The following is a 144,179-nucleotide window of genomic DNA, read 5'->3' as shown; positions in this document are numbered from 1 at the left end:
CATACCAAGTTTGAGGTTCTTAGGCCTAAGGGTTCTTTAGTTATCACTCGGAAACCATTTGGTCTACGGACCGACGGACCGACGGACCGACAAGTGCAAAGCAATATACCCCCTTTTTTTCAAAATGGGGGCATAATTATAATTTAGCAACTTTACCAATAAAGATTATTTTAGAAGTTTTTATTTAAATATAATGCATGAGTTTTTTACAATAGTTAAGAACCTTTTAGTACATACATGTAGTTTATGTTTTAAAAATAGAACAATGATAATATTGGAAAAACCAACTGGTCAGATACAAACTATATACATGTAATATGTTGCATACATAACACTTCCCCTCTTCAAGAAAAAGAAATATGAATGAAATGAATATTTCTTTTACATAAATTTAAACAATGTAACTTACAAACAACATAGGAGAAATGTTAAACAATTTTATACATTTATTTATATATATGTGTATTACAAACAATAGCAAACAACAACAAAAAAAAATTAATTATATTATATACATGTTTAATTTAAAATACTGCAAATAACAGTTTTAGACACGTGAAAGTGCATTAGGGATTAAATTATTTTTTTTTAATGTGTTTAATGTTAAGATTATATTTTTGCAAAAATAAACTTTACCTTATTAACCTTTGATTTTTGTTTTTAAGTTTATGCAAGAAAGTGAGGGGATTGTGATTACTAAAGACAACAACAGGCAACTTTGAAGAAGTTAGATAACTTTAAAATGCTGAATAGCAGAATAAGAGCAAGGCATTTTTTTTTATAGTAGAGTAATTTTTTTTTTGATGTTTATTAAACTTTTAAGAAAAGTAACAAACAGGATGGTTAACACCATTGTTGTTTTTTTGATTAATACACTTTTAGCACCATATGTTACTAGCATTTACAGCCTAACTTAAAGTTTTTATTAATTTGGTGCAAGAGAACTGGTGCACTTTAAGTATGGCTTTTTAAGGCTGTTAAATGCCATTTGACACTTGTTTTTTAAATGAATTTGTATTTTTTTTTTTAACAAATTTGTTAATGTTTTGCAATTACCGAAAATTATTACAAAATTACGATAATACCTGCATACAAGAAATTGCATTAGTTGTTTTTACAAGTAGGACAGGAAATTTAGAGATAGTTGACTTAGCTTAATTGGTTTTTACTTACCCTTTACTAACATGTTTTAAGAAATGTTAAAAATTGCATGACAAAATTTACTTTTGCAAGATTAAACTGTTAATTTAAGCATTACTAAGTTGTTGAAGAATGCTTTTATAGTTTGAGATGTTTACTCCCCCCATTTCATCAGAGTAGATGATGCGTTATTAATGTATGCGTTACATTCGCGTAGACCAGATTTACCATGTTTATAAAGTTTTTTGAAATGTTGCTGGTGATGATTTTTTATACAAAAGTGGCATGACTTTATATTGATACAAGCCGTTTGGTGTTACAAGGCTGATATTTTTTTAGCTTTATAGTTAGTGGAACTTGCCAGAATTCTTTAGGGAAATTAAACTTTGTTTACATACTTTGCTTTTTTAACTTTGTTAATACAGTTTATAATTTTTGGTATAGGAAATACTGAATTAGTTTTGTTACAGAGTTTACTTTACGATAATTTACACATTTATATTTTTATTTGATTTTTGTAACAAGAATAATGGAGAGCTGTAACTGCTTTGACTTGGTTTAATAAAGTTATTATTCAATAAATACTGAAAACTTTTTTTTAGGTTAAGCTTTTGTTTTTATAGGATTTGTTTTATAATGGATGTGTTTTATGTGGTTTAGAGTTTTTTAAGAAATGACATTGATGATGTATTTTATTAGTTCGTGTGGGAATATTAGGAAATAAATGTTTATATTTATAAATAAGCTGGTTTTTAGTTTATTTTTTTTGACGGTTTAAGTGAGCAAGTTTTTTATTTAGATTTTTTAGAATATTAAGAGTTTTTAAGTTTTGCTGACACTCAGGATTGACCTTTTAAAAATTGTTACAACCTATTAGATTTAATGAACATTGATTTTGTGGAACAGAGTTTACAACAGATATAGGTTTATTAATTGAGCTATTTTTGTTAAATAATTTTTTTAACATATTTATATGACACATTTTGCTTTGCTTTCGGCCTTCCCAGGAGTATTAAATAATATAATTAAGGTTATGACTTTTTTTTAATAGTATAAAGGACCAAGTATTTTGCCTGTAATGGTTTTTTAGGTATAGGTAAAAGCAAGTATTTATTAACCAGGGTTAAAACTTTTTTTTGAGCTTTTTATTATACCCTTGATTTTTATTTTACTTTGTTGTTGTTTAAAAATTAACCCTAGCCTAACTTACATGCATTAGTTAACCTATTTTGAAAATTGATACATACTGAAGCAAATTTAAAGATATGTTTTTTAGACGGAATTTTTTTTTAGAAGTTTTAAGGGTCCTCGGACAGTGTGACCAAATACTAATTTAAAAGGGCTGAACCAAGAGATTTTTGAACAGATTTTTTTTACAGCAAATAACAATAAATGGATGCTTTATTTAGTTTTTTGTGTTAAAACAATATGACCTTATTATAATTTTTAGAGTTTGGTGAAATTTTTTTAATGCACCTTGACTTTTAGGGTGAAAGTGAAGAATATATTGAGTAATTTTAACTTGTGCATGAATGCTGGAAAATACCAGACAATAAAGTTTGACCCTTGATTAGACGTGTACTGAATTTAGGTAAACCCCAAAAATGTGAAAAACTTACAGAGATTGCAATAGTTTTTGGCTTTAATATTATTTTAAAGGAAAAGCTTTAGGGAAACGCGATAGAAAGCACAAAAATAGTTAAAAAGTACTGAGAACCTGATTAGTTTTGTAATGGACCCTACACAGTTTTAATAATAATTAACAAAAAAAGGTTATTAATGCAGGAATAGCTGTAAATGACTTTAGGTATTGTTTGAATTAGGTTGCCAACCATTTAAATATGACTGATTTAAAACGTACTAGATACTTTTGTTTAAGGAGGCCAATAAAAATGATTGAGATTTTATGGAGGGTTTTATTTAAACCTAAATGACCTGCCCATGGTGTTCATGAGCCCAAGCTTAATATTTTTTTGGGATATGATTTGGGCGACCCACATTTCTGTGATTAACAGTTACTTTTTTTTAGCAGGGACATTGGCGGGTTGATTGTTTTTATTTAAAATTCCATTTTTTTTATAAATCAACAAACGGATTTGTAAAGCTTTATTTTACTAAAAGCTTTTTGAAAACGGACTGAAATTTTAGGATTATTTGGGTGTTTTTGGATAAGCTGTGACCTTGAAGCAAAGTTAGATTGGATTTAATTTGGTGAGTAGAAAAATTGATATTGAAAAAATTGGTTTGAGTTTAGGATAGTAGGAGTAAGAGAAAATTTTTTTATTATTAAAAGACTGACCTATAAAAGTATTGCTAAGTTAATTTTGAAAATAAGTTTTTTTTTTGAATGATTTTTTATGCCATACTTGAAGTAAACTTGCACATAAGGTAAGGTTAGGAAATTTTCTGCTTAATGGGGTTGGTATCTGATTTACACAAGGAAGGTTAGTTAAAGTGGATTAACCACTACTTATTTCTCAGTACAGTTATTACCTAGCAAAAATGAACACCTTAAAGGGTAAGAAGATTTTATACCCTAAGCACCGGCCCAGTTTAACCAAAATTTGAGGACAAATAATATTATGGAGAGGGACATTAGAAAAACAACTCTACAAACCTCTGAATAAGGACATAGATTAGAAAAATTTTTTTAGAAAAAAAGGCAGTGTATCGCTAAAATAAGGTTGAGAAGCCCTGTGTCTCTTTAAAAATTTTAATAGGGGAGGGTGGGCAGTATTTAGATAAGTGACACGGAACCGTTGAAAGGAATGTTTATAAATTTCCATTATGGAATTGAGAACTTGGGTTTTTTTGACTCTTTAAATGATTGTTATTAATACAGAGACTGGGGTTTTAGACCCTGAATGTGGTAAGAACTGTGGGTTTGGCCTTATTAACGTTGTTGTGCTTTCTTTTAGGTAAGCAATTGTAGAAAATAAGATGTCCAGTTTTTTTGCATAATTGCATGGTAAGGACAGGAATAAGGGACTATGACCTTTATGTTCTTAGATGACTTTGGTTTTTGGAGTATTTTGAATGACTAGATAATAGCAGATAAATTACCCAGAAAACTGAAATTGATTAAAAAATATGAAGGGTGTGGACTTTCTTTATTTAAAAAATGAGACTTTGTGGGTTAAAGAAAATTTTAGCTAGACGGGCACTTTTTTTTAAATTTTTAACCTGTTTTTTATTTAAGAAAGGATTTAACATTAGAGTGAATAAACTTTTAAACTTTTAACTAACATGAGCCCTTTTTGAGCTTTTATGATTTTATTTATTTTTTTAGATGCACCACCGTTAAAAATTGTTTTTTTTTCTGCAAATTTGACATGGGTTGATCAAATTTTTTTTTTAGAATTTTGAATTTTTGCTGTAGGCCTTTGTACTAAACTTTAATTTTTGAGAATTAATTTTTTTACATTATTATAATTAAGAGTTTGTTTAAGCAGTAAGTTGTGTATAAATTTCAGCTTTACAGTTAAGAAGCTTTGTAAAAGTAATGTTTTGTGCTTTTTTGGCCATTTTAAATTTTAGCAACCTTTTTAAAAATGAAGAAAAAATATTCATTAACTTTTTTTTGGAAAGGTGGAACAAGCCTAATTTTTTAGTGACAATTAATTTTGAATTTTATTTATGTTAAACGGATTGCTTTTTTTTTTTTTTAACTGAATTTTTTTTTTTTTTTTTTTTTTTTTTTTTTTTTTTTTTTTTTTTTTTTTTTTAATTAACTGCCACTTTTTTTTCCTTTTTTTTTTTTTTAACTGTAACTGCTTTTTTCCCTTTTCTTTTTTTAACAGTAACTGCCTTTTTTTCCTTTTTTTTTTTAACTGCAACTGCCTTTCTTCCCTTTCTTTTTTTAATTTTATTTTTTTTAGTTTAAATTTAAATTGAAGTTTAAGCTTTTTTATTTTAATTTTTGGGTTTGTTTTAACAATTAGAGAAAGTGCATTTTGTTTAAAAATATTTTTATTTACAAAATAATGAATTAGAAGATTTTTAATTTTTTGTTTACGCATTGAAGATTTAATTTTTGATAAATTATACTTTTTTGCAAGATTGAGCAAATTAGTTTTTTTAGCCAAATTTAATACCTTTTGGGAAGGTTTAGCTACAAACTTTTTTTAATTAAAAGACATGACTGCTTGTTGCTGGTTTTAAACTTAGAAAGTGATGTGTTTTAAAAATTTTAAAATGAAAGGTACACTTAATAGAACAACTATGATATTAAACTAGATGATAAATACGGTAACAATAAAATGTAAAATAAATGGTAATAATTTTTAATAATGTAGCCAAAAAGAAAATATTTAAATCCGGGACGAGCCCCCAATTTCTGTTACGAGCCAGGCGTAACGAGAAAGAAAAGCCAGCAACAAACTTGTAACAATAACAAATTTATCAGAAAAAAAATTATTAAAGAAAAAATAAAATAACAAATTATTTTTTACAAAATACCTGAAGTTCAAATAAAAATTACAAATGTTTAGTCTGATTTGGAATGATCTTTTAATATAGCACAGTTAAATTTAAGTTAAATTCAAGAACACTTTAGAATAAATTCCCACAATAAAATCCACAAGAATAATTAATAATCCAAGCTCCAATAAATCACTTAATTTTTAAGTTGAATAATACTCCAAATATATTGATGACTTAAAAGATTACTGATGACTAAAAAGGTAAGGGTAATGAAAAATGTCAATCTATATATATTAACTAAGAAGTTTTTAGAATAGTTTTTCATTTACTACAGTAATTATAATCTAGCAACTTCACCAATAAAGATCATTTTAGAAGTTTTTATTTAAATATAATGCATGAGTTTTTTACAAAAGTTAAGAACCTTTTAGTACATACATGTAGTTTATGTTTTAAAAATAGAACAATGATAATATTGGAAAAACCAACTGGTCAAATACAAACTATATACATGTAATATGTTGCATACATAACAATGTCGTCAGGATGTCAGCTTTGACAGTTACTGCACAGGGACGAGAAAAGGCGCCTCTTCAGAGCGCGCTGTTAAATTTATACACACCTGCATTTCCGGGTTTGTTGGTATAGATATTCTATACTTATAGGCCTGCATTAAAAGTACGAGATTGAACTCGGAACAATTATAAAAGTGACCATTTACTTTTGCAGTCGATTGTTCATGCGTACGTATGCATGCATGATGTTTTTCAAAACGGTGGGAAACCAGCATTTATAATTATAGATTGAAGCTGCTCATTAATAATTTTTTGAAATGATTTAACATATAAATTAAATCCATGTGAAAGTGTGCGATTCTGATGTGACGGGAAAAATAAGCAGAGATCAGTTTCTTATCTGTAAACACAAGAGAAAATGGTTTATTATAGACGCATGGACTTTTTTGGCAAGATAAATTTACCAGAACATTTATGTAAATAAAAATATTGGTAAAAAGCTACAAACTTTACAATACAGTATATATCGTTATTGAGTTCCCTATGTTGTTGGGATGTCCTGAGGCAATGGGTTATCCAATTGAACTTTTCCCATTTCACTATTTCACAATCGACCTTCTTTTTCACCTTTCCGCCTTTTTCACCTGTCTTCTTTTTTTTCACCTTTCCGCTTTTTTTTCACCTGTCCGCTTTACATGTACGCAGCAGATGATGAGTACGAATTAAGCATATATAAATCATTTTTATATTGAGGATAAACGGAGCGGGATGAGCTATTTGATGTGGAAAACGATGTATATGTACGCAGCTGATAATATTATAGATACATGTCATTTGTTTATTTCTTTGTACATAAACAGCATGGAAATCAAACAAAAAGTCGTTGCTAAAAGTGTCCGGTCGTTTTTCTCAATAGATTCCGTTGACATGAAAAAGAATATGGGCTGGCTGAAAGATTGATCTATGTTTATATGATAATTGTCACAGTCATTTGTTCATTTAGTACCAGATCTATCATCGATCTATGGTTGTTTTCCACGTTTTCTATTTTTTTTATATATTATACACATGTAGGACCCTCTGTTTGTATGTATTAACTTAATAACGTTATTTTACGGTAAATATATAAATCTTAAGAAAGAAGCTGGTTCTTGATATAAGCCGTTATTTAATTCTGTCAAAACGGCCAGTAACGAATACATACATGCATGCATGCATTCCCGAGGTCTACTAGACCTATATGTTGTATGTCTATATTTATATTCTATATTTATAGAACTGCATTAAAAGTATGCGATTGAGCTCGGCACAATTGTAAAAGTGACCATTTACTTTGCAGTTGATTATCCATGTGAACGTATGCATTCATGAAATGCCATTCCACGCTTATTCTGTTTTAGATTCTAAGTCTATGTACATCGAAATAATGTTTTCAAAGCGGTGGGAAACCAGCATTTATAATAATAGATTGAAGCTGCTCATGAATAATTTCTTGAAATGATTTAACATATAAATAAAATCCATGTGAAAGTGTACGATTCTGATGTGACGGGAAATAATAAGCAGAGATCAGTTTGTCATCTGTAAACACAAGAGAAAATGGTTTATCATAGACGCAATGACTTTTTTGCAAGATAAATTTTACATGAAAATTTATGTAAATTATAAAGTTGGTTAAAAGTTACAAACTTTACAATACAGTTAATATATCTAATTAGCTAATACTACCGTTGATGGTCCAGAGGTATGGGTTATCTAAGTAAACCATGCCCATTCCTCGCCAGTGCTTCTCGCATGACCATCATTTTTATACCTTTCCTGAAATTCAATGAGAAATGCGTATTTTCATTTTTCTATTTTCACGGTAAAAATTGTTTTTCACTACAGTAATAATAATATTTTTATATGTTTCATATAAAATTATTATAATTATATAATCATAGCTATAATTATTATGATTATGATTACCTGTATTATATTGGATCGTCGATTACCCACCTCCCTTGATACTTATCATATACACAATGTACACAAAATCCTGCGACACGGCTTCGATTTTCGGCACCAAAACACACTTTTATTTTCATGTTATTTATCAGTACATTAACCAGTGACCAATGCATTATTGCGCCCGGGACCATATTTATTTTAGACTGTCACAAATTTACCTTTTATAAGGTAAAAAATGGGTACAAATTTAAATTAATTTTAGTATAGTCTTTTAACATCTTTTTCAGATGATCGGTGCTTATAGTACATGATAGTAAATTTTATTGTACAAATGTGATGATAGTAATTTGTATGGTACAAATGAAACATATCTGTTTTAAACATGATAAGTTGTTTTATCTACTAACGTATAGAATATCACCACTGACCAATCATCCATGGTCTGACCACAGGTGATATATTTTTAATTAATTTGTGGAATAGTGCCACTTTTTACAACACTCAAGAGATTTATTATCAAAATATCTGATAGCATTAAAAGTCATTTCTTCGTTTATTTTTCTTTTATTGAAGGTCAGTGGGATAATCTAACTTTTATGATTTAAAACGTTCTTATAATCTTGCTTAACTATTATCAGTAGGAACTAACTATCAATTGTATAGGGATAATGATAAGTATAAGTAAATACATGATATAGTCTCTTATAATTCTATTGTAGAATGGTCATATGTACTTTTTATCAATTTTTAATATGTTTTATGTATATATGTATGCATATGAAAGAGACTGAAATAAACTAATAAACTATAATGTACGCCTAAATTAAGCTCTAACCGACGACCCCCAAGGCTAATAAGATTTCATGCTCTACCGATATTGCCATTCATAGATTACAACTAAATACTTAGTACGACACCAATATGTGCATATAAACGGGAGAAAACTCAGTTATCAACTTGACAACATGTGTTTACAAAAGTTATCTGTTCTAATAATTTTGATCTAAAATTTTATCAATTATTTCTTTTTTATTTCGCAAGCAATAAACTTTATTGTTATTGTTCATGTATTTTTGGAATAAGTCATATTAACCTTGATAATGCTTCCATTAAACTTGAATAACATAAAGAATCTGATTTAAAAGTTATGTTTATATTTATGATAAGTTATATTTAAATTCTAAGACGTATGGTGATGATTGAGTCATGTTGTATAAAAATTAAATTTTACATGAAATTTATTAAGACCTTACTCTTAGGGATCATTTCTATAGTAAGTGTCGCCAGGACGTCAGGTTAAACTGACGAGACCCAAAACCACGAGGACGAGAAATAGCACTCTCTTCTGAGCGCGAAGCGGGGCACGAGCTGCTACTGTCATGGTAACTTGGCGAGTGTCATTGATGAACGTTCCTCTCCTCCCTAAGTGGGGAGTTGGAGGAAGAGAGTGCATTCTGAGTGGCTTTCGGGATTTTCAAACTTTACTTGAAAGTGAAGTATTTATAATAACTACTTTTTAAAAGTGTTAAGAAGGAAGATCAAAGTCGAAATTGACTAATGTTAAAGCCGGTGCTAGGGGGCGTGATCCTTCATGTACAGACTCAATCAAACCGAGTCCGCAATTTTCACGTATTTTTGCTGAGGGATCTTTTTTTCTCCAGATATTTGTATTCCTGCCTTTTTCTGCAACATTACAATATCAAAATGTTTTCGACACTATAGTCTCCCCACCGCCCTTAATTGGCCCTTAAGATACATGTATTTACTTACCTTAGATAATTTAACAATACTTGCCAGATTGAGTCGGAAATATAATAGAAAAAAAAACATACTCTCTACACAAAACATTCTTTAATTACACAGGAAAAAGTAAATAAAACAAAAGGAAGTCAAGGGATACCTATGGCTATAAATGTTCATAATGAATCAACATAAATCTATCAGCATTTAAGCTATTATCAGTTTTGACCGTAGTCAGTATCAGTTGATAAACCATAGGCGGCGGACTCCCGATCACCGAGAGTAACACATGTCTTTATATAGCGTTTATTTTTTCAACATTCAATCTCAATAGTTTAATTTATACATATGATTCTAAGAATTGAGAAAAATCATTCCACGTGAATGACAACATGTATAAATGTACGCAAACTTTATACTATGTATGTCGTAAAAACAGTTAGGCAGTTAATTTACTGTATTACTCTGTTTTGATAGGAATAAAGGGGAGTAATAGTAATTAATAAGCGAGCGTGTTCACAAGTAACAGTAGTGCTTAACGCCCGTGCGTAATTGAATGTACTATACATTTTAAGGCCGTTAGGCCGCTATTCCATTTATACGTGATCAGTGGCCCGCGTCCGTCATCCGCACCCGTTACCGATTCGCTAATCAAAGAATACGTTGAATCTCTTCCTTTTGTCCGTTTACCATCCGCTTCCGCGACGGCATCCGCGATGTTTCGCAGGATGAGCGATTTTTACGGACGCGGACAGTCACTGACATGTCTCATCCCTACAAAATGCCTCGAACGAAATCAAATACTTTATCGATTTCGAAAGAAAATACTAAAGAAGTCACCAAAATAGTGTAGGAGAACATATAAGTTTATGATGCAGCAATGACAGATTTAAAAAAAACAACATCTGGTCATCGGTTGCTAAAGAGATGTTATTTGAAACCTAACTGATATTCAATGTTTGGTACATAATTCTTTGACGTTACAACTGTTTTTGGTATTAGAACGAAATTATATCATATTCTACAAATAATTATCCTCTGTTCGCTATACTTCAATTAAAAGTATAGAGAAAATAACGTACCTATGGAATAAAACCCACGGACATGCCCGGACACGGATCACTGACGCGGACCACTGATCACGTATAAATGGAACAACTCTACATATCTCGCAACCGAAAATGCATATATATATATACTAGAGACATATCTACATCTCTGTATATAAATAATTCAAATGATTAGTCAGGAAAGGTTTTTTCGTTGATTGTTTGGATGGTCTGTCTTTTGTTCGTTTGTTTAAAAATTTGATTTGATTTTAACATTTTATAGGGTTTGTTTTGCATTAATGTATGTTCAAAATGAAAAAGAAAATTCGTTAGTGTTTATTATAACTTCTGTAAGGTTTTCGTGTTGAAAAAAAACCACTATAATTATATTGATCGGAATACGAGACTATTTCGTTATCGATGATTTCATTTTGAATATCAAATTTATGTTAAATATCGTTATCACTAACTATCAATTTTCTTAAGGATTAATGTACGTCACTTCCGGTTGGAGGTCGCACCTGCATATCACGGACTTTGTATGGGTTCGTCAGAAAGCAATCTGTATAAATTATCAATGTTAAAGGAACTAATCTTTACAACTCATTCCCCTGAGCCAATCGTGCATATAAATGTAAATGAAATATTTTTATATTTCACAATGGATTACAAAATATGCTTTCAAACTGTACTTCAAATTGTAAAAAAGTGTGTAATGAAAAACACATCTAAGCCGAAAATAAATGTTAATCTGAAACAGGAAAAAAGTGTTCCGGTGCCGGGAATCGAACCCGGGCCGCCTGGGTGAAAACCAGGAATCCTAACCACTAGACCACACCGGAGACTACATTTTATTCGCTATGAAAATTGTGTAGATTAGTATATATTAATAATGATATGTACGTACAGTATGTATGTATAAAAAACAACAATTTTATAACCAGGTCTACATGAGAAAAAAAAAACCAATACAAAAGAAAGCCAACGTTTATAATTGCCGTTACATTATCACAATATTTAATATCCTGCTCATTCTAGTGATAAACTCATACATGTGCATAGAAATTTGAAATTCCTTGTAAAAATACATCAAAACATTTCTTAAATTTCTATTTCTCATTGTTTTTTTATTTTTTTATAAAATTTACTCATTTATTTTGTAAATTTTTAAATCACATTAATATCTAAATGTTCAATCTTCCGTAAAAAATACTCATTTTTACATGAAAAAAAACTGCTTTTTCCTCTTTCAAATGAAATATGAAACATTCTCCCCAGAGTACTGTTAAATACCCCTATTATTTAAAAAATAAATAGAATTTAAATTTTACCCAAATTTAAAACATTGGATCCCTACCCCAAGCGGGAATACATGCCCCCATGCTTTTAAATTATTTTTTTTTTTTTGTATTCCCCAAAGAAACTCAAAAATTTGCAACTCTCTTCCCTCCCAACCCCATTTAAAAGGGAGGGGGGAGACGTTATAAATGACCCCTCGCCAATTTTTCCCATAAAAGGTAAAGCCTCCCCCGGGCTTCGCCTCAGAGAGAAAGTGCTTTTTCCCTTTTCCTGGGGTTTTTTGGGTTCGTCGGGTTTAAACCCCTGACTTTCCTGGGGGACATTTTACTATAGAAATTTGTTTCCCTAAGGGGGTTTAAAAATTTAGTAAAATTTTAATTTTTATACAAAATGTTTCCAACCCCATCACCATCGTTTTAGAATTTTTAAAATTATTTCTAATTAAAATAATTTTTTTAAATCAGTTTTCTTTATGTTATTCAATTTTTAATGGAAGCTTTTATAGGTTAATATTTTTCCTTTAAAATCCAAAAATGCATGGACAATAACAATAAAGTTTATTGCTTGCGAAATAGAAAAGAAATAATTGATAAAATTTTAGATCAAAATTATTAGAACAGATAACTTTTGTTAACACATGTTGTCAAGTTGATAACTGAGTTTTCTCCCGTTTATATGCACATATTGGTGTCGTACTAAGTATTTAGTTGTAATCTATGAATGGCTATATACAAGGGGCAGGACGTGAAGTGGTTGAACACTTGGTTCAAGCGAGCGAATTGGTTGCAAACTTGACAAAATGGCGAAAACGGCGTGATTTTTTGAAACGTATGAACGAATTTTTTGCCAGGCAAGTGGGTTTCTTTGTTTTTTGAAGTTCATTAGTATGTCTATTCCATAATGCAATATATATGCCACACTCGGTTAAAGGTTTCAGCATCCTAGATTCTGTTTTGACGAAGTTATTGAAGATATAAACTGATCATGTAGATATTTTGAAATTTGACATATGACTGTTCTGGCCGGTTTTTCTCCTAATTTATTCAAATTTCGAAGTTTTAAACTGCATTTAACAATAACAAATATGTTTCTGTCAATGCTGTACAAACGGTTTAGTTCGCAAGTCCGAAGATAACGTTCAATACACAAAAAATCTTGTTCAAGCACATTTTGGTTGCAGACTTATACTTCAAGCATTTTTGGTTGCAAACTTATTCTTATTCTATTGAAATCCATAGTAAAACTTAGCAAAAGGATTGTTGAAGGTTATATATATTAACCTATTTTCAATGGCAATTATTGACATTTATGTTCTGTTACTTCTTTTTGTTCTAAATGCTATATATACTTTCTTCTTTTACAACAATTATGCACTTTATGTTTCAATTTACATGGTTCTCAGTTCAATACTATAATCATCAGTAAAAGCCTGCAAACAAAATAATAGCATATAGAAAAATATTTATTGATACTTCAATTCTAAAATATGTCATCATATGTAAAATGCAAATGAAAACTACATACAAAACAAACGTATACATGTGAGAGTACTGTTGTATTTAAGTGAATTATTTTCATCATAAACATAAGGACATGTGCACACATACGATGTTATTCGGCAAAATTTCCAAAGTTTATCAAAACCACAAGAAATTTTAATTTGTTTGTTTCGTATGTTAAGATCAGCAGTTGCTTTAGACTTTAACTTAAAATGTTTTTACAAACCAAAAGTTAAAATGACGTACATGCTTGTTTACAATATTTCGGATTTGATGTACATCATATGTCCATTGGTATTCTAAAGATGATTTTGATTATTAGATCATAATATAAATGATATACGATTGGTTATTTACATTAACTGTTATGTGACAAAACTACTTAAAGTCATTGTTCGAGTTAGGGAATTTGGAAATTTTTTCGATTGGTCAATAATAAGGAACAATTTAAAGAAACATGTGAATAATGACCTTGTGTCAATGTTCATATAGTTTTTATCTACTATATAATCAAATTTATTTCAAATCTCAAAAAAGAACAATAATGAAAGCTGTTTGTTGCTATTTTTTCTTCTTTTCCTTTACAGTTAGTCATGCAAAGATATAAAAAAAAGTCCTAAGACTTTGTAAAAAGAAAAGGAGTATATCGAGGAGAAAAAATGATGAAGATAAACACAACTGAACTTTAATTTAGCATACATTGTATTGTGTTATATATTTATTTGAAAGACCCTGTGTTAGGATATATCTGCACGCATGCACAATTTGTATATATATATTTCTTATTAGATGAACCGGTATAATTGCCATAATATTGCTAATTATTTAAAAAAAAATGATAAGTTATTCCTCGCTAAAAATATGCATGCCTCATTATTGACACAAAAGTTTGCAACCAAAAATGCTTGAAGTATAAGTCTGCAACCAAAATGTGCTTGAACAAGATATTTTTGTGTATTGAACGTTATCTTCGGACTTGCAAACTAAACCATTTGTACAGCATTGACAGAAACATATTTTGTTATTGTTAAATGCAGTTTAAAACTTCGAAATTTGAATAAATTAGGAGAATAACCGGCCAGAACAGATTTTGTAAAAATTTAAAAAAAATTCCCCAATGATAAATTTATATTTTTAAATTAACTTCGTCAAAACCGAATCTGGGGATCAAAAACCTTTAAACCGGTGGGGAAAAAAATTTTGCATTAGGGAAATTAAAATTTTCTAATGAAAAATTTTCAAAAAAAAAGGGGAAACCCAAATTGGGCCTGGCAAAAACTGGTTCCAAGTGTTTTCAAAAAATTAAAACGCCGTTTTTCGAAAATTTTTGTAAATTTTGAAAAACCACCCGCTCCCTTAACCAAGGTGTGAAAACCATTCCCTCCTCCTTTGAAATATCGGTGGGATGAAAATGAAAATCTTATTTAGCCTTGGGGTTTGGCCCCCGGTTAAAAGCTTAAACAAAGGGGGTACTTTGAAAACCCTTTTTTAACCTTAAATAAAAGGTAAATTTTGGACATTTCTAAAAATAAATTGGGGGTCCCGGGCAAATAAATGCTTTGGTCAATGGGTTAAAAAATTTTGGGAAAAAAATTGAAATAAAAAAGGGTTTTAGGTGCCCAAAAACCAAAGGGCCGGTCCCCAGGATTTTGGGGTAAAAGGGGTTGTAATATGATAAGATAAAGGGAGGTGGGTTTTTTCGACGCCCCAATTAAAAAAACCCCGGTAACATAATCATAATCTTATAGCTATGTTTTATATAAATTAAAATAATTTTTATATAAAACATAAAAAAATTTATTGAGTAAAAAATTTAAATTTTTTAAACCGTGAAAATAAAAAATGAAAAAACGCATTTCTCTTGGGAAATTTAAAGGAAGGTAAAAAAAATAGGGAATGTTTGGCGAAAAATGGACTTTGTTTTTTTTAAAAGAAAACCCCAAATTACTCTGGCCCCATCAAAAAGTAGTATTAGAAAATTAGAAAATAAAATACTTTTTTTGGAAAAGTTTGTAACTTTTAACTAACTTTATAATTTACATACATTTTGATGTAAAATTTATCTTGCAAAAAAGTCATTGCGTCTATGATAAACCATTTTCTCTTGTGTTTACAGATGAGAAACTGATCTCTGCTTATTTTTCCCGTCACATCAGAATCGTACACTTTCATATGGATTATATTTATATGTTAAATCATTTCAAAAAAATATTAATGAGCAGCTTCAATCTATTATTATAAATGCTGGTTTCCCACCGCTTTGAAAACATTCTTTCGATTTACATAGACTTAGAATCTAAAACAGAACAAGCGTGGAATGGCATTTCATGAATGCATACGTTCACATGGATAATCAACTGCAAAGTAAATGGTCACTTTTACAATTGTGCCGAGCTCAATCTCATACTTTAAATGCAGTTCTATAAATATAGAATATAAATATAGACATACAACATACAGATCTAATGAATGCATGCACGTATTCGTCACTGCATGGCAGCTTTGACAGAAATAACGGCTTATATTAAGAATCACCTTCTTTCTTAAGATTTATATATTTACCGTAAAATAACGTTATTAAGTAAATACAAACAGAGGGTCCTACATGTGTATAATATTTTAGAAAATGTGAACAAAAACCATAGATCGATGAGAGATCTGGTACTAAATGAACAAAATCTATAAACATAGATCTTTCTCTACGCCAGCCCATATTCATTTTCATGTCAACGGAATCTATTGAGAAAAACAACCGGACACTTTTAGCATTGATTTCCATGCTGTTTATGTACAAATAAATAAACAAATGACATGTATCTATAATATAATCAGCTGCGTACATATACACACGCTCCGTTTATCCTCATTATAAAAATGATTTATATATGCTTAATTCGTACTCATCATTTAAGTACATGTAGATATAAAGCCGTGCTTATTTTGTACTGAAAGGTGAAAAAAAGAAGGTCAAATGTGGAATGGGAATAGTTCAATTGGATAACCCATTACCTCCGGACCTCCCAAGAGTATAGAGAACACAATGACTATATATACTGTATTGTAAAGTTAGTAGCTTTTAACCAACCTTATAATTTACATAAATTTTCATGTAAATTTATCTTGCAAAAAAAGTCCATGCGTCTATAATAAACCATTTTCTCTTGTGTTTACAGATGACAAACTGATCTCTGCTTGTTTTTCCCGTCACATCAGAATCGTACACTTTCATATGGATTTTATTTATATGTTAAATCATTTCAAAAAATTATTAATGAGCAGCTTCAATCTATTATTATAAATGCTGGTTTCCCACCGTTTTGAAAGACAAACATGGAATGCATTTCATGAATGCATACGTACACATGAATAATCGGCTGCAAAGTAAATGGTCACTTTTATAATTGTGCCGAGCTTATTCTCGTACCTTTAATGCAGGCTTATAAATATAGAATATCTATATATATCAACATACAAATCTTGCACATCCGGAAATGCAGGTGTGTATAAATTCAACAGTTCGTGCACACTACGCGCTCAGAAGGGGGCGCTTTTTCTCGTCTTTGTGGTTTAATCTATAAGGTCTTGTCAGTAACTGTTGAATCTGACGTCCTGGAGACAACTACAATAGAATTGACCAATATAAGTGTAAGGTTTCAATTTTTTTCAATTGTTGATTTAATATTCATATCAACATTACTTATATGTAATCACTCATATTAGAAAATTGCTCAATATTTCTCAATATTATAATTATATGGAAAAAAAGTGTAAAAGGAGAAAAGAATGGTAAGCGAGGATGGGAGGAAAACATGACTCTGAATAATTAAAATGCGCCTCTAAAATAAAGTTTGTATTTTGAAGAACTTGTGAATTAGAAAGACAATACATTTTATAATCATGTTTGATAGTTATTATTAGGAAAAGGCAACTATAATATGTTACGTAGTTGATATAATATCAAAGTTTAATCATTAAAGATTCAACTCTTTTATTTTACATGAAAGACACATTTCTTAATTTACCGATCATTAGAACTGCGTATCAGTAAACATGCTCAATCTGAGAGCTATATTTAGAACGCTATATGTGAGCCCGGTATGTCCTTTTCATGAGAAAAGATAGCGGCTGATCTTATGGTAAAATTCTTTTTACAAAAATCTAAACAAATTAGGAATTTAATTTCCCACCCTCCGCAACCCTTTTTCTGCTGTGATTTGTTTTACATTTCAGATGTCAACAACCACCCTACACTTCGTCATGACTGGGACAAATGTTATATGCTGGGCGACGGAGTACTGAAATTGCAGACGATTACTAATAGGAAAGACATTTATTTAGTCAATTGCTTGATTGCAACCGTTGTCAGTGCCCTTGCAACACTCGTCCAAAGGACACCACAAATGTTTGTGTGAAATATCCGACATTACATTACACGTGTAACCGTTGTCGGTGCATATTTATTGTGTTGGTTTGCAATATTTCATATTTGACTACTCCTCTCAGCTGAAATTTAACATAACGTTGTTGTATTTTCTGATCGCGGATCAGGAAATACAATGCTGACATTCAATCTCAGGAACAGCGCTTCCCGACAAACCTAACAACAAGTAGTTCTCAAAACAGCTTAAAGCTAGCGATGTAAAAGAAAGAAATATTTTTATTTTGTTACAAGTATCCAACAAATTACAACGCATTCAAAGTTTAAAGTAGCTTTGGCTTATAGAATGACAATAAATGCATAATCACAAAATACGCGGATGAACCTGACGTCCTGGCGACACTTACTATAGAAATGATTCCTAAGAGTAAGGTCTTAATGATTTCAATGTAAAATATAGTTTATATATAACATGACTAATACAAAAGTACTTGTTTTCAAATATAAATGATATTAATCATAAATGCGACCATGACTTATAAATCTTATTAAAACCGTTTGTTAATTTCAATTACATGTTGTCATCATCAATTTAAGTTTACTTTATAAATAAGTATAACATAATTTGTCTTGTTAAAGATTTGGGAGAATAAATAGAAAATAACCGTAGATTTATATTTCTAATAACATGCAAAGATAACTTTTAGCAAACCAGGTTATCTCCCGTTGATTTAGGAGTACAGGCACACTGGTATGTATACATGTACTATGAATTGTCCTGAAATGTATATTAATTTTCGATAAATTTTCGGTAAATTTCGTAAGATGTACAGTACACAGTAAGATGTGATTAAATTTAATTAGTTTCTCTGAAATAGAACCGACCGTTAACTGACAGTTATAGCGCATTAAGGTAAACTACGGTTTATAATTTCTAAATGGCCTACGTGTCCGCGTATGTCCAAGTATTTTTAAATTATTTTATGACTATTTTCAACATTATTGAAGCTATTGTCTTTTTGTCTGTTGTTCTTTTGTGTTTTAATATGTTTTGCACTTATTTTGGGAAAGTCTATACTCTTTTAAATACCATGGTTTAAGAAAATTATATCTAAAATGCATTCGGATAAAAATCAATTCATTTCAATGCCGTAAAATACAATGCAAAAAACGAGACAAATCAGTGTTTCTAAGTTGTTTAATATCCGAGTAGACTATTTTGCAAGCACTTTGCCATTTCCATTAAAATGTACTTCAAAAATAAAGAATAGGTCTAAAACAATGGCAAAGGTAGGGATCGAGCCACAAACCTCTCATGTATAATGGAATCACTTAACCGACTCTGCTTTTGCGGATAAGACGAGAATCTATATACATTAAGCTAATGTGACTTTTCTTAAACATTAGTTATATACTCCACATACATTAACTCTCGTGAGCTATACGGACAGAACCGAAGTGGGATCGAATACTTTAATGAGTGCTATAATGTATTCATAATTGACAGGTCAATAAAATCAGAATATACTAGTCAAATAAGCTAAATGGTATAGAAAATGATAGAAATGGTCAATTCAATACCCTTTTAATCACTATTTTATATTTAAAAAAATGATTTACAATGTACACAAATGTATATGAAAATGTATTTGTTTTAAGACGTATAAAAATTGAAATGGAAGGAACAGTGAGATAAATTTATCTTTTATATATCGACATGTCAATATTTAAAGTAATTGTGATAAAGATTATAAGTATAGCTTATCTGTAGAAATAAACATATCAACATGAAAAGCATTACGCAAAAGGCACACGTTTGTTGAAAACAGTGTTGGTTTGATTGAAATTTATATAATAGCAAAAATGTTGTAGAAACAGGACATTTCTTCACAGATTATCGCAAATTTGTAAGTTTCATTTTTATAGTTACATTTTTAATGCCGTCCTACATCTTTAGTTTTCGTAATTAATATCCATTTTGTCGGGCAATATAACAATTTAAACAATTTCATTGCGTAAAATACATAGTTGTAGATATATGGCATATTTGTTTATATATTTCTGGCAGTTTTCTATACAATATACATGTTATTTTTTTATACGATAAATTGTTCATATATATATAACATTTACCTTTTAATCGACAAAAGAAAGACTGGGTAGCAAATCAAGAAAAATTCATCTCCAGTTAAAATATTGAGCGGTGAGATAGCTTGATTATATTCCAGATAAATGTAAAATTGTGATTACATGCTGCTTAAATAACATCCATATGGAAACATTAAAGGGCATCCATTTAGTGCGAGACGACTGATTTTTGTTCGATGTGAATCGATGTTTGAACATTTATCAATTTATTTTATTCGCAAAGATTAGACCATTGTTTTGTCATTCGTAGTCGCTTAGTTTTTTTCTCTAGGTGAATTTTTGTCACAAAAACAAATGTTTTACGAAGGACGAAAAGATACCTATTTGCTTAGACAAAACTTCAAGCATATCAAGAAAAGGTTTGGCGAAATAAACGTTTATTTTTATCTTTGTTTATAAAATAGATTTGTGTTAAAACAAACTAAAGTCAGACCACTTACACATCACGATCTCATTTATTGGAGGTCCTTTAACGTTTCCGTACCTCCACGATTAAAATATAGAACTCAGATTACTCAGGAAGTTCTACATCCACATCATTATTCACAAAAGTAAACAAAAATCTTTTTTTTCCAGTATTTGTGTGCGATATTGGGAACAAAAAAGAAGTTACTTACGGAAACTTTCAAATAAACAAGTGAACACGGGTTGGAAATATTTTCCATGAGCAACCATTTATCTTGAAGGTATTACATGTAACCTACTGTTATTTCGTGTTTCACTGTATGAGATTCTATTTTAAGTGCTTACCAGTCCGATTACATTTACAAATGGTTAAAATACCCAGTCAGTTAGAGAAAGAACAGAAAATTCTTACCTATGGCAAGAGCAGATAAATATTCAGGATTCTAATATTATACATAATCTGATCCAGATCAGTTTAAACAGAGTTGGTTTCATACTTTTGAAATATATAAAAAGGTAAAAATTATAAATATGTTAAAGATACAACAGGTCAGAAAAAAGAATGTTAAGTCCTTACTGAGTAAATTTTTTAAAATTACCGTATGGGCAATCACTTGTTTACGATTGAAAGCCCACATGAAGATTGTAAGTGTGGGCTTAGTATCAAAAATACTTTAAGTGGCGTGTTCCATTGATAAAAAGTCAAAGTGTATCCTAAGTAAACTATTGATCCCTGATTTTTCAAAGGTGGAGGAGGAGGGGCCTCTCTAGCACACCTAAGATAAATAAGTTTACAAATGACCCGCTTACGATACCCTTGCCCTTGTTTAGATATTTCATGGTAATCGCGTGCTTTTAATGATATCTTTCTTTACCTTTTTCCCATCTTGAATCTACTGTAATTATTCATAGATGCGCGATTTTAAAAAGGATTACAAAATATAACAAGTCATACACGTTGATAAGATGGTTGGTTATATTTACTTCCGGATTATTAATATGAATAAAATATTTCATTTCAGTTTCAAAGAATTATGATGATCAGAATGGAACAAAAGAAACTCTCAATATGTATGTTCGTGTGCATAATGACACATCAAGGTATGTTTTGAATTTTGAAAACATGACCCAAAACTTGTTTCCAGGTAAGAAGGCCATATTTGAACTCATGAAATTTTGATACATGTAAAAGCGACTTAAATATTGTCGAGGGTCTTTTTGCAATAGTCTCCGGTTATTTTTGTCTGACTTATCTTAATGTAATGTAATATAGGATGGGGAGATAATTATTTGTTTAGAGACATTATCAATCTTATTAGAGAGTAAAATTATATAACAATGAGCGTTTTCCACAAAGTGAATTATCGAATGATCACATTAAGAGAACCATAAGAGATACATGAGTAAGAAACATGTTCATATGATTGCTTACAATTAAAGCAAAACTGTTATTAAGCTTTTAAGATGAAGTGATATTTATTATATCTTACTACGAACAATTCCAATTGACACTAATTTTAGATTATATTTTACAGCATGTTCAAGTATTTCATGAAGGGTGCCATCGATAATAAAATTTAGATTATATTTTATAGCATGTTCCAGTATTTCATGTAGAGTACAATCGACAATGATTTAAGATTATATTTTTACAGCGTATGCCGTATGTGACTTCCAGTCGCCATTTACTATCTCGGAAACAGCACCAATTGGTACATAAATTTTAGTTCTCGTATACGTGCATTTGTATGGTCTAAAATAAACAGTTCAAAATAAGTATATTTGTAAACAGTTATTATACTGACTCAATAAAAAAATCAAAAGGTGTGGCAGATAGAATAATAGATTTATAAGCATGTACATGTTTTCATGATTTTCGATAATGTATTGAAATATTACAATCCACTGTTTGGATGTAACTGAGTTTCCAAGCATTGCTCCGATAAAAATTGTTTTTAGTCTTTTTTGAATTCATTTCATACCGAAGATGCATTCACTTGACATTTGACCACCTTTTCTTGTTCCGATACAATCTTCCACAAATCCGAGCTCTAAATATGATAGTATTATTGATTTTCTTCGCATTCACAGAAACAGAATAAGAAACTAAAAAAACATGTCATTGAAAGGAAAAATGCATGTGAGTAATAACCACTTAAGCATAGCAGCATTCTTAATCATTATTGTGTAAAACATGATTTCACAATAACTAGATCATTAAATTTATAGGCACTGTTATATTTAATACCACCAAACCTCCGGGAACAGCTCCGTCGTTTACCATTAAAAGTCCTACACAAGGAGGTGTCGACGCCGCACTGATGGACCACTTTTCGTTAATTAATAGTTACACAACCTTTAAGCTGATAAATTCAAAAGTCCTAGATCTGGAAGAATTCATGATCTTGGTAAGATATTTTTCCTACTTTACCTTTACTTGACCTTCTTCTTCTTTTTCATCTTCTTCTTCTTCTGAGAATTTAAGCCAAGATGGCTTGTAAGCTCCTCTTATTCTGTATAGTCAAAGATAACTTCAATAAATGTCACTGGTATCAACAATTTATATTCCAGCTCCGGTCAAGTTGAGTTTTAAATGCCAATATGCTTTCACTGATAACAATGTTTTTATTTAAATTATTCCACTGGTCGGTGCATCTAATAGGAAATGAATTGTTCCTTTATACTTAGAAACAAATTACTCGATTATAACAATAGACCTTCATGGCTGATATATTCGACAATTCTATTAAGAATTATTTGTAGTATTGGAATTTTTTAAGAGACTACTTTTCTTTCTTCCTGTTTACTTATGTTTTAAGTGCACACTTTTAGTAAAGATTTTTAAAGTAAATAGAGTTAAAATATCACAGCATTACATTTAAAGCTTATTTTGGAAGAGATGATATGCAAATTATGTATATATGTAATTCATTGCTAAGACACTGTGGCTTTATATTTTAGTATGGAGCGGATATAAGAAATATAGAGTTAATGGTCACATGTGGAGGGACTACTGTGAGTATTCTATTAATATCACTACCTTCATGGATAAAATTCATAAGTAAGTCAAAGGATGACTGTTAAATTGTTCTTTTTATGAGTAGTATCATTTAATCTTAAAATACTAATTATAAGGTGATGGAGATCCGATTGGCAAGTGCCAGGTCATAAAAGTGTTTCGTAATGTTTTCATTGGTTCACTAATTTCTAAAGGTTTACAGTTTCATACTTTAACCATAGTTTAACGATGCTCTTTAAAATCATTTGTTTGATTTACTCTTAACTTATCATATAACTAAACGAGATTTTTAAGATTTTAAGATATATAAAACGGTTTATTTACAATATGATTAAAATAACAAAAAATTGTTCGCATGTACCGCTGTTTCAAAAGATTCTGATAGGTGGCAGTTGATTAAAATGCTTATAGGAACATTGAACTCACTTATAAAGTACAAAATGGTTTGTCAATTTTTGTCCAAAGGTTTCTTGTCTGAAATCTTGCGTTATTTTAATCTTGAACATACGATAATATTTTTACGGGTAGAATATTAACGATTAAAATATTCAGTGGCATTGATTTTTGTAACGCTGTTTTCTTATGGTGTCCCGTTGGGTCCATCGCGACCCAAACATAAATCGAAACAACGAAAACAAGATTGTGAAAAGTCGAAATAACAAAACCACGATGGTGGTGAAAAGTCGACGGTACGATGGTGAAAAGTTGTAATAACTAAACCTAGACTGTGAAGGGTCGAAAGCACAATGGTGCCATTGTACTTTCGACCTTTCACCATCGCGGTTTCGTTATTTCGTCTTTCACCACCGTATTTTTGACCTTTCATAATCGTTTTTTTCGACTTTTCACAACCGTAGTTCGTAATTCCGACTTTTCACTATAATTGTATTTCCGAATGTTCCCCATCGTGGCCTCTTTATTTGGACTTTTCACCTTCGTATTTTGGACTTTTCACTATCGTAGGGGTTCCTTCATGTCTGGCATGCGCACAGAGATCATAACAATGGATAACGATTTAAGAAAATGTTTTTTCATAGATACAATTACAAACAAATAATAATGTTAATGATTTTGGATCATGATGTAAGCATGAGGCGACCTTATTGTGCGTTTTGCATTATTTTACACGTCAACTTTTTCGGACTACCGATGACATCTTTATACATGTATAAAGTAACATGCAGTGCGTATGATTGACAAGAAGGCGAAAATTCGGTGGTGAAAACTAGACAGTAGGTAATGAAAAGTTGAAAGCAATGATGATACAAACATCGTTAGTACGATGATGAAACGTTGAAACCACGGTGATGAAAAGCCGAAAGTACGATGGTGTTAAGTCGAAACCACGATGATAAAAAGTCGAAACTATATCGAGTTGTCACCATCGCGGTTTCGTTATTTCGTCTTTCACCACCGTATTTTTGACCTTTCATAATCGTTTTTTTCGATTTTTCACAACCGTAGTTCGTAATTCCGACTTTTCACTATAATTGTATTTCCGAATGTTCCCCATCGTGGCCTCTTTATTTGGACTTTTCACCTTCGTATTTTGGACTTTTCACTATCGTAGGGTTTCCTTCATGTCTGGCATGCGCACAGAGATCATAACAATGGATAACGATTTAAGAAAATGTTTTTTCATAGATACAATTACAAACAAATAATAATGTTAATGATTTTGGATCATGATGTAAGCATGAGGCGACCTTATTGTGCGTTTTGCATTATTTTACACGTCAACTTTTTCGGACTACCGATGACATCTTTATACATGTATAAAGTAACATGCAGTGCGTATGATTGACAAGAAGGCGAAAATTCGGTGGTGAAAACTAGACAGTAGGTAATGAAAAGTTGAAAGCAATGATGATACAAACATCGTAAGTACGATGATGAAACGTTGAAACCACGGTGATGAAAAGCCGAAAGTACGATGGTGTTAAGTCGAAACCACGATGATAAAAAGTCGAAACTATATCGAGTTGTCACCATCGCGGTTTCGTTTTTTCGACTTTTCACTATCATACTTTAGACTTTTCTTTTCACCACTGTGGTTCCGTTATTTCAACTTTTAACCATCATATTTTCGTGTTTCCGTTTTTTCGACGTACATGTTTGTGAGTGTCGCAATGGCCCTAACGGGACACCGCAGTTTCTGGAATAGTTTATATGATGACTAAACAATGAATGTTTAAAAAAAAACATAACCGCTTCGGAGTTGAATGTTGTTTTGTCACACTCTGACTACGACAATAATTATTGTGATTTTTAGCTCGACTATTCGAAAAGAATAAGTAGAGCTATTGCCGTCACCCGAGCGTCGGCGTCCGCGTCGGCGTCGGCGTAACCACTTATGTTAAAGTTTTTGTAATAGTTCAAATATTTTCAAAGTCCAGAACTTCCGGGTATTAAATATGGCGGACATGAAAATTTTGAATCTCTGTTTATTTTTAGAAAAAAAATGATATTTGTGTTTAAAAGAAAATTTGTGGATTTTAAGTATTGAAATATTGATAGATATATAGTTAGTGAATGGATATAGATTATCAAACTGTAGATTATTTGATAAACAATGATGACAGAGAACGATTATTCGGTAAGAACAAAGAACCGGTTCGGTCCATTAGTGCGCCAAAATGAAGAAATGACTCGAGAAGAGTTTATGCAGACTTCTTTACATGAAAAACTGGGTTGTATGTTTGACGATATTCGTTCTATGAAACATGATCAAAAGGAACTTGGTTATAGATTTGATAATTTCGAGAATGTTTTCGAGAGATGCATTATTGACACTAACAGAAAAATTGCACAAGTAACCGAAATCACAAATGCCCAAACTGAATGCTTGAAATCGGTAGTCTATAGATCTATTGATGGAAATGCCAGATCTCGTAGGAACAATCTGATTTTCCGGGGATTCGCAGAGACCAGGGGAGAGAACTGTTTCATGATTATACGTGACTTTTTAGCTAACCATCTAGATATCGACTCCAGGAAAATTTATATAGCACGTGCCCATAGGATCGGTAAACCAGATCAAATTAAGAACATTCAGCGCCGTCCAATTATTGTAAACTTCAGAGATTTCTGCGACACTGAGCAAATAATGAGTAAAACCTATATGCTCAAAGAAACGCGCTTTTCGGTCGATCATGACTTTCCGAAGGAAATCCAAAATGCACGCGCTAGATTATACCAAAAGTTGAAGGATCTTAGAAGGGAATTTCCCCAGTCTAAAGTACAAATAGTATATCCTGCCAAGTTGATAAAGGACGGTCGTTTAGTGCAAGACGAGTTGCCGGAATGGAATCGTTACATGAATATTGACATGCTTTGTACGTTAAATAAGATTGAGGAGTGTAGTGAAGCATCAACACCTAAAACCAATTACAATTCCAAAGATTGTAATTTGCACTCACCCCCGCAATATTCTAATGGTGCAAGTTCTTGTCCAATACCTATGGAATTTTAATAAGACATCTACTGGCCCTTTACATCAGCAGCCGAGCGCCCCATTGAACATTGTGCCAAATGTTCCTCCTCCGACCGTGTCAAGTGTTCCACTCCTCATGTCAAGTGTTCATCCTATAGTGTCGAGTGTCCCTCCATCCATAAACACACAAACTATGACTCATCATACGACTCCACAATCTGAGCATATTCCTACATTTGTGCATAGTCCATTTGCGTATGCTAGTGTCATAAATCCCACTATGAACAGTGAAATAATAAGACAGCAGTTGGCTGCTTTTCCTAGTGTTGCGCAACAGATGCACCCTACTATTGTCCCGCAAGCAAATGTTGATTATAACCCTCCTGTCTCTGAGCATCATATGTCACGTTTTGTTCGGCCTAGCATCGTCACAAAAGAGCATATTGAAACGGCATGTGACAATCATGGTACACAGTCCCATATTTTGGTCGACAATAGTATACAAAATAGTGATGAAACTTTGTTATTAAAACCGATGAACGATAGTGTTGCTACACGTAATAATGTGCATAATCAAAATGACTCTCTTTTAGAGGAAACACATGTAAAATCCACTGAAACTTACACATTACAAAATCATGTCAACACAGCTAAATCACCAGTGCGTGGGCGGTCAGTTTCTAAGACAGTTCGATCAACTTCACGGGCTGATAAGCGCACACAATCATCAAAACCTTACAACCGGCGAGAACAAAGTGTTAGTGCATCGCGTGTGGGAAAATCCAAGTCTAAAAATAGACACTCTACACCTGTGTTACAGTCTAGTGACCTTGAAAATAGGCAGGTAAATGACGACGGAGTTTCAACTACGGAAGCGCAAACAAACCACTAGGCATGCGACAACCAGAAGGTGAAGCTACGTTGTGCTCTGTTGAACATTCAGGGTCTTATCACAAAACGAACAAATAAATTAGACTCTCCGGAGTTACAACACAAGTGTTCAGTTCTAATGATTTGGTGCTTCTTACAGAAACATGGGGAAATAGCATGTTTAACTATAACGTTGAAAATTTTGAACTTTTTTCTGTAAATAGAACTGATATTCACCCAAATGCGCATATGTCGTCTGGTGGTGTAATGGTTTACGTACGTAATACATTTGTCACAAGTGACATGATGGTGTTTACTAGTAATGACGATATAGTCTGTATAAAGATAAGTAAAGATAAGTTGGGTCTTGAAGATGATTTATTGATTTGTCTTTTATATGTTATCCCAAAAAATAGTACTAGGGCTCCATTAATGGATACACACACATATGATAGACTTTTAGATAAGCTTGTTGAATTAGATTTAAAGTATGAGGGAAATTTAAACATTGTGTTATGTGGTGATATGAACTCACGCGCATCTGACAGTGCAGACTTTGTTGTAGATGATAATTTTTCTAATATTGATATATTACCTGATGAATATTGTATTGATAATTATTTTACCACGAGTATCACAAGATAAGAGACATTTAAATGACTATGGAACTATGCTTTTAGACTTATGCAAACAAACGGGTATTAGAATTTTAAATAATCGTTTTGGTAATGACAAAAATGTTGGAAAATTTACTTGTATTACTTCAAATGGAAATTCACTTGTTGATTATGTGTATAGTACACCGAACTTATTTGAATTTATTGAATATTTTAATATCAGTGATCCTAACTTATTGTCTGATCATGCACTGATCAATTTTAATTTTGTTTTCAATGTCCCTACTTATACTCCATATACTGATGGAAATGACAAAATCTATGAAAATGTTAGCACCAAATATGTGTGGAAAAAGTAAAACACGTTATTGTATAAATCTAGATTAGCTGAAAGTAGTATATTAGAACAGTTGAATAATTTTCAATTGAATGTTGATATTGCAAATTGAAATTCAGATATCGATAAAGTTATCAGCCAGTTGAGATGTATTGTTGACGGAGTTGCGTCGCCTTTATTTAAATGTAGTATTGGAAATAATGCAAGGGAAAATACTCGTCTAAATTTTAATAACAAATAGTACACCATTTAATGTGATGATACAAGAAAATTATTTTACAATGCCTTAAATATGTATAGATTAGATAAAACTGATATAAACAGGCAAAATCTTGTTTCAAATCGTTCTAGCTGATTACGTAAAGCTATATTTAATTATGATAAACAAAAAAAAACAGATTTGTTAGTCAATGCTAGGTTGAAAAATGCTAAGTTATACTGGAACATGTTGAAGGAAAAATCTGGAGTTAGTAATTCAAATGTACCTATGAATGTTTTTGAACGCTATTTTAAATCTGTTAATAACCCTGAAGATAGAATTTTTGTTCCAGGTGAAGATATTATGCATTTTATGGAACATTATGAAAATAACGATTTTTGTTTGATGTTCGATGAATTGAACGTACCTTTTAATTAAGAGGAGCTAATTGAAGCAGTTAAACAATTAAACTCAAGTAAAAGTGGAGGTCCTGATTTATAATTGAACGAATTTTTTATACATGGTAAAGATACATTATTGCCTTTTATATTGTCTCTGTTCAATAGAATTTATGAGTTAGATTATTTTCCAGATAGTTTGTCTGAGGGTTTTGTAGTGCCATTACACAAGAAAGGTTCATTAAATGACGTTAATAACTATAGAGGGATTACGCTTTTAAGCACTTTAGGTAAATTATTTACTAGGGTATTCAATAATCGTCTGTGTACATGGGCTGAACATTATGGAGTTTACATTGAGGCCCAAGCGGGGTTTCGATCAGGAATGGGCACAACAGACAATGTTTTTGTACTTCATGATCTTATTAATCATGTCATAAATAGTGGAAAAAAAATATTTTGTGCTTTTATAGACTTCAGAAAAGCTTTTGATTATGTTAGTAGGGACTGCCTTTGGACAAAACTTATAAAATTAGGTATTAGGGGAAATATTTAAAATATAATGCGTTCGATGTTTCAATTAAAGTGTTAAATCTAGGGTAAAATACTTAAATCAATTAAGTGATAGTTTTGAATGTATCTTAGGTGTGAGACAAGGGGAATGTTTATCCCCATTTTTATTTTCTATGTTCTTAAATGATATTGAAGACATTTTTGTTCATAGTAACCTTGATGGCATTAGTGTAGATACCTTTAAAATGTTCCTTATTTTATATGCAGATGATATTGTTATATTTGCTGATAGTGAAAAAGATTTGCAATCTAGTTTAGACTTACTATATGATTACTGTAATAGATGGAAGTTGTTAGTAAATGCATCAAAGACTAAAATACTCATATTTAGAAAAGGTGGGCGTCTTCGAGCAAATTTGCAGTTTAAATATGGTGAAAATAACATTGAGATCGTTAACCGTTTTGTATATCTAGGTATCGTATTTACGACATCTGGTTGTTTTGCTGATGCACAAAATACTTTAGCTGGCCAAGGGTTAAAGGCAATATTTAAAATGAACAAATATTTATATAAATTTACTGATGTATCTGTAAAACATAGATTAGAATTATTTGATAAGTTAGTCCTACCTATTTTTAATTATTGTTCTGAGGTCTGGGGATTTCACCCCGGTGCTACCATTGAGAGAGTTCACACACAATTTTGTAAACGTTTATTGGGTGTAAAGAAATCAACTCAAAATGATTTTGTTTATGCAGACTTAGGTCGAATGTCATTACAAAACATAAGATTTTATAACATTATTAAATATTGGATAAAAATTTTGTATATGTCAGATCACAAATATGTTAAAAAAGTATATAATATGTTATATAATGATGTTCTTTATAATCCTAATAGGAGAAATTGGTGTACGTTAGTTAAAAACTTACTTTGTGAATTGGATTTCATAGACGCATGGATATTTCAAACAGTTGGTGATGTCGATCGTTTTTGTTAAATGTCAAAGAAAGAATAAAAGACCAGTTTGTTCAGAAATGGAATTATAGACCAAACAATTCCACTAGAGCAATCTTTTTTAGAAACATTAGCAATTTTTGCTTTCAACCGTACTTAAATATTTTAAATTTTAAAAAGTTTCGTATATCTTTGTTACCATTACGTATGTCATCACACAGATTATATGTTGAAACAGGTAGATGGCACCAGCCAAGGGCTATTCCTTATGATGATCGCAAATGTTCTGAATGTAATGTTTTAGAGGACGAGTTTCACTTTGTTTTACAATGTAATAGATATATTAACCTAAGAAAGCAGTTTATATCGCCATATTATTGGAGACACCCAAATATGATAAAATTTATTGCTCTTATGAACTCTGATAATGATACTATTATAAAACGTCTTGCATGTTATATTGAAAAAGCTTTTAATGTTAGGAACAACACTATTTTCATTCAACGTTATTAAGGTACTTAAGGTGCAGTAAACTTTGTCAACTGTGCAACTTAAGTAATTGTAAAATGAAATTAGTAAATATATCTTTTATTTTAGTGTATACACGATATTGCTAAGCAACTATTTGTTTTACCATATGTCAATCTTGTTGCCTTCGTTTTTCGGACAAGGCTGACAAATATGGTCTTCTCAGATAATATATTATCTTACTCATTCAGCGAATCATTGTTACCAGAAATACTAAAATCGTAATATGCTTTATTTTCGGTAAACTGCATATATCACTTAGTTATTTATGTATTTTGGACAGTTTATATTCATATCTGTCATCAGTTTTCATTTCTATATGTTTGTAATTATGTAAACTGTTATATATGCAAAACTCTATACCTTTTGCTAAATAAGTTTTGTTTACTGTTACATACACTGATACGGAAATATGTTCGTTAATATTATTTATGCAGGTCTTATATGCTAGTATGTAAATTGCCATATCTGTAATTTGTACTGTGCATTTTGCCACATGGGTCGTTGACCTTCTGGTTTGATATGAATAAAACTTTGAAAACTTTTTATGGCTTTGAAACTTTGCACACTTGTTCAACAGCATGACCCCAACCTGTAAACAGGAGGAGGTAACTCTATCAAGCATTTTGACAGAATTATGCCCCTTTTTCGACTTAGAATTTATGTTAAAGTTTTTGTAATAGTTCAAATATTTTCAAAGTCCATAGACATATGGCTTTGAAACTTTGCACACTTCTTCACCATCATGACCCCAACCTGTAGACAGGAGGAGGTAACTCTATCAAGCATTTTGACAGAATTATGCCCCTTTTTCGACTTAGAATTTACGTTAAAGTTTTTGTAATAGTTCAAATATTTTCAAAAGTCCATTGACATATGGCTTTGAAACTTTGCACACTTGTTCAACATCATGACCCCAACCTGTAAACAGGAGGAGGTAACTCTATCAAGCATTTTGACAGAATTATGCCCCTTTTTCGACTTAGAATTTATGTTAAAGTTTTTGTAATAGTTCAAATATTTTCAAAGTCCATAGACATACGGCTTTGAAACTTTGCACACTTGTTCACCATCATGACCCCAACCTGTAAACAGGAGGAGGTAACTCTATCAAGCATTTTGACAGAATTATGCCCCTTTTTCGACTTAGAATTTATGTTAAAGTTTTTGTAATAGTTCAAATATTTTCAAAGTCCATTGACATATGGCTTTGAAACTTTGCACACTTGTTAAACATCATGACCCCAACCTGTAAACAGGAGGAGGTAACTCTATCAAGCATTTTGACAGAATTATGCCCCTTTTTCGACTTAGAATTTATGTTAAAGTTTTTGTAATAGTTCAAATATTTTCAAAGTCCATTGACATATGGCTTTGAAACTTTGCACACTTGTTCAACAGCATGACCCCAACCTGTAAACAGGAGGAGGTAACTCTATCAAGCATTTTGACAGAATTATGCCCCTTTCTCGACTTAGAATTTATGTTAAAGTTTTTGTAATAGTTCAAATATTTTCAAAGTCCATAGACATATGGCTTTGAAACTTTGCACACTTGTTCACCATCATGACCCCAACATGTAGACAGGAGGAGGTAACTCTATCAAGCATTTTGACAGAATTATGCCCCTTTTTCGACTTAGAATTTACGTTAAAGTTTTTGTAATAGTTCAAATATTTTCAAAGTCCATTGACATATGGCTTTGAAACTTTGCACACTTGTTCAACATCATGACCCCAACCTGTAAACAGGAGGAGGTAACTCTATCAAGCGTTTTGACAGAATTATGCCCCTTTTTCGACTTAGAATTTATGTTAAAGTTTTTGTAATAGTTCAAATATTTTCAAAGTCCATTGACATATGGCTTTGAAACTTTGCACACTTGTTCACCATCATGACCCCAACCTGTAAACAGGAGGAGGTAACTGTATCAAGCATTTTTTTTTCTATCAAGCACTAAGAATAGTCGAGCGTTGCTGTCCTACTGACAGCTCTTGTTAATAATGACACTGGTATAAATTTATACAATCAAGGATTCACATTGAACAATTTTATTGACATTATGGTAGAATACTTTCGATTTTTTTAGGGAAATAAAAATGTTGTGCAAGAATCAGTACACATTTATCTTTATTGCTCAAAAGAAAAAGAAATATTAAGTGAACTGCTCTTCGTTCCAACTAGTCTGATTAAATTTTTGATGGGTGATCGATATATAGAAAAGTAAGATAGTTAAAAGAAATCTACAACTATTGTTTAAATCTACAACATTATGAATTCATATCCGCTGTACTGTTCGCTGACTACTCACAATACGAAGTGTTTTAAACCAGTTTTGGGTCAATGTTGTAAAACATCTTGTAGCGAATCTGAAATACTTCTTGTAGATGTACTCGTATAAACCATTATAATTATGCATGAAGACAAAAATTAATGCTTTAAATCTGCTTGTACCATTATACCTGTCTTTATTGATAGTATTTATTAGTTCTAATTGTTTTTAAAAATAAATATTAAACATAGTTATGACTACAAAGAGTGATACTTTAAAGACAATCAGTGACGAAATACTTTTTATTATAGAATAACTGTAAACAATATGAATATTTAATTTTTGCTTCAGGTTGATGTGTTTGTAAACGTTGTCGCAGTGAATGAATTTCCTCCCGTTTTTAATAACGTCCCATACAACGTGACAGTGAATGCGGTAAGAATTTAATCATCCGTCGAGCATTTTATTACTGGTTTTGAAACATTATGTTACTTAATTATTTCATTGATACATTGGAAAACTCTTTTCCTTGATGATAGCCACTTTACCCAAATAACACAGTGCCTCGTGAATTCAAAATAGGTATGAGTGGATTAATTTCTTTGACGAATCTTTCGTATCTTAATTTTACCAAATCGTGTTGTCCAAGTTATACAATTCATTTCAATGGTTTTAAATTACAATATCATTGATACTCAGTGTCTATCTATATTTTTTATGAGGTAAATTTTCAATTTGATAATATTGTTATTTTTTCATGTTTAGTCTCTGACTGTGGGTTCATTAGTATTTTCCCTGAGGTCAGAGGTTACTGATTCTGACGTCGTTGGTGCTGAAAACTTCATTTTCGCCATTCGGAAGTACAATTTAAGTGATGTAAGTAATCTGAATTGTTATGTAACAATTGCTTAGACATGGAAAACGTTACAAAATTGCAATCTTTTCTACCTTTACACAAGTCACTGTCTAGATAATAAGCTTTGTACAATAAAATACGCATTAATGTGTAACAGATTGAATTGATAGGTTAAAACACAATACATACGAATAAAGACGTTAATAAACTTTCTTTTACAGTTTGACGGTGCAGCCTATTTTAATATCCCAATGCCATCGAAAGGAGACATAACTCTGTCCAAGATGCTTGATTTTGATACCATGGAAAGAAGCAAACTTTTTCTCAATCTGAGTGTATCTGTAAGTTGCATATTTATACATCTCGAAAATGCAACCATATTTAATTTCTACGTCTGTGGGTATAACCTTTTATAAGTAGGATGTGTGTTTTTATGTGTTATGGTAGTTTTTATGGGAGATAAATAGCAAACGTTTTTTAATTTATGCCTTCATGTATGATATTGACAATAATGACGTCGTAAGTCATTATAATTTGAATATATAGACATTAAAAATACCTGTATTCAAAAAATGTTGTAACTTTTGGATAAATGTTACGTTATGTTGAATATATCACATTTTTGAAACACAATTTAAAAAAATATGATATACATGTATTCAATAAATTTAGCATTTTCCCTCTTGACGATTCTATAATTTATAAATACATTGTTACAGATGAACCAGTGATTTCATACTATACATAATATAATGTCTATATTTTATCATTGTTATGTAGAAAAATGTAATGAAAATTGTAAATTACGAGGTAAAGCTGTGGGGATAATATACAGTATAGCACGTACATAACTATACAAAACTAGTTAGCCATATTATAACAGTGCCATTTCCACATCTGCTCTGTATTTACAATACTTTAAATGTATTAGGAATGAATCTCACCTACAAATAATGACACAGAGGTTATAAAGTTGTTTGAGTATAATTTTAAACATTTCATAAGTGGCGTACCCACGTGGCTGAGTTGAACGTGATCTTTCATGTTAAACAATAAGCTTTCTATCTAGCTCGAGCAGTTGGGTGGCTATAGTCAATTTTGTTGACTTTCATCATACCATGTCATGCACTCTCCATGATAAATATGCTGTATATCATTCGAATTATGAATTTCTCAGTTCTGTGTCAACTCTGTATCTTTTGAACCGATAGAAGTAGAACTCTTTAGCAGAAATGTTGCTTAAAAAAGACTAGGTACACTTTGGAGGTTTTGGCTTCCTCAGATCAAAGTTCGCCCATCCAGGGGTCATTTGAAATAAACATCCGGTATCTAAAAAAATCAACTCTTAAACTAAAACGAACAGACCTGAGATAGGAAGATATAGCCTTTTACACAAATGAAAATAATATTGAGACTGTGGACAAAGTTGGCCTTGCCTTTAGGGCACTTACTTTATATAGACTAATGTTTATCTCATTGTGGAATACTAAAATACTCAGAGCTTATATAATTTGCACAAGCATTGCCTAGTAAACCGCTAAAAAGGTTTTGTAAATCATGCACATTAGATACATGCATGCGTGCGTAAACAAAATAAACGGGGCTTCCCACTTACTGGTCCGAAGCTAAAAAAAGCCCCACAAAACATAAGGACAATTTGGCCTCTTCGCACATTGTATCAAAACGTACAATAGATCTATCATGCCACGAAAACAACAATAATTAAAAATAATACCTCATAGCTGATATGAGACTATATATTTGAACAGGATGAGCCTCCATCGAGTCCTACAGCCAAGACAACTTATACCACTTTGGAAATACACGTAGCAGATGTCAATGATCAGCCTCCATACTTTGAGCCACCATATTTTTCTTTTATACGACTGGCACACATAGTATGTATATTATTAATAAAATTAAATCGAGGGCCGTGTAAGCACAGGTCAAAAGTTAAGATATAAATGCGTTTTAAGTATTTGTCAGACATTATTCTATTCATCCGTACTATAGTGAATGTTAGGCGTGATGTATGTGAACAGATATCCATCAAAGTGACACCACTAAAGCAAGGGGCAGGAGGTGAAGAGGTTGTACATTTGTTTCAAGCGAGAAAATTGGTTGCAAACTTGACAAAATGGCTGCAGAGTCATGAATATTTACACTCTCCCGTATTTTCTTCAGGTAAGTAAGTAAGTATGTTATTTTGAATATTTTAATATGCTCATTACTTTAGGCAATGTGTATGATACATTCGGTGTAATGTTTCAGCCTCCTAGCTTCTGATTTGATGAAATTAATGAAGATATAAACTGGTCATGTACATATTTTGCGATTTGACGGACGAAAATTCTGATCTGATTTTCTACTCCTTTATTCACATCTTTAAGCTTTGAAGTTTACCAAACAAAACACAATATATATTTATTTATAAATCGTGTGAAATGCTTTAATTTGCACGTTCGAATTAAAGTTTTAATACATAAAAATATTTTGTTAAAGCGCATTTAGTTGCCAACTTGTACTTCAAGCACTTTTGGTTGCAAACTTATGCTTCAATATTTTGCTTGTAAAGGCACGGAAAAGAACTATTATCTGATGAAATAAATATTCCTATTTTTTTACATTTTTTTAGAACTTAGTGCAATTATAATCAAATTGAAAAAAGTATAAAAATACTAAAGTATAAAGTATTTAAAATACTATATCATGTACTGATTTTGTATTTGTCACATGTTGTGGCTTTAAAATAGTAATAACAATTATTATGTATTTCTGTTGACACATACACAGGAGTTATTTCATTATATTTCTTTAACGAATTTATTGTCACTTGCATGTGCAGATTTAGCATTGATCAAAATTTTGCAATGAAAGTCCAGATTTATACCTCAATTTTTAAAATTAGCACAATTTTGTTCTTCATGTGAAACTTCCCTGATGCGGGGGACGTTGGTAACTCTTTTACAAATTCTTGATTGTTTATCAATGGGAGACCAAGAGTAAAAATTGGCACTATTTTCAAGTGTGGCATATTTGCCCAGAATAAAAATAAATAGGGAACATTACTGCTGACAAGCGAAAGAAACAAATTTACATTTTTTGGTGGTCCAAATATTAATACTTCGTACCAGCAGGTGTCACGTGTCGTGAGGCAGCTGTAAAAGTAGCCCGTTCTTCACTTTAATGTTGTTATATTTTTTTCTGGTCCTTCGGAATCACTGCTTCTATCATGTTAAGTGTTGAAAATAAAGTACCACTTAAGCCAGGGCTATGGGGCGTGAGAGATGTTGCACTTTACATTATCTCTTATGTACAGACGCAATCAAGTTTCATGTTATTTTGTTGTAATTAATGTTTCCGAGGGATAACCCTTGTCAAGATTTTGATACATTTTACTGGTTTCGCCGAGTAGGATCAGAAGCTCTTGTAACTCATAACGTCATTAATGAACTGAGGAACGTGCACTTTAAAGAAATATGATGTATGATAGTGTATGATAGTTGAGAAAAGACAATATAACAACAGAGGTCGACAATGCAAAGCGACATTAAAAAAAAAGCAGCCCCGACAGAATCCAGTCACACTGGACTGCAGCAAAGGCACTCAGTAGGACACCAAACATAAAGCATGAAAGGGCACATAAGCCGTGACATGGAGTGGGTCGTACCAATAAATGATAACAATTGACAACTAAATAAAGAAAGTCCTAAAAATGTCAAGGATAATAAAAACAAATTTTAAAGCAAATGAAAAAGCACAATTGTATAAAATTGTCAAGAAAATATCTGTGTCTAATAAATTTGATCTTCATTAAATTAAATTTTGACAGTTTTGTATTTGACTAAAATATAATATGAATAAAAATGCTTGAGGTACAGGTTTGCAAGTAAATTGCTTGTAAAAATGTTGTTAATATTCATGACTCGGTAGCCATTTTGTCAAGTTTGCAACCAATTTTCTTGCTTTCCGTCAGTATTCGGCGAATCGTATTTCACGATCGATGAGTTAGCGTCCAGCTGAGAAAGACAGTCATGGTTCACTTGCTGGTATTTTATCTGATACCATAGCAAAAACGCATCTTAGCACTTCACTCAAATGATAAGGCCTATATATATCCATATTTTTACACGCGGGGTATCTGATAACGAAGGAAGTACTGTTATAATTTAGCAATTTTTCATTATTATGTAGGGCCCTCTGTCAGTGACACAAGCCATAAAAGGGAAAATATCCGACACTGTTGGAACTCCTCTGGTTTATTCAATTAAATTTGGTAAGTAAGCAGTAACACTGTCACATAAAACCGTATTACTATATTCACAATAAAAGAAGAAAAAAATTCGACTATAGATCTTAATTGTGTCAAATGAAGATGTAGACACAAAACGTTTACATATTCGATGTCACATGTAACTTTAACATATCTCACAAAGGTACTCCATTTGAACCAATTTATAGATCCCCCTACTCTGGCCTTTTATTTGAATAACAATAGATAGAACAAACATTGACATGTGCTCTTTTGCTAACAAATATTTTTGATGAATTTTTTCTACATACATAGTGTATTTGCAACTAATGCAAACTGGCATGTACAAGTATTAGGTTTACAACTTGTCTCATAATCAATTCAATATTTCAGGAAACAGGCAGAATTTATTTAACATTAACCCTGTTACTGGCGCTGTGAATCAAATCAGATCAGTAAATGATGCAGGCCTACCTGATAAAGAGTTTAGACTCATCATTGAGGTAAGAAAACTTAAATGAGCTTATTTTATATAAAAAGACATAACTTGACTTATGTTGATTGTTACAATACAATATTGTTACAATACAGATAATATTTGTTACACCTAATTATTTATAATTTAATAAAATTTGATTTGCTGATTTCAGATAATAGAAGAAACTATTGCACAATGTTCTTTTCCCCAAAGGCAAAACGTATTTAATTATTAATGTAAATATAAATGTAATGATGAAAAATTTGATGATACGCCAAACACTAATTTCTTTTTTTCAAATTCACGCTCCGGAAATTTAATTTCTTACAGTTTCTTTTTGCAAAAAAATCATTCTAAATGATACACGAGCAAGTTTATTCTTTAGGTAAAGAAAGACCTACCAAGCAAAGATCTTTCTTCGATTGCCATATTGACAGTCAAAGTATATGAACGGATATCTGATACAGATGGATGTATAATACCGCCGGCGGAAAACTCTACAGAAGTTAAAGGGTTTAAGCTAACATTGTTTCTCATTGCCCTCGGCATACTTTCATGCAGTCGCAGCATCTTCATATAGCGATCGACATGTGCGTGCGTATGTATGTGCTCGCATGCGTTTCCGTTGTATTTATTATACACTATCTTATTTATGTCTCCACTTTATTTGTCAGATTTAATAGGTGTAGCCTTATTTGCATGCTAAGTGATCTGGAAATTCCAATACAATTAAGACGGTAACATTGACAGAGGTCAGCCAGTTTTAGTACATACAGCGGGTTATGGATATTTTTGTTTTTACTATGTGTTTGTATTTTTGTGTTGTGATCCTTTTTATTTCTCTGCCTTTTACTTTGATAAAATAAAACTAGTCTGTAACATTTAAGACCGGTAGTGAGCAATTGATATATAACGAGCTCTCTGTATATATTTTTTTCCGTTTATTCATTTATAGCATACAAGATAGCATAACTTGTCTGAGATAGTTCAACTATCTGCTCGTTTGGTTTTCTCCATTTTCTGAATATAATATAAACAAATATGTGACGAGTGGGTAAACCTAATAACTGTACTTTTTTAACTTCTTGTATGATGAATAAAGATTTAATAAAGATAAATGACCTATTTCATATTGTCACCTTTGTTTTGTATTTTCTTTTGTTTATGTTGTTTATTTTTATGATGGTGTATATTTTATGTTATTTCACAACCAGATTCTGTGTATATAATGTTAACTTAATGACCACGTTTTTGCTTGCCTTTTATGTACTTATATTGGGCATATATCCTAATGGGCAATGGTTATATGGACGAAAACTCTCTTTTTATTCAAAACCGATTTCAACGAATCATAAAATTGCTTTTTTTTTAAGAATGACATTTTTCCGGTTTGTTTTCACCATAACCACAAAAACTTGAAATACTAGTGAGTAAGCCACGAGCTTTATTTGATCTTTTTGACCGCATTTATTTGACGCACATTATGAATTACTTAAAACCTGAATTTGCCTTAATTTAAAGTTAGCTTTGTGCTTCTCTTATTTGAACTTTCATTAATCATGGCCTTAAAACATCAACCGGCAAAACCTTGAAGCAATATTACCAAATCAAAAAGTAGATAATACAGTTGTGTACATACAGATGTTTAATCTGATATTCTTTTTTATCTACTTCTGTTATTTTGCATAATTCGTAATTATACTTACTGAAAACGTACTATCAATTATAGGACCTATTTTTAGAAAGGAAAACTAACTTTCAATTATTCATCGAAATATCAGAAGCACGGGGATGGAACCCCATATGGATCTCAAAATTGAGCATCGGTAAAGAATATAATATCATGTGAATTTCCGCTGATCCAGAAGTGCGCTTTAACTCGGTATGTGAAGGAGAAAATAAGTGAATGACAGGGTTAGTTTCAAAGTTTGAAATATTTGTATAAAATACAAAGCTGTTTCAAGAAAATCGATATGTAATTCTACCCTCCTGACTTTCCACTATAAATACCATTTCTGTTTGGATTTTGATGCAGTCTCCAAATACAGAGTTTTCACAAAATCTAACCACCAAACAATGCTTAACATTCAAACAAACCCTTATTGAAACATTTAATGAGATTGGGCTCTGCATATAGGAAACCATCTACAAAAACTACAGATCACCTTCATAAAGTACCGGTAATTGAATAGCCAATCCAATCTCATTAAAATCAGCTCCTATATACCTCCACTTAGAATAATTTAGTAACTGATGTGTTATGCTTAAATGTGACCATATAAGACTCTTATAATAACAATTATCAGGTTTTGATTTTACATTACACAATGACATGTCGTGTAACTTTAGAGGGCAATCGGAACATCTCGACTATTACCTAAAATAACCTTGGACATATACTACGGATACCAGATGGTTTAAGATGTAAATAGACAGACTGAGTGTGTAATTAATGTATATTAATGATATCTAAGGAACAAGAAAGTCAATTTCGGTAAAATTGTGGATGAAAATATGTGTGACAATCGTACAAATAAAAAAATCCTACAGAAGTACAATTATAAACAAAACCGAATTAATGTCAACCGTTAGACATATTGTACTTTCGGTTTCTACAATCATTATAATACGTAAACTTTATAAATAATGAACTGTTAACTTTTATATCTATAAATTTACTTAATTTAGGTGGTCCTTTACTAGACATATTGAAATAATATAGTCACCAACTCCAAGCAAAACTGGTATTATTTTGGAATGATTCAAAAGTTAAAACCGTTATACCTGATTAAATCTGAATAAATCCAAAAAGATAATTAAGAAGTTTAAATAACAATATCTATAAAGCTAGCTATTCAGTTGAAGAATAATCGTTTCAAATGTTACTATTGTATCACTTTAAGTCACTATTGTAACAAAAATATAGAAAATAAAATACTTTTTAATCATGTATCTTCCATAATGTAAATCATTATTCCTTTTTACTCGAACAGATTTATTATGTTAATGAATATGTCTTAAATATTTTTTTTAAAACATTCTTTAAAATTATAGAATAATTATTTCAAATGTATCAACTGTATTTTATTTGGTCACTAATGGACCAAAAACAGATGTTAGAGGAGTGACTGTAACAGGAGTGACATATTTAGACTTTATCTTATTAAAAGTAATAAAAATAGATCCCTGGTACATATGAGTCTTAATTAGTGCCTTTAGTAATACATTTTGAGTTCCATGAGTACTGTAGGTTCACAGTATTTACTATTGAAATATTTTACCTGTTACATCTGTGATGGTAATGAAAATTATGCAATAACTTACCAACAGAAGAATGTGATTTCCAAAAAACTTCAAGAAAATAATCCACAATGGCACCTCATGTTCTTCTGCAGAATGAATACTCTTCAAATTGGAGGTTTTCTTTCCTCCACAATGAATAGGGATCAGTCATTACTTTTACTATTTATGACTATGTTACATGAGTGACATAATCTTTAGGGACAGATGTCAAACTTAAAAAAATGTTATTAGAATTGTGGAAAATATTGGTTATATAGCACTTATCACTTAGTTTAGCTGATAAGGTAAACTACGTACATGTAAATGTAGAATGGTCTATTTATTTGCAAGGTTTCCATATTGTTATTTTACTAATACTGTAAGGACATGTTGCTATTTTACCAGGGACAGCACTTATTGGCTAAAATAAGCACTTCTGGTACAATATTGAAGATATTTCACACTATTAAAAATCAAGAAACTGTTACACATTTGTAGTTAGTCCTAAAATTTTTTTGCAAAGACTCTTATATATGCAAAATTATTGCCCAAGGACAGAAAATGTTGCGACAATATAGAATGACTTATATAATTATCAGTCGATTATTATTATCCAAACCCTCTTACATCTCTACGTCGCCAGAAAACATGCAATATCTTGCCAATCTTTTTATTAACATACCAAACCATTTAATATAAATAAGTATAATTTACCTATTTCCTCTTCCACCCGTCAGAATGTTTGCGGAATTCATACAATTAAATAAAGTTGATAAACTACATACACATTTTGCAAGTATGTTTTAGGGGTCCATCCTTCTACATCCAATGCAGCCGTTTTTTGGACGAATTGGGCAGATTTTCTTTCGCATAACTATGTAAACAAAGAGCATTAGAAAATTTCATTAAATTTAAATATACTTAATAACCAAACTTCCTTGATGTACAGTGTTATGAATTTATGATAGCTCAATTAACTTTGAAAGAAACAGTATAAATACTACACGATCACGTGTTTGGTGAAAATCTATATAAAATATATAAGAAAGTCTAGGATATGGATTTTTGTATAATAATTAAAACATAAACCTGTTCTCAATAGTAATGTTTACTAAAAGAATTAAAGATTAATATGATCAAGAATGGAATGACCTAGTATGTAACCAAGTTGAACCTAAATTGAACTATTATAAATTATTCAAAACAGATTTCAAATTCTTAAGATACATTGTTGATATTGAGAATCCCGAAGAAAACAGTTGTAAAAATTCAGATTACGTTTTCATTATATAACAGAAAAGAACATATGTATTATTAATTTTAGAAATGAGCCAAGATGACTCCTATTCTATTGTATGATGATAATTAAAAAGAGAAGTTGGTAGATTTAATAATATACCTAGCTCTAAACGCAAATGAAAAATGTGTCATCAAAATGTATGTGAATCAGAATATATATTTCTTACTTTGATGTCCAAAGTACAACGAACTGCACATAAAATTATATTAGATAAACTTTGCCTAGTATAAATAAATTTGTTTCATTTATTTCCAACCAAAATACCAATACATCAAAAAAATTGTCAAAATTTTGTACGACCGTTTTAACTTTAAAGAGGAAAATGTAACAATCTTTCAGCTGCTTCATAGTAAAATCTGTGTATTTCATTTATATATTTATTGAATTAGAACATCTGATAAGTTCATATTTAATGTAAATTATAGATATAACATCACAATTACCATAAATATGAATTTTGTTCACTTCTGCCATGACTGTTATATGTGGTTTGGCACTGGGTTTCCACCAAGCGTATCATACCATGCAATATTGAACAGGCACTGTGTGAGGACATTTTTACTTTGTATAAATTGTTATACCCACAGCCACTCAGAATGCACCATTTTCCTCGAACTACCCACTTAGGGAGGAGAGGAACTTTCATCAACGACACTCGCCAAGTTACCATGAAGGTAACAGCTCGTGCCCGCTTCGCGCTATCTCTCGTCCTCGTGGTTTTGGGTCTCGTCAGTTTAACCTGACGTCCTGGCGACACTTACTATAGAAATGATCCCTAAGAGTAAGGTCTTAATAATTATAATGTAAAATATAGATTATATATAACATAACTGATACAAAAGTGCTTGTTTTAAAATATAAATGATATAAATCATAAATGGAACCCTGACATATAAATCTTACTAAAACTTTTTGTCAATTTGAATAACTTAATGCCATTTTTTTATTTTACTCTATTCATAAGTATAACATTTTTTTAGCTCACCTGAGCTAGCTCAGGGCGAGCTTTTAGGATCGTTGAATGTCGGTCCTCTGTCGTCCGTCTTCCGTCCACAATTGTTAGTTAACACTCTAGGGTCATATATTTGCCTCAATCATCATCAAATTTTGTCAGGATGCTTATCTTGGTAATAGCTCCGATGGATTCGAACATATTCATCTCGGAAGTAAAACAAGTTCACAGGAGCTAAATATAGAAAAACCTTGTTAACACTCTAGTGGTCACATATTTGACTCTATTATATTATAATCAAACTTGGTCAGGATGCTTGTCTATGTTATTGCTCGGATGAGTTCGAACATTGGTCATCTCGGATGACAAACTAGGTCACAGAAGCTAAAAATAGGAAAACCTTGTTAACACTCGAATATGGGTCAACTGAGGTGAAAAACTGATCACACCGCCCAAATATGGAAAAGCCTTGTAAACACTCTAGTGGTCACATTTTTTACTCAATTATCATCAAACTTGGTCAGGATACTTGTCTAGATAATTGCTCGGATGAGTTTGAACATGGGTCATCTCGAATGAAGAACTAGGTCACAGGAGATAAAATAGAAAAATCTTGTTAACACTCTAGTGGCTACTGTTATGATCCAAATATTCTGGAAATTGGTCTGAAAGTTTGTTTTGATGAATTCTAGGTTTATTCCGAATATGGGTCACCTGGGTTCAAAAACAAGGTCACATCGTCAAAATATGGAAAAACCTTGTTTACACTCTAGTGGTCACATTTTTGACCCACTTATCATCAAATTTGGTCAGGATGCTTGTCTAGATAAGTGCTCAGAGTAGTTTGAACATGGGTCATCTTGGATGAAAAACTAGGTCACAGAAGCTAAAAATAGAAAACTCTTTGTTAACACTTTAGTGGCTACTGTTTAGATCCAAGTATCCTAAAAATTGGTCTGAAAGTTTGTTTTGATGATTTTGAGGTCAAATTAGAATATAGAACTCTAGAGGTCACATTTTTGACTCCCGTGTCATGAAACTTGGTCAGAATGCTTGTCTAGGTAATTGTTCGGATGAGTTCGATGGTTCAGGTGAGCGATCTAGGGTCATCATGGCCCTCTTGTTTAAAGATTTGTGGTAATTCAAAAAATAACCATATATTTATATTTTTCTAAAATGCAAAGATAACTTTTAGTAACATAAATCTTGGCAAACTAGGTTATCTCCCGTTGATATAGGACATACATGTACTATGCATTGTTTGATTTTATAAAACTGATTACACGGTCAATGTGCACAATATATTAATCTTCGATAAACTTTCGTAAATTTGAAGATGTACACAGTAAGATGTGATTAAATTCAAAGTTTCTTCGAAATAGTTATACTGACCGTTATACGCATTAATGTAAATTACGGTTTGTAATTTCTGTATGGCCTACGTGTCCGCGTATGTCCAAGTTTTTTCTTATTTTATGACTATTTTTTTCAACATTATTGAAGCTATTGTTTTTTGTCTGTTGTTCTCTTGTTTTTAAATATGTTTTGCACTTATTTTGGGAAAGTCTTTATTCTTTTAAATAACATGGTTTAAGAAAATTATATTTAAAATTCATTCGGATAAAAATCAATTCATTTCAATGCTGTAAAATACAATGCAAAAAACGTGACAATCAGTGTTTCTAAGTTGTTTCATATCCGTGTAGACAATTTTGCAAGCACTTTGCCATTTCCTTTAAAATATACTTCAAAACTAAATAATAGGTCTGAAACAATGGCAAAGGTAGGAATCGAGCCATAAACCTCTCATGTATAAGGGAATCACTTAAGTGACTGTGCTATTGCGAATAAGACGAGAATCTATACATTAAGCTACTGTGACTTTTCTTAAACACGAGTTATATAGTATTACTCCACATTAACTCTCGTGAACTATTCGGACAGAACCGAAGTAGGATCGAATATTTAAATGAGTGCTATAATGTATTCATAATTGACAGGTCAATAAAATCAGACTATACTAGTCATATAAGCTAAATGGTATAGCACATGATAGAAATGATCAATTAAATACCCCTTTCACTCACTATTTTATAAAAAAAATACTTGATACTTACAATGTATATGAAAAAGTATGTTTTAAGACTTAACATTTGAAAAGGAAGTAAAATTGAGATAACGTTTTGCATAGATTTATCTTTTATATATCGACATGTCAATAATTGAAGTAATGTGATAAAAATCACGAAGCTTATCAGTAAAAGTATACAATCATAAAGCTTATCAGTAGAAGTATACATATCAACAAGAATTGTATTAATCAATTGGCACACATTTGTTGAGAACAGTGCTGGTTTGATTGAAATTTATATTATAGCAAAAATGTTGTAGAAACAGGACATTTCTTCACATATTATCACAAATATGTAAGTTTCGTTTTTATAGATAACTTTAATGCCTTCCTTCTTTTTTACCCAATTTTTTGTGGGCAATTAAAAACAATTTAATTTATTTCTTTGCTAAACAGAAATTAAAATAAGGATATTTTTTATTTTTCTGGCAGTTTTTGTTTTTTTACCTTTACCCCTGTTAAAATTTTTTTTTTATCGATAAATTTTTGTTCAAATATATTAATAACTATTTACTTTTTATCGACAGAAGAAAGACTGGATTGGAAATCAAGAATAATTCATCTCCAGTTAAAATACTGAGCGGTGAGATAGCTTTATTATATTCCAGAAAAATTAAAATTGTGATTAGATGTTGCTTCAACATCCACGATTTAGAAAGAGAAAAAAAAAGAACTTTGTAAATATATATAGGATATTTGTTTGTTTGTGTGTAAGATGAAATTTTATTTCATCGAGTGGGCTTTAAAAACAGTATTCTCACGAGTGGCGTAGCCACGAGTGAGAATACTGTTTTTAAAGTTCACGAGTTCTTTTTATTTTATGCTTAAAAACAAGTTAAAACGAAATTTTACACAATATTAACGTTAATATCAAAATCTGTTTAGCCGGAATTTCTCATCAAATACAAGAAGTCTTGAGCTTAAAAATAAGTTCGACAATCAACGTTAAATGATGGTGATATTATTCATTTTATTAAAAAAAATGTAAATGATCGCTTGTTTTAATAATAAAAACAAACAATTATTGTAGGAGAAAAAAAAAGTCCAACCAATCCATCCATATTTCTGTTACTTACTGCGAATTTTATATTAGACCTGGGCCTTTGTAAATGTAAGCGGGCAGCCAATTTTTTGAAGTTGTGTATTTCACGGGAGGAATATTAATTGTGTTGCGAATTCAGAGGGTGTATTCATTTTGATTTGTTAGTCATATACCCCCTACCTTTTTAAAAGAAAAGAAAACTTATAGATTGTAAAGCAGACAAAAAATAAGTGGTTGACAGATGTGAAACGTTCGTAAGAGCAGCTTAGGAAAATGGGAAAACTTTGGAAGCTGGCTCAGGAACGCTGGGTTTGTTTACTTATTCTTAACGGGCTTTCATGGGCTATCATTGGCTGTTTTCAATTTTTTCATAAAACTTCAATACCGGGTGCAGTTATATGCTGCGTAGGGATACTTTAATTTGCCCAAATGTCATCAAGAGCAGTTTTGCATGTGGAAGGAATGTAATTTTCAGAACTTTAAAAAATGAAACAAAAAATTCAGACGAAATTTGGTGACTGATTGGAATTTTGAACATGAACTCATAAGTAAGTTTTCTTCTTTTTATTTACTTTTAATATTTAATTATTTATCAATTTCAGCTTTGCTTTTTCTTTAAACAGCTTGACATTGTCAGAAATTGTCAGCAAAAATAAAATTGAGGTACCATATGGGGAAAATCTTTAAAAAGTAGTTTCGTCATTGAAAAGTGTGAAATTATATTTTGATAATTTTCACTGTGAAATTATCAAATATAATTTTCACGGATAAATCAGTAATCCACTGAAAAGCATAAAATAAAAGGGATTAATAAGTATGTTCTATATACACTACATTATAACAAAAGTAAAGAACTTTTAAAAATGAAACAGTATTTTGTTTTAGATAAAAGAAAAGAAAACTTACATGTCAACAAGTGAGCACTGTAGTCTACAACCTGGACGGAAATCTTTTTCGAGTACATCAACAAGTATCCCTAAGGTAACCTGGACGGAAATCTTTTTCGAGTACATCAACAAGTATCCCTAAGGTAATTACATGATACCTCCTGCTCGTTCCTGTCTCATTCTATGAGATTCTATTTTAATCAAATCCGAGTATTTCTTTAATCTAGTGTAATTATTATTAGATGCGCGATCACTGATAATATACTGACTATTGTTTTAAAAGGATTACAAAATATAACAAGTCATACACGTTGATAAGATGGTGGGTTATATCTAATTCCGAATAATTAATCAATTCAATTCAATGTTAATTTGGCTTTAACATATATACAAAGTTTATTGCAATTACATATAGTAATATGGCGCCACAAGACAAACAATACATATTTCGAACATGAGAAAAGCATGATAATAGCAATTACATATTTTGAACATCATAAAACGGTGATAATAACACAACACTTATGAATACAATTTCTTTTGATGGTGTACAGATAGAAAGACGTGAAAAACAGATACACGAATACGTAATGTCTCTGGTGTGCAAAATTAAAAGACGAGGAAAAATGATCAAGCAATAAATATTTCATTTCAGTTTCAGAGGAGTAAGATGACATTATGCTTTATCAGAATGGAACAAAGGAAACTATCAATATGCCTTTTAGTGTGCATGATGACACATCAAGGTATGTTTTGACTAATGAAAACACGACCCAACATTGTTTTCATGTACGAAGGCCATATTTGAACTCACGAATTTTGAAATATGTTAAAGCGAGTTAAATTGTTATCAAGGGTCTTTTTGGCAATATTCTCTAATTGATTTGTTGTCTGACTTATCTATGTCATATGGAATATGGAATAATCATGTGTTTAGAGACATTATCAATCTAATTTGAGAGTGGAATTATATTAAAATGAGCCTATTCCACAACCAAATAATCACATTAAGAGAAACATGAGTAAGAAACATGTCCATATTACTGCTTACAATTAAAGCAAAGTAGTAAGTAAGCTTTTATGATGAAGTGATATTTATTATATCTTACTACGCACAATTCCAATTGACATTAATTTTAGATTATATTTTACAGCATGTTCCAGTATTTCATGTAGAGTGCCAGCAATAATAAATTTTAGATTATATTTTACAGCGTATGCCGTATGTGACTTACAGCCGTCATTTACTATCTTTACTATCTCAGAAACAGCACCAAATGGTGTATGGATTTTTTGTTCTCGAAAACTTGCATTTGTATGGTCCAAAATAAATAATTCAAAATAAGAATATTTGTATACAATTATTATACTGATTCAATTAAAGATCCAGCTGTGTAGTAGTTGGAATATTAAAAACATTAACATGCATCTATGACTGTTTAATAATTTATTTGAATTCAACTTTATCCAACTTTTTTTGATATAATTGACTTGCCAAGCTTTGCTCAAATAAAAATCGTTTTTAGTCTGTTTAGACTTATTTCATGCCCCAAAATTTTGCCACGTTTTCTAGTTCAAAAACAATCTTAAACAATTCCTTGCTGTAAATAAGATAGTGAAACTGATTTCACTTGTATTCACAGAAACTGAATAGGAAAATCAAAGTCATGCCATCGATAAGAAAAATACAAGCGAAAGATAACCACTTAAGCATAGAAACATTCTTTATCATTTATTTTTTGTAAATCACGATTTCACAATAACATAATCATTTAATTTTTAGGCACTGTTATATTTAAAACCACCAAACCTCCGGCAACAACTCCGTCGTTTACTGTTAAATCTCCAACACAAGAAGGTGTCGGCGCCGCATTGATGGACCACCTTTCGTTAATTAATGGTAACACAACCTTTCAGCTGATAAATTCAAAAGTCCTAGATCTGGAAGATTTCATGATCAAAGTAAGATATTTCATACTTAACATTACTTCGATGATTACAGTAGATCGTTATGGCTGACATTTTCAACATGCAAACAGTGACTGTTGAATAAAAGAATATTTGACGTATTGGTGTTTGTTTTTAAGAAACTATTTTAAATTCTTTGTTCCTGTAACTTTTTTACATGTAAAAAATTATAAAGAGTAAATCGAGTTAACATATCACAGCATTACATTTAAAGTTTATTTTGGAAGAGATGATATGCAAATTATGTATCTATGTAGTCCTCTTAGCTAACACATTCTACTGTAGCTTTATATTTCAGTATGGAGCGGATATAACAGATATAGAGTTGATTGTCACTTGTGGGGGAATTCCTGTAAGTATTCTATTTGTATCACTACCCTCCCAGATCAAATTCATAAGTAAGTCAAAGCACAAGTGTATTTTCTTTCTTTTAATGAGGAGAAACATTTAATTTTAAAATATTAAATATCTAACGCGATGAAGCTCCGATCGGCAAGTGCCAGGTCTTAAAAGTATTTCGTTTTTTTTAAAAGTTCACTAATTTCTAAAGATTAACAGTTTCATATTTTGACATAATTTAACGATGCTCTTTAAAATCATTTCCCGATTTATCATATAACTAAACGTTAAATATTTTAAGATAAATAAAACGGTTTATTTACAATATGATTGAAACTACAAAACAGCTGTTCGCATGTTTCGCTGATTCAAAAGACACTGAAAGGTGGCAGTTGATTAAAATGCTTATTAAAACATTGAACTCACTTATAAAGTACAAAATGGTTTGTCAATATTTGTCCAAATACTTTTTGTCAATATATTGTTGAACATACGATAAGATAATATTGTTACTGGTAGAATATTAACAATTTAAATTTTCATCGACATTGACTTTTGTAACGTTGTTTTCTTATGGTGTCCCGTTAGGTACAACGCTGCAAAAAATCGAAACAACGAAAACACGAAAATAACATTGTGAAAAGTCGAAATAACGAAATCACGACGGTGAAAGGTCGAAAGAACGATGGTGCTATTGTAGTTGTTTCGACCGTTCGTTATTGCGACTTTCACCAACGTATCTTTAACCTTTCATAATCGTATTGTTGAATTTTTACTATCGTTATTTCGAATTTTCACCATCGTGGTCTCTTTATTTCGACTTTTCACTTTCGTATTTTCGACTTTTCACTATCGTTGTCTCGCCTTCCTGTCTGGCATGCGCACAGAGACATAACAAAGGATGACGATTTAAGAAAATGTTTTTTCCAGAGATACAATTGCAAACAAATAATAATGTTAATGGTTTTGGATCATGGTTTTAGCATGGGGCAAAATTATTAGTGCGTTTTGCTTTATTTTACACGGACTACCGAATCGGATGATATCTTTATATAAAGTGACATTCAATGCGTATGATTAAAAAGAAGGCGAAAATACGGCAGTACGATAATGAAAAGTTGAAAGCACGATGATGAAAAGTCGAATGTACGATGATGAACAGTTGAAACCACGATGATAAAATAGTGAAAACATAAAACGATATCGAGTTGTCACCATCGTGGTTTCGTTTTATTTCTCGACTTTTCATTATCGAACTTTAGAATTTTTTTTATTTTCACCACCGTGGTTCCATTATTTCAACTTTTCACCGTCATATTTTCGTGTTTCTGTTGTTTTGATTTATGTGTGTGTCGGACACTGCAGCTTCTAGAATAGTACATAAAAATATTGTTCATATATAACGCTTAAAAATGAAAGGTTTAAAAAACTAACATCTTTAAAGTTGGACGTCGTTTTGCCAGACTCTGACCAGGTTAATAACTATTCCTTATTCTTTTAATAATGCCAGTGGTATATGTTTATGACACTGAAAAATTCACACTGAACAATTTTATTGACATTACTGTAGAAGATTTTCGATGTTTCATACTCCATAGGGAAATAAAATCAGTACACATGTATCTATATTGTCCAAAAGAAGAAATTTTTAGTGAACTGCTCCTTGTTCGAACCACCCAGATTACATTCTTGATGGGTGATCGATATATACAAAAGTAAGATAGAAAAATGAATTCTACACTTAGCAAATCTGAAATACTTTTTGTGGATGTACTCGTATAAACAATTCTTGCATGAGAACAGAATCTGAAAGACCATGATGAGAACAAAAATTAATGCTATATATCTGCTTGTACCATTATATACCTGTATTTATTGATAGTATTTATTGCTTCTTATTGTTTTAGAAATAAATATTAAACATGCGTAATTATGACTACAAAAAGTGATACCTTAAGTATAGGTTAAAGTTTACTGGTACGTATCTAAAAAACTAAAAAAAAATAAATTGGCCAGGCTCGGCGGAGCTGCGCGACCAATTTAATTTTGTAAATATGTACTTATAAATTTAACCAGCTTAATGTTTTTGATTATTTTAAGAAACAGTCGATTTACTAGGCTGGTTAACAGTTTGACGATTTACTAAAGTAAATGTGTTACTATTCATTTGATATACTGCAATCCTATTTGACAAAAAAAATCAAACACTAAAGACAATCAGTGAAGAAATACATATTTATTATAGAATAACTGTAAACAATATTAAAATTTTATTTTTACTTCAGTATGAAGTGTATGTACTCGTTTCCAGAGTGAATGAATTTCCTCCAGTTTTTAATAACACCCCATACAATGTGACACTAAATGAGGTAAGAGTTTAATCATTTGCCGAGTTTTTTATTTCTTTTTTTTTTTCAACATAACGCTATTTATTTCTTTGATATACTGGAAACCTTTTCTCTTTGAAGAGAGCCACTTTACCAAAATAACACAGTAACTTGTGAATTCAAATGCGGGACAAAATACGTATGACAGTTTTAGATGAGTGGATACATTTCTTTGATAATTCTTTCGTATCTAAATTTTACCTTATCCGTTGTCCAAGTTATACAATGTACGATTCTTTTCACTGATCTTAAATAAGAATATCATTGACCGTCAGTGTCTTTCAATATTTTCTTCTGAGGCATATTTTTTTTCAATTTAACAATATTATTATTTTTTCATGTTTAGTCTCTGGCTGTGGGTTCATTAGTATTTGCTCTGGGATCAAAGGTTTATGATGTTGACGTCGTAAATGATAAAAATGATAAAAGTTTCTTTTTTGTCATTCAGAAGTACAATTTAACTGATGTAAGTAATGTGTTTATTTAATAATTGCTTAGACATGGAAAACGTAACAAAATTGCAATCTTTTCTATCTTTACACAAGCCACTGGTTAGGTAATACGCTTTGTACAATAAAATACGCATGAATGTGTCATAGATTGAATTGATATATGTTAAAACATAATACATACGAATAAAGACATCAATATTTTTTTACAGTTTGACGGTGCAGCCTATTTCAATATCCCATCATTATTAAAAGGGGACATAACTCTGTCTAAGATGCTTGATTTTGATACAATGGAAAGAAGCAAACTTTTTCTCAACCTGAGTGTATCTGTAAGTTGCATTTTTATTTATCTCGAAAATGCAACCATATTTCCTTTCCACGTTTGTGGTAAATAGGCTGTATGTTTTTACGTCTTGCGGTAGTTCTTATGAAAGATAGATAACAATCGTTTTTACATTTATGTATTCGAATTGATATAGATGTATAATATTGACAACCAATCATTCTTTTGTAAGTCATTATGATTTAAACATAAGACATTGACCTACATGTATTCAGAACATGTAGTTGATCAAATGTGTATGGGTTCTTTAAAACTTTAATTTCACCCAGTCAAATCTAGAAAAGAAAACGTTTTTTAGATTTGAGGATACTTGACAAAAAGCCTGTCATTATAACCCCTGTAACACAAGGGTGGCATTTGCACGGCGTCCAAAGAAAATTGAGAACGCCCAGGTGAGCTCAGTAAGATCGCAAACATCGCAAAAGCATCGCCACAGAATTGTAGTGGCATCGCAGTAAGGACGCCGTAGCAACTCAGTAACATCTACTACAACGCAACAAGAGCGCCGATAAAATTTCAACAATAAGGTTTTTCGTAACTAGAAAAATATATATAACGATGATTCTATGTTTTATGAATGCATTTTAACAGAGTAACCAGTAATTCCACATTATACGTACATTGTATCATAGTTTGGAGACCTTTCTGTTGAAAATGTGTCAGGGTTAAATCGTATACATATACATGCACAGTGCGTTAACTGGAGTGCGGGTATTAGTTACCCGCACTCCAGAGCGTGCCCATTGGTTGGCTCATTTTTGCTGGGGTTTACATATTGTGACGGCAGAGAAAGGGAAAGCGACAGAAATGTCATATTCAGATGTCCGTTCATTGGTTCATTTTTGCCGGGGTTTCATATTGTGACAACAGGGAACGTGCTTTTATGTTTGACTATGATACAAAAGAAAAAGAACACCAAAACACTCGGCAATCTGATTAATACTCGGGGGCTAAGCCCCCTCGTACAAATCAGATAGCCTCGTGTTTCGGTGCTCTTTCTATTACTAATATAATGTTTATATTTTATTATTCTACTAATGAAAATTGTAAATTACGAGGTAAAGCCGCGGGAATAATATACATTATAGCGCCATACATAACTACTCAAAATATGCTAGAAGAATTGTTGATATCATTTAATAACAATGCTATTACCTCATATGCTCTGTATTCTACTATTAAAGTTCTATTATAGTTTATATATATTAAGTAGCCTCTTCAGCAATGAATCTCGACAAAGAGGTTATTAAGTTGTTACAGTATAATTTTAAACACCATATGCAGTATATCATGAGTGGCGTCCCCTAGAAGCTGAGTGTAACGTGATCTTCCATGCTAAACAATAATTTTTCTATCTACCTGGTCTGGTGCTGTTGGATGACTATAGTCAATTCTATTGATTTTTCATACCATGTCATGCACTCTCCATGATAAATAATTTCATGCTCATATACAAGTCCTATTTATAATACGTATTAATTATGAATTTCTCAATTCCGTGTCCACTCTGTATCTTTTGAACCGATAGAAGTAAATTATTTAACTATTTAGCAGAAATATTAATTAAATAGATACTATGTACGAATTGTTTTGACTTCCTCAGATCAAAGTTCACCCACCCAGGGGGTCATTTGAATTACGGTATATAGGCTTACATAGGAATATAAAGCGCTTCTAATGTCTCACATTGAAGACTCAATGATCACCGCCATATGAACACATCGGCGAATGCTTCCAAATTAAAAATTTTACCATTACATGTTTAAATGTTGAATACTGCTGAAGCCGGTGCTAAACGGCGTGAATAGTAGCTTGCACTTTTGCGATTTTATTTCTGTCTGTTTAACAATGCCCAGACCTTAGATGTTTGGCATGTTTGCATTTTCCTTGTAGAACTCTACACAACTGATTTTAATCATTCCCCTTGGACCAAGACTTGCACAAACTCGGGGATCGCTAGATTTTAGAAAACCTATTTAAGTTTTACCGTGTAAAAACTACAAGGTTCAGAGGAGCTTAGATATTTGGCATGTTGCATTACTTAGTTGAACCCTACACATGTGATTTAAATCGTTAACCTGGGGTAAAAGTTACCCCAAAATTTGGATCACATAGTTTATGTAGACTATTATAATGAACTTCCGATCTCTAAAAAGATAATTATTTAGTCTTCTACACAAATAATACTAATCATGAGACTGAGGTCAAATTGGCCTTGCCTTTGAGGCACTTGCTTTATGTAGACTAATTTTAGGAAAACACATGTAATCTGTTTGTGAAATACTAAAATACTAATATAAATATAATTATTTATCCTAGGTTAAGGTAATGGAAGTTTTACTGTATTGAAAATCATTGAATATGATACGCACGATTTTCTCGTTCGTCAGTAATATATAATAAAGTCGGATAGATGTGTATATCATTCGTGGTTTTCTGCATTGCTACACACGTTTATTTTACTCTATCGTGCACTGAATATTAATGGCTACCAATGAAGAATTAACGAGAGAGTAATTCAGCCACTTCCAGCGGCAGACGAGATTCGAACACAGAATTGTTTGATTGTATGGCCACTGTTTTGACAATCAATTCAAACCGTTTTAGGGAGGTTTTCGACAGGAAGTGAAAGCAGATTCAACGACGACTTTCATAAAGTGGAAGTCGTACGCGCTCTAAACAAAGGGCGAGGATAAGACCGTTAATAGTGTCTACGCCAAGTAACCTGTACTATACTCCTAGTTCTTTTTTTGTTACTCAAATCGAGGTCATGTGTTTTCGATTCTTTCAACAAGAAGGATGGGTTTCGCATGTTGAGAAGTGGGACACTTCCGGGCTGAAGTCCAAATACAACGGAAGTTAATTGCCTTATCAGCGGGTTTTCTCCGGGTTCAGCGGTTTTCAGCCAGATACACAGTCTGCCGTTCCAAAAAACTGGTTCAAAACCCAAGACTCGGACACTGTCAGAAATTCAAAATGAACGCTATGTTAAAGATGAGTATGATTTTGTAGATTTATTCAACTGTACAGAATATCCCTTTATCATCAGATGATAGATATGAATTTCTTCATTTCGAGTATCAGAAAAGTAATATTCAAATTACATAATTCTTTTGTCAAGAGGAGTTTATTTAAAAAATTGGTCCGAGTATGAAAAAACTAAGAGTTCAACATGACGAGAGCTGTCTGCTATATATTTTGCTCTACAAAGTTTGGTATTTTTATTTTTGGAAAATTTTAATTTCCCGATTTTTTTAACCCGGGGAAAATTTTCCCAAAACTATTGTTTTTGGGGTTTTTAAAAATTTTTTTTGGGGGGGAGTTTAAACCCAAAAGGGTTTAACCTTTCCCTTGTTGTTAATTTTTTTTTTATTTTAAAATTTTAAAAAAGGTAAAACGCCCAAAATATAGAGGGGGGTTTTTCTACAATCATTTTCCCAACCCAAATTAAAAAAAATTTTTTATAAAACGAAAGTTTTTTTTTTCAATGTTTTGGGTTTGATACGCCCGGGGAAACTTTTCTGGGTTTAAACCCGTTTTGGGTTATTTTTCCCTTTTTGTAAATTTTAAAAAAGAGGGCTGGGTTTTCCCGGCCCCCTTGGGAAAAAAAATTTTTTTGGAAATTTCTCGGAAAAAATTTACCAGTTTGTTCTGTTCCCAATTTTGTAAGTTTTTTACAATTTGTGGAAAAATTTTGATAAAAAAGTATAACGGATTTTTTTATTAGTCAGGCCCGCTAAAGTTTTTGACCCCAAACCCCCCTTAAAAATTAATTTTAAAAAAAAAAACCCCCTTTTTACAAAACGCGGGGGGGCGTAAATCTATTTTATTCGCTTTTGAATTGACTTTTGTTGACAGTACATTCTTCTCATTCTTTGCATTGTATAATCTACATTCATAAGATAATCAGTGATCTGTGAAAACGGACTGAGATCTTGTCCAAAATTTCGTCACGCTTGACTGCGACGCAAACTTATCCGATCAGCTGTTTACCGTTAATCTCCAATAATACAATGAGTGAGGAAAATAGCAAAAAGCGGCCCGCATCTGCGTCACTGAGTGACCTCGACTCGAGTGGAGTGAGCGGCCAGACATTAAAGACAGTAGATACAAGTACGCCTGCTAAGGAAAGCAGCCTTTATTCTGTCTTCAAAGAGGCTAAACAAGGTAAAAAAGGGAAAAAGGCAAAAACTGAAGCTGAGACTTCTTCAAGCATTGGCGTAGAAAAGCAGTTGACCCTTATTAATGAGAAGCTTGGAAATATGCTGACCAAAAATGACACTGGCTTCCTTAAACAAATCATCAAAGACACAATCTGTGAACTCAAAGATGATCTGTTAAAGCCGCTTATTCACAGAATCGAAATATTAGAAAGCGACGTCATGGATCAAGCAAAGGAAATAGAACAACTTAAGAAGGAAACTTCCAAAAAAGACTCTGAAATTGCGAATCTAACGGAAGACAACAAACGTCTGAAAGATCGCGTCAAATCTGACGAATTCTACGTTGATAAGGTAACAAATGAGCTTGAGCAGTATGGGCGTCGCAACAATATCCGCATTTCTGGTCTTAATGGAGACACAAACCGTCAGTCATCAGAAATAACCACGGAACTTGTTATAAACACAATTAAAGAGAAAACTGGTTTTCGAACTAAAGTATTTCATGATATTGACTTTCGCACATCGTCTGGGGAAAATAAAAAGGCAAAAAAAGGCTAATAGAAAAATTTGTTGGGAGGGAAAAACCAAAGGGATACATTTTTTTTAAAACAGAAAAACAATTGCCCCAAAAATTCAATTTATAAAAACGATGCCCTTTTACCAAAAAATTAAAAAAAAGGGTCCCTATCCGTTTGTGTTTAAAAAGGGGACAAAAAAACTCCGAAAAAAAAGGCAGGAAAAGGGGAATTTACGTCTTTTTAAAATTTTAAAGGGGGGCCCAAGACGACCGCCCTTTCCCCAAAACGGGGACAGTACCATTTTAAGATTTTTACCAGGGCCCCGCACCCAAAACCGCCCCATTACTTTTCTTTCGGGCCTCAAAAAATTTTTATAGCGAAAATTTGTAATTAAATTATATAAAACCTACATTTAAAAAACTTGTTTTTGTTTTTAGTAAAAGGAACTAGTGTTGTTTTGTTTTATTTAAATTTCTAGCTTAAGATGTAGATCAGCGTTTGAAATCTTTCTTCCGTCTCGCAGAATATTTGAAACATTGAACTATAAAACACTGAATTTTTTTTTTGAAATCTAGCTACGATTTAAACAACTACTTATATATATATACGAACGTGAACATGAACGTTATATTCTGCCAAATTTCATCGATATATAATCCTTTTAAAATGTCATCTAATAATTAAACATGAACGAATATTTTAATTTTGCCAATTCATCTTTTTTAACTTTCCTTGCGAAAATATACTTTTTTTTTGCTGCTTTTCTTCTTTTAACTATACGAGTATACACACTTTTTATTTACACAAAATTAGTACTGTTTCAATATTTGCGGTGCTATCTATAACAAAAGAATGTATTATTGTTTTCCATTGAACAAGTACATGTATGTGACTACAAAGTTAAGTACCAAGGGAGATAACAGTATTTTGTACATTGAATCTCTATTAGGCTTTTTACCTCCCTTAGACCATTGATACTTGACGCACGTGTAGATATTATTTATGTATATACATGTATATTTTTTTTAACTATAACTTGCAGGTAAAGTATAAAATATTCTGCGTACCACATAACTAGCAAATCAAAATGATACAATGTGAAATATATTTGATTTTATTTGTTTATATTTAGGCTTCTTCCTTTAAAGGGATATTTCACATAATTACATAAGCCATTTGCCTTTAATAAAACAAATTGTTTTCATTATAAAACCACTGATTAGATTTTTGTATACAGTTAGATATAGTTACATAAATTACAAATTCCATTAAGTTTGCATAAATTAATGTATAAAACATAATACAAGAGACTTACTGATTTCATTCATTAAATGATAATAAGAAAATGTTATAATTATAATTCCACTAACTACTCTTATCATTTCGTTTCGGAAAAGAGCAGTGCAAATGGAATAATCACTTTATAAATTCACTCACATGTCTTAAAACGTTTCTTGTGAATCATGTAAAAAATATAAAATTCTAGAGACTACTGATTTCATTCATTAAATGATAATAAGAAACTGTTATATGTTATAATTCCATTAATTACTCTTATCATTTCGTTTCGGAAAAGAGCAGTACAAATGGAAATAATCACTTTATAAATTCACTCACATGTCTTAAATGAAGAAATATACAGTATTTGAACTATATTTTGTTTACAATATTTAGATGTATGTGTATGACACAAGTTTTTCTCGTGTATTTTAAGATGGGTTTATATGTACACAACTACACATGTATACTTTTCTACAGATAAAGAAACATACTTGTTTTAAACAAGATACCAAAAGTAACTATTTAATTATATTGTATATTAGAAGTCATGTAAATGCATATTTTCTTTCCGATATAAATATTTATTTGATATATTTAACATCTCTTCATAAAGTTGTCTTGTGGAAAATGATATAGTAATGAGGCAAGCAGGCAAGCAGTTGAAAAAATTTGATTACCTTTATCAAATTTTGGCTCATATATTTTTTTTTCCTTTTTTACTAAAATACTGTCCGGTGTAAGACAACTCGTCAAGTATGTCTTTAAAACAAATACAATGGTGTAATGTAAATTCGTAACAATGAAGATTAAAACAAATATATGTAAACTGTAAACTCCTTCGACATATTGTAATTAAGATTATGAATACATGTTTCTATATCGACATACTGTACATTTTTGATAGACTTGTTTTGATTTTGTGTGTTGTTTGTTTTTTTTCTTTGTTTTGTCAAGTTTTGATCGCTTTATTTTTTTTAAAGATGATTGTTAAAATTAGAAAAGGAAATATTGTGTATACGAATAAAGCATCCATGAATAAATTTATTAATAGATTTTACCGCTGAAACTAAATATTCAACTTACGGAAAATTGTACTTATTAACTTTTTGCCATTCATGTAAAAGAACAAACGGTATTTCAATATAATCTCTTTACTTATGTATTTCTATCTGCTGTTTATACATCTAAGCATGATATATAAAATTTTGATGATAAACTCATTAAAAAATGAACATTATAGACTCCAGTCGGTAAACACAAACTTACAAATGAATCTTTAGTCAATATAATATGTCTTCAACTGAAATATGTACTTTTAATGTAAAAGGTTTAGCATCGACAAACAAACGTGACCGCGTTCTGTGTTGGCTTAACCAACAAAAAATTTCAATAGCGTTATTGCAAGAAATTCATTATAACTCAAACACTGATGATACAGACAATTGGTCGGCAAAGTGGAATGGAAAATCTTACTTAAGCGGAAATAGTACAAACAGCTTAGGCGTCGGTATCTTTATTAATACGTCTTGTAATTGTAAAATTTTAGAATATCAAGAAGTTATTGTGGGCAGAATGCAACGAATTAAACTAGAAATTGAGGAAAAGGTGATAAATATATTCAACGTTTATGCTCCAAATAACGACGATATCAATTTTTTCAATATATTAGAAACCAATCTTGATAAATTTAGTGACGAAATACTACTAGTTGGCGGTGATTTTAATACTGTTATTAATCATTCTTTAGACAAACTAAACGGTAAAAGTGATACAAATAAACGAACTTCTAAAAAGGTTAATGAACTAATTGATACATTTGATCTTTGTGATGTTTTTAGACTACTTAATCCAGAACGGAAACTTTTTACTTGGCACTCTCATAATAACCCACCAATTTTCTGCAGACTCGACTATTTTCTTTTTTCCACTTGTGCTCTCAATTCAGTAACAGACTTCCAAATAAAAACTGGTTATAAATCAGATCATTCTATTGTGATTATGCATCTAAAGTTTATTCAATGTAAAAAGGGCCCAGGATACTTTAAACTTAACAATTCGTTACTTTTAGACACTGATTATCAAAATAAAATAAAATCATCAATACAAGAAATAGTGTCATTTAATGACCAAGCCAATCCAAACGTATTATGGGAAATAATTAAGGGCAGAATTAGAGATGAAACTATCAAATACGCTAGCATTAAAAAGAAAAATGATCTTAGAAATGAGCATGAAATTAATTCTAAAATTAGGGATCTGGAAAAAGAAATTGAGTTAAATACAAGTAATAATATTTTAATAGAAAATCTTAAATCTGAAAAAGCAAAACTTAATGATCTTATTGACAAAAGAATTAAAGGTATCCTGCTAAGAAGCAAAGCTGAATGGGTGGAAGGGTCAGAGAAAAACACAAAGTATTTTGCAAACCTTGAAAAGAAAAATGCTGAACAAAAAATAATTAGCCAACTAAAAGATAATAGTAATAACATTGAAACGAATCAAAACAAAATTTTGACTAAGATTAAAGATTTTTATGAACGTTTATATAAAAAGACTTACAAATAGAAGATTGCGAAGATTCTATCTTTTTCGCAAATGAAATAAATACTTTAGAACAAAATAATGAATATGTAGAAAATGGTCATCTTACAGAATACGAATGCGGAATTGCTCTTAAAGACATGAAAAATAACAAAAGTCCTGGAAGTGACGGTATAACTGCTGATTTTTACAAAATATTTTGGAATGATCTAAAACAATATCTTATTAGTTCTCTAAACTACTCTTATGATAACGGAAATCTTACGGAACTTCAAAAACAAAGTATTATTACTCTTCTTCCAAAGAAAGACAAAGACACGTTATCAATAAATAATTGGCGTCCGATCTCTTTACTAAATGTAGATTACAAAATTGCGACAAAAGCAATTGCAAATAAAATAAAAACCAAACTTCCAAATATTATCAGTCCAGAGCAAACAGGCTTTATCAAAGGTAGATATATTGGGGAAAATGTTAGAATTTTACAAGAGACAATCGAATATATTAATAATTTAAATGAAAAAGGGTTAATATTTTTTTCTGATTTTAATAAAGCTTTTGATAGTCTTGACCATAACTTTATGAAAAAATGCTTATTGAAATTTAAATTTCCTCAACATATTATAAATTGGGTTGGCCTTTTTTATAAAGATGCTAAATCGTGTATACATAATAATGGTCATCTATCCAGTTTCTTTAAAATAGAAAAAGGCGTGCGACAAGGGTGCCCTTTATCTCCTTACCTATTTATTATTTGTATAGAATTACTCTCAAATGAAGTTACCAAAAATAAAGATATTAAAGGCATTAAGATAGGAAACATTGAACTTAAACAAACACTTTTTGCCGATGATGCATGTTTTATAACTGATGGAGAAAAAAGATCGTTTCTTAACACTTATTTCAACACTAAAAAAAGTTTTCAAATATATCAGGCCTTAAATTGAATAAAGATAAATGTACTGTTTTAAAACTTGGAAGTTTAAGAAATACTCATATCAATTTCTGCAATGACAATAATTTTAAATGGACATCTGAAAAAGCTAGCACGCTCGGTATAACTTTCACTAATAACATAGACGAAATGCTTAATACTAATTTAACACCTAAACTGAAAGAGTTCGATCAATGTTTGCATAAATGGAAACGATGGAAACTAAGTCTTTTTGGAAAAATAACCGTTCTTAAAACTTTTGCAATGCCCAAACTTATTTATCCTCTCACAGTTTTACATAACCCAGACCAAGAAATCATAAATAAAAAAAAAAAGCTTCATGATTTAACTTCTCTTTATGGGAAACAAACACAAACCAGTACAAAATATCAAAGGAGATAAGATTTATTCAAAAATATTACCCCAACCAATGGGGGCTTAAAAAAATGTTAAAACATTGAAAGTTTTTTAATATATCCTTTAAAACGGCCTCCTGGGGTTTACAAAACGCATTAAAATTGCATTCAAACATTCAAAAAATGGGTTAAAGTTATTAATGAAAAATATGGGGTTTAAATAACATATGGGAAAACAATTCATTATTAAATGTAATCTTTTAACACATAAAAAGATATTTGGGAAAATTAGATATCTAAGATCTTACATTTTTAAAAGACCCTAACTTCAGTGGCTTGGTCGTATGAAAACTTTTAATAAAGAAATAAAATTGAATGTTGGTTTTTAAAGAAATATAAGTGGAACAAACACGAATATAAAAACTAAGTAACAAACCATTTGTTTTCTGTGAATGGATGGAAAAAGGTGTAATCTTTATCGAACATATATACGATTATAGGAAAAAACAATTTTATAGCTTTAACGAAATCCAAAACCTTTATGGCATAGCCCAATCAAACTTTTTAAACTATCATCAACTCATAAAATGCATACCAAAAGAATGGAAAATAAAACTAAAATCTGAAGGGATACAATACAAAGCTAATAACTACTTAATTGATAAATTAAAACCTCAAATTAAAACCTGCCGATTTATTTATACTATGCTTATTCAAAAGAAAACAACAACAAACAATCATCAAGAAAAACAAATGGGAAGCTGAACTCTCAGGCAACTTTGAATGGAAAAATATATTCCATCAAATCAATAAACATAACGATTGATACCAAACTTCGAAGTTTTCAGTATAAATATCTTATGCGTATTTTGCCAAACAATGAAAAACTCTTTAAATATAATATGGTGGAGTCAATGTTATGCGATTTTTGCACCTCGGCACCAGAATCTAATGTACATCTATATTGGGAATGCTCAAAAATTCAACCATTTTGGTGTCAAATCAGGATTTTTTTACAATCAAAATATTCTACAAACACAACTTTGGTATCATACGAAACTGTCAGCTTGTGTAATGTGAACATTCAAAATAATATGAAATCAAACTGCATTAACTATATTTTACTCTTAGGTAAATATTTTATATTTAAAAATAAATACCAGAAAACCATACCAAACTTCAGTGAATTTTTAAATTATCTTAGATATAAACTTAGTTTAGAAAGACTCATTGCTGAAATGAAAAATAAGGTCGATGTCCATAACAACAAATGGAGCATATTCACATCATAAACATATGCGACTGGCTGGAGTCTATTAAATATTATTTACACGCTTACTATGAAACGCTTCTTTTTTATTAATGAAAACATAACTATAAATAATTAAAATTACATATATCATGCTCTAGATTACTTTTCCATTTTTACAACCATGTTAAATCAGTTTAAATCTACTTAGTCTTTATTAAGGTTTTTTTCTGATTTAACCATTGTTTATTCTTGCAATTAAACAATTTGTAATATGTTTGTAAATTTGTACAATGTATGAAATGTATTGTTTGTACGAACTGGATAATAAAGAAAATTTAATAAAAAAAAAAAAAAGTTAAAAGATTTAATTCTTTGCTCTGGGTTCCGGGAACAGAGCAAGTCGATGCCATTTTACTAGTAGTTAATTGTTCAGGGGGAAATAACTGGATGGTTACGGAGTTTTAATTGTACCTCATTTGCCATCAGCACCGTTCTGGCAAATGTTGTTTAGTAATAGCAGTATACCCAAAATATACATTCTTGATATTTTGAGTTTACCACAAGACAAGATATTTTGGTACAATATTTGAGTATACAAATTTTTTTTTGGATCTGACAAATTAACCGACTTTACCCACCTCCTCTTTTGTTTGTGACAGGTCTATATTTTTCGGATAGACCTGTTTAAACAAAAGAAAGTCCGTTATGAGGTCTATCTTTTGCACGTGCATAGGTCTGTTCTAGTCAGACAGACCCGGTCATGAAAAACACGTGAAAAAATAGACCTGCCTATGCGCAGACAAAGAAAACATGAAATGCAATCAATAATAAAATGTATATGATTGTCATAATGTTCCTGTCTTACAAAATCGGAAACATTTTTAAACAAGATAATGTTTATTGAATGCACTTGACAATTATTCAAGCATCCCTACATTATATTGTTATGTATGCAACATATTACATGTATATAATTTATATCTGACCAGTTGGTATTTCCAATATTATCATTGTTCTATTTTTAGAACATTAACTACATGTATGTACTAGAACTTTCTTAACTGTTGTAGAAAACTCATGCATTATATTTAGATAGAAACTTCTGGAATGTTCTTTATTGTTGAAGTTGCTAGATTATGATTACTTTAGAACATAATAGACTTTTCTGGAATTTTCTTAGTTAATATATATAAAGTGACATTTTTCATTACTTTTACCTTTTAAGTAATCAGTGATCTTTTAAGTCATCAGTTACCTTTTAAGTCATCAATATATTTGGAGTATTATTCAACTTGGATATTAAGTGAATTATTGGAGCTTGGATTTTAAAATAAATTATTCTTGTGGATTTTATTGTGGGAATTTATTCTAAAGTGTTCTTGGATTTAACTTGGATTTTAACTGTGCTATTCAAAAAGGATCATTCCAGGATCAGATAAGACATTTTAATTTTACATTTTTATTTGGACTTCAGGTATTTGTACACATAATTTGTTATTTTGATTTTCTTTATTAATTTTCTGTCATAAATTTGTTATTGTTATAAGTTTGTTGCTGGCTTTTCTTTCTCGTTACGCCTGGCTCGTAACAATATCTTAAATAATGGATAGCATATCAAAGTTAGATACAATTAACATTAAATTTTATTTAATCGCGTCATTTTTCAAACGAATAGTAATCTAAGTGGTTCCTCTGTCATTCATATAACTGTTGTAATATATAAAAAGGGACGCTTCAAGTTCATTTCTATGAAACTATAGCAGTAATCACAGCATACTTATCACGATTTTAAACACCTAATCCATAACATCTTAAACGTTCTAGAAAATTCACAGTAAATTGTACCAAAAATTCATATCGAAAACATTCACCAAAAATATGTCCGCTTCACAACTTTTCACCATTTCATATACGCTTTACATTAGAAACCGCAGCTACACACAGTTAATAGCAAAGTCCCTAGAAGCATTCCCATCCGGCGATCAACCAGATTGTTAATTCCCCGTTAACCCCTTCCCCTCTCTTTGATGTAGGCTTTATCCTGCCGGAGAAAACTCAAAACTGATTTCCCTTGAAAACCATCGAAGCTAGGGCTTAGTTTTAAAGAATTCTACACAACAACGTTCAAGAATCCAAACCTTGCTAATAGAGATATGCATATACATGTACTTAATGTGGATTGGTCTACAATGGAAACATCTTCCATTAGTATTTCAAATATCGATAGAAACGATAGAAATGTATTATTCGGATATCATTCAAAAATTCTTGAAAAATTCTTAATAAAGTTATATGTTTAGTATAAAAATATTTATGATGAACGATCATATTTTATTCCAGAACACTTTATAATCTGTTATGAAATATAGTTTCGGATCATGTATCTCAAACTTGCCAGCAATATACATATGTAAGTCTTTCCTGATTTGCTGGGTATCAGATCATCGCCCTCCGGACAGTTGACCTCCCAGATTGATGCCCCCTTTTTGCAGTGGCGGTCACTTGTCCCCTCATATCTTTGGAAATGCCCCTCCCTGTTTTAAAAGTGTTAACATATTTAATTGTTGAAGTGTTTGCTACCAAAATTCATCGCCTGTTAAATACACAAAAACTCTCGCGCAAATTTGTGAATATCAAGTAGCATCCATAAATAAATGAACTATAATGTTTCCATTTGACATACAAAAAAATCTATACACGAGATGATCTCTGACAAGTGACAAGTCGCAACAGCAAAAAGGGGGGAGGGCAAACGTCCGAAAGGACAACTGTCCGAGGGCAAATGTCCTAGAATCTGCGATATCTGATAAGAAATACTATCAACATAATTATTCATTCTTTAACATACCTTCCATTACAGACCTCTTCACTTTATTATTGACACATTGCACATTTAGCTTTTTTTATTATTATTTTAAATGGAAAAGCAAAGTTAAATGCAATATATATATTTTGTATTTAAGCAGAACGTTGATAAAAGCCTACCTGTATATGCGCTGTGTTAAAGATTTTTTTTTTATGCATAACATCAATTGCTCGGATCAGCCATTGCTCAAGCCAATAGTTTTACGCGCTCTCGGTGTCACATGAAATTCGTGACCAGGTCTTTCCTAAACAGAAAGACCTCGTACTCGGTCGATATCCTATACATATTGTTCTTAAATATAGACAGTTATGTTTAAGTGCCTGTTTATAATATAAGTTGTTGAATCATTTATCCGGATATCTTATTACCTTAATGAATTAATAAAACAAATGTAACCTTTAAACTCTCTTTAATATATTATTGTTCTAAGTTTGGCATGTAGTATGGCTCTGACTGACTGTTAATTACAATGTAAAAACAAGTAGCATTATGGCCAATACAAATAATGTCAAGTATAATTTATCAAATTTCTTGATATTCTTATACAAATTGATAAAATAAGCACTAGAATGCCATAGCTCGGACCAGGTTCGAGCCCTGCCAAGGACTAGGGCATTTTTATCCAGGAATAATCTATAATAATAATATATCTCATCTTCAAATATATTTATCAAGCTAGCAACTAGCATTGCACGCCAGTTACGGAGGTGTATATATATATATATATATATATATATATATATATATATATATATATATATATATATATATATATATATATATATATATATATATATATATATATATATATATATATATACAAAAAACCATTCAGGTATTTATGAAACTCCGGAATTCGGTAGAATCAAATATGCCGGACTCGGACATGCATGTGAAATATAATATATATACAACACCGGATTCGGATGCCACATCTACTAAATATCACTATATGGAAAGTGTAACTACATGACAAATTTTCAAATTTGCCACCATATAAAAAATATATCTTTGATATCGATAACAATATTGATATACAATTTCTTCTCTTGCATTTTGTTAAATACAAAATTTCGAGTCAGTCAATGACAAGTTTAGTTTTCAGGAAAGCACGTAGCAGCACCATATATGATTGCATTCAAACCGTGTTTAAGATTGCTTATGAAAATATCATTTCCTGCTTCCGAAATATGAACATTATCTCTGTATAAATATTTTCGATTTTCTGATATTTGTGGATATCTTATATAAGCACCACCAGTTTGAATGCAATATTTGGACAGAGTAGTATTGAAACGTCGGCGGGCTTTATTAAGTTTTGTATGGTTAATCTCATTGCGCCAAACCAATCTCGGTAAAATTTGAGACCATATAATTTTGATATTTGCATCAACTGATTGTATTTCTTGTATGGTTTGAATAGCTAGTAGTTCAGTATTATTTAACGGACTTTGTCCAATATCGTTTCCTCCGCAATGGACGACTAAATAGTTAGGTGGTATGTGCTTACCTAACAAGTCAAAAATCATATCTTGCAAGTGACAAATTCGCATTCCAGGTTGGAATTCCCAAAATATGTCAACCCCTGGTAATTGGAAATTCACATTTTGTGTATGATAGAAGGCGTCTCGGATGATCGAAGACCCAATTATCCAAACTTGTATGTTACCTATAATTTCAATAGATTGACCTTTATAATCTGATATAGGTTTTATAAGCATTTGACCTCCAGCGTCCAAAAGTACGAATATCATTCTCCGGGATCCCTTTATTGTACAGATATGTTGCACCTCCTATTCTAAAGGAGTGAGTTTGGAAAAAAATATTTTTGTGACCTAACAATAAAACTGCTTTTCGGAGAATTTGCCTAAACTGATACTGTGTCAAAGGCTTGCCGTTAGCATGGCACAAGTATTGACCATATATATTTGGTCTAATCGTAGCATAATATAAAAGAGCATCTTTTAGCAAAGCCATATCCTGAGAAAATATTATTTGTATTGTGGCTCCATTCCTGAATTGGTCAGTTTTTGACGAAGCTAAATACAGTTGTACATAGTTTGGAAAGATTGTTAGATTTTTATATCCAAAATCTAATTCACTTACTCTTAATAACCCGAAAAAAGCAAGTTGAAATGCTACTTTAAAAAGCACAATTTCATAATCTGAATTGCAAACAAATTTCAGACAATTTGAAATTTTATTTAACAAAGATAAATTGATTGGTCTCCGGGCATCTGATCTCTTATTCAATCTTTTCATTCCAGTCAGCATTTTTTTAACAACAAATGAGCGGGTAGGATCAGCCCTACCATTGATCTTACAAGAAAATGATATCGCAGATACATGACAGCTTGCTGTACTATAAGCATAACCATTGTGAGACAAATATGCAATATACTCCTGTATCTGTTGGACGCTTGGAGGCCATTGCTTATCATAATGCATATAATCTCTAAAATTTTCAAATGACTTTAATCCTATATTATAACTTTTGTGAGTATTGTCTGCAATAGATCCTTGTATCAACCGGATAATTTCGTGGTGATAAGATACTGAAATTCAGAAGGAATCATGAGAGGGGTTTTGCATGCAAACTGTGGTAATAGTTTTTGAATTCTTTTGTTTTGAAATCTACTAATGGCATCACAAATACCGTTTTCTTTCGAAAATATATGGACCCCCCTAACTTGAATATTATTAATCAAAAGAATCAATACTAAATGTCGCAATAACATTAAAACTCTCTTATTTTTTGAAGACTTTTTATTTATTATATGAACTAAGGCCATATTGTCGCAATGCAGTATTATTTTATTTCCTTTCAATTTGTTTCCCCATATCAAAAACGCAAACACAATAGGTATTAATTCTAAAACTGTTATATCTCTAAATAACTCATCTTGCCAAATCGAAGGCCATTTGAAATTAAACCATTCCCCATTTAAATATGCACCACAACCCAATTGTTTGTTTCCAGCGGCGTCTGTGTATAATTCTATACATTGATCTGAGATCCAATTTTGATCAGCCATTACTGATGTCCCATTAAAAAGTTTTAAAAAAGTTAACCACATAACAAGGTCTTCTTTTAATTCTTTAGTAAGACGCACAAAATGGTGTGGCAATTTTGCTTGAGTTTGTGCTTGATATAACCTGCAATTAAATGTTCTGCCAACAGGGATAGCTTTTGTAAAGAAATTTAAGATTCCGAGAATAGACTGTAAAACTGTCAATGTGATTTTATTTTTTGTCAAAACTTCTGAAATAATGTTTTTTGCCTTTATAATTTTATCTTCTGGTACGCGTATTTCCATAAGTACGGTATCAATTTCTAAACCTAAATATGTTAAAATTGTCACTGGACCTTCGGACTTGTTCTTATTGATTGGAATTCTGATATCATTACAAACATATTCAAAGGCCGACATTAATTCCAGACAATCATTAGTGCTAGATTTTCCGGCAAAGAAAAAATCGTCCAGATAATGATCTAAGTTATTTGATTTTCCATGTATTGATACCGCAAATTGCAAAGCAGTTGACAACTTTTCAAAAATTGCTGGGCTTATTGAACAGCCTTGGGGCAACATTTTTTGAACCCAGTATCTATCGTTAAAACATATTCCTAAAAGATCAAATTCATCAGGATGAACAGGACACAAATTAAATGCGGACTTAACGTCTCGTTTGCCCATCAAAGTACCAGGTCCTATATCTATAATATTATCAAATTTTGAATACTGAACAGATGATAAATCGATATCAATAAAATCGTTTACACTAGTACCGTATGGGTATGATAAATGTGTAATTAAACGCATGCCACCTGAATTTACAGGATTAATACGGAGATTGGCAAACGGTTTATTTATAAATGGTCCCAACATTCGACCAAGTTCTACTTCTTTATCTAATATTGACATTATTATTGAAGGATTAGTTATTACTGATTTAAGATTCTTGGAATATGAAGAATTTCGAGGTCCATTATATTCTAATTTAAACCACTCTCTGAAACCTGTTATTAAATAATTTCTTATACACAAATCATATTCTTGGAGCCAAATTTCTAGGCGTGAAGGGTCTATCGGCGAATGACCTAGGTCCCTTACTTTGGATATTAAATGCAGTTGGATGTTGTGGTGGTCTTGGAAATCTCGGGGGATTTCCCGAGATGTCCCCAATTTTTTTACTTGTGTGGCCACTTCTGCAAATTATAAAAGAATGAGGACCTAAACAAATTTTACATTTGTGTAAGTATTTACATCCATATTTCGTACAATAACCTTTGTTGTTAAAGTCAAAGCAAGGCTTACTGTACTGTAAGTCTAAAGAATGGTTGTTTGTCATGGTTAGAAGCCATAACTCGGCATCAACCGATGACCATTTTGTACTTGAATATTGAGCTAATTTATAACGAAAAAGGCGATCATATTTTCCCCATCCAGCCGGGTTTAATTTTGAGGCTGACCTGATTGTGTTACAATATTGTAGAAGATCTCTTGCTAAGAATGGATTTTTTATGAGAATGATACTCATGTAGATCATAAAAGCATCTGTCCATTTTTCAATGGACAAAATGTCTTGTTTTTTGGTTGTTTGGGTTACATGCAGTTGACCATTTATAAGTTTAAGTCACTGGCTGGGCAAACAGTAGGTGGAGGATTACCATATGCAGGAACTGTCACTCCTTGATACATGGTGTTCTCATATGTAACAAGACTGGAACCCGGATAAATTTGTGGTGGATAAGCAGCGGGTACCGTTGAAGTGTAAGTACTGTTTGGTGCCCCGCTGTAATCAAGCATTTGGTATGCACCGGAAGTAGTAGTATGCGTAACCTGAGGTCGGTATTGAGGCCCAGTAGAAAATTGAAATGTTGGAGCATTGCAAGACATTTGCTCGAACTGTTATCGAGTTATTGTAGGAATAGGATGACTATTCGCAGCACTGCTGGTGGGATCATATGAACAATTGTCATCATTTGACATTGGTTCCACAGATGTGTTATTTCTTATCATGTTCTGTGATAACTGAGAAAGATTGTCAGCAACTTGAGTTCGTCTAACTCTTGAAACACGGTTGGTCAACTGATCACCACGTGCCTTTTTACCCCCTGATGATTTCCTTTGTCGCGGCATTTCTAGCAAAAACCAGAAAATACTAGGATAAATACTAGATTAAACAAATCAAAAATGTACTGAATAAATTAATATTCATAAAGAAATTAAGAGATAATTTATCTAGACCTAGATTTTCTATGACCCATTTACAATGGACCCATTTTGGCATTTACAATGTCCATGACAAATAATTTTAATTAGCTCTAAATATGCATTTTAAATCAAATATAAATTCTATTTAGTACCGTAAATTGACTTATAAAGCGTTATATTCAAATAAAACAATGGTAAAATAATTAAAATCAGTTGTTAAAATATTTTTGTAAGAGCACTAAAAAACGTGACCTGCTTCGCCGAAATCCAATGCAGAGAGAATGTCTCCACGTGCTTTCCTGATGACGTAGTAAATAATTGCGTAGACACCGCGTGGTCAGAACCTACATGCCCGGAAGAGTTGCCTCCCATAAGACTCCGGATAAAGTCATATATTTAAAGACTTGCTTGAAATATCTGTACTTAATATGTGAAATCATATTACAGCCAAAAACGTGCACAATTACTACCCTTACATTATCATATAATAATGGATTATACATGGAGTAAGTTCGTTTATTTTTAAAAACGATGACGAGATTTATTAAATTATAATTTTGTGTGGTACGCCAGCCGATTGACAGTGGCAAGCGCCGATTGGCAAGAGTTATTAAATCATAATTTTGTTTGGTACGCCAGCCGATTGGCAGAGGCAAGCGCCGATTGGCGAGATTTATTAAATTAGAAATTTATGTTGTACGCCAGCCGATTGGCAGAGGCAAGCGCCGATTGGCGAGAGTTATTTATAAAGAAATTTATGTGGTTCGCCAGCCAATTGGCAGTGGCAAGCGCCGATTGGCAAGAGTTATAAAATTATAATTTTGTGTGGTACGCCAGCCAATTGGCAGAGGCAAGCGCCGATTGGCAAGAGGTATTAGATTATAATTTTGAGTGGTACGCCAGCCGATTGGCAATGGCAAGCGCCGATTGGCGAGAGTTATTTATTTAGAAATGTGTGTGGTACGCCAGCCGATTGGCTGTGGCAAGCGCCGATTGGCGAGATTTATTAAATTAGAAATAATGTGGTACGCCAGCCATTTGGCAGTGGCAAGCGCCGATTGGCGAGATTTATTAAATTAGAAATTATGTGGTACGCCAGCCGTTTGGCAGTGGCAAGCGCCGATTGGCGAGATTTATTAAATTAGAAATTATGTGGTACGCCAGCCGTTTGGCAGTGGCAAGCGCCGATTGGCGAGATTCATTAAATTAGAAATTATGTGGTACGTCAACCGATTGGCAGTGGCAAGCGCTGATTGGCGAGATTTATTAAATTAGAAATTATGTGGTACGTCAGCCGATTGGCAGTGGCGGGCGCCGATTGGCGAGATTTATTAAATTAAAAATTATGTGGTACGTCAGCCGATTGGCAGTGGCAAGCGCCGATTGGCGAGATTTATTAAATTAGAAATTATGTGGTACGCCAGCCGATTGGCAGTGGCAAGCGCCGTTGTGCGAGATTTTCTTTATTTTAAGATATACGCTTTTATTGTTTGATAGGTTTTATTTTCTATTTCACTTGCTGAATTTATGTGGTCATAAAACGGTTTGACTGTGGTCGTTTTTCCGCTGTGAAGGCAGATTGTAATATATTTAACCTTTTTAACGAATAACGAATCGACTTGAAATAAGCGTGATGAACGGTTTTTTCATATGGACTCTGTTTTCAATTATTTTTATGTTTTTCGTTTATATTTAGTTGTATTTTGACTTCTCATCATCAAGTATCATGTTGTCAATACTAGCAAAAAGTACCAACGACCATACAATACCTTGTGTCATAACGAATTACAAACTTAATTCTTTACCAGATTTTTCGCTGTATTTGATTTCAATCATTCAAAAATGTAATTCATCTGTTGACGATGCCTATTACGGAATTAAATGGGCTCATGATTAAGCGGGATGTTCTATTAACCCTTGTCATTCAACTTTTAAAAAGTTAGTTAGGGAAGCAGCTCACAGGATTCTTCCTGTTACACCGGAAATGTTAAATAAATTAGATTCTATGTATAGCAGCGATGCAAATAATATGTTTAGATTAAGAAATACATGTATAACAATGTGTTTGCTTGAATATACAGGCTTCTTGAGATATTATGAATTAACTTGTTTTGAGACGTTCCGATATTACTTTGCATGACGATGGAAAAAAAATGGTTGTAAAGCTTGAAAACATTTTTAGTATCATTGCTTAATTTATATCTTTAATGTGCTCAAATTAACGATGATTCTAATGAGTTCATATTTCGTTCTCTCACTTACTGTAAATCAGTTTGTAAATATAGACAGTATTATAACTTAATATGCACAGCCTACGAGATCAAAGGAGATAATTCTGGATATGTTTTCCTCAGTTGGATTACATAAATCTCATTGTGGATTACATAGTTTAAGATCGCGGACCGGTGGCGTAGTGACATTTTAAACAAACGATTTTCAATTACAAAGAATCTGGGCGTATTAGAATCAAATATGAAATACATATTATATTGATATTGATTAATATTAAATATACAACATTGAACAATTTTTTGATATTATAAAGAGTTTCATTGCATCCGTTCTTTGTTTTTGAATTTGATATACGGCAATGCAGATAACAAATCCTAAATGTGAATTTATGTTTTTGTTGTTCTTTCTTCCTTCGAATGCTTTTATTATGGGATAAATAATTTATTTACGTTTGAGCGTAGCGATTTAGGAAATAAATATATTTATCCTAGGTTAAGGTAATCGAAGTTTTACTGTATTGAAAATCATTGAATATGATACGCACGATTTTCTCGTGCGTCAGTTATATATAATAAAGTCGGATAGATGTGTATATCATTCGAGGTTTTCTGCATTGCTACACACGTTTATTTTACTCTATCGTGCAATGATTCCCTCCCACTCTCCCTAAAAGTTCACGCAGTCATAGTTAATCTGTACAGTAACTGATTTTTCTTGGTCCATTTTTATTCTTCAAGTTGATAAATCGTTTTTAATCGTATTCTTACAACTGCAGAATAATTTTGCAAGGTTTATAATTGATTTATAAATACTTCAATGTTTTAATGGTAAATGAAGTATGGTATTATAAAGATGCATTTTTAGATTAATTCAGTCAAGTTTTTTACGTTTTGGTTACGATTTGAATTTAACTAAAAATATTGTTAATTGCTTAAGTTTATATTTTTCTGATTTTGTTCCAAGAACAAGATGTATTACTTTCCCGGGATGTTCGTTATTTTGGAGAACGATTCTTTAGTTAGTGAAATACGATACCTTGAACTTTTCTGATTTTAATTTTTATAGTCTGTATATAAGAAGAGATTCCATATTTTATACGTTTTTGTAAATGTTCTGAACTTATAGGTGGAAAGCGTGCAGTTATTGAGCGTACATAATCGGCTTTTAATTATATTTTACATAGTAAGTGGGTTACTTTTATGGATTTTCTCATTTAATTATGTCAGAGCACTTACGGAAGGTGGCTGGTCTTGAGTTTTGATTTCCTACTACGTACCCCTCCCACGATGGAGTAGGGGTGCGCAGCCGACTCGCAGCTTTACTGACAGGGAAAGTACGTTCATAACTGTGTTTTTTCCATGTTGATGTACGTTATAAAGATATAAGATTAGTGTCAAGAAAGTCTTTTTTGATTACACCGATTTATGAAACGTTGAGATGTTAATGTCATGTATGCTGTTTCTAAGAACATGTATTAGTAATGTAGATATACGGCAATGCAGATAACAAATCCTAAATGTGAATTTATGTATTTGTTGTTCTTTCTTCCTTCGATTGCTTTTATTATGGGATAAATAATTTATTTACTTTTGAGCGTATCAAATTAGGAAATAATTGGTATTAACATTGACTAATAAACCGTTACACGGCCATTCTCAGTTAGAATTTACACCCCTATCAAAATTTGATAAAAATACAGATTAGCAAAAACGCAAAACTGTTAGTCTTTTTACAAACTTAAACCATCTGTGAAGTTCTTCTGAAATTATTTTCAACATCATATAAGTAGTTTTTGTAAATCGGCGGTTTGAAAAGTGAACCCATTTTACCTTTTTAAAATGCCGGAAATGTTCGTGACAAAGTACCTTTTACTTTAAAAAAGGGCTGCTTATAATTGCATTGATGATCTCTTATTGGAATTTACTTTTAAATATCACAAAATGCATAGATTTCTAATTGTACAATTGATATCACGAATTACTTGCCTAATTAAGCTTATATACTTTTTTAAAAACTCATATGCAAAAAGTGCAAATCAAGATATACTGCTTAACTGTGATTACGATTTGTCTCATTATTATAAGAGCTACGACCCAGTGTAATTAGTATAGTTCTTGGCATAAATAAAAACCGTAGTATCACTGCTAGCAATTGTATGCGATGTATATGCTTTATTAATAGGTAAATGATCACCTTGCTAAAATTTAAGTACTATGTAAAGCTAACGAACCTTTCAACCATAAACGAAAACAAAAAAGAAGCCCACTTAATACCCCAAAGCATACATATTGACATCAGACAATGATATTTAGTATAAAACCCATTATCTTTCTTGACTTTATAGTATATTGGTTCACAATTTGTAGTAAAATAAAGCATCGAGTAGTATCTAATGTAAAATGATAGTAACTAAAGACATAGCAATACAGCATATCAGTCTAAAACAATTGAAACAACAACTATTTAATTAAAAGATAAACATGTATCAAGAAATAGAACAGTTTACCAGATCAAATACATTACTGGTGCTAAGATTTTAATCATAAATTCACTAACATTTTCAATTCAGATATGGTTTATAAAATAACGAACCTTTCATCGTGAAATCAAAATGTTGATGCTAATATAGATACATTTATATTCAGATATAAAGTTCGGATATAGACATTCAAATACAATTATATTCATTACCTAATGATAGCTATAGTATTCTTTTATCTCTCAAAAATGATATTAAATTGGAATGGCATCTGTAGTAAAACAATTTATAAATGTTTTCTGAAATCTATAACAACTAATTCAATCCAATGAAAACGTATCAATTTGGTAATAATACTAGATTCTACTTTTAAAACAAATAAACATAAGCTTTTTACGAAGAGAAACATTCAGCTAGTATAAAATATTAGCTATATAAAGCAAGCATATCAAATTATAGGATCGGAGTCAATTTCGCTAATGATATGTTCGTTATTCACTGAAATTGCTCTTTTGCAGCAAAATTTAATGTTGTCACCTCCCAATTATTTAAATGACCTCCGCGAATATCTCGTTTCGCTTGGCTTCATAACCTTTTAGGGTGTGTCCTTGGGTTCAGCAATATCTTTTCTTCGCCTACTGGACATTGCAATATGTCACGCAAATATTAGTTTTCAAAAGGTTAATCACAATTTCACTACATTGAAGAAGCAACGATTTTTTTATGCTTGTAATAATATATTCTTGATATTTTTTTCGAATCTTCTTGTTTTATTAATTTACTGAATTACCGCATGTTTTCAGGTTTAGATTTCAGCATAATTGTCTGCACTAAAAGTAATTCCAAAGCTACATTCGTCTAGCTACCCGAAAAAGACGGGTTTTTTTAATTGAAAGGTTCGTGGCCCAAGACAACGAACCTTTCATTGAGTTAAATGTTTATTTTATCATGTTTCCCTCATCATAAAAATTTATCTTTATAGAATTGTTTTAAATTCACTTCATATTTTGAATTTATAATCACACAAATGTAATGTTTATTTGTTTTTTTTATAAAACAAGCTTTTCGGGCGAGTACGAGGTTTATTTTTTACATAAATCTTTTTCAGTTGTAACGTCTTGTAAAATCAGACATTCTTTTGATGTCCTTTTTCTGTATAAATAAGATATATCACAATATTTTTCTTAAATAATATTATATACATTACAGGATAAGATATATTATTTTATTCATGTAAATTATCATAGGAAAGGTTCGCGACTAATGGTCACGAACCTTTCCTTGTTTGTAATCCGACATGGTATTGATAAACATCATAAAAATATAATTTTGCTTATTTCATTTGAACACAACATCGTTTGTGATTCAGTAGGCAATAGAAAATGTTCTTGAAATTTAATAATCATGAAAAGTATCAAAATCACTTGCCAAAGGATTTTGATGGGAATTTCAATCATGTTTATAACATGCGCTGCGAATAATAAGCAACCATTATAGAAAGAATTGAAACGTTTCAACCCAAATTACTTCATAGTACATATGTTTGTTAACCGCAGCCGTTTACAAACAAGCATAGTGTATGCGGCATCGAGTAAAATATATCACCGCACGAACCTTTCATCACGAACCTTTTCTCAGCATATTTCAGATTCAATAATGTTGTTTATACAGCTACAAAATGTTTCATTTTTGGCATAATATACTAATTTTTACGCAACTTAGAACATTTCATGTGCTGGGAGTACATATTGCAGTCATAAACCCTTAAAATCAGATAACGAACCTTTCAATTTTAACCCAAACCACATCACAACGTTAAATTCTACATAAATAATAAAAAAATTGTGCACACTATGAACATGGTGATAATATGAAAGTATTATATTGTGATATTAATACAAAAATGAACATGTAATGTTGTTTCAATGATAAAAACACTTCACTTGCAATATATGGTTAAAAGGATAACGAACATTTCATACTATCCGGCGACAAACACTAACCCCTTACCATTTTTTATGAGTTATTGTTACTGAGATCTAATTTACAAATTTATAGTCGTGAATTGTTCCAAAATAATACGGCATGAAACAAAATTAAAACAATACAATTAAAGCATCTAAATACACGTTCACTTTTTATAAATTGGACGGCGACAATCACGAACCTGTCATTTTCGTAACTTAAGGTGAATATTATTAAACAATTATTCATGATCAAATGGCGAGTTATTGTGTGTTATTTAAGGTAACATCTACCTTCTTAAACCAGCATAGATTTACAGGCAAATAACCTGCAATAATGAGGATAGACGGTGGCGACAAGTAAAAACTAAGGGTGTAAATTCTAACTGAGAACGGCCGTACAAAGGTTTTGAAAATCGTGCGTGCGTAAACAAAATAAATGGGGTTTCCCACTTATTGGCCTGAAGCTTAAAACAAAACAAAAATGTAACAAAATAAACATTAGGGCGATTTTTGCCACTTCGCACATGATATCAAAACGTTATAAATAAAACAATAGATTTATCATGCCACGAAAACAACAATAATTAGAAATAAAACCTCGTAGCTGATGAGATTATCTATTTCAACAGGATGAGCCTCAATCTTATTCGAGTCCTACAGCCAAGACAACTTTTACCACCTTGGAAATACATGTAGCAGATGTTGATGATCAGCCTCCATACTTTGAATACCCTGATTGCTCCCCACCTTGTACATCTCCGCAATTTGTGTCTAATATTCGACTGGCCCACAAAGTACGTATATTTATGAAAAACATAAATAAAAGACAGTGTAAGCACGGGCAATAATAAAGGCATTATTCTGTTAATACTATTTCAGTGAATGATAGATATTGGTTGCTGTTGTACAATTAAAACGTGTTTTGTCATGATTGTCTTTCTTTAGAAATATACCAAAATTATATTGATTTTCCTCGGCAGAGCACATTTTCAGCGATTCAGTTTTTGTGTATTTCAATTCTTTATTGATTTATTTAGTTTATTTGAATCAGTTTTCGTGAGAATTTAAGTAGATTACGATTGTTATAATCTAACTTTTAAAAAACCCATAGCAAACAGGGATTCTGCAAATAAGAAAATGAAACCCATTGCAATGTATCCTACAGCTTTAATGAAATATATTGAAACACCATTCTATGAAAAACTGCTGCCATGTGATGTTGATTGAAATCGACAAAAAAGCTTGTTTATGAAGTTATATCATGCATCATGTTGTTCTAGGCATATACATGTTTAATTAATAGAACTGATTCGTCTTAGTACCAGTGTAAATGGTAATAGTTAACTCAGAAGGATTAACATAAATATATCAAAATCAAAGAAAATACCAAATGAAAATAATGCTGTTTTCATCTAATTTGTCGCGCTGTGTTTCTTCTTTTCACTGTTTGGCATCTTATAACGCTGAACTTTTAATGTGACATAACTCCTCGTCTGAATTAGAAGATAAATAGAAATGGATATTTTAAACATGATAGCGTCTGATGATAAAACATTCAGTGATAATGTTGTTTTTCATATTCATCTAGGGTCCTCTGCCAATAATACCAGCCATACGAGGGAATGACTTCGACAGTCTTGGGACACCTCTAGTGTATTCAATTAAGGCTGGTGAGTTAGCAGGAACATTGTCGTATTAAAATAAAATACTTATTAGATTCAAAAATGAGAAACCTTGAACTGGGTCAAAGTAAAAATCAGAATGCTTCCTGGCTGGACATCACATATTCAAGCAAATGTTCTCATAATATTTTACATTGCCAACATAAATCACCTGATTAATTTACTTCCATGCATTGTTCACTTTTCAACAAAGAGAAAAAACGTTTTCAGTTCTTTTTACCAGTATCTCATTTTACCCATTATAAACTGATTTTTATATCAAACTTAACTTATTTCAAACACCTTCGATAACACCAAATGCACTGTGTTAAAGTGATATAACTGTTCAAAAATTATTTCACTTCATCAAAGGGACACTAAATTTCATTAAATTATTCAATTTATTAACATTATTTATTTATTCATTCATTCATTTATTCGAATTCGTATTCAAGGTAACCAGCATAATTTATTTACAATGAACCCAGTGACTGGCGCTGTGAATCAAGATGTATCTTTAAACGAAGCAGGTCTCCCCGTTACAGAATTTATACTTCTCATTGAGGTAATGTAAACTGAAATGACAATATGTCGAAAACGTATAGTTGCGTATATGTTTACGAAGGTTTGAGTTGACAGTCAAATGACAACAATCTTTTTATGTCACCGCAGCTTCTGCGATGCGATGGCATATAGAGATTCATGATCAACTGTGTGTGTGTGTGCGTGTGTGTGTGCGTGTTCGCGTGTGTGCGTGTGTATATGTGTGTATTATAGATTATATAGTTAACTTAAAAATGTTCTTGTGTAAAAACCACATGTCCAATTTCAACCAAACTTGGCAGGATTGATTCTTTGGTAAAGGGCTTTCAAAGTTGTTCAAAGAATTCAATACATGCTGAAATTTGGTTACCATGGCAACCAAAAGGAGTTATAAGAATAAATTTTAAAAATCTTCTTGTAAAGACCCACAAGGCCTAGAACATAGATATTTTGCATACGGCATTGTCTTGGTAAACCTCTACCAGGACTGATCAAATAATAGCAATAGCCTGGGGTCAAAATTGGCCCGCCCCGGGGGACATTGATTTTCACTATATTTACATTTAGTAAAAATTTAAAATAGGTACAAGGCCTAGAGCTTTGATATTTTGTATATGATATCATCTATAGGTACTCTACCAAAGTTGTTCAAATTTTGCGTTTAGCGTCAAAATTAGCCCTCCCCGGGGGTCATAGGTTTTCCATATAGGTATATAGTAAAAACTTAAAAAATCATCTTCTCGAAATTGACAAAGACTAGAGGTTAGATATTTTGCATGAAACATTGTGTAAGGTACCTCTACCAAGATTGTATAAATTAAAGCCCTGAGGTCAAAATAAGCCCCCCCCGGGTTCATAGGTTTTCCTTATGTATATAGTCAATACTTACCTCTACCAAGATTGTTCAAATTATAGCCCCGGGGGTCATTGATTTTCAGTCGCTATGTCATATAGTAAAACATAAAAATTTTCTTGTCTGAAGGTACAAGGCTTAGAGCTTTGATATTTTGTATATAATATCATCTATGGGTCCTCAACCAAAGTTGTTTAAATTATGCCCCTATTGTTTAAAAATTGCCCTGCTCAAGAGGCGATAGTTTTCCTTATATGTACATAGTAAAAACTTGAAAAATTGTCATCTCTGAATTGACAAAGACTAGATGTTACATATTTGGCATGCGACTTTGTGTAGTGAACCTCTACCAAGATTGTTCAAATTATAGACCTTGGGTCAAAATCGGGCCGCCACGGGGTCATTGATTTTCACTATGTACATATAGTAAAAATTTAAATATTTTTTCTTGTCTGTGATCTATGCATTATGGCAACCTTCAATTTTATAGAAACAAAATAAGTGTGTTCCTACATTACTATTTAGTGTTATTATTGCGGTGGCCTAGCAATTTTCACAAATGCAATTTTGTTTGTTTTTTGGTAGGGCTGTTTCACAAGAGATATGTTTCAAGACACTTTAAGTCTGTAAATTATGTATTTAAAATCATGTACTGAGATTTTTTTAATCGGGAGTTTAATATTTTTGGGAGTGTGTTTCCTTCAACCATTAACTTTTTGAACGTATTTTGCAGGTAAGAAAGGACTTGCCAAACAAAGATCTTTCTTCGATTGGCATCTTGATAATCAAGGTATCTGAACCGTCGAATGGAAACTAAGCAACAGATAAAGGCTTTGACCTGACGATACCTTTTATTGTTGTATGCATTCTTTTTGTCATTGTCTTTGTCCTTTTAATCGTTCTGTTTATCAAATATCGACGTCAGCAGGAAGACAAGGATACAAAACCTGCAGACGTCAAATCAGAAACACAATCACAAGACGGCGGGGATTGTACCGGAAACGTATATGAACAATTAAATTTCAGTAACTATGCCGTACTTGGGAACATGACAGACAAGATTCAGGATACTCCAGTTAGTAATGGCGATTTGTAAATGTCGTTGTCTTAGCAAATAGATACAGTCAATTAAACGAGTACAAATGATTCTGAGGCATCTTTGAATATTGTGTGAAGTTGTTAAAAAAGCAATATAATATATACATAACATAGCTTTGTAGACTGTTTTTATTCAACCTCATTTTGCTGAAACAGAAAAAGATTAGACTGACACCAGTGTAAATCCAGGCCAACTTTCATATCCGCATAGGCCCTATACAGATCTATGGTGAACATGACCATTTAAGAAATTCATCAGGAAGATGTTAAAGTATTTCAGTAATATTTAAATGCATTGGTCTATAATGGAACTGTGTGATGCCTTAAATAATTGTATTAATTGTAGTTCGTATCACACATAACCGTATCACACATAACAACAAGCCGCGAAAGAATTATATTGGGATATGCATGTTGTTGGCATGTGTATGTTACGTAAACATAAATAAACAGCAATAAACGGTATTTTTGTAATCATTTTCATTCAAATGAACATACAGATCTATAAGAATGCCATGCACCGTTTATGTCCCGTTAACATCGGCATTGAATCGTATGAGTAGTAATGCGCATCAAGATACATGCCTCTATATACCATGCAACTGTTCTTGTAAATAAAAATATATTGATACATGTATGATTATTTAAATAAAGTGTTCACACTCTCGTAACAAATGAGTGTTCCGGTACAGGGGCCGAACCCGGGCCGTCTGGGTGAAAACTAGGAATCCTAACAACTATACCACACCGTAGGCGCCTTAAAAATTATCTGAGAATTGCAGTAAAAACTTTTACGTGTGTAAAATGTATCGAGGAAGTTATCATTGTAAGACACGCTCCTTTTTTGTGACACAATAAAAAAAGCCTCCTGGTACCACACCTTAATGAACTATAAAAGTGACAGAACTGTCAGAACTAGTTAAACAAATGTTCGTCCAATCCATCACAAATGTTTAATATTATTTGTGTTCATGCGAAGAGATACGCAAAAACTTCGTAACCATTTTATAATTCACACACTAAGTTTGCCTTTTTTTAATATGTGCACTTTTAATTAGTGCATCTGATTTGCTTGCAAATCCCTGTATATTAGCCCCATGAAAAATAAACTTAAAAGTTATAAAATTGTTATTCAATTTATTTGAACTCTTCCTGGGTAAACAAACCTATTCTCCCTAATTTCGCCATCTTTTGACTGTATAACTGTTAAATGGTGTCTTTTTTCCTTGACTTTCTTTGACATTAACTTTGAGTCAGCTCTTAAGAATGGATACTTTTCTAAAAGTTCGGCTTCGATACAGTCTATAAGAATCCACGTGTAGAGAGTTCGAAATTCGAGAGACTTCCGGTTGTAATTAATTGAGGACAATCCGTCAATATCAATTCTGTATTCCGCTTGATTTAATAACATTTCCCTATGTGGATTGGGTGGATTTGATGAATCTTGTGTGTGTTTTAGAGCCATGAATACTCCAATATGATCTGGAGGGCGTTGAAGAGTCATGTTTCTAGCACGGATTCTTTTAAACATATCGTCATCCTCACCTCCCCATCCGAAATAGAGGTTGGAAAACCCGTTTATTTTGGCATATTGCAAAGTAGTAAATGCTATCACCCCACCCACGTATCCAGAGTACGGAAGCTTTCCATTTCTAAATGCAGAATTTTTTGTGACCATATGTTTTGGTCCGTACTCACTACATCTATATAAATTGTGGTCATTTATTGGTACAAGGTCTACATCATGTATGATATAGCACGTGTAATTCACGATACTTCCGGCTGTTAGAAAACCAGCGTTTGCTAGGATACCGCGGTTGAACTGAACGGGTAACGCCATTTCTACAACATATATTCCGTAAAACACTCTTTGTCTTTGTAGCATATTGTGCAAATGATTAACTAAAATTTGTAGCTGGCACGGACGATCTCTATAGGGAATTATAACGGCTACTTTCTGTGACGAGCGACAATCTGGTGGTCTATAAACTCCACCATACTTTACTTTCGTTATAACCTTTGCATTCGTGACATCTTTTGCTGTTACTGATGAGGACATTTCAATTCGGCCAGCCAAAAGTTTAGGTTTGATTTTGCAAATTGCGAGATTTTGTTTTTCAGGCCACACTAGTTTTAATGAAGAGTTTCCATTTGAAGAATTTCTATATGTTGTATAGTTATGGGCTGGGGTATCAGTCGTGTGTACGGTCTTCTGTTTCACGGAACAATTTTCTAACTTTCGGCTATTCCATATGTCATTGCGCTCTTCTATGGAGTTAATCTGTGTCTGACAAACGCTTGTCATATAGATCATGGTAGAAATAAGACAAACACTTAAAATCCACATGAACATGAGAACTATTTTAGACATTTTTAATATCATTTTTTTGCCTATTTTTACACAAATTCTGAAGTATATGCCATTAAAGATTAGTGCCAGTCACATAAAGGAGAACAGTTAACAGTTATATTTTGTAAACAATTTCCTTAGAACATTAAACGGCATCAATTTCGTTATTTTTATACCGTTTAGGAAATACCGTTTCTGGCTTTAGGAAACAATTCTTGCAGAAACTTATCATCTGTTTATCCCGTTAACCAGTCGCAATTAAATCAAATCAATTATAACTTGAAAAAGTGCCTTGGTTTGTACATATATCCATTGTATCACAATATGTTTGGCATTTAAATTTTAAATTTTAACAAATAGCGCGGAACTCATTAAGACAGTGTGCCAATGTAGTAAGAATATGAAACTGGATAATATACAATTAATCCATATCATTAATTAAGGTTTGTCCTAAAATCAATTATCAAATTTGCTCAAAGACCTATAAATTCCACAAAAAGAGTTAAACCTTATAGCAATAGAAATTGACCGCAAACAAATGTTCAATTGTATTGTAAATAAAATAAATATGAATAATGTAAGTGTGTTCGAAAACTGACCCTAGACTGTTTTATTTGTATTCTTAAATAATACAAATGGTTACTTTGTATGCTTTTGTCCACTTCATTATATCACAAACCAATTTTTTTCAATATTTTAAAAATCATTAACATTTTATCTTCCATAGTATACTTTTAAACTGAGATCTTTCATAGTTCTTTAATCTAAAAGAAGTCACATGTTATTTCAGGGATCGATTCTCAAGAAATCATTTATAGTTAAAATGACTTTACATTTAATTACATCTAAACGTTAAACAATAAAGAAAAAAATCTTAAAATTGCATGATTTCAATTTATCTCAGTTTTACCCATGCCATCTAAAATTGAAAACATAGTTTAATCTTTATGAAAACAGATTCAATTATTTGTCCGTACCTATATTATGGCTCTGTAACACCGCACTTTGGGGTCAAACGCACTTAGGGGTCCAATTTCGACCCAAAAGTGCGTTAAACAGGTACATTTTTAACATCAGACAAACGACCGCACTTTGGGGTCATAAGAACTAATGTTCATTATGTTTTAAATATTATCTTGTAGTCAAATCAAATGGTAAACAAAATTCAAGGTATTAATAGACGCAAAACATGTGCCCTGAACAATAATAGAATCAAGAGGGATTTCAATGGTTTTGATCAGTAAGTGAAGAATTTTCATCAAATAAAGAATTTGTATAAATTATTAAGCCTAAAATATATTTTTCTCAAATTTTCCATTTATTTTAAAAGAATGCACACCTTTCATTTACTCCATTGTTTTTAGCTTATTGTATTTATTTACACATTTTATAGAAATATGATAGACTTAGCATAGACAAAGGTATAAATTCTGGGAAATCTTAGTAAGACATTTCAGTAAAAAAATGTGCCTGATAATATGTTGAAAGAACCATTTATTTAGCTAAATGTAACATATAAGAAACTTGACTAGGTGTAGATGCGGCTTAAAGTAGAAGTCCGTACAGGCAGTACTAAAATATATCATAAACTATTTAAGTAGTCGCACTTCAGAATAATGTAAAATTCTCATTGGTGGTATAGAGGGGATTGCGGGGTATCGATCCCCCCGAGAATTTAAAATGACGTTTTAAAGGCTCATTGTGCTTTTATTTGGTTTTCTTAAAAGCTTATTTATTTTGATGTTCTTCTATATTATCCAAAAAATACACATTGGCCATTTACCTGAACCATCTTTTTCATCTGTTGCTTTTTGGCAAGGATGAGTACAGTTATAGTGAATTAGTATTTTATATGGAAGTCAAATACTACATTGTTTTGGCTATTTTTAAGACAAATAATTTCACATTTATCGCTACTTTATTCAGGTAACAAGCATCTTACATTTTTCTGATACCATTATTTTAACATTATAAAATTCATGTTCGCTCTTTCTTAAGAAGTATGTAAGATTTCCCATTTAAAAACCTCTGGCGAACGGTTGTAACGGAGCTTACAAAAACCTTAAATTTGTTGATAAGCTTAATTCAATTCAATTAAATATTTCATTTGCAATAATCAGCATACAAAATGCCTTCGGCAAAGGTTAACAAACTACAATTTATATACAAATAACACATGCATCAAATGACATATAATTATTATACAATTGTTACATCACTGCGAAGAGAAACAGTAAAGTATATTACATGCATAAACTTGCATATTAATTATGTATTTGCAAAAATCACTATTTATTGTCCGATCGAAAAACTTGATATTTCAGCAGAGCATTGCAAAAGAGTATATTTATAGTTCTTTGGAAAAAATATTAACAGCATTTTATTTCATCCCCATCATTACTAAAATGGGGCTCAATATGGCACCAAAAGTTATCAAGTAAATGACTGAGAGAACGGGATATTTTTCGCAGCATTTTTTAATTTTAGGAATACATACACAATTTATGTATTAGAATTCTTTGTTATATGAACACAATTTTTAGTTATTTCAAGTGGTAAAATTAATGAAACTTTTATCACTTTTATGAAACAAAGTATCGACCGCCATCTTGAACTCCACTTCACCTATTTCAATGTCGCAGATCGAAATAAGTCAGTACTTAGTATTTAAGCAGAATTCAGATGGCACATTTAGACCTCTGGAACCCAAAGTGCGTTAATATGTAGCATATTAACGCACTTTGGGGTCAATTTCTCGATTTTGACTGTTTACTGCAAGATAAACAAGAAGATGTAAGTGAGAAATTTTTTTTTTTTATATTTCTTTAATTTTTTTTAATTTAAAGAATTGCAGAGATAAAGCTAGAATGTTAAACGATTAAGTGATTATATATTATAAATAAGGACCGGGTTAAAACAACCAATTTCAATAGGAGGCAAAGGTCGACTAAGCTATCTTCAACAGGCTAGTACAAACTCCATAAGTGGCTATTTTAGCCAGTTTTAGCTATTTTAGCCGAATCTGGCTACCAAAAAAAATCTAGGATGAGGGGCACAAACGTTGAACCTGATATATGTTGCCTATATTTATGTAATTATCAATTATTTAATATAAAACAGTATTCAAAAATTGTGTATCTGTTAGTTTTATGATAATATAAAAATGTCGGTTTTCTAATGTGTATTAAAATAATTTGATTATTTTTCCTATTTCAGAATCTTCTTCATCCCTTTTCCGGACGACAAAAATGATTTCTAAATTAGTATCTAGGTTTGGAGTTTGGCTGTTTGTTATTACACCAGTAACAAGTGTTGTTATCACAGATTTAGCTGCCATTCACAAGTTGCGCATTTAACAAGACTAGAACCGATCAACTTTGTGTTGCATGTAAACGGTTACTACAAGTTAAAGTCATATTGATTCTGCATCCTCGGAGCGATCTGTACAGTTGACTCAAACAGTATCAAACAGCGACAACTCCACGGCAGTGAAAACGTCGTACTACCCAGACACATAACAGGAACTGAAAATTCTCAAATATAACGGCACAGAAAGCGTATCATGGTTGAAAAGTTTTATGCATGGAAAAAGTGTAGCAAATCAGCGTTCAGAATCCTGGTAGGGATTTCTTCGTAGACAAGGTTGCACTGGTGGATTTCATTTTTCAAGGATCTTTTTCATATAACATATCGTGTACACATTGAATGCAAAAGATATTGTTTTATGAGTTTAATCCAAGCAGAATTATAAATTTAAGCTAAACCCAAAGGAGTTTTGAAATGCCTTTCGGAAGACCTGATATATTGTATTTTGTACCTGGAATCTATAGTGGGCATAACTTTGGTCATCGTGTTGAACAAGAAGACATAAAGATGTGCCAGAACTTTATGGATCACTTTCACGGCCTCGTTTATACGAAACCGAGAAACTTGTCCGAGTGTTATTGTCGAATAACAGAAAGCCTTTGAAGCCATTAAACAAATCGTTAACATTGTACCTTAATTTTTTTTGCAGATGGATGATTCAAATACCTTCCTTCCAGACTTTAGTTTTAAAATAAATTTACTCGTAGAAGACTAATATTTGTGAAGAAATAAGAGATGTATTAACAAATTAAGTTATTAAAAAAAGTTTCTGGACAAGACGAAATGTTTTTAAAAAAATGAGTTCCACAGTGTTTACTTCTTAATATTCAGTCCTTAAATGATGGTTACTATCCTATTAGTCGGAAGCTTGCACATGTAATGCCTATTTTTTTCAAAAGCAAGGGGCAGGACGTGAAGTGGTTGCACACTTGGTTCAAGCGAGCGAATTGGTTGCAAACTTGACAAAATGGCAAACACGGCGTCATTTTTTGAAACGGGTGAACGATTTTTTGCCAGGCAAGTAGTTTTTTTTGTTATTTTGAAGTTCATTATTATGTCTATTCCATAATGCAATATATATACCACACTCGGTTTAAGGTTTCAGCGTCCTAGATTCTGTTTTGACGAAGTTATTGAAGATATAAACTGATCATGTAGATATTTTGAAATTTGACATGTGACTGTTCTGGTCGGTTTTTCACCTAATTTATTCGAATTTTAAGTTTTGAACTGCATTAACAATAACAAAATATGTTTCTGTCAATGCTGTACAAATGGTTTAGTTCGCAAGTCCGGAGATAACGTTCAATAAACAAAAATATCTTGTTCAAGCACATTTTGTTGCAGACTTATACTTCAAGCATTTTTGGTTGCAAACTTATTCTAATTCTATTGAAATCCATAGTAAAACTTTGCAAAAGGATTGTAGTAGTTTATATTTATTAACCTATTTTCAATGGCAATTATTGACATTTATGTTCTTTTACTTGTTTTTGTTATAAATGTTATTTATACTTTCTTCTTTTACAACAAGTATGCACTTTATGTTTCAAATTACATGGTTCTCAGTTCAATACTATAATCATCAGCAAAAGCCTGCAAACAAAATAATAGCACATAGAAGAAAAATGATTTATTGATACTTCAATTCTAAAATATGTCATCATATGTAAAATGCAAATGAAAACTACATACAAAACAAACGTATGTGAGAGTACTGCTGTATGTAAGTGAATTGTTTTCACCATAAACATAAGGACATGTGCACACATACGATGTTACTCGGCAAAATTTCCAAAGTTTATCAAAACCACAATACATGTTATTTTGTTTGTTTCGTATGTAAAGATCAGCAGTTGCTTTAGACATAAAGTATGTAAATGTACATATAAACCAAAAGTTAAAATGACATGCTTGTTTACAATATTTCGGATTTGATGTACATATCATATATGTCAATTGGTATTCTAAAAATTATTTTGACTATTAGATCATAATATAACTGATATACGATTGGTAATTAACATTGACTGATATGTGACAAAACTACTTAAAGTCATTGTTCGACTTAGGGAATTTGGAAGATGTTTCGATTGGTCAATAATAAGGAACAATTTTTAAAAAAACGTGTGAATAAGCCCTTGTGTCAATGTTAATATATTTTGTATCTACTATATAATCAAATTTATTTCAAATCTCAAAAAAAAAGAACAATAATGAAAGCTGTTTGTTGCTATTTTTCTCTTCTTTTCCTTTACTGTTAATCATGCCAAGATAAAAAAAAAGTCCTAAGACTATGTAAAAAGAAAAGTAGTATATCGAGGTGAAAAAATGATGAAGATAAACACAACTGAACTTCAATTTAGCATATTGTGTTTTATATCTATTTGAAAGACCCTGTGTTAGGATATATCTGCACGCATGCACAATTTGTATATATATTGCTTATTAGATGAACGGGTATAATTGCCTTAATATTGCTAATTATTAAAAAAAAGATAAGTTATTCCTCGCTAAAAATATGCATGCTACATTATTGAAACAACAGTTTGCAACCAAAAATGCTTGAAGTATAAGTCTGCAACCAAAATGTGCTTCAACAATATATTTTTGTGTATTGAATGTTATCTTCGGACTTGCGAACTAAACCATTTGTACAGCATTGACAGAAACATATTTTGTTCTTGTTAAATGCAGTTCAAAACTTACAAATTCGAATAAATTAGGAGAAAAACCGATCAGAACAGTCACATGTCAAATTTCAAAATATCTACATGATCAGTTTATATCTTCAATAACTTCGTCAAAACAGAATCTAGGATGCTGAAACCTTTAACCGAGTGTGGCATATATATTGCATTATGGAATAGACATACTAATGAACTTCAAAATAACAAAGAAACCTACTTGCCTAGCAAAAATTCGTTCACCCGTTTCAAAAAATGACGCCGTGTTTGCCATTTTGTCAAGTTTGCAACCAATTCGCTCGCTTGAACCAAGTGTGCAACCACTTCACGTCCTGCCCCTTGAAAAGGGAAAGTAAAGACAACCCATCAAATTATCAACCAATTTCATTAATAAATTGTGTTGGTTAAGTATTGGAATGTAATTTAATTAAACATATGTACAATAATCTCCATACAAAGTCTTAAATATATCAAAAGCAATTGAGATTTTTGCCAGGTCATTTTACAAAGTATCAAGTTATTGATATATAAAACAAAGTCATGAGCGGGAAATTATACATAGAAAAAAAAAACACGAAGGACGTCTGTTTTTAGTTGACTTCCAATAAAAATAACAGGGAAGATCTGAATAAATGAAGAGTTTTCATTGGTCATCTTAAAATTACAAAATGAAATCAGGGATTTCATTTTGGCCATTTTAAAATCAAATGTAAAAGATAGTTCTAAACTTAAATGTAAAGGATAGTTCGTGTCATTATAAAATAAATGTAAAGGATAGTTCTAAAGGACAAATTTAACTTTCTAGTTAAACTTGCTCAGGTACGTATTAAAATTCTTTTTTAAAAATACTTTTTGCATTCAGATCTCAATACAATTTCAAGTAAACACTTTTTTATTCTACGTAAGAACTTACTGGGTTTATTTTACCCAATACTAGTATAATGAGAATAATATCAGAACTTATCAGGTACCCTTAGTTTATGATGTTCAATAAGTGTCTTATACGAATATATAATATGAGTATTGATTGATGTGTTCATTTGATATAATGTTTATAATGTTTATATATTTTTGCATAGTAATCAAGTATTTTATAAAATTTAATATAATTGCCTTAACGAATGCGTAGATGTTGGTGTAAGAAATTGAGTTCACTTACAGAAACACATACATCTTAAAGTGTTCCATTTTTCAAGATTGTATTTACCCAACAAGAAATTATTACATCATTGGTATGCAAGATATGTCAACATAACTATATGACTGCATGAAAAACTAAGAACTAAGAACTAACATATGCAAGTTAACAAGTTAACCAGTTTTTCTTTGGCCGAGTATCTTTTTTTTATAGATACTTCTTGTTTAAGTTTGATTTTGAACATCAACGGCAATTATTGACTTCTTCATATTAGACACAATGTTTGTTACATATCTTTATATTATTTATAAAATTTGGGATTGTAAGATGGAACTTCCTGTTGATAAAAGTTCTTTGTGTAAACAGTATAATATGGAAAGATAAAACTAAATGTCAAAGAGTGTATCCTGCGAATTAGCTAATAATGAACCTTTTGTTGACAAAATGTATATTTGTCAATATTTTATAATCTTGTTAGATGTCAGGCATGTTATATTACATGAAATTAAACGCTCGTCTATCGTAATTGATTAATATTATTCATATGAATTGTTATGTAAAAACTTTGTAATCATCTTATTATTCAAATACTTCAGTTTATATTAATTTTTTTTATTTTAAACTATAAACACATGTTTTTAGTACACCTTAGTTGCATGCAAATTCCTATTCTCTAGCCAAAAGCTAGAAGTAACCTAAAGGTTTATCAAATTTATTAAATTGTTAGTCAATTTAATTGAACTTTTCCTGGGTAAACAAACCTATTTTCCCCTAATCTCGCCATCTTTTGACTGTATAACTGTTAAATGGTGTCTTTTTTCCTTGACTTTCTTTGACATTAACTTTGAGTCTGCTCTTAAGAATGGATACATTTCTAAAAGTTCGGCTTCGATACAGTCTACGAGAATCCACGTGTAGGGAGTTCGAAATTCGAGAGACTTCCGGTTGTAATTAATTGAGGACAATCCGTCAATATCAATTCTGTATTCCGCTTGATTTAATAACATTTCCCTATGTGGATTGGGTGGATTTGATGAATCTTGTGTGTGTTTTAGAGCCATGAATACTCCAATATGATCTGGAGGGCGTTGAAGAGTCATGTTTCTAGAACGGATTTTTTTAAGCATATCGTCATCCTCACCTCCCCATCCGAAATAGAGGTTGGAAAACCCGTTTATTTTGGCATATTGCAAAGTAGTAAATGCTATTACCCCACCCACGTATCCAGAGTACGGAAGCTTTCCATTTTTAAATGCAGAATTTTGTGTGACCACTACTCACTACATCTATATAAATTGTGGTCATTTATTGGTACAAGGTCTACATCATGTATAATATAGCACGTGTAATTCACGATACTTCCTGCCGTTAGAAAACCAGCGTTTGCTAGGATACCGCGGTAACGCCATTTCTACAACATATATTCCATAAAACACTCTTTGCCTTTGTAGCATATTGTGTAAATGAGTAACTAAAATTTCTAACTGGTCTGGACGATCTCTATAGGGAATTATTACGGAGACATTCTGTGACGAGCGACAATCTGGTGGTCTATAAACCCCACCATACTTTACTTTCGATATAACCTTGGCATTCATGACATCGTCTGCTGTTACTGAAGAGGACATTTCAATGCGACCTACCAAAAGTTTAGGTATGATTTTGCAAATTGCGAGATTTTGTTTTTCAGGCCATACTAGTTTTAATGAAAAGTTTCCACTTGAAGAATTTCTATATGTTGAATAGTTATAGGCTGGGGTATCAGTCGTGTGTACGGTCTTCTGTTTAATGGAACAATTATCAAACTTTCGGATATTCCGTCTGTCACTGCGCTTCTCTAAGCTGTTAATCTGGGTCTGGCAAACGCTTGTCATGTAGATCATGGTAGAAATAAGACAAACACTTAAAATCCACATGAACATAAGAAATATTTTAGACATTTTTAATTTCATTTTATTGCATATTTTTACACAAATTCTGAAGTATATGCCAGTAAAGATTAGTGCCAGTCACATAAAGGAGAACATTTATCGGTTATATTTTGTAAACACTTTGCTTAGTACATTAATTAAACGGCATCAATTCCGTTATTTTTTTATACCGTTTAGGAAAGACCGTTTCTGGCTTTATGAAACAATTCTTGCAGAAACTTATCATCTGTTTATTCCTCAGGCTGTTAAAAAGTCACTATAAAATCAAATCAATTATAAATTTAAAAAAGGTTTCTTGGTTTGTACATACATATAACCACTTTATCACTGTATATTCGACATCCATATTTTGAATTGTAACAAATAGCGTTGAACTCATTAAGACAGTGTGCCAATGTAGTTCGAATAAGAAAATTGACAATATACAAATACTACATATCATTAACTAAGGTTTGTCCTAAATATCAATAATCAAATAAATATGAATAATTTAAGTGTGGTCGAATACTGACCCAAGAATGTTTTATTCCTGTTCTTAAATAATACAAAAGTGTTACTTCACTTCTCTAAATCACAAACCACATATTTCAAATGTTCTAGAAATCATTAACATTTTATCGAGTAAAAGTTTAAAAAAGGACCTTAAAATTTCATTATTTCAATTTATCTCAGTTTTACTCATGCCATCTGAAATTGAAAACAAAAAATAGTTTAATCTCTATAAAATCAGATTCATTTAGTTGTTCAAACCTAAATTATGGGCAATTTAGGTATTCCATAATATGTTCTAATAGTATGATTTTAGAAATTGTAAGTTACGCGGATTTTATATTCATAAAAAGTAAAACTAATCTAGGGAGTTTTTTTTTCTATTTCGGGTTAAATGCAAATGCGACAACAGATGTAAGAATCTTAGGGTAACACAGAAAACATCCAAAACGACACAATCATTTTGAATATTACGTGCGTAATAAAATAAACAAGCAGAATCTTTAAAAAAAAAGATACTTGGCCGAAGTAAAACTGGTTAACTTGTATATGTTAGTTCTTAGTTTTCCATGCAAAGTCATATAGAAATGTTGGCATAGCTTGCATAACAATGACAATAATAATTTCTTGTTTGGTTATAAATCTGGCAAAATGGAAGACTTTAAGTTATGTATGTGTTTCTAAACAAGCCTGTCGTGTTTTTGTAAGAGAAGTCACTTTCAAACAAATATCTACGCAGTAGGTAATTATTTTTATAAATACTTGATTAATATGCAAAAATATATAAAAAATATAAACATTATATCAACTGAACACATCAATTGTCATATAATATATTAGACATTTGTTGAGCATCATAAACGAACGGTACCTGATGAGGTTTGATAATATTCTCGTTATTTTGGACAAAATTAAAACTCAGATCCTGTGTTAAATAAACTTAGTAAGTTCTTTCGTAATTTAAACTGTTCACTAGAAAATGTAATGAGATCTATATGCAAGAACTATTGTAAAACAGAACTTAAATATCTGAACAATATAACTATAATGTTTAAGAACTATCCTTTACATTTTATTTTAGAATGGCCAATGAGATTCCCTGGTTTCATGTGATTTTAAAACCAATGAAACTATTCTTATATTCAGTTCTTCGTTGTAAATTGTACAGGAAGTCAAGCTTTTAAAAATATTGATCGGAATACTTGACTTTTACGTAATTGAAAACTTTTATTACGTCTCAATATTTTGAATATTAAATGTTAAATATCGTTATCTTTAATAAGGATATTGTACGTCACTTCCGGTTTAATGTCGCACTGAATATCAGGTAGCAGCTCTTACATTTGTGTGATTCTGGTCGTTGCAAGTGCTATATTTACGCAATTACCGATAATTTTACACATACATTATGAAAAATTCTTATTCTATTTGATCAAATATTAAAATCGGCATGTGAATATGTTGGCCACTGACCTTTAAGACGTGGCGCTGTTGTTAAAAAACTTAATAAGCTACATCACTAATTTTTACAAAGTATGTTTAAGGGGTCCGTCTTTCTACATCCAATGCAGCCGTTTTGGGCGAATTGGACAGATTTAACTTAGCATTACAAAGTAAACAAAGATCATTAAATAGAGTATTTCATCAATAAACTCAATTACCCGAATTCCCTGATGTACAGTGTTATGATTGATCAACTTAGTTTGTATGAAAAGAAAACAACGATATAAATACTATATGTATGGTGTAAATCTATAAAGTCTATGTTAGAAAGTCTTGGGAATGTATTTTTGTGTAATAATTTAATTAAACGTAAATTTGTTCCAATAGATCTGTTCACTAGAAGACTTAAAGATCAATATGTTCAGGAATGGAATTACTAAATATATAGCCAAGTTGAACCCATATTGAATTAATATAAATTATTCAAAACAGATTAAAAATTCTAAAAATACATTGTTGATATTGAGAAAGAATCACATCACACAGACAAAAGTTGTCAGAATTCAGATTACATTGTTCATTGTTTAGAAATAGAACAGAAAAGAACATATGCTTTATCAATTTTAGAAATGAGCCCACATGACTCCTATTCTATACAAACATGTATGATAATAATCAAAGTAGTAGCTTGTACATTTGATAATATACCTAAGTCTAAACGCAAACGTAAGATGTGTAATCAAAGTGTTTGTGAATAAGAATATTATTTTTATTACTTTGATGCCCACAGTACTATGAACTACGCATTAAATACAAGATAAACACCGCCTAGTATAAATAAATTTGTCTCAGTTTTGTCTAACCAAAATACCAAGACATTGATAAAATTGTCAAAATTTTGCACGAACTTCTTAAACTAAGAGAAAAACATATCAACCTTTTAGCTGCTTCATAGTTAAATTTTTGAATTTTATTTATATATTTATTGAATTAGAACATCTGTTAAGTTCATTCTTAATGTAAGTTATAGATATAACATCACAATTATCATAAATATGAATTTTGGCTTAATGTACCTCAAAATCGCATTAGACACCTTACTTGTAGTATAACGATGCTTTAAGACTTATAAAAATGGAAAAGGAAGAAAAATTGAGATAAAGTTGTACATAAATTTATCTTCTTTATATCGACATGTCAATATTTGAGGTATTGACAAAGATTATAAATAAAGCTTATCTGTAGAAGTATACATATCGACATGAATTGTATTACGCAATAGGCGCACATTTGTTGAGAACAGTGCTTGTTTGATTGAAATTAAAAAAAAAATAGCAAAAGAAAATTGCAGTTACGGATATTGGTTTACAGATTATCGCTATTTGTAAGTTTCATTTTTATAGATATCTTTATGATTGCCTTTTAGTTTACGTAATTATTATTACCTTTTCCGGCGATATAACAATTTAATCGATGTTATTTCAAAACTGCATAATGATAGATATATAGAAAATACCATGCTGGTGCTCGAAATTACAAAAATGTTCAGGCAAGGCTTAGAAAAAAAATGAAGGACGAGGCTCTTCATTACAATGAAGTAGTTATTTCGATACGGAGAACAAGAATTATTTATAAAAAACTTTCATACTTTTTTGTAAAATCTTATACCTCAACAAGTTTCTTTAAGGTATTAACTAACGTAGTGATCTCCCTTACAGGATTAGATCTCTACTATCACAACATTTTCGTCAAGATAATTGACGATATGATTTATTATCAATGTTGATATTTATTAGTTAACACGGTTTTGCTAATGTTTCAAGACCGTAAGGTGTTAGATGTGAACTAAAATATAAAAAATTTCGGAAACATAAATATTATGAAAATAATTTTGATATCGCACCGTTTATTTACGCTTTCGAAAGAGAAATTATTCAAGTAATTTCGATTCTACAATTAACAAAAATGATTTTTTTCAAGCATGCTTGACACCTGAGCTCAAAGTTATAATGTCGCTGTTTATTACAGATAAAACAAATATTCAACGATTTCTTTTGCCTGTCAGACAATCATCGCGTGATTTGTGTGGAAGCAGCGGTTATTGGCCGTAGCGTAACCGGTGCGCGGAATTTGGGTATTTAAATGTTACATGCTCGTTCTTGTTTTATACGAATAGTATGATATTGTATTTTTTTATCAAATGCTATTCATTTAAAAAAAAAACCTTCTCGTACATTCCTGATGTTAACGTTTTTAGAGATAAGATATGTAGGTATCTAGACGCCATAGTTATTTGTTTTTTAGCAAAGTCTATCGAAGTTCCCATTTAAGCGTACTTGAGCGTACTTGGGCTGAAGAAAACTTAATACTTGACACACATGTCCCCATATACTTTAAGACAGGAAATGCAACGAGTTACAAAATTTATTCAAATATAAAATATGGAATCATGTCAGTAAGTCGATATTTGAATACTTTACAAACCAAACCCAAACAATTAGGTTGCGTCTAATAAATATACAAATGAAACACTGGTATGTACAACATCGTCATCGTCAAAATACGTCATGTTTAAAAAATATCACTAAATGTAACAAGTGACACACATAACATAGATAGCGGGTTAAATTTAGAATAATGAAAATACATTTTATTTTCTGTTTCAGATGCCATTGTTCAGCATATAGGATGGAACACAATACAGTTTTAACAATATGCATTTTCGTGTGCCTGCTTACTCATCAGGGTTTGTGTTGTGTTGTTAAATTTCTCCGGTCGTTCGCGATTATTTATTTCAACAATTTTTAGGAGAAGAATTTCATAAGACATGTTGTCTTTCATTCTAATCCTGTTTTTTAAGAATATTTGAATTGCATCTGTATATTGTGAATTATAACATGTATATATATTCTGAGAAATAAAATATGTTTAAACTAAACTAAAACTAACAATTTTTAGTTTTGAAAATTTAGAACTAATCAAGGCGGTGCTAGGAGTCGTGAGGGATGTTGCACTTTTTGATTTCCCTCATATAGAGACTCAGTCAAACCGAGTCTGCAGTTTTCATGTAATTTTGTGTTGTGATAAATGTTGTGATAAATGTTTCCAATGGATAACAATTCTTTGTTTTGACTAATAAAACATGACGTAAAATTATTTTCGTATAGGAAGGTCAAACTCATATTATTTCTTATTAGCGACTTAAATTCGAGTTACATTTACATTATTTTGTTATGGCAATATTCTCTTTCAAATTCTGAAGTAATAGAAGATGATCACCTGTTTAGAAAAAGTATAAATCCTATCTTAGGGTAAGATTATATAACAATATTTTGAAATTGTTACACATGTTACACATGTGAAATATGAACGTTATGCTCACACAAACAAGACAGAGGTATTCCGATTACGCAGTGGTACGTGAAAAGCATGACAACCTATTTCTTTATATGAACACACGCCGAATTACCGAAACAGCGATAATGCATCTTTCATTTTCGTGCATTTACATCTACAGAAAGCCCTCATACATAAAACATCCCCTGCCGTGCATGGTTGGTGTTTCATTGCCCCCTCGTGCTTCTGCAGATGTTTATATACCAAAAAAGGTTAAATTAACCCTTTAGTGATTATAACAATAAGACATTATTACAAATCCCGTATTATATGTAGGGTGTCATCGATAATAAAAAAATTTAGATTATATTTCACAGCGTATGCAGTATGTGACTTGCAGTCGCCATTTACTATCTCGGAAACAGCACCAAATGGTATGTGTTATTTAAGTTTTAGTGTGCGTGCTTGTGTATGGTCTAAATAAACAATTCATACTAAGTATACTTGAATATAATCATAAATGCGGATCCATTAATTTATCAAGCGGTGTGATTGCCAGTATTTCAAATATTCATAATTGTTTAAGCAATAATTATTTCATATTGAATTTGTCTCACTTTACTTTAAACCTCTCCGTTGTTTAAAATATGATAAACAATATCAACAAGGAAAGACAGCGTTCAATGAACGTACGTTTCCCATGGATGCTCAAATCAGAGCTGTTTTAGTCTACTGGGATTTATCTCATGTCGAAGTTTATTTACGTGGGAAGTATCCATCATTCCTTGAGGGAAAAATCCCAGCCAAAAAACAATCGTACATAAGTCAGTGATTCCAAATCCGTCAGAGAGAAAGATTGAATTTCCTCAAGTTCACAGAAACAATAAAGAAATTCCATCCAAACTTAACTACTTGATAATTAAGTCATCGTTAATGCAGCAATGTATAAGACGTCTGAATAATAATTTTATCCATAAATTTATAGGCACTGTTATTTTAAATACCACCAAACTTCCGGGAACAAATGCGTCGTTTACCATTAAAAATCCAACACAAGGAGGTGTCGGTGTCGGCCTGAGGGACAGACTTTCGTTAATTAATGATAACACAACCTTTCAACTCATAAATTCGGAAGTCCTAGATCTTGAAGAATTCATGATCACGGTTAGATTTGTTATAATAAAATTTTGTGTAATTTTTAATATGGCCAATAATTATTATATTTTGTTGACCATACAAACCATACAACTGTATAATGGAAGTTTTTGATTTATTTCAATTATTTCAGAGATTTTTTTGTACCGTTTCTGTTTTATTATCTCTTCAAATTGATTTCATTTAGTTAGTTATGTAAACTGATATTGAAAAATTGTCAAAGAATATCAATTATATTACATAATTTATTTTGAAAAGATGATATGCAAATGCTGAATATATGTAGTTCATTTCTAGGAAATATCTATATATTTCATGAAAATTTTATCTTTATATTTTAGTATGGAGCGGATATTAGTATTATAGAGTTGATGGTCACATGTGGCGGTTAAATTGTAATTATTCTATTTTTATGCTATCCTTCCAAATTCAATGCAGCATAATATACAAATATGGATTTTTTAGCTGGCGAATATGATGTGATATGTACTGAAAAAAATAATATCGCCTCGGTCAATATTAATTTTTCAGTACATATCACATCATATTCACCAGCTAAAAAGTACATATCTGCTTTATTATATAATTTATAAATAGCTTTTATATGGCTTATTAAATCTGCTATTGCCTAGGTCGGAATTCAACATTTTTCAGCTTGTCTTATTTTTCCAAATGAGCGCATTAGCAAGATTATTTTTAGTGTTCTTTAAAATGTAAAGACGTTAAATAAAATAAACTAATTTGACTCTTATTTAAGAGTCATCCAACTTTTTTTTCAGAATAATATATAACAACAAACTTGACGTGACATCATGTCATAGTCTCGCGTCTTTCGAGGAATTTCCAGAAAATCTATTTTTTGAAGAAAACCCGGTGAATATACTCTGAAAATCTATTTTTAGGAAACAAACAGCGAATATACTCTGATATTGACCTGTTATTTTTTACAAAAAGTTGCTTGTTAGCCAATCAGGGAAAGGCATTTCAAAGCTATTTATAGATTATATAATAATGCAATTTATTTGCGATTTATGACTCGTTCTTTCATGAGGAGTATCAAGGAGTTAAAAATGTTACATATATTTTAAAAAACGAGAATAAAAATCAATTTAGACAAAGGCAACGTTCATAGAGCGAAGCCCCCGACACACCCAAGCAGGGCCGCCAGAATGCACCAAACCAAAATTTGGAGGGAGATTAGGGCGACGAAACGAGAGGGACACGTAAAGTGTGAAATAATAAAAACTAAAACGGGCTCATATGGAAAGTAAAGGAATAAGGGCTGTAAGGGTGAAAAGGGGTTGGGTAAAAAATCGGACGGGGTGAGAAAATCCCTACCGTCAACGACAATCCAGCAAGGCAGGCATCTTAAACATGTAAACATTCACCAATTAACAATACAGACATGAAAAACACGTGAAGAAACACAGTGGGGTACCACCTTGGAACGGTCAGTGGTAGATACACCACTTGGAAGTTTAAACCGGTTTCAGGCGCGCCAAACCTCACTCTTATCCTCAATATGTTCCTAATGACACGAAAGTGTATATAAAATTAATCGCCGCCAAGTGAAATTCTAACAATGGTCATGGTTACATTAGACCAAATAAATGAAACATTGTGTAAACATGTACAAAAAGGTACAGCTTAATGACTTTTTACCAAAGTACGCGATGCCTTAAAGGAAGGCAGAGCAACAAGCAAATCTCGCTTTAAAGTGTCTTATGGTGTTTTCCTAAGTTTTCTGCACTCTTATGAAAATCATTTTCATGATACTGCATAAAATAAGTTTTTTTTTGTTATTTACTTCCAACCTACCGTATAACTAAGCCATTTTAATATAAATGAAGGTGTTAATTTACAATGTGATATGCTGTCGACATGATTGCTGATTCAAAGAACTGTACAGATTGTAGCTGATTTAAAACTTCAAACATTTTACTTTCTATGAAGTTTTGTCAATTTTGTCTTTAGGATTGTTGTTTGAAATCTTGTTAAATCACGTTAATATATATGTATAACAAACCATAAATTGTTTCAACATTATTGATATGAGCCATATAAATATTCAATGACTTTCTTAAGAAGTGGTCGTTATTCCAAATAGTCTACAAATTTATACTGTTTATTACGATATAACCACATACCTAGAATCATAAACATTTTAACAATAGCCAAATAACAATATTTCTATTTTTCCTCTTGCTATTGTTAACACAAAATACAGATAGAATATGTGTATGTATGACTACAGATGAATTTAAAACGATAAGAAAACATTGACTTTTAACTTCAGGTTGAAGTGTTTATTAATGTGGCAGGAGTAAACGAATTCCCTCCCGTTTTTAATAACCGCCCATACAACGTCACGTTGATGGAGGTAAGATTGTAATCATTGTTTAAGTATTGTGTCACTTGCATTACGATGTGTACTAGTACTTCTGTTTGTTTGTTTAATTATTATATGATAATAATAAAAATATAGATCATTAATAAAGATAATGACAGTAATGTGTTATCTTTAAAAAAAGCATGTGTCACCAACATTAACAAAATCTATAAATCAAAGAAATTTTTAAAATGAAGTTATCTTTATTTATTACTGATCTCTTCAACAAAGCATGTTTTACAAAAAAAATATTGTTGAGCATATTGAATACAAAATATATTTTCCTTGCAGGAAAAATACGTTGTATTTCTATATAGATGCGGATCAAAATATAATTGTTCATAGTTAAATTTCTTTAATATCTTATTACCTATATTGGCATGTTATACATGAATTGAGTATTATATAATATAATACTGAAATAACTAAATAATTTTTCCTTGCATCTTAAACAACATCATCATTTGTCTTGCTTGTCTACCAATTTGATATACGAGTACTCTTTAAAGAAATTTTGTCCATATTTTTTTTTTGAACAACAATTTTTTTAAAAATATTTTCATGTTTAGTCTTTGACTGTGAGTTCATTAGTATTTTCCCTGAGACCAAGAGTTTTTGATCATGACGTCGTAGATGCTGAACAATACAGTTTTGCCATACAAAAGTACAGTATCACAGAAGTAAGTAATTTGCTTTGTTAACGAAATATTTCTAATTTAAAAATTGCTTGTCTTTAGAGATCGTAATAAAAGTAGCTTTTCATTTTTAGAACAAGCCATTGTCATATTCTTTACAAGAGTCGGACAATCATAATGTGCGGATTTTAACTAATTCTAACACTGATATATGCATGAAAACATTAATAGATTAAATTGTTAGATCAAAACGAAACAAACCGTTCATAAACTTTTTGACATTAATTTACAGTATGACGGTGCAAACTATTTCAATATACTAGCATCATCTAAAGGAGACATAATTCTAGCCAGGAAGCTCAATTTTGATACCATGGAGAGAAGCAAACTTTTTCTCAACCTGAGTGTATCCGTAAGTTGCATACTTATACACCACAAAAGCAAAAACATATGTCATAATTTAATATATAGTTATGAATAGGTAGTTAGTATAATTTCAATGAGTTGCAGTTGCCGTATTGTTAAGGTCGTTGACTTCAATTGCCCGTCACCACTGTAGGTTTGAATCCCGCAAGGGACTGTGGATTCCTTTATGTGAGAAGGCTATCTAGCTAGGTAAATGAACGTCGTTGGTTCTACTTAGGTGCCCGTTCGTGTCTACAATAACGCATGGAAGGGCACCTGTGGTCGTCCTCTACATGTAAAAAAGCTGGAAAATGGCCATTTGACCTCTACTGTATTAGTGCGACGTAAAACCAAATAATTAAGATTTGTTTGTAAAACATGTATGCCCCCTATCGGCAGCCAATTAGTCATGTGATCAGGTTATTATGCATGACTTCTGACACAGTGAACAAAAAATAATAAGGGTTATCTACTGGTCATGACTAGTCACAAGGTAAAAATTATTGTGGCCCCATAGGTTGTGTGCAGCAATTTAAGTTATAACAAATCTTACCAAATAATATATGCATAAATTTTATAAATCATGTAGGCCTCAGTAATGACAGCCAAGTTGTTATATTACGTAAGCCCTTCAAATGTGGATACCAAAAGCATTTTTAGTTTAATATAAAAATATCAATCAAGGCAACTTGGGTTGTTGAGTTATCGGTCAGAACCCGCCTTTAAGTACAAGGTAAATATGACACTAACCCCTTGACCCCAAAATCAAAAGGGGTCATCTGCTGGTCATGACCAATCATCATACTAAGTTTGAAGTTCCTAGGCCTAAGCGTGCTTTAGTTATTGATTGGAAACCGTTTTTACCGACAAGGTCAATGTGACCTTGACCTTTGACCCTAAAATCAATAGGGGTCATCTGCTGGTCAAGACCAATCATCATACCAAGTTTGAAGTTCCTAGGCCTAAGCGTTTTTTAGTTATTGATCGGAAACCGTTTTTTTACCTACAAGGTCAATGCGACGTTGACCTTTGACCCCTTGACCCCAAAATCGATGTGGGTTATCTACTGGTCATGACAAATCATCATACCAAGTTTGACGTTCCTAGGCTTAAGCGTTCTTTAGTAATTGATAGGAAACCGTTTTTACCTACAAAGTCAATGTGACCTTGACCTTTGACCCCAAAATCAATAGGGGTCATTTACTGGTCATGACCAATCATCATACCAAGTTTGAAGTTTGTAGGCCTAAGCGTTCTTTAGTTATTGATCGAAAACCTATTTACCTACAAGGTCAATGTGACCTTGTCCTTTGACCCCTTGACACTAAAATCAATAGGGGTCATCTGCTTGTAATGACCAATCATCATACCAAGTTTGAAGTTCCTAGGCCTTAGGGTTCTTTAGGTATCACTCGGAAACCATTTGGTCTACAGACCGACGGACCGACAAACAGACAAATGCAAAGCAATATACCCCCTCTTCTTTGAAGTGGGGGCATAAAAATGAGTTCCAATACTAAGGGAGATCAAATATTCTGTGGCAAGATTATATTTTTTCTCGTAGACTGGAGCATATTCCAAGGAATTCGATACAGAAATCAAATATGGCTATTTTTTTTTCGAATTGAGCAATATTTGTATTGGAAATGATGCCGAAAATGACGTCAAGATCACGTGGTATTGGTACAAGGGAATGAAGATAGTATTAAACTAACAGTTCTACAAGGAACCGATGAACCAGTTACCTAACAATACAATCATATTGTTTATACAACGTTGTACTGTAAACAAGTATGTAATGAAAAAAGCTAAGTACAAGGTTCAGCCACAGGAATAATATTTGATATAGCATCCTTATAATTTTGAGAGTACTTAAGCGGATGTTATATAACGGTGCAATTTCCAAATCTGTGACTCCGATTTATGTCGCATCGCCGCTAAATGTCGCATTCGGCAAAACAGTCCCAAAAACATTATTACAAAATAATTATCAAATTTTCTTTCCTCGAAATGAATAATGTTGTGATATATCACACAGTAGATAAAACATATCACAGAAACAACAACAACAACTACAAAATAATACATAAAAGAAACTTTCAATTCTAAGTCATAGATGAAAAAATAACTTTTTTTTCTCAACAGGATGAGCCTTCATTGAGTCCTACCGCTAAGACAACTTATACCACTTTGGAAATACAAGTGACAGATGTTGATGATCAGCCTCCATACTTTGACTATCCTGATTGCCCTCCGCCATGTCCAGCTCCACCATTTTTATCTATTATACGACTAAATCACAAAGTATGTATATTTATGATAAAATTAAATCGAGGGCCGTGTAAGCACATGTCAAAATTTAAGATATAAAATGCGTTTCATATCGTTCGTTACTCTAAGTATTTGCCAAACGAATATCTTTTCATCAGTAGTATAGTGAATGATTAAAGTGATGTATGTGTACAGTTATCTTAAGAAAACTGTCAATCAAAGTATCACCTCTGAAGCAAGGGACAGGGCGTGAAGTGGTTGTACACTTGGTTCAAGTTAGAAAATTAGTGGCAAACTTGACAAAATGGCTACCTAGTCATGAATATTTACACTCTCGCGTTTTTTATTTTCTTCAGGTAGTTGGATTGTTTGCTATTTTGTTTTTTAATGTGCCCATTCCTTTAGGCTATATGTATGATACACTCGGTGTTAGGTTTCGGCTTCCTCGCTGCTGATATGATGAAGTTATTGAAGATATCAACTGTTCGTGTACGTATTTTGCGATTTGACAGGGGGCAATTTTTATTTGATTTTCTACTAATTTATTCATAATGCGTACATAAACAGATGATATCTTCAATAGCTTCCTCAAATCAGAACCGACGGAGCTGAAACCTAAAACCGAGTGTGTCATAAACATTGCCTTAAGGATTGGCATATTACCTTTTTTTCGAAATATCTACATATAGCAAATACGTGAGAGTGTTGTGAATATTCATGACTCGGTAGCCATTTTGTCAAGTTTGCAACCAATTGTCTCGCTTGAAACCAAGTAACCACTTCACATCCTGTCCCTTGTAAAGATTGGCCCTTTCCGTCAGTATTTGGCGAATCGTATTTCACGATCGATTAGTAAGCGTCCAGCTAAGATAGACAGTCATAGTTCACTTGCTGGTATTTTATCTGATACCATTGCAAACACTTCGAATATTGCATCGTAGCCCTTCTCTCAAATTTTGAGACTTATAGATATCCTCATTTTCACACTCGTGGCATCTGATACGAAGGAAGTACTCTTGTTATAATAGCTATTTTTCATTACTATGTAGGGCCCTCTGTCTGTGACACCAGACATCAAAGGGAAAATATCCGACACTCTTGGAACTTCTCTGGTGTATTCAATTGAAGCTGGTAAGTAAGCAGTAACATTATCATATAAAAATCGTATTACTATATTCACAATAAAACAAAAACCAATTTCGAGATCTATAGATCTTAAATTTTGTCAAATGAAGAAGTTGGCACCAAAGTTTACCTATTCGATATCACCTGTAACATAAAGGTACCACATTTGAACTAATTGATAGATCTCTGCTCTGGTCTTTTATTTGAATAACAATAGATTTAACCACAAACATTGACATAACAAGTATGTTTTGGTGAAATACTTATTGTATTCACTAATCTGATAATTAGAATTAGAAAGGTCAGGGATCAATGCAAACCAATATAATCTATATTATTATATTATTTATTTTCTCTCATACATAATGCATTTTCTTCAACGACAAAACTAAATTGAAAAAATGACATGTACCAGAATATCAATTTATATTTAGTTTACAACTTGTCTTATTATTAATTCAATATTTCAGGGGACAGACATAATTTATTTAACATTAACCCTGTGACTGGCGTTGTGAATCAAATCAGATCAGTAATTGAAGCAGGCCTACCTGATAAAGAGTTTAGACTCATCATTGAGGTAATAAAAACTAAAAGGACCTCATTTTTATATCAATATACATAACTGTTGATTTATGTTTATTGTTACTGTTACAGGGTGAGAAAATGTGCAGTCTGACCGGGACTTGAACCCGGGACCTTTGGAATACCGTTTTGCGGCTTTATTGACTGAGCTATTTGGCCGCTTACACATCTTCTGCACTAAGTAATGAACAGTTTTAAACCGCGACATACTTTACCACAAAATTGAAATTTATTTTTGAATTTTACAAAGTTACAGAGCAATGCTAATTGAACTATTAAAAAATATTAAAAATTAAAAACAACAACCAGTATTTATTTATATTTTATTTATTTATAATTACTCCCCTATAACATTACAAAACAATGAACAACATATTCAGATAATATTTGTTTCACCTATTTACAAATCTAGATTTGTTGATTACAGTCAATGGAAGAAACTATTGCATATGTTGTTTTCCAAAGGCAGAACGTATTTAACTATTTATGTATATATAAATGTATTGATGAAAAGTTTGATGATTCGTCAAACACTGATCTCTATTTTTTCAAATCAACACCCCGGAAATTAAATTTTTTTTACAGTTTTGTTTTTGCAAAAAAAAAACAAAATAAAAACAAAACATTCTTACTGATTATTTGTTAGGTAAAGAAAGACCTACCAAGCGAAGATCTTTCTTCGATTGCCATATTGACTGTCAAAGTATATGAACGGATATCTGACACAGATGGATGTATACAACCGCCAGCGGAAAACTCCTCAGAAGATAAAGGGTTTAACCTGACATTGTTTCTCATTGCCCTCGGCATACTTTCATGCAGTCGCAGCATCTTCATATAGCGGTTGACATGTGTGTGCTCGCACGTGTGCCCGATGTATCTATTAAACACTGATCTTAATAATGTTTCAATTTTATTGGTTGGATTTAATATTTGCCTTGTTTGTATGAATATTGATGTGGACATTCTAATATAATTAAGAAGGTTACATTGAAAGTGGACAGCAAGTTTAAGTACATATAGCGAGTTATTTTATCGTTTCACACATACTGACTGACCAGGACAATTTACTATGTGTTTGTATTTTTGCTTTGTGATATGTTTTATTTCTCTGCTTTTCACTTTGATTAAATAAAACTGGTTTGTACCATTTAAACACCGGTAGTAAGCAATTTATGTATAACGAGCTCTCTGTATATAATTTTGTTTGTGTCCATTCTTTTATAGCATAAAAGATAGCATAAATAAGAGATAGTTTAACTATCTGCTCTTTTGGTTAACCCCATAATTTGAATATATAATGTAAACAAATCTGTAAATAGTGGGTTCACCTAATAACTGTACTTTTTAACTTCTTGTATGATGAATAAAGAGTTAATAAAGTTTCAAGATATATGACCCCTATCCTATTGTCACCTGTGTTCAACTGTGTTGTTGTCTTTATTTTCATTTGTTCATGTTGTGTATTATTATGATGGTGTATATTTTATGTTATTTCACCGCAATACCCTGTGTGCATACCTGTTAACTCAATGACCCTGTTTTTGATTGCCTTTTATGTACCTATATTGGACATATATCCTAATGGGCAATGGTAATATAGCATGGACAGACGAAAACGCTCCCATTTTAATTTAATCATAAAATTGCTTTGGTTTTATTAAGAATGACAATTTTACACTTTAATTTCACCATAACTACAAAAAATCGAAACTTTGGGATGTATGTCACATGTTACATTAAATTTTGATCTTTTCGAACGAAGTTATTTTAACTCACTTTATCAATTACTTAAATTAAATATGTATTTGCCTAAATATAAAGATAACTTTGTGCTTCCATACCTAAACTTTATGTAAAACATCAAATGGCAAAATCTTTTAGCAATATAACCAAATCAAAAAGTAGATAATACTGTTGTGTATGTACAGATGTGTACTCTGATCAATATATATTATCTATTTCCGTGATTTTGCACAAATATTAGATCAAAAGATAAGCTTTGGTTTTACAGTAATATTCTTAAAAATTTATGACAGAGGCAGGTTATTTCTCAAAGCATTTAATAGTAATAAAATATCAGAATGGAATAACTATAAACACAAATTCGAAAAAAAAATACGGTGTTCCGTTTGGACAATCGTGATTTTTTATTTAGTCTGTACGATGGCACGATGATGAAAACGCGATGGAACGATGGTACGATGGTGAAAACGCAATGGTACGATGATGAAAACACGATGGTACGATGGTGAAATCGCGATGGCACGATAGCACGATGGTGAAAACGCGATGTGACACATAAAATATGTGCGATGGTACGATGGTGAAAACGCGATGGTACGTACCATAGCAACATCGCGATTTCACCATCGTACCATCTGCAAGTTGATTCCAAAGTCTCCACTTGAAGATTTTCTATATGTTGTATAGTTATAGGCTGGGGAATCAGTCGTGTGTAGGTCTTCTGTTTAACGGAACAATTATCAAACGACCGGATATTCCTTCTGTCATTGCGCTCTTCTATGGAGCTAATCTGTGTCTGACAAACGCTTGTTATGTAGATCATGGTAAAAAGAAGACAAACGCTTAAAATCCACATGAACATGAGAAATGTTTCAGTCATTTTTTAATTTCATTTTATGACCTATTCATACACAAATCCTGAAGTAAATGCCAGTAAATATTAGTGGTTGTCACATGAAGGAGAATATTTAACAGGTATATTTTGTAAACAATGTGCCAATGTAGTAAGAATAAGAAATTGGATAATATGCTATTAATACGTATCATTAACTAAGGTTTGTCCTAAATATCAATAATCAAGTTTGCTCAAAGATCTGCAAATCCAACAAGAAACAGTTTAACATTACATCGTAAATGTAGAACAATAGACATAGGCCGCAAACAAATGTTCAATTGTTAAATAAATAAAATAAATATGTATGAATTATTTAAGTGTGGTCAAAACCTGACCAAGAATGTTGTATTTGTACTCCAATATTACAAAAGTTTTTTGTAACTTTTGCGCACTACATTATGTATAAAAAAAACTCAAAAACTTGTCCCTGTTCTTGAAATTATTAACATTTTATCTACCAAATTATACGTTTGATCTGAGATCTTTTAAAGTTCTTTAATTTATAAAAGTCCTTCAAACGAAAATCACATGTAATTTCAGTGATCGATTCTCGAAAAATCATTTATAGTAAAATTGACTTTACACTTCCTTTTATCTAAAAGTTCAACAAAAAGGATCTTCAAATTTCATGATTTCAGTTTATTTACCCATGCCATCTGACATTGAACACTATAAAATCAGATTCATTTAGTTGTTCTTAACTAAATTATTGGCAATTTAGGTATTTATAACATGTTCTAATAGTTTGATTTTAGAAATTGCATGTTACGTAAATTGTATATTCATAAAGACATATTGTAATTAAGTAAAACTAATCTAGAAAGTTTTCCTTTCTATTTCGGGTTTAATGCAAATGCGATAACAAATGTAAGAATCTTAGGGTAACACAGAAAACATCCAAAACGACAAAATTATTTTGAATATTACTTGGGATATCAATTGAATGTGGCAAGTATTATTAATATAATTGATATAAAAATGTTAAGATTCAAATCTACACGAGGATTTAATAAATATTTGTACCTTATCAAAAATAGTTAATGAGTAATTCTCATCAGAAAGAGATTCTTTTCCAAACAAAAGGGTCTTTACGCTCACAGGATGGAAACTAATTAAAGGATGGAAATAAATACTTGATTAATATGCAAATATATATATAATATAAACATTATATCAATTGAACACATCGATAATCATATAATATATTAGACATTTGCTGAACACAATAAACGAAGGGTACCTGATGAGGTCTGATATTATTCTCGTTATTTTGGATAAATTTTCAAACTCAGATCTTGTGTAAAATAAACTCAGTAAGTTCTTTCTTAACTTAAACTGTTCACTAGAAAATGTAATGAGATCTATATGCAAGAACTATTGTAGATCAATTTAACTAGAGAGTGTTAGAACTATCCTGTACATTTTATTTTAAAACTATCCTTTTCAATATATTTCATAATGGCAAGAACAATCCTTTACATTTTAGTTTAGAACTATCCTAGACTATTCTTTACATTTTATTTGAGAATGGCCAATGAGATTCCCTGGTCTCATGTAATTTTAAAACCAATGAAAACTCTTCTTATTTTCAGTTCTTCCTTGCAAATTGTACAGGAAGTCAAGCTTTTAAAAATATTGATCGGAATACTTGACTCTATCGTGATTGATGACTTTAATTACGTCTCAATATTTTTAAATATCAAATGTTAAATATCGTTATCTTTTATAGGGATAATGTACGTCACTTCCGGTTTGAGGTCGCACTGAATATCAGGTAGCAGCTCTTACATTTGTGTGATTCTGGTCGTTGCAAGTGCTACACTGAGGCAATTACCGATAATTTTACGCAAACATTATGAAAAATTCTTATTCTATTTGACCAAATATTAAAATCGGCATGTGAATATGTTGGCCACTGACCTGTAAGACGTGCCTATGTTGTTAAAAAAAACTTGATAAACTACATCACTAATTTTTACAAAGTATGTTTTAATAATCAAAAGAGAATTTGGTAGATTTAATAATATACCTAGGTCTCAACGCAAACGTTAGATGTGTAATCAAAGTGTTTGTAAAATTCAAAATATCATTTTTTATTTCTTTAATGCCCAAAGTACTATGACCTACGCATGAAATACAATATGAGATAAACATTTCCTAGTATAATAAATTTGTCTCAGTTTTGTCTAACCAAAATACCTAGACATTGAGAAAATTGTCAAAATTGTGTACGACCGTCTGAAACTAAGAGAAGAAAATATCAACCTTTTAGCTGCTTCATAGTTAAATTTTTGTATTTCATTTATATATTTATTGAATTAGAACATTCTAGTTCATACTTAATGTTCATTATAGATATAACATCACAATTATCATAAATATGAATTATGGCTTAATTAACCTCAAAATCGTATTAGACGCCTTATTTGTAATATCTTATTTTACGATGCTTTAAGACTTATAAAAAATGGAAAAGGAAGAAAACGTGAGATAGCTTTGTAAATAAATTTATCTTTCTTAGTTCGACATGTCAATATTTGAGGTATTGACAAATATTATAAATAAAGCCTGTCCGTAGATGTATACTTATCGACATGAATTGTATTACGCAATAGGCACATATTTGTTGAGAACAGTGCTGGTTTGATTGAAATTTAAAAAAAAGCAAAAGAAAATTGCAGAAACGGATATTGGTTCACAGATTATCGCATATTTGTAAGTTTCATTTTTATAGATATATCTTTATGATTGCCTTCCTGCATCTTTTAGTTTACGTAATTATTATTCACTTTTCCAGTATATAAAATTTAATCTATGTTATTTAAAAAGTGCATAATGGTAGATATATAGAGAATACCAGGCTGGTGCTCGATATTACAAAAATGTTCAGGCAAGGCTTAGAAAAAAATTAAGGACGAGGCTCTTCATTACAATGATGTAGTGATTTTGATACAGTGGACAAGAATTATTTATATAAATATTTTATACACTTTTGTCTACAACTTATTTTGAAATATTTTACATCAACACATTTCTTTCATGTATTTACATGTTACCACCTATTCGTTCTTGTTTTATACTAATAGTATAATATTCTATTTTAATCAAATGCTTTTCTTCTTCAATAACCTTCATCGTACCTTGCTGATCTTTACCAACTGACAAAGTTTTTAGAGATTAGATATACATGTATGTCATGGGTATTTTTATCGTCAAATTGCATATCCAAAGGCTCTGTTGTACGTCCCTAATACTATATGTACATTTCAACAACGTTTATCCGGTTTAAAATGACATCCCGTTAATACTTATAACATATTTAGAAGAAAATATGTATCTTTAAAGAGAAAAAAAATGCTGAAAAAAATAGTTTGTTTTTTTAAGCAAAATTCATCGATGTTTCCATTTAAGCGTACTTGAGCTGAAGAACTATACTATTAATACTTTACACAAATGTCCCCATATATTATAAGATAGGAATAATGCACCGAGTCACATAGTTTACTTAAATATAAAATGTAGAATGTTTGTCTGTCGATGTTTTAATACTTTCCAAACCAAACATAAAAAGCCAAGAGCCAATAAATTAAATTACGAAAACCTCGTCGTTCAATTTCAAAACAGAACAGACACACAGTCTATTAGATTTATACATTAGTACATTAATTTTGTATTCATCTTTATACATACACTTTCATGATTAGGTTGCGTCTAATAAATATACTTGTAATGGAAACACTGGTTTGTGCAAAATCTTCATCGTCAAAATATGTCAAGTTAAAAACAGATCACTAAATACATTAATTTAGAATAATGAAAATACATTTTTATTTTCTTTTTCAGAGTCAGATGCCATTGTTATGTATATAGAATGGAACAAAAGACAGTTTTCACAATATGCATTTTCGTGTACATGTTTACACAAAAGGGTTTGTGTTGTGTTGTTAAATTTTTCTGGTCCTTCGGAATCTTTGATTATAGCACTTTTAAGTTTTTGAAAATTTAGTGCTAAGGGGTATGATGGAAGTTGCACTTTTTCGTTAATTTTAAGGTGCAACCTCAATCAAACCGATTCGGCAGTTTTCATGTTATTATGTTGCGATTAATGCTTCCGGCGGCTCAACTTTATCAAGATTTGTTTTGACTAATAAAAACATGCTGTCAAATTTGTTTTCGTTTAGGAAAGTCAAACTCATAATCTTTGATATTTGCGACTTAAATTCTAGTTATCATTTGTTATGGTCATTTGCAATATTCTCTTTTAAATCCTGAAGTATATGTAGGATAAGCATTTGTTTAGACACAGTAAAATAATATCGGAGAGTAAAGTTAAGTAACAATCTCATGAGCGTGTTCCACAATTACGAGCAATATCCCCAAATAAACGAGAGAGAAAAGAATCATGGAGGTGTTTCGATTGCGCAGTGGCACGTGAAAAGCATGACAACCGATTTCTTTATACCAAACGAATCAGGCGTATAATTATATACAACACAATTATGCATCTTTTTTCCGTGCATTTACATCTGCAGAAGCCCTACTGTAAACATATCAAGTCCCCTGCCATGCGTGCTTGGCCTTTCATTGCCTCCTCGTGCTTCTGCAGATGTTAATGGTACAGTACCAAAAAAGGTAAATTAACCCTCTAGTGATTATAACGATAAAATATTATAAAAAATCCCATATTCTATGTATGGTGCCATCGATAATAATTTTTAGATTTTATTTCACAGCATATGCAGTATGTGACTTGCAGTCGCCATTTATAATCTCGGAAACAGCACCAAATGGTATGTGCAATTTAAGTTTTAGTGTGTGCATGGTCTAAATGTACAGTTCATACAAAGTATATTTGATTATAATCAAAAATTCGGATTCAATGAATTACCAAGCGGTCTGAGAGCAAGTATTTTAAATATTCATAATTGATTAAACAATAATTATTTTATACTGAATTCGTCTGACTTTTACTTTAAATCTCTCCGTTGTTTCTAATTATTATGTAAGTTTCCCATAGCTGCTCAAATCAGAGCTGTTTTTTATTCTATTGAGATTCATCTCATGCCGAAAGGTTATTAATGAAGGAAGTATCCATCACTCCTTGAGGGATAAAACCTTGCCAAAACAATCGTACATATGTCTGTGCTCCAAAATCTGTAAGAGAAAGATTGAGTTCCCTCACGTTAACAGAAACAGCTAAAAATTCTATCCAAACACAACCACTTGAACATTAATTCATCCTTAATTAAGCATTTGTATAAGCATGTCTGATTAATAATTTTATTCATAATTTCATAGGCACTGTTATATTTAATACCACCAAACCCCAGGGAACAACTCCGTCGTTTACCATTAAAAGTCCAACACAAGGAGGTGTCGGCGCCGCATTGATGGACAGACTTTTGATAATTAATAGTATCACAACCTTTCAACTGATCAATACGGAAGTCCTAGATCTGGAAGAGTTCATGATCTCGGTATGGTATGATATTTCATGATAAGAAATTGCTATTGTGATTTTCAATACAGCCAATTATTGCTGTTTTTATTTTTGTAAACATACAAAACATACATTTGTTTTAAGAAAGTTTTCATTTCTTTCAATTATTTCAGAGATTATTGAACTGTTTCTGTTTTGATACTTTTAAAATTGTATTCGTTTAGTTTTCTGCAATTCAAAATGATAAAAGTAAAAGATACAGAAAAAATTTCTTAGAAATATATTAAATAACTCATTTTTTAATAGATGATATGCAAATGCCGTAAAAGTAGTTCATTTCTAGGAAATAACTATATATATCATGAAAATTTTATCTTTGTATTTTAGTATGGCGCGGATATTAGAGCTATATCGTTGTTGGTCACCTGTGGCGGAAATAATGTAATTATTCTATTTATATCGCCATCCTTCCAAATTCAATACAGCATAACGCTATTTATTTGCGATTAATGACTCGTTCTTTTCATGAGGAGTATTAAAGAGTCTGGAATATAACATATCTTTTAAAACCGATCTTGCTTTACTGACCACCGATATCGCAAGACTTATGTCTAAAAAAGTGTCTTATGGTATCTTCCCAAGTTTCATAAGTTCTAATTAAAACCATTTTCATAATAAAACTTATTCGATACTCAATAAAATAAGTTTTTTTTATTGCCAACATACCGTATAACTGAGTCATTTTTAAGATAAATAAAGGTGTTAATTTACAGTGTGATATGTTATTTGCATGATTTATAGAACTCTACAAGTTACAGCTGATTTAAAACCTTGAAATGTTATTCAAATTCTGTGCGGTTTTGTCAATTTTGTCTTTAGGATTGTTGTCTGAAATCTTGAAATCACGTTAAAAATATTTGTATAACAAACCATAAATTGTTTTAACAATATTGATATTAGTCATTTAAACATTGAATGATTTTCTTAAGAAGTGATGAAGTGGTCGGTGTTCAAAATAATATACAAATTCATACTCTTTATTACGCTATAACCGCATATCTAGAATATTAAACATTTTTACAACCTGGTAACATTAAAATGCCGTACAAAAAGTTCGGAGTTGAAAGTTGTGGGTGCGAATCTAGCTCAAACAATAAATATAGTTTTGTACTTTAAGACATGGAAATGCCTTTTGCCTTTACAGAATTACCAGACAGTTACTTATGATACGTACTTTGTATGCAACTCGCAAAACATATACAAAAAAACATATACAGAACTTTCCTGAAATATAATTCACACTTTCTCTTGCTTTTCAGCATATTTTATTGACACTAAGATAGAATACTTTAGACCAATTTCTTATTACATTTTATTATGTACTGACTTTATATAGGATTAAACCTTTTGCGCAAACATAAATATTTATCTTCACTGTTCAGAAGAATAAGACATTTATATAATCTCCTGACAATAAAATACTAAAAAAAAACGAATGCTATTCTGAAAAAGAAATATGCAACTGTTATTCAAACAACATGCAACTTCATAAATTCAAGCGCCCTGTATTATCAAATATTTGTCAAAGAATGGGGTGTTGTATACCAGTCTCAGATTGAAAAAATACCCAAAAAACAATATTGCTATTTCTAATTTTCCTCTTGTTATTGTTAACATTAAATACAGAATATGCGTAAGTATGACTAGAGATGAATTAAAATCGATAAGAAGACATAAACTTTTAACTTCAGATTGCAGTGTTTATTAACGTGGCCGGAGTAAACGAATACGCTCCCGTTTTTAATAATGCCCCATACAACGTAACGTTGAAAGAGGTAAGATTGTAATCATTATGCAATATAATGATACTAATAATATAAATAATTGATGGAGATAATGATAGTTATGTGTTTGAGCCTTAGATATAAAACTGCAAAGAATGCGTTATTTGAAGTTATGACATGCACATGTGTTTTAAATAGGAAGAGAGATAGCGAATGTACTCATCCCGGGGTCGGTGGCACCGTCACATTTTGATTAAGTCGGTATCTCAAACACTACTGAAGGAAATGGGTTGGAGCTTCACACACTGGTTCTCTCATCTAACATGATGGGCACATGTCCCTTAACTCTGAGTTACCTTTTTACAGAGCCTCCTTAATCCATTGTCTTACAGACAAATTTTCTTACAAAAATAATTTAATAAAGACAATTTTAAGATCATATTATCTTAATTTATTACGAACCTCTAAAACAAAGCATGTCTTAACCAACATTTAAAAAAACTATCTAATAAATAAAATTTTAAGATCAAGTTATTTTAATTTTTTTCGAATCTCTTAAACAAAGCATGTATTACAAACCTTTCATTGTTGATTCATATAAAACATATGGAATACAAAATATCCTTCCCTCGTATGAAAATTATAGGTATGTCTATACAGATACGGATCTATATATACCTCTGTTGAACCTCAATATTTACAAAAACACATTTGTCACACTTGTGAAAACTTCGCTAGAATTCGTCACATGTGTGTGACAAGTTTGGCACACATTTGTGAATTATTCGCTCAGCACCTTTTATCAATGGAAGCAGAAACGAATTCGTCACAGGTAAGAATTAATAAAAAGTGACACGTTAAAATATTGTCAAACGAAATTAACACACATTCACAGTATATATCACCAAGTAAAATCGCTGGTAGATTGTTATCCCCGCCGATAAAATCGGGGGTGGGGTGTAATGTTTTGGCGTTGTCCGTGTGTGCGTCCATATGTGCGTCCGAGATTCGTTTCCGTGTTAGTTCTTGAAAATGAATTTTTCAATGAAACTTCTTAATCAAGAGGAGATGAGAAAATCGTCGAGGTCGACCATTTTACCATTATTACCTCTGATTAGTTAAACAATATACATATGAAGTAATTTTCGTTCCCGGGCTATTTGTTGAAAAACTATTGGCTAGATTTAAGTGAAATTTGACGTTGTACTGTGAAATCGCCGTCAATCGGTCCTCCTTGGCTTTCAGTCTGAAAATGTTATTACAAAAATGTGTTTTGTATCCTAATGATAACAAAAGCGCAATACTATACAGTGCGAATTTTTTTGGTTGTTTTGTTGTTTTTATATTTAATTTGGGAAAAAAACGCGTGACACAATTGCAAGCGGCCACAAGCTACTCAATCATGGTCCGTAAGTGTACAGCAAGTAACCCTTTCTTTCCTTCTAGTCATGGCTTTAAAGATGTCGATTCATACAAAACATTTAGCAATATGCACAGAAATTGGACGTGGTGAATGTCGTTCACTGTATGGGCGTGGCCGTTCTAAGTATATTTAGGAATTGCAGTCCGGACAATTCAAACTTTAGCCCCCTAAAACTTGCACGTACGTACCGATATGTCTCATATTTTCTGTGAAAATTTCGTTTATACTTAGAGGTGGTTGAAAAATAGATCTTGAGAATTTCACAGTGCCTTTATGTGCCAAATTCATACGAACTTGTCACACACGTGTGGGGAATTCGAGCGAATTTTCCATATGTGTGACGAATTCGTTTTTGTTAATATTGAGGTTCAACAATGGAGTATTTAATGAATAAACTTTTATGATGTTACGCTATACGGTCGCAGCTTAAGCTACATCATCATCTTCCAATTTAATATACGAGTACTCTTTAAAGACATTCGCCCAATATTTTCTTTTGACAACATATTTTTATGTTTAGTCTCTGGCTGTTGGTTCATTAATATTTTCCCTGAGGTCAAGGGTTACTGATGCTGACGTCGTTGGTGCTGAAAACTACATTTTTGCCATTCAAAAGTACAGTATAATAGATGTAAGTAATTTGATTTGTTAACGAAGTATTTCCAATTTAAAAATTGCTTAACTTTGGAGATCGTAATAAAAGTAGCTTTTCATTTTTGAACAAGCCATCCTCATATTCTTTACAAGAGTCGGACAATTATAAAGTGCGGATTTTAACTAGTTCTGACACAGATGCATGAAAAAGAAATGATAAATTAAATTGTTATGTCAAAACGATACATAACGGTTCCTAAACTATTATTACATTTATTAAGTTACAGTATGACGGTGCAAACTTTTTCAATATACCAGCATTATCTAAAGGAGACATAACTCTTGCCAAGAAGCTCGATTTTGATACCATGGCGAGAAGCAGTGTTTTTCTCAACCTGAGTGTATCCGTAAGTTGTATAATAATACATCACAAAAACGAAATATAAAAACGGCTCATATACTGAGGGAGATCCAATATTCTGTGGCAAGCTTATATTTTTCCACATAGACTGGAGCACATCCCAAAGAAATTGGTAAAGAAATAAAATACTTTTCGAGTCGAGCAAATTATATTTTGAAAAGGACGCCAATGTCACGTGGTATTGCTACAAGGAATAAAGATAGCCTTGAACCAACAATTCTACCAGGAACTGATGAACCAGTTACTTTACAATACACACATATTGTTTATACAACGTTGTACTGTAAAGAAATATGTAACCAAAATAGTAAATTACAAGGTTCAGCCGCAGAGATAATATTTGATATAATATTCTTATAATTTTGAGAAAACTTAACTGGGTATTATATAACGGTGCAATTTCCAAATCGGTGACTCCGATATATATCACATCGCCGCTAAATGTCGCAATCGGCAGAACATACAAAAAAGCATTATCACAAAATTATCAAATTTTGTTTCCTCGAAATGAAAGATATAGAGGATATTTGTTTGTTTGTGTGTAAGATGAAATTTTATTTCATCGAGTGGGCTTTAAAAACAGTATTCTCACGAGTGGCGTAGCCACGAGTGAGAATACTGTTTTTAAAGTTCACGAGATGAAATAAAATTACATCTTACACAACAAACAAACAAATTTTCTTTTTATTTTATGCTTAAAAACAAGTTAAAACGAAATTTCCATAATATTAACGTAAATATTAAAATCTGTTTTCCCCATTGAGAGCCCCATTTAGTCGGAATTTCTCATCAAAAACAAGAAGTCTTGAGCTGAAAAATAAGTCCGACAATCGACGTTAAATGACGGTAATATTATTCATTTTATTAAAAAAATATGAATTATCGCTTGTTTTAATAATAAAAACAAACAATTCTTGTAGGAGAAAAAGTCCAACCATCCATCCATATTTCTGTTACTTACTGCGAATTTATATTAGACATGGCTTTGTAAAATGTAAGCGGCAGCCATTTTTTAAAGTTGTGTATTTCACGGGAGGAAAATAATTGTGTTTGATTCAGAGTAATGTCATTTGGATTTGTTAGTCATACACCTTTTTAAAAGAAAGAAAACTTATTTGAGGATTGCAACAGACAAAAAATAAGTGTTGACAGATGTGAAAACATTCAAAAAAGCAGCTATGAAAATGGAAAACTTGGAAGCTGGCTAAAGAACGCTGGGTTGTTTTAACTTGTTCCTCGTGTGATGGCTGTGACATTGCTTTTCAATTTTTCATAAAGCATACGGCAGCTATTGCTCGTAGGATACTTTAATATGCCCAAATGTCATCAAGAGCAGTTTTGCATGTGGAAGGAATGTATTTTTCAGACTGTAAAAATGAAAAAAAAAAAAAAATTAGAGACAAAATTTGGTGATTGGAATTTGATTGAATAGAAGTAAGTTTTCTTCTTTTTATTACTTTTGACATTTAAGTTATTTATCAATTTCAGCTTTACTTTTCTTAAAACAGCCTGACATTGTCAGAATTGTCGGCAAAAATAAAATTGAGATACCACATGGGGAAAATCTTAAAAAGTAGTTTCGTCATTGAAAAGTGTGAAATTATATTTTGATAATTTTCACTGTGAAATTATCAAATATAATTTTGACGGATAAATCAGTAATCCACTGAAAAGCATAAAATAAATTATGATAAATAAAATAATACATAAAACATGTCACAGAAACAACAACAACAAAATAATACATAAAAGAAGCTTACAATTCTAAGTTATAGCTGAAATGAAATTACTTTTTTTTCACAGGATGAGCCTCCGTCAAGACCTACCGCCAAGACAACTTATACCACCTTGGAAATACGTGTAACAGATGTCGATGATCAGCCTCCATACTTTGAATATCCTGATTGTCCTCCGCCATGTCTAGTTCCACAATTTGTGTCCATCATAGAACTTTCTGACAAAGTACGTATATTAACATAAGAAATAAATAAATGAAAGACCGATTGAGCACCGGCAATAATATACATAAAAAGTTATTGGATGACGTTTCTCATACAAAAAAATCAGACAGTTACGCTGTTCAAACTATTTTAGTAAACGATAGACATGGTTTGGTATTGTACATGAAAACATTTTAGTTATTGTCATTTTATTGAGATATATCGATATTTAACTACTTTTCTTCGTCAGAGTTTATAGACAACTGATACATTTTTATGTGTTTCAATTTAGCTTTATTTTGTTTATTTGAATCATAAGCAGTTTTCTTGAAAATGTATAATTCAGTGTATGATAACAACAGCAACAACAACAACAAAAAGTATCGTAAAGCTATTAAAACTCATTCTCAATGTATTGGCCACTTGAAATTAGAAATTAAGTTTTGTTTTGTAAGTGTATATTGTCAAAGATAAAGGTTCTATAGGTATTATTATGTATTTGGCACAGTGTTTTAAGAGGTCTTTTTCAATTTCAACCACTTTGAATATAATATGTTTGTTTTATATGGTGGCTGATTGTGCCATGTCATATTTTCGCTTAAAATATTTTTCTTTAAACGATTATTTAAATTTATCATTGCAGTTATAGTAGGACAGTTACTCCTGATTACTATATTTCATTTTTTTTATAAATAAATAAACGAAAACGTATCCTACAAAATCTTGTACACTTACACGCTATTGCAATGATGTCAAACATTAAACAGTTTCATTCCCACATCCGAATTATAAAAAAAAACACTTTGATTTACGTTAAGATGTAGGGACATATTTGTCTTTCTAGAATTATTTTTCAACCTTTTAAAACAGTTAAAGGTCAGAAATTTGTTGTTTACTTGCATATAATTAAGGTGTATAATTCATAACAAAATGGTTATTTCGATGGTGTGACTATATTCTACGTTTGGTTGTTTCACAAATAGAAGCTCACAGAAATATTTCAATTATTCTGACTTACAAACTTTAAATAATATTTATATTAAACTTTGAACCTATGTTTAGCATGAAAATCATAAAATCACAAGAGTGTGACATGTTTTGTCCAGTTTATTGAGAGTGCGTTATAAGTGTCCCAAACTTAAATATAATATAAGGGTTAGGGATAGTCCAAAATCCTTATATTACGATGCATAGAAATAGACCTTTGGTACCTGACAGTGTCTGATAATGGTAAATGCAGTTTTATCACTATTTTTATATTTATCTAGGGTCCACTGTCAATAATACCAGCCATAAGAGGGAATGACCTAGACAGTCTTGGCACTCCTCTAGTGTATTCAATTAAAGCTGGTGAGTAAGCAGTAATATATATATATATATTTGAACTTGGTTAAAGTAAATATTAGAACGCTTTCTGACTGGAAATTACACATTCAAGTAAATGTTTACTATAATAATTCACATAGCTAACATATTTACTGCCATGCATTGTTCAACAACGAGAAATAATGTATTGAGTTCTCTCATACAAGTATCTCATTTTATAAGAAAATTATTTGCATAACAAACATATCTTATTTCAATCACTTCCGATAGCTATCCGATTACAAAAAAAATGCAATGTGTTTCACCATGATTTAAAATGATTTTCCTTTTTAAATGTTTTTTCAGATTACCAAAACGACACTAAATTTCATCCATTATTTATTTAATGAATTAACTTTATTTATTTATTAACTTATTGATTGATTGATTGATTTATTTATTTATGTATTTGTTTATTTATTTATTCATATTTAAGGTAACCAGCATAATATATTCACAATGAATCCAGTGACTGGTGCTGTGAATCAAGATTTTTCTTTGAACGAAGCAGGTCTCTCCAATGTGGAATTAAGACTTCTCATTGAGGTAATGTAAACTGAAATGACCATATGTCTAAAACATATAATTGCGTATATGTTTACGAAGATTTACGTTGACCGTCAAATCATTCTTGTTTGCCTTAAGACTTTTGCACAAAATATGTGTTTCAAGACTCTTTAAATTTAAAATCATGTTCTGAGAAATTCAGTAAGTTTTTTTTATTTAAATCGGGATTTTAATTTCGGAAGAAAATGTTTTTCCGTCAACGTTTAACTTCTTCAACGTATTTCTGCAGGTAAAAAAGGACCTGCCAAACAAAGATCTTTCTTCGATCGGCATCTTGATAATCAAGGTATCTGAACGGATAACTAACACATCAGAAGTTTCACCACCGTCGAATGGAAACTCAGCAACAGATAAAGGCTTTGACCTGACGATTCCTTTTATTATTGTTAGCACTCTTTTTGTCCTTGTCTTTGTTCTTTTAATCGTTCTGTTTATCAAATATCGACTTCAGCAGCGTGACAAGGATACAAAACCTGCAGACGTCAAACCAGAAACACATTCACAAGAGGGCGGGGACTCGTATATGAACAACTAAATTTAAGTAACTATGCCGTACTTGGGAACATGACAGACAAGATCTAGGATACTCCAGCTAGTAATGGCGATTTGTAAATGCCGTTGTCTTAGCGGGATACAGTAAAAAAAAGCGAGTTAAATTGATTCTCAGACTTTTCTTTAAAAACTGCGTTATCTGTTGTCTAGACTCTTTAAAAAGTTAGCAATGTTATACATGTATATACATAATATAAGTTGTAGACTGTTTATTCAACCTCATTATGCTGCAAGAAAAATAAAATAGATTAGACTGACCTCAGTGTAGATCCAGGCCAACCTTCATATCCGCATAGGCCCTATACAGATGGTGAACATGACAATTTAAGAAATTCATCAGGAAGATGTTAAAGTATTTCAGTAGTATTTAAATGAGTTGGTCTATAATGGAAGGTCTGTAATACCTTAAATAATTATATCAATTGTTTTTCGTTTCACACATAACAACAAGCCGCGAAAGAATTATATAGGGATAGTGATGTTGTTGGCAAGTGTATGTTACATGAACATAAATAAACGGTATTTTTGTAATCATTTTCATTTAAATGAACATACAGATCTATAAGAATGCCATGTACCGTCTATGTCCCGTTAACATCGGCATTGAATAGTATGAGTAGTAATGCACATCAAGATACATTCCTGTATATTCCACATAACTGTACTTCCAAATAAAAATATATTGATACATGTATGATTGTTTAAATAAAGTATTCAGTCTCTCGTAAAAAATGAGTGTTCCGGTGCCAGGAATCTAACCAGGGTCGCCTTGGGGAAAAGTTAAAAACCAGGAATCCTAACCACTAGACCACACCGGAGTCGCCTTGCAAATTATCTGAGAATTGCAGTGAAAATTGTGTAAAAAGTATCGAGGAAGTTATCATTGTAAGACATGCTCCTTTTCGTAAAACAATAAGAATGGCTCCTAATGCCAAACCATAATTAACTTTAAAAAGATAGAACCGTCAAAATTAGTTAATCAAATGTTCGTCAATCACAAATGTTTGATATTACATTTATTTGTGATCATGCGAGGAGATACGCAAAATCTTTGTTACCATCTTATTATTCAAACACTATGTTTGCATTGATATTTTTTTTTATTTTCTAATACTGTATGTACTTTTTTTAAGTACATCTGATTTACAAATTGTTATTTAATTTATTTGAACTCTTCCTGGGTAAACAAACCTATTCTCCCTAATTTCGCCATCTTTTGACTGTATAACTGTTAAATGGTGTCTTTTTTCCTGGACTTTCTTTGACATTAACTTTGAGTCAGCTCTTAAGAATGGATACATTTCTAAAAGTTCGGCTTCGATACAGTCTACGAGAATCCACGTGTAGAGAGTTCGAAATTCGAGAGACTTCCGGCTGTAATTAATAGACGACAATCCATCAATATCAATTCTGTATTCCGCTTGATTTAATAACATTTCCCTATGTGGATTGGGTGGATTTGATGAATCTTGTGTGTGTTTTAGAGCCAGGAATACTCCAATATGATCTGGAGGGCGTTGAAGAGTCATGTTTCTGGCACGGATTCGTTTATACATATCGTCGTCTTCACCTCCCCATCCGAAATAGAGGTTGGAAAACCCGTTTATTTTGGCATATTGCAAAGTAGTAAATGCTATTACCCCACCAACGTATCCAGAGTACGGAAGCTTTCCATTTTTAAATGCAGAATTTTGTGTTATCATATGTTTTGGTCCGTACCCACTGCATCTATATAAATTGTGGTCATTTATTGGTACAAGGTCTACATCATGTATGATATAGCACGTGTAATTCACGATACTTCCGGCTGTTAGAAAACCAGCGTTTGCTAGGATACCGCGGTTGAACTGAACGGGTAACGCCATTTCTACAACATATATTCCGTAAAACACTCTTTGTCTTTGTAGCATATTGTGTAAATGATTAACTAAAATTTTTAATTGGTCCGGACGATCTCTATAGGGAATTATTACGGAACAATTTTCTAACTTTCGGCTATTCCATCGGTCATTGCGCTCTTCTATGGTGATAATCTGTTTCTGACAAACGCTTGTCATATAGATCATGGTAGAAATAAGACAAACACTTAACATCCACATGAACATGAGAAATATTTTAGACATTTTTAATTTCATTTTATTGCCTATTTATATTCAAATCCTTAAGTATATGCCGTAAAGATTAGTGGCTGTCACATGAAGGAGAACATTTAACCGTTATATTTTGTATACAATTTCCTTAGTGCATACAACGACATCAATTCCGTTACTTCCATACCGTTAAGGAAAGACCGTTTCTGGCTTTATGAATCAATTCTTGCAAAAACTTTGGTTTATTCCCATTAACCAGCCACTATTACATCAAATCAATTATAACTTTGAAAAACAAGCCCTGGTTTGTACTTATTACCACTTTGTCACAGTATATTTTGAATTCTTACAAATAGAGTGGAACTCATTAAGACAGTGTGCCGATGTAGTAAGAATAAGAAACTGGATACTATACAAATAATTCATGTCATTTACTAAAGTTTGTCCTAAATATCAATAATCAAGTTTGCTCAAAGACCTATAAATTCAACAAAAAAGAGTTTAACCTTACAGCAATAGAAATTGGCCGCAAACAAATGTTCAACTGTTATATAAATAAAATAAATATGAATAATTTAACTGTGGTCGAAAACCTACCCAAGAATGTTTTATTTGTATTCTTAAAGGATACAAAAGTTTTTGTTTTTTTAAATTTTGTTCACTTTTGATCTGAGACCTATAAGAGTCATTCGAATGAACAAATGAAAATAGTATGTAATTTCAGTGATCGATTCTCGCAAAATCATTTCTAATGAAAATGACTATACATATCCTTTTATTTAAACGTTAAACAAAAAGAGTCTTAAAATTTCATGATTTCAATTTATTTCAATTTTACTCATGTCATCTAAAATTGAAAAAAAATGGTTAAATAACTATAAAATCAGATTCAATAAATTGTCCGTATCTAAATCATGGGTAATTTAGGTATTTTATAATATGTTCTAATAGTTTGATTTTAGAAATTTACAGTTATTTTTTATTCATAAAGACATATTGTAATAATTAGAATTAAAAAAATAAATCTAGAAACTAATAAGGTTTTTTTTTCTATTTCGGGTTTAATGCTAATGCTATAGAGTTGGGCAGATTTTCTACGGTATTACTATGTAAACAAAGACGTTGAAATAGTTCATTAATACACTTAATAACCCAAATTTCCTGATGTACAGTGTTATGATAGATTAAGTCTGTATTAAAGAAACGATATAAATTCTACTTGAATGGTGTAAATCTATAAAGTTTTGGAAATGAATTTTTGTATAATAATTTTAACGTATACCTGTTCTTACTTAAATATTCAAAGATTAATATGTTCAGGAATTGAATACGAGTACAAGTTGAACCTTAATTGAATTATTATAAATTATTCAAAACAGATTTTAAATTCTAAACATACATTGTTGATATTGTTAAAGAATGGCAAAGAAAACAGTTGTCAAAATTCAGATTATTATGTGTTCATTGTCTAGACATAGAACAGAAAAGAACATAATTATGTTTTATTAAATTTTAGAAATGATTCAACATCACTCCTATTCTGTACAAACATGTATCATAATAATCAAAATAGAAGTTGGTAGATTGAATAACATAGGTCTGAACGCAAATGTAATCAAAATGTCTGTATCATATTATCAGTTTTGTACTTTGATGTCCAACGAACTACGAATAAAATACAATATTATATAAACTTTGCTTAGTATAAATAAATTTGTCTCAGTTATGTCTAACCAAAATACCAATACATGTACATTGAGAAAATTATTAAAATTTTATACGACCGTCTTAAACTAAAAGAGGAAAAGTTCAATCTTTCAGCTGTTTCATAGTAAAACCTCTGTATATCATTTATATATTCATTGAATTGGAACTTCTAATAAGATCATTATTAATGTAAATTATAGATATAACATCATAATTATCATAAATATGAATCTTTGTTCACTTCTGCTATGACTCATTTATTTGTGGTTTTGTATTATGTACTGAAATGTATTTAAGTTATGTAAAAATGTAATGATATTGACTTGATCATTATGTGTGTATACATGTACGTATATGGTTTTTGTACTGATTTATAATTTGTTAAGAAACTTTGTAATGTTTAAACAAATTAACAAACAACAACAACAACCTGATTACCAAGTGACTTTTCGTGGTCTGCATGAGGAAGAAAACCAATATGTTTTATAATTTGCCGTAACTCTTCTTATATTTCATTTTTGTGGGATAAAGTGTAGCTTATTCTAGTGATTAACGTATACATAGAAATTCAAAATTTCCTGGTAAAAATCTGATCTTTTTTTGTAAAATTAAACCACGTGAATATCTAATATGTATTCATTACTACTTTTTCATCTTTAACAACAGTTGGGTCTTATAAATGAAATATTTACTCACCAGAATGAGAATGATCAATAAAACTTATTATATCATATCTATAAAATAATGAAATATACACCTGGAAATAAGATAAGCCCACCGAGGATGTTTAAAATTGGTTGTGATTGAAGGCACTGTCATGAGATGACGACTTAATTGAGCTAAGAAATCGCAATTTGATAAGTAACATTACCAATTTAGTAATCATAAACCAGTCATTTTATGATTTTAGTTTATTCTTGACATAATTATTGAAGCATAAGCAAATATGTTGTTTTTACCCAAAATGTAAGTGTTTATAGGTATGGTGTTGGAGTGTTTACAAAACATTTACTGGTGGATATTTTTGGTTAATGTTGACGATTGCGTAACCTTAAATGACATTGCATAGTAATTTTTTAACAACCTGTGTAACCGCCACAAGTCCGGATGATAGCCTCAACCTATTCTTCACACCCGGCATTTCGCCTCAATTTTGACATGACCTTTACTGAAATTCTAATTTTTTATTTGGGAAATGGTACGAACCGCTTGTATTGAACCTGCAACAACTGGAACAAGCTCTGCACCAAGAATGGCTTCATTTACCTCAAAATCGCATTAGACGCCTTAATGATAGTATAATGGTTTAAGACTTATAAAAAATGAAAGGAAGAAAATTTGAGATAACGTTGTACATAAAGTTTATCTTTTATAAATCCATATATTAATATTGGAGGTATTGACAAAGATTATAAATAAAGCTCATCTGTAGATGTATACTTATCGACATGAATTGTACCACGCAATAGGCACACATTTGTTGAGAACAGTTATGGTTTGATTGAAATTTAAAAAAAATAATAGCAAAAGAAAATTGCAGTAACGGACATTGGTTTACAGATTGTCGCATATTTGTAAGTTTCATTTTATAGATATCTTTATGATTGCCTTTTAATTTACGTAATAATTATTCCCTTTTCCTGCAATATAACAATTTAATCGATGTTATTTCAAAACTGCATAATGATAGCTATATAGAGAATACCATGCTGGTGCCCGAAATTACAAAAATGTTCACACAGGACTTAGAAAAAATGAAGGGCGAGGCTCTTCATTACAATGAAGTAGTGATTTCGATACGGAGAATAAGAATCATTTATAAAAAAAAACTTTCATACACTTTTGTAAAATCTTATACATCAACAAGTTTCTTTAAGTTATTTACTAACGTAGTGATCTCCCTTACAGGATTATATCTCTACCATCACAACATTTTTGTCAAGATAATTGACGATATGATTTATTATCAATGTTGATATTTATTTTAAAAAGTTATCACGGTTTTGCTGAAGTTTCATGGCAGTAAGGAGTTTGATGTGAACTGAAATATAAATAATTTCGGCAACATATATTTTATGAAAATAATTATGATATCGCATCGTTTTTTTCCGATTTCAAAAAGAGAAATTATTCAAGTAATTTCGATTCTACAATTAACAAAAATGTTTTTCTTTTCAAACATTTTCAAACAGACTTGACACCTGAGCTCACAGTTATAATGTAGCTGTTTATTACAGATAAAACAATTATTATTCAATGATTTATTTAGCCTATCCGCCATTTTGACACAATCATGTGATAAGACAATTATCGCGTGATTTGTGTGAAAGCAGCGGTTATTGGCCGTAGCGTAACCGGTGCACGGAATTTGGGTATTTTAATGTTACATGCTCGTTCTTGTTTTATACGAATAGTATGATATTGTAATTTTTAATCAAATGCTATTCATTTAAAAAAACCCTTCTCGTACATTCCTGATGTTAACGTTTTTAGAGATAAGATATGTAGGTATCTAGACGCCATAGTTATTTGTTTTTTAGCAAAGTCTATCGATGTTCCCATTTAAGCGTACTTGAGCGTACTTGGGCTGAAGAAAACTTAATACTTGACACACATGTCCCCATATACTTTAAGACAGGAAATACACCGAGTTACAAAGTTTATTCAAATATAAAATAATGAATCATGTCAGTAAGTCGATATTTGAATACTTTACAAACCAAACCCAAAAAATTAGGTTGCGTCTAATAAATATACAAATGAAACACTGGTATGTACAACATCGTCATCGTCAAAATACGTCATGTTTAAAAAATATCACTAAATGTAACAAGAAAATCATTGATGCAAAGCATCAAAGGGCGACGTCAAAAGAATTTGATCCAGGTTTGCATCTAAATACTTAACAAAAGATGTGTACTTTATAGCAGTACCATTACATGTGACCTGGAGGCTAGGGCCAGTTTAAGTTGAAACTTAAACCAAAAAAGAATAGACTCTGTCTTGCCAAGATGCAAAGACAATGTATAGTCAATTAAGCAATCTTATAAGACTCATGCTATAAGAAAGAATTTCTTCAGATTTATTTTATGAGACACAAGGATTCCTGAGTCATCAGCATATAATCACAGGCACGAGTATCGGACCTGGGAAGAAAAAATATGACCAGATGACCAGATTGATAAAAAAAACTGTGTTTATAAAAACCAAAAAAAAAATGTAAATAATGATCCCCTTTAAAAATATACTATCAACTTGAAGTATATTTTTAAAGGGGGTCATTATTTACATTTTATTTTGGTTGTTGACACTTTTAAGATGAACACAGGTTTTTTTATCAATCTGGCCATATTTTTTCTTCCAAGGTCTGATACTCGTGCCTGTGCATTATAATAAAAGCTTACTGCTTAGGGTTGAAGACATGTTATTGACATATACTACACATAAAAAGAGGACCTAAAATGAACATCAGGGGGACAGCATAGGTACTCAGAGCAGTAGACTGTAGTAGAATGAGTACCAGCCACATCAACCAGCTACTATCAGAGATAAGACTTAAACCATGTAAGAATGTCATTATATATGGCAGATGCTTGAAGTTTCATGAAGAAGAAGAAAACAACTTCTTCATGTGCAGTATAGTGTGTTTAACTGTATCAAATGCCCTTTGTAGATCTAAAAGTATCATACAATACTGCCTTTGTCCATTTCAAATAATGCAATCTGTTAAATGAATAAAACATGTGTCAATTGAAAAACCACTTCTACTGAACACCCTGACTGAAACTGCCTGACCATGACTCGAACCCATGATTTTCAGAAGACCAACTGAGTTATCCGGCCTGCTACACATTTTCTCTTTAATAATGAAACAGTTCTAAACCACAACATATTTCCCCACTATATCGATTTGTGTTCGTGAATTTCTTATGTTACAGAGCATAGGAAATTGAACTCATGCTTATATGCAGTCACAGGATGAGAAAAACTTTGAGCTTGACCAGAACTCAAACCTGTGACCAACATAAGAAATTTTATGAAGGCTGATTTGTATTTTGCATCAAGGGCACCGGGCAAAAACATGAAAATGCAACAAACAAACCACTTTGTGGTAGATTGTATTTTCATGTTTTCATCTGGTGCCCAGTTACTTTTTGTGATCTTATACTTTTATTTGCGATATATGGCCACCAGCCAATACACATATACATAATATACATTCAAATTATACAAATTGTGAATGACAAGACAAGTTCTATAGTTCAATCAACATTATACGTTAACAATATATCATGTCATGTTCAAGTTATTAAAAAGTAAATGTATTAATACAATGTTTTCGTTTTTCAAGAGCATAATATATATACATAGCTAGATTTCTTACAACTGACATATTATTGCTTGACATTAAAATATTAAATTTATGTAAAGTAGGAGCTACATAGAACTTTTCATTTAAATATTTTAAACGTAAACTAGTATATAGTGGGCAAATAAGGAGGAAATGGTACTCCGTTTCAACTAAATTTTGACAATATATACAAGTTCTCTCTTCTCGTGATAATTTCAGATGCCGCCCCTTTTCAATCATAAGTTCATGTGAAGATGTTCTAAAAGCAACTAAGGCCTTTCTGAATTTATATTTATCAATGTAATCTAAATATGGTTCAAAGCCAAAATTTTGTTTAAATGTATGATAAAAATAAAGTTTACTTGAATCCTGGCATTTACTCGACCAGTTTTGACGATCCATATCCGTTAAGCGTTGGGAATAAACAAACAAAAAAAGATTAATATTACCAACACCTTGGGCATCCCAAACGTAACCAAACCCAAGTTGGTATAGATGTAATCTAATCTTCGTTGCCCAGTTTTTATAACCATTAGAATCAAATAATAAAAGCATCTGGTAAGATTTTTTGACAAAACGATAATTTGGCATAAGTAATATTCGGAACCAATATTTTACAGCCTTTTTGGCAGTAACACAGTACATGCTATGGCGTCCACAGTCACCTAGGACTGCTGCATTACATGCCTTTATTGAAGAATTCATAAAACGCTTACATGCATATAAATGTACCCGCTCAACTGAATCCTGTTTTTCAAGTCCCCAAATTTCTGCCCCATACAATAATATTGGTGCTATTTTACTATCAAATAATTAAAAAAACATTGATCCAGAACAAGGAAACAGATGATATAATGATTTTAATAGAGATATTAGTACTCGCTTTGCTTTAACAGATGTACTCTCTGCCATTTTATGCAGCGACAACCTACATGAAAAGTATAATCCAACATAACTAAAACCATCTACGACAGCAAGGGGGCAATCATTGTAGAACCATCTTTCAGCTCCTGCAATAGCTCCACCATTTTTAAACACCATTACTTGAGTTTTATTAATATTGACATTTAGTCCCCAAATATTGCAAAATTCATGCAGAAAATTAAGTTTACTTTGTAGACCCTGAACTGTATCTGCAATTAAGGCTATATCATCAGCAAACATTAATATTATAATTTCAACTATATCTGGAGTTAACTGGATACCACGTACACCTTTTTCTTTGAGAAACATTTCTAACTGGTTAATAAATATTGAAAATAAGATAGGGCTTAAACTACACCCCTGACGTAAACCTATTGGGCACTCGAAACTTGAACTTATATTGTTACCATTTCGGACCTTTGCATTAACTGTATGATATATGCTTTGTATTGCATGAAATAATCTACCTTTAACACCTATATTTACCAAGGATTTATACAAAAGTGATCTCTTAACCGAGTCAAAAGCTTTACGGAAGTCTACAAATGCCACATATAATTTTCTTCTTTTCATAGAGAGATATCTATTTATTAATGCAAACAAAACAAAAGCATTGTCAATTGTGGAATAACCAGAGCGAAAACCTGCCTGTGATTCAGAAATCCTATCAAATGCATTAACATAAAAAGTAAGACGTTTATTCAGAATGTGAATATATAATTTACTGAAAACATCCAATAATGCTATACCCCTATAGTTATCAGGTACGTTAATTTGACCTTTTTTATATATTGGGACAAGTTCAATCTGCGTCCATTTTAATGGAAAATTACCTGATGTAAACATAAGATTAAAGAATTTCCTTATATAAGGGAGAAGAATTTCTAAGCATGTTGTAAAATGTCTTGGGGTTTTGTACTATGTTGGTTTTCATGTGGCACAAATCACCCACTATAAATTTAGTGCACAAATTTATTCAAGGGCAAGTAACAATCTACTCTATGTACAGTCTGTTGTCGGGTTGACTCAGGAGACATGGAGGTTGAGACCGGTGTCCTTCATTACAAATAGATAAGACAGAAGCTGTCCTTTTCAAACTATGCACATGTTAGAAAAAAAATAGAATAACTATTCAGAATATGATTTTTTGAGACTTTATTAAATATATTGTTTGATCCAAGTTTAAGGACATTTTCAATCAATACATGTTTTATCATTTATAACTTTAAATGAAAGTCTCATCCCTTTAATAATAATGACATAACTGTATCTCTTTAAATGCAGAAAAAATATAAGTCTCAACATATCAATATACTATTGTCTAAGATATACATGTATGCACATAACATTGATAATTCCCAGTTTATATTAAATAAATATGAAATCCTAACATTAACATTAACATGCTTTTGATGACCTTACAACTGTTGAATTATATACAACAAAAATAGTATTATAAGAAATACCTAAGATAGACAGAAAAGAACAAATAAATTAGTAAACATGAGTTACTTCCCCTTACAATAAAGAAAACCTGAAACCCAAAAGAACACCCTAAACAGCAAAATTATGAAATGCTGCAGTTTCAGTTTTATCAAGCCATGCAAATTAATGGTAAAGTATTCATAAAAAAATAGATGGCCATGTGTCAGCAGTAATTGCAGAAAATCGGATAGCTTTCAACATCCGGATACTGGTACACTTTGTAAAAACAACCATTCTGCGCAACAGATAATGTAATAAGGATAAAATCAATAGGATAATCGTTTACAACAGTTCCATTACCTATCCTTATACTCAATTGCAGGTGAACTTTCTTCTTGTAGGAAAATTTTGAAAATGTATAAATGAATGAATGAACTGATACGGCCTAAATCTAGACCACAACGATATTCGAAATCCGGGTTTTAGTATTGTCATTAAAACTAAGGGACAAGCTGTTAAACTTAACCTGCAATTTCGTGAAAATAATATCACAATGCACATGCTTTTTACATAAAGTTATTAAATACAAATATAACAACACATTTGTTTACTTGATTTTTACGAATCAAAATAAAACAAATATGATAAACAATATCAACAAGGAAAGACAGCGTTCAACGAACGTACGTTTCTAATGGATGCTCAAATCAGAGCTGTTTTAGTCTACTGGAATTTATCTCATGTCGAAGTTTATTTACGTGGGAAGTATCCATCATTCCTTGAGGGAAAAATCCCAGCCAAAAAACAATCGTACATAAGTCAGTGATTCCAAATCCGTCAGAGAGAAAGATTGAATTTCCTCAAGTTCACAGAAACAGTAAAGAAATTCCATCCACACTTAACTACTTGAGTATTAAGTTATCGTTAATGCACCAATACTTAAGACGTCTGAATAATAATTTTATCCATAAATTTATAGGCACTGTTATTTTAAATACCACCAAACCTCAGGGAACAACTCCGTCGTTTACCATTAAAAGTCCAACACAAGGATTTGCCGGCGCCGCATTGAGGGACAGACTTTCGTTAATTAATGATAACACAACCTTTCAACTGATAAATTCGAAAGTCCTAGATCTGGAAGAGTTCATGCTGGTTAGATATGTTATAATAAAAATTTGCTATTGTTTTTTAAATATGGCCAATAATTATTATATTTTGTTAAACATACAAACCATACAACTGTATAAAGAAAGTTTTTGATTCATTTGAATTATTTCAGAGATTTTTGTACCGTTTCTGTTTTGTTATTTCTTCAAATTGATTTCATTTAGTTAGTTATGTACACTGATATTGAAAAATTGTCAAAGAATATCAATTATATTACATAATTTATTTTGAAAAGATGCTGAATATATGTAGTTCATTTCTAGGAAATAACTAATAATATATATTTCATGAAAATTTTATCTTTATATTTTAGTATGGAGCGGATATAAGTATTATAGAGTTGATGGTCACATGTGGCGGTAAAATTGTAATTATTCTATTTATATGCTATCCTTCCAAATTCAATGCAGCATAATGCAATTTATTTGCGATTAATGACTCTTTCTTTTCATGAGGAGTATCAAGGAGTTAAAAATGTTACATATATTTTAAAAAACGAGAATAAAAATCAATTAAGGCAAAGGCAACGTTCATAGAACGCAACCCCCCGACACACCAAGCAGTCATCATTTAACATTAAAACATTCAAAACAATTAACAAAAACAGTCATGAAAAACACGTAAAGGAACACAGAGGGGTACCACCTTGGAACGGTCAGTGGTAGTTACACCACTTGGAAGTTTAAAACAGTTTTAAAATCTTGTTAAATCCCGTTGAAATATATGTATAGCAGACCATAAATTGTTTTAACATTATAGATATGAGCCATTTAAATATTCAATGACTTTCTTAAGAAGTGGTCGTTATTCAAAGTACAATGTAGTATACAAATTTATACTGTTTATTACGATATAACCGCATACGAGAATCATAAACATTTTAACAATATCCAAAATAACAATATTTCTATTATGCCTCTTGCTATTGTTAACACAAAAAACAGAATATGGGTAAGTATGACTACAGATGAATTTAAAACGATAAGAAAACATTGACTTTTAACTTCAGGTTGAAGTGTTTATTAACGTGGCTGGAGTAAACGAATTCCCTCCCGTTTTTAATAACTGCCCATAAAATGTCACGTTGAAGGAGGTATGATTGTAATCATTATTCAAGTATTGTGTCACTTGCATTACAATGACTACAAGTAGTTATGTTTGTTAAAATATTATTATATGATAATAATAAAATAGAAAATTAATGAAGATAATGGTAGTAATGTGTTTGATGCTTAGTTGTAATACCACATAGCATGCCTTTTTGAACTCTGACATATATTTGAGTTTTAATAGCTCGACTTTTCGAAGGAGAGAGAGAGGGAGAGAGAGAGAGAGATAGATTTACTCATCCCGGGGTCGGTGTCACCGTCACATTTTGCGTGCAAATCGGTATCTCAAAAATTACTGAAGGAAATGGGTTGAAACTCAATACACTTGTTTACTGTCACAATCTAACATGATGGACACAGGACCCTTAATTCTGAGTTACCTTTTTACAGATCCATGCCCCTTAATCCATTGTCTTACAGACAAATTTTGTTACAACACTTATTTACTAAAGACAATTTTAATATCATATAAAATCTTAATTATAATTTGTTACGAAAATCTAAAACAAAGCATGTGTTACCAACATTAAAAAAAAATTTAATAAATAAAATTTTAAGATCAAGTTAACTTAATTCATTGCGAATCTCTTAAACAAAACATTTCATTGTTGATTGATATAAAAAATATGGAATACAAAATATCTTTCCCTCGTATAGAAAATACAGGTATGTCTATACAGATATGGATCAATATATACCTCTTTAGTTAAATCTCTGAAATATTTTAAAGCTTATATTGGCATGTTATACGTGTGAATTGAGTATTAATTGAATAAACTTTATATGTTACTAAAGGGATTTAATGCTTTACTGTTCAATTTTCCACGCATCTAAAACTGCATAATCGTTTGTCTTTCTTGTCTACCATTTTTTATGTGAGTACTATATAAAGGCATTTTGCCCATATATTCTTTTGGACAACTTTGTTTTATATTTTCATGTTAAGTCTTTGGCTGTGGGTTCATTAGCATTTTCACTGAGGTCAAGGGTTACTGATATTGACGTCGAAGGTGCTAAAAACTACATTTTTGCCATTCAAAAGTACAGTACTCGTATAATAGATGTAAGTAATTTGATTTGTTAACATGGTCATCTTAGGTCTTACTCCACAAGACTTACAAAACTCTTTAAACAAACTCTATGAATATTGTAATAAATGGGGTCTTGAGGTTAATGTTCCAAAAACAAAGATAGTTGTGTTCAGAAAAAGAGGCCGATTGAAAAATGGCGAACTTTGGTTTTATGCAAATGAAGAAGTAGAAGTTGTAAACGATTTCAACTATTTAGGTATTACATTAAATTACACTGGGAATTTTACCTTAAATACACAAACATTGTATGGAAAGGGATTAAAGGCAATGAATGCTCTTGTTTCAAATTTAAAAAGATACAATACTAAACCAAAATTAGCCTTACAATTATTTGATGCTTTTGTTTCATCTATTATTACTTACGGTTGTGAAATATGGGGCTTCACTAAATCAAAGCAACTAGAAACATTACATTTGAAATTTTGTAAAACATTACTTGGTGTGCGCCGCTCTTCTTGCAATGTAGCTATTTATGGGGAATTAGGAAGGTACCCTCTATATATCAATAGATATATACGTATTGTTAAATATTGCTATAAAATATGTAACAGCGAAAATTTGATAATAAAAACTATCGTTGACAGTTCCATTGCTGATGCTGAAATGAATAAGCCAAATTGGTTTTATAATGTTAAATGTATATTAGCCAGATATGGATTTTTAGAGATATGGTACAATTTTCGTAACATCAATATTGCTAATTTCATTTCAACATTTAAGCAGAGACTGATTGATAAATTTGTGCAGGATTGTAAAGGAGTTATGGAGAGAAGTAGTTCTCTATTAGTTTATAAAAATATTAAAGATTCGTTTGCTTTTGAACCATATTTAGATAAAATTACTTCAAGAAACCTTAGGACAGCTTTTACAAAAATACGTATTTCAGCCCATAGTCTCCGTATCCAAACTGGAAGGTTCGCAAATAATCAAATAGATAGAGATCAACGTTATTGTCAAATCTGTAACTTAAACGTAATCGAAGATGAATACCATTTTGTTTTTGTTTGTCCACAATACAATGTAATTCGTCAGAAATATATAAAGAAATTTTACAGACAAAAACCAAGTATGTTTAAATTTGTAAACCTTTTAAATAGTCAAAATTATTCAGAATTACTTACGTTTAGCAAATATATTTTTGAGGCTTTTAAAATTAGAAATCAAATTCTTTCAAATGTGCCAATGTAACTTCTTGAAGTATGGTAAATCATTTACAATAATATTATATGCACATTTTAATGATTCACCTTTTGAACTGTTTAGGTATTATATTATAGTTCCTATTTTTCATTTTAAGTATCTGTTGAATTCAAACATTATCACATAATGCAAGTACATGTGTTTTTTCCTTGTTCTTTAACATGCAATTACATGTTGCTTTTTTGATTTCATTATATAATGTATGCATGTTGTTTCTTAAGAAAATATTAGTTCATCCATTATTGTGTTATATATAATAATTTCATTCATTTTTCATCCTATATGTATCGTTCAATATTATATTATATGTATTATTCATTGTTAAACACTAGAAACTGTACAGTTTATGTGTAATAAAATCTGTTCTGTTCTGTTAACGAAGTATTTCTAATTTAAAAATTGCTTAACTTTGGAGATTGTAATAAAAGGAGCTTTTCATTTTTGAACAAGCCATCGTCATATTCTTTACAAGAGTCGGACAATTATAAAGTGCGGATTTTACCTAGTTCTGTTACTGATATATCCATTAAAACAATGATAAATTAAATTGTTAGGTCAAAACGAAATATAATGGTTCCTAAACTATTTGACATAATTAATTTACAGTATGACGGTGCAAACTTTTTCAATATACCAGCCTCATCTAAAGGAGACATAACTCTTGCCAAGAAGCTCGATTTTGATACCATGGCGAGAAGCAGAGTTTTTCTCAACCTGAGTGCATCCGTAAGTTGTATAATAATACATCACAAAAACGAAAAATAAAAACGGCTCATAAACTGAGGGAGATCCAATATTCTGTGGAAAGCTTATATTTTTTCCCATAGACTGGAGCATATCCCAAAGAAATTGGTACAGAAATAAAATACTTTTCGAGTCGAGCAAAATATATCTTGAAAATGACGCCAAGGTCACGTGGTATTGCTACAAGGAATGAAGATAACCTTGAAATAACAATTCTACCAGGAAATGATGAACCAGTTACTAAACAATTCACACATATTGTTTATACAACTTTGCACTATAAACAAATATGTAACCAAAATAGTAAATTACAAGCCGCATAAATAATATTTGATATAGTATTCTTTTAATTTTGAGGCAACTTAAGTGGATATTATATAACGGTGCAATTTCGGTGACTCCGATATATATCACATCGCCGCTAAATGTCGCAATCGGCAGAACATACACAAAAGCATTATCACAAAATTATAATCATACTTTGTTTCCTCGAAATGAATAATGTTGTGATAAATAAAACAGTATATAAAACATATCACAGAAACAACAACAAAATAATACATAAAAGAAACTTACAATTCTAAGTCAAAGCTGAACTGAAATTTCATTTTCTTCACAGGATGAGGCTCCGTCAAGCCATACCGCCAAGACAACTTATACCACCTTGGAAATACACGTAACTAATGTCGATGATCAGCCTCCATACTTTGAATATCCTGATTGTCCCCTGCCATGTCCAGCTCCGCAATTTGTGTCTATTTTAGGACTAACTTACAAAGTACGTATATTATAAAAGAAATAGATAAATGAAAGACCAGGTGAGCCGGCAATAATATACATAAAATAGCCTTGATGGCGTTTCTCAGTAACGCTGTTCAAACGATTTAAGGGAACGATACACATGGTTTGCTATTGTACATTAAAACATTTTGTCATTGCCATTCTATTGAGATATATCGATATTTAGCTACTTTTACTCGTCCAACTTTCAATTTTTATATGTTTCAATTTAGTTTTGTTTTATCCTGTTTATTTGAATCATAGCAGTTTTCTTGAAATGTTATGATTCAGTGTATGATAACAACAACAACAACAACACAAAAAAGTATCGTAAATCTATTAAAACGCATTCTCAATAAATTGGCCACTTTGAAATTAGAAACTTAGTTTTGTTTTGTAAGTGTATGTTGTCAAAAATAAAGGTTCTGTAGGTATTATTGTGTATATGGCACAGTATTTTAAGAGGTATTTTTCAATTTCAACCACTTTGTATATAATGAGTGTTTTGTATGGTGGCTGATTGTGCCATGTCATATTTTAGCTCCGCTGGTCGCCAGGAGAAAATACTTAAATACGAAAGTGACGACTTTGTCGTACTTTTGACCCGACAAAATAGTAAATAACACGAACATACGACAGAGTCACTACTTAATTATCAAATCGTATTTTCGCATTGCGCCTCATGGGGCGCAAAGAACGACACAGTGGTGACATGTGGTATTATGTTTTCGCCATGCGCGCCTGGAGCGAAAGTATTATAATGTGTTGACTTTGTCGTATTACGACGCCCCGTGAAACAAAAACAAAATACATGGCACACATTAGCCACCATATTTTTGACTATGTATTTAATGGTACAATGTTATTTCTGGTCAATGAAATATCCAAAATGGTATCAAGTCTGGAATTAACTAAATGCCAAAGGTGTACAGCACTTTTATACTGATTTTTTTCCGTATTTTCTTTTTATTTCTTAAAACGATTGATTAAATATATCATGGTAGGCAGTTACTGCTGTCTACTATATTTCATTTTTTTAATAAACGAGAGCTTATCCTGCAAAAACTTGTACACCTATAAATACGCTATTACAATTATGTCAAATATTAAACAGTTTCATCCAAAATATAAAACGTTGATTTACGGTACGTTGTAGGGACAAATATGTCATGCTTCAATATGACATTATGATATCTTGTTTTCTAGAATTATATTTCAACTTTAAAAGCGGTACT

The 144,179-nt window shown here is 31.3% G+C and overlaps 8 protein-coding genes, 3 non-coding genes and 1 pseudogene across 14 annotated transcripts; 6 read left to right on the top strand and 6 right to left on the bottom strand.

The window, feature by feature from the left end:
- Positions 1–9,270: 9,270 nt before the first annotated feature.
- Positions 9,271–9,490, top strand: LOC132731532 (small nucleolar RNA U3). Its single transcript, XR_009625904.1, has one exon. It is a non-coding gene; the product is annotated as a small nucleolar RNA U3 (small nucleolar RNA).
- Positions 9,491–11,586: 2,096 nt separating this feature from the next.
- On the bottom strand, positions 11,587–11,658 carry Trnae-uuc (transfer RNA glutamic acid (anticodon UUC)). The gene has a single exon. It is a non-coding gene; the product is annotated as a tRNA-Glu (tRNA).
- Positions 11,659–19,770: 8,112 nt separating this feature from the next.
- On the top strand, positions 19,771–23,672 carry LOC132731529 (uncharacterized). Of its 2 annotated transcripts, XM_060717721.1 has the most exons (6): positions 19,771–19,899; positions 20,717–20,826; positions 21,568–21,646; positions 22,201–22,257; positions 22,775–22,953; positions 23,507–23,672. In XM_060717721.1, the coding sequence occupies exons 3-6, from the start codon at positions 21,580–21,582 to the stop codon at positions 23,627–23,629; spliced, it is 426 nt and encodes a 141-aa protein (XP_060573704.1). In that variant the 5' UTR covers positions 19,771–19,899; positions 20,717–20,826; positions 21,568–21,579; the 3' UTR covers positions 23,630–23,672. The 2 variants fall into 2 exon arrangements, with proteins under 2 accessions (XP_060573704.1, XP_060573706.1); XM_060717723.1 differs by lacking the exon at positions 20,717–20,826 and having other exon boundaries at positions 19,781–19,899.
- Positions 23,673–33,953: 10,281 nt separating this feature from the next.
- Positions 33,954–84,786, top strand: LOC132731526 (protocadherin Fat 2-like). Of its 2 annotated transcripts, none has more exons than XM_060717719.1 (7): positions 33,954–34,124; positions 34,455–34,565; positions 34,767–34,886; positions 80,796–80,960; positions 81,755–81,836; positions 82,283–82,392; positions 83,957–84,786. In XM_060717719.1, the coding sequence occupies exons 3-7, from the start codon at positions 34,797–34,799 to the stop codon at positions 84,038–84,040; spliced, it is 531 nt and encodes a 176-aa protein (XP_060573702.1). In that variant the 5' UTR covers positions 33,954–34,124; positions 34,455–34,565; positions 34,767–34,796; the 3' UTR covers positions 84,041–84,786. The 2 variants fall into 2 exon arrangements, with proteins under 2 accessions (XP_060573702.1, XP_060573701.1); XM_060717718.1 differs by lacking the exons at positions 80,796–80,960; positions 81,755–81,836; positions 82,283–82,392; positions 83,957–84,786 and adding exons at positions 36,315–36,443; positions 38,740–38,821; positions 39,191–39,300; positions 39,661–40,399 and having other exon boundaries at positions 33,960–34,124.
- Positions 44,444–44,648, bottom strand: LOC132731533 (small nucleolar RNA U3). Its single transcript, XR_009625905.1, has one exon. It is a non-coding gene; the product is annotated as a small nucleolar RNA U3 (small nucleolar RNA).
- Positions 69,062–72,900, bottom strand: LOC132731525 (uncharacterized). The gene is made up of 2 exons (XM_060717717.1): positions 72,385–72,900; positions 69,062–69,938 (listed from the first exon to the last, which is right to left on the bottom strand). Exons 1-2 carry the CDS (start codon positions 72,818–72,820, stop codon positions 69,364–69,366), a joined length of 1,011 nt encoding a protein of 336 aa, XP_060573700.1. The 5' UTR covers positions 72,821–72,900; the 3' UTR covers positions 69,062–69,363.
- A 667-nt stretch (positions 84,787–85,453) lies between the features above and the next one.
- LOC132731524 (beta-1,4-galactosyltransferase 4-like) lies at positions 85,454–86,692 on the bottom strand. The gene has a single exon (XM_060717716.1). The coding sequence runs from the start codon at positions 86,690–86,692 to the stop codon at positions 85,454–85,456; it is 1,239 nt and encodes a 412-aa protein (XP_060573699.1).
- A 7,931-nt stretch (positions 86,693–94,623) lies between these two features.
- Positions 94,624–95,736, bottom strand: LOC132731523 (beta-1,4-galactosyltransferase 4-like; annotated as a pseudogene).
- A 3,239-nt stretch (positions 95,737–98,975) lies between these two features.
- Positions 98,976–118,245, top strand: LOC132731530 (uncharacterized). Of its 2 annotated transcripts, none has more exons than XM_060717725.1 (5): positions 98,976–99,109; positions 100,392–100,471; positions 101,439–101,495; positions 117,566–117,744; positions 118,095–118,245. In XM_060717725.1, exons 2-5 carry the CDS (start codon positions 100,414–100,416, stop codon positions 118,215–118,217), a joined length of 417 nt encoding a protein of 138 aa, XP_060573708.1. In that variant the 5' UTR covers positions 98,976–99,109; positions 100,392–100,413; the 3' UTR covers positions 118,218–118,245. The 2 variants fall into 2 exon arrangements, with proteins under 2 accessions (XP_060573708.1, XP_060573707.1); XM_060717724.1 differs by lacking the exons at positions 98,976–99,109; positions 100,392–100,471; positions 101,439–101,495 and adding exons at positions 114,567–114,982; positions 116,111–116,196; positions 117,001–117,057.
- Positions 103,845–109,055, top strand: LOC132731528 (uncharacterized). Its single transcript, XM_060717720.1, has 5 exons — positions 103,845–103,856; positions 104,513–104,596; positions 105,533–105,652; positions 107,791–107,949; positions 108,966–109,055. The coding sequence occupies exons 1-5, from the start codon at positions 103,845–103,847 to the stop codon at positions 109,053–109,055; spliced, it is 465 nt and encodes a 154-aa protein (XP_060573703.1).
- Positions 118,246–119,464: 1,219 nt separating the features above from the next.
- LOC132731531 (uncharacterized) lies at positions 119,465–127,032 on the top strand. Its single transcript, XM_060717726.1, has 7 exons — positions 119,465–119,542; positions 121,435–121,545; positions 121,796–121,915; positions 123,733–123,891; positions 125,138–125,219; positions 125,671–125,780; positions 126,031–127,032. The coding sequence occupies exons 3-7, from the start codon at positions 121,877–121,879 to the stop codon at positions 126,334–126,336; spliced, it is 696 nt and encodes a 231-aa protein (XP_060573709.1). The 5' UTR covers positions 119,465–119,542; positions 121,435–121,545; positions 121,796–121,876; the 3' UTR covers positions 126,337–127,032.
- A 478-nt stretch (positions 127,033–127,510) lies between these two features.
- On the bottom strand, positions 127,511–128,218 carry LOC132731522 (beta-1,4-galactosyltransferase 4-like). Its single transcript, XM_060717715.1, has one exon. It carries the CDS (start codon positions 128,216–128,218, stop codon positions 127,511–127,513), a length of 708 nt encoding a protein of 235 aa, XP_060573698.1.
- Positions 128,219–144,179: the final 15,961 nt, after the last annotated feature.

This window comes from Ruditapes philippinarum, unplaced genomic scaffold, assembly GCF_026571515.1.
Source record: "Ruditapes philippinarum isolate M1 unplaced genomic scaffold, ASM2657151v2 ctg824_1_1_1_1, whole genome shotgun sequence".
NCBI lineage: Eukaryota > Metazoa > Mollusca > Bivalvia > Venerida > Veneridae > Ruditapes > Ruditapes philippinarum.
The sequence above is the reverse complement of the archived record's forward strand: the minus strand, read 5'-3'. Positions and strand labels throughout refer to the sequence as shown.

Excerpts from the sequence above, each read along its gene's own strand:
- LOC132731529 (XM_060717721.1), top strand. The coding sequence starts at position 21,580 with ATGATGATCAGAATGGAACAAAAGAAACTCTCAATATGTATGTTCGTG. Across the intron at positions 21,647-22,200 it reads GTGCATAATGACACATCAAG|CGTATGCCGTATGTGACTTC; the intron begins GTATGTTTTGAA and ends ATATTTTTACAG. Across the intron at positions 22,258-22,774 it reads CTCGGAAACAGCACCAATTG|GCACTGTTATATTTAATACC; the intron begins GTACATAAATTT and ends TTAAATTTATAG.
- LOC132731526 (XM_060717718.1), top strand. The coding sequence starts at position 34,797 with ATGCCATCGAAAGGAGACATAACTCTGTCCAAGATGCTTGATTTTGAT. Across the intron at positions 34,887-36,314 it reads TTCTCAATCTGAGTGTATCT|GATGAGCCTCCATCGAGTCC; the intron begins GTAAGTTGCATA and ends ATATTTGAACAG. Across the intron at positions 38,822-39,190 it reads GGTTTATTCAATTAAATTTG|GAAACAGGCAGAATTTATTT; the intron begins GTAAGTAAGCAG and ends TCAATATTTCAG.
- LOC132731525 (XM_060717717.1), bottom strand. The coding sequence starts at position 72,820 with ATGATCTACATGAGTATCATTCTCATAAAAAATCCATTCTTAGCAAGA. Across the intron at positions 69,939-72,384 it reads AACTGCATTTAATATCCAAA|GTAACATACAAGTTTGGATA; the intron begins GTAAGGGACCTA and ends TTGAAATTATAG.
- LOC132731524 (XM_060717716.1), bottom strand. The coding sequence starts at position 86,692 with ATGTCTAAAATAGTTCTCATGTTCATGTGGATTTTAAGTGTTTGTCTT.
- LOC132731530 (XM_060717725.1), top strand. The coding sequence starts at position 100,414 with ATGGAACACAATACAGTTTTAACAATATGCATTTTCGTGTGCCTGCTT. Across the intron at positions 100,472-101,438 it reads GTGCCTGCTTACTCATCAGG|CGTATGCAGTATGTGACTTG; the intron begins GTTTGTGTTGTG and ends TATATTTCACAG. Across the intron at positions 117,745-118,094 it reads TGGAAGAGTTCATGATCTCG|TATGGCGCGGATATTAGAGC; the intron begins GTATGGTATGAT and ends TTTGTATTTTAG.
- LOC132731528 (XM_060717720.1), top strand. Across the intron at positions 104,597-105,532 it reads ACAACGTCACGTTGATGGAG|TATGACGGTGCAAACTATTT; the intron begins GTAAGATTGTAA and ends ATTAATTTACAG. Across the intron at positions 107,950-108,965 it reads TTATACGACTAAATCACAAA|GGCCCTCTGTCTGTGACACC; the intron begins GTATGTATATTT and ends ATTACTATGTAG.
- LOC132731531 (XM_060717726.1), top strand. The coding sequence starts at position 121,877 with ATGGCGAGAAGCAGTGTTTTTCTCAACCTGAGTGTATCC. Across the intron at positions 121,916-123,732 it reads TTCTCAACCTGAGTGTATCC|GATGAGCCTCCGTCAAGACC; the intron begins GTAAGTTGTATA and ends TTTTTTTCACAG. Across the intron at positions 125,220-125,670 it reads AGTGTATTCAATTAAAGCTG|GTAACCAGCATAATATATTC; the intron begins GTGAGTAAGCAG and ends TTCATATTTAAG.
- LOC132731522 (XM_060717715.1), bottom strand. The coding sequence starts at position 128,218 with ATGGCGTTACCCGTTCAGTTCAACCGCGGTATCCTAGCAAACGCTGGT.